Below are 144179 nucleotides of genomic sequence, written 5' to 3'. Positions count from 1 at the left end.
CTATCATAAGGAATACATGTGTTAATTTATGCTCACTAAACTGTCTTAACTTGTTTTTGAAATATAAAATTGGTTAGACTTGTTTTGTGTGTGTGTGTGTGTGTGTGTGTGTTTTGGATCTATATGCTTGACATTATTCTTTTTGAGAGATTAAAATGTTGTTTTGATCCTTGGTTGAGTAGCATGTTTGATTATATTAATGTCTGAGTTTTTCTCTTCTTTGAAAAACTATCTTAAGCAATCTCGACAGCTTCTCAATACCTCTCGACAGCTAGGCTATCTATCGAGCTCTTGATCTTCCTTTCTCGACAGCTGCTATCGCAATTTAGATCCATTGAAGTTTTTGAGAATTGGTCTCGATAGCTTCTCGATCCATTGAGAAAGTTTCTATTTCCTCGATAGCTGCTCGATCCATCGAGGTTCTTTTGTTGTGGACACCTCTCGATAGCCCTTCGATAGCTCTTTCTGTCACATTTTAATTCTCAACACCTCTCAATCCATTAAGCTGCGTATGTTTCTATATATAGGGTCAGCAAGATATTTCTTCACTTTTCCCCGATCTCTCTCGACAGAAAAGTGTCTCTCCCTCTCCCAAACACCTTAAACTCAACCTTTTCATCTTCCCCACTCAATCTTTAGTCTTTTCCTTGCATTTTTCACTGGTATGATCTTTTTTCCACTTCTTTATCATACATTTCATGCATTTTGACCTAACTTTTGAGGTTTTTCAAAATTGATGAGGTTTTTGCCAAAATTTTGGGATGGGTTTTTGTTTAAATGATTTTAAATCATCATGCATATCATCACAATTGCATTTTAACAATATTTCATACATTATAGATGTGTGTTTATTTTGTTGCAAGCTTATGTGCTGGTAAGTTTGGATTGGGCTGAGCCCATGATGCTCTTATTGTTGCATGTCACATGCTCATGCATTTTTCATGCGTACGTACCTTCTATTTTCTATCATATTGATATTAAATTGTTCGGTGCTTTTTAGCTTGTATCCCTCTCTCTCTCTCTCTCTCTCTCTCATTTTCTCTCTCTCTCTGCATCAAGGCACTTAAGCGTAAATCCACTCCGTCCCGGAATACTCTTCATTTCAGGACATCTTCCTCTGATTCTACCCCTTCTCATCTTCGGTTCTATGATGAGAAAGCCCGTAAGGACTTCTCGGAGAACTTTTCTCGACGAGGCATTTATTCGGAATGCCAAGTTATCTTATTGGATTTTTTGATACTGACCTTCCTACTGTCAACCACAGTAAGGGTTAGGAGTCACTGTGTGACATCCTGGTCACTTGTCCTTCCATGATCATTCAGGAGTTTTACTCCAACATGCATGGATTTGATTATTCAGTAGCTCTTTTTGTCACTCGCGATCGAGGTACGGGGTATAGTGGTCCCTCCGGATATTGTATTTGAGGTGCTCCATATCTCGAGGGTAGTACATCCTGACTACCCTGGTTGTGAGACTCCTCTGTCTCTGTTCTGTAAGACTCCTTCTTCTTGGGATGATCGTCAGAACACTCGTTGCTCGGCCTTTGCTAAAGGTCCGAGGTTTCTTAACATGGTGATGACATTCGTTTTCCATCCTCTGTCTCACTATAACTCTATCACAGAGTCTCGTGTTCGATTTTTGTTATCCCTCTTAGAGCACCTCACTATAGAATTTCTTCTCACTTTATCCTTTCCCTCATAGATGTCTATAGGGATACGGCAACCCGTGATAATTTTATCTTTCCTTCAGCTATCACGAGGATCCTTCACCATTTTTCTGTCTCCTTTTCCTTGTCGGATCCTTTCTCTGTCATGTGTGCCATTGATGCGGCTACTGTTAGACGGAGTGAGGCCCAGTTTTGACCAAAGCATACACGAATCGAGACGGCGACCCCTCTAGCTTCTTCAGCTCCATCCACATTCGCTCATTTTTCTTCCGCGAATGGTGTGACACTCGAGGCGATTACAGCGCAGCTTCAGCGCATGGATGCTCACCTTGACACTCTCAGCGATGAGTTGTGTCAGGTGAATACCCGTGTTGGTCGTGTTGCACAACGACAAGCTCACCTTGATGGCTTCATAGAGTCTCCCAATCCTTCTCTAGAGACTTCTGAGGATGAGGACGACGATGGTGGCTCTAATGGCGATGGTGATGAGGATGATGGTGCTAGCTCTTCCAAAGATGATGAGATGACTGCTTGAGTTACTTGCCCTTTATCACTCGTGAAAAAAAAGGAGGGGTAGTTTTGGATATGAAAATAGTCATGTACTTAGGGTGAGAGTTAGTATAGGAGATTTTTGTTAGGGGGAGTGTCTATACTTTTTGAGGGATGTAGTGAGGACTTATGTATCTTTTATCTTCTTTATCATTTAGATACTTTGTTCTTGTACCTTTGGTCTTGTGACCACTTTGCGATAGAAAACCTTGTACTCATTATTGATATATATATATATATATATATGTATATATATATATATATATGTATATGTATATTAAGGTTGTTAATACATTTTCACCTATCTCTTCATGTGCTGTTTCTTTTCTTTCTTTATGCACATGCTCCTTATTACTTATATGCAATCTTTTATTTTTGTTTCACACTAAGATGCCGTGATGAGTTTTATTTAAAGTGTTTCAAAAATACAGGTTCTTGCCATGAAACTCTCTTCTTGCAAAGTTTTTCAAGAGTTTGTGTTAGGATAGATTTTTATTGTATTCAACAAGTGAGTATGAGTTAAGTGATTTATGACTTCTCTCATATGTTCATTTGTTTGTTGTGGTTTTGTCACAGATTGTCAAAGGGAAAATTGTTAGGATATATGTGATTCATGTTAGGAACATATGTCATTTAAAATTGGCTAATTCTCTGACCAAACGCTCTTTACTTGTAATTGGGTAGATATAGGATGTGTTTAATACTTCAAGGAATAAGAGTTCAAGTCCAAGTATTGAAGCCATACAAATCTGTCCAAGAAACAAGTGAAGAAGTGCTGGATTTTAAAGCTCGACAGCTAGTTCGACAGATAGCATCTATCGAGGTTTAAAAGGCTGCTTTAGCCCGATGCTCGACAGCTATTCGATAGATACCCTATCTACCGAGATTTATGAAAATCATTTTTTCAGATCTGATTTCACTCCAATCCATGTGTACATGTTTAGGTTTTCTTTTCTCACAACATATATAAGGATTATTTTAAGGGCCATCAAAGGTTGCACAGTTGCATAGTTGCCCAAGTGTAGAGAAAAGTTTTGTTCATGCAAATTGTGACCGGAGATAGAATTTGCCCTAGTTCATCTTTCTTTTGAAGAAGTTACTGTGTTTGTATGCCGTTGGGTTTTGTGACTAAGGAGTTTTGTGATCTTCATCGTGTTGATGAACTGAAGAACTTTGCAGCTAATATCTTTCTTAAGTTTGTGATTAAGTTGCGTTCTGGGATCTGCGCATCTATTGGTTAGTCACGTACTTGGAGCAGTGCGATGAAAATGAGAGATTGTCACTATAAAACAAGTCCAATTTTGTATTGGGGTAAGGGTTCAACTGTAGGTTGGTATAAGGTATTGAGATTCCTTTACTTATAACCATTTGTTGTGATAATAGTGGATTCTCGGGAGTGGTGACCTTAAAATCACCTTGTCAACTTTATTTTTCGCTGCATATTAACTTAGTTGGTGATTTGTTTGTGCTACCATGCGTTTTGCATGTTCATTGGATTAATTAAGTAACTTGGCTAATTAATAAATTAATTTATCACAAGGGGTTAATACATTCTTGGCCTATCAAAAATTGAGGAACTCATCCAAAGAGGCAAACTCCAGAAGTCCATCAAAAAGGATTATTAGTCCGAACCAAAGATAGACAACGTGTCTAGTGACGACCAAGAGGAAGAAGAATGGGATCGTCCATAACCAACGACAGGGTAAATCCAAATGATTACCAGAGGACCATTTACTGGAGTTTCATACAGGTCCCTGAAGAAAGCTTATCAAAAACAAGTCAACAACGTCCACGTAATTCGGCCAGTGACGAAGTGTCGTTGTACAGACGACATCACCTTCTCTGAACGAGATACAAGAAGAATCAGGCAGCCACACAACGATCCTCTTGTCATCATGTTAGCCATCGAGGGATTCAATACAAAAAGGGTATTGGTGGATAATGACTGCTCCGCTGATATCATGTATATGACAGCCAACCAACAGATGAAGCTGGATCCAAAACAACTTCAGCCGTTTTGAGTCTCCTCTAGTAAGCTTTGGTGGAGGTCGAGTCTACCCAAAGGGCGTCATCTCCTTATCCATCACAGCAATCAATTATCCAACACAAGTAATAAAGCAAGTAGATTTGTTGGTGGTCGACTGTCCTTCCACTTACAATGTCATCCTGGGACAACCAACTCTCAATCTTCTAAAAGCAGCAATCTCTACCCATTGGCTCAAAGTGAAATTCCCAACTCCCCATGGGGTTGGAGAAATTAGTGGAGATCAACTCCTGGCCAAAAAATGTTATCATGCTGTGTTGGCTTCCAACAAAAACCATGCTTGGATGGTAGAAGAAGAATCAAAGACAACCATCGAAGAATCTAAACTGGTAGAGGAAACCTTCAATGTGGAATTGGTTGAAGGTGACTCATCAAAGGTCACAAAGATCAGTGGAGAGCTCCAGTCTCCTTTGAAAGAAGAAATCATAAACTTCTTAAAGGGAAATTTAGACATCTTTGCCTAGAGTTATGAAGACATGCATGGTATTGACAGACAAGTAATTAAACACCACTTGAATGTCGACCCCACCAAGAGGCCTATTCAGCAAGGACAACGAGTATTTGTCCCAGAGCGAAACAAAGCAGTAATGGAGGGAGTAGACAAACTCCTCACAGCAGGTCTTGTCCATGAAGTCTACTATCCAGAATGTCTTGCAAACATCATCATGGTTGAAAAATCCAATGGAACATGAAGGATGTGTATGAGTTTCACAAACATGAACAGTGCATGTCCCAACGACAGCTTCCCTCTCCCCAGAATTGATCAGCTCATCGATTCCACAACAGGACATGAACTACTGATGTTTATGAATGCCTTTTTAGGTTATAATTAGATACTTATGAGTAAGGAAGACCAGGAGAAGACCTCGTTTGTAACTAGTCAAGGTCTGTACTGTCACGAAAGTCACGCCCTTCGATCTGAAGAATGTAGGAACTACATACCAGAGGCTGGTAAATCATATGTTCAACAAGCAGATAGACAGTAACGCAGAAGTCTGTGTGGACAACATGCTCGTAAAGAGCAGGGAGGCAAATTCCAATCTTGACGACCTCCAGGAGACCTTCAATACTTTGAGGAGGTATCAAATGAAGCTAAACCCAGCCAAATGTGTATTTGGAGTCTCTTTGGGAAAGTTTGTCAGTTTCATGATCTCTTAACTTGGGATTGAAGTAAGCCCAGAGAAGGAGAAGGCCATAATTGGACATGGCTTCACCAAGAACAGAAAAGGAGGTACAAAGATTGATGGGACGAATTGCGGCTCTGAAAAAGTTCATCTCTAAAGCTGCAGATAAGTGTCTACCCTTCTTTAAAACCCTTAAGTAGGTCTTCCAGTGGATGGATGAATGTGAAGCAGCCTTTCAAAACCTTGAGGAGTACTTAGCCAAGCCTCAACTCCTAAGCCCGTTAATATAAGGAGAAGGTCTGTTCTTGTACCTAGCTATATCCCAGGCAACAGTCATTTCGGCCTTGATTCGTGAAGAGAACAAGATCCAATGGTCAGTTTACTACATAAGTCAAGCTTTTCAAGGCGCTGAGATGAAGTACCCAAGGATGGAGAAATTGGCATTTGCTTTGGTCGTCGCTTCAAGGAAGCTTCGTCCATACTTTCAAGCTCATGTTGTCATTGTAATAACAGACCAGCCCATTAAAAAGTCTATGAGCAGGCCCAATGCAGCACACATGGTTTAATGGACAATCGAGCTCAGTCAACATGACATTGAGTACAAGCTAAGAACAGCAATCAAAGCTCAAGCTTTGACAGATTTCATTGCAGAATTCACGCTTCTAAAACCAGACCTTAAGTAAGAATACTGGATAGCATATGCAAATGGTTCATCTATTACAGGCCTTGGTGGAGCTGGTGTAGTTATCATCTCACCAGAGAAGGACATCCCTTAAATATGAAGTGCAGTTAAAATTTCCAGCTACCAATAATGAAGCAGAGTATAAGGCCGTTTTCACCAGCTCGAGAATAGCCAAAGCTCTGGGGGCAAAGAACATAAAATTGAAAACCGACTCTAAGCTTGTTGTTGGACAGATGACCAACGAGTACGAGGTGAAAGAGAAAAGAATGCAAAAGTATTTAAGACTAACTCAACACTTGGTTGATTACTTTGATGATGTTAGGTTTGAACAGATCCCAAGGGAAAGCAACCCCAAAGCTGACAAAGCTGGCTAAAATGGCTTTATCCAGTGATGTCACAGACCAGCAAGGAGTACAATTAAATATATAGACAACCTCAAGCATGGAAGGACTGCAGACCTTTCCAATTCAAGAAAGATTGGTGTTTGCTATGAGAGACCATGCCCCCGGCCCGTTTTATAGGTGTGTTGGGCCAAACCCACATGAATGGGTGGAGTCGTGTTATTGCCTCTTAAAATGGACGTTCGACTAGTTATATTTTTTCCTTTAGATTAAGGGTTTTACAATGGAGTCGCCACTTATTTAATTATTAGAATAAATAAGAAAACCAAAATTGAAAAATTACTCATTTTATTAATTTGAAATTGAATTTACATTAATCATAGGAAATTACATGGCTTTGGTCCTAGGTACAATCTAAAATAAAGTACATAGTTTTGTTTCCTAGTTACAATCTAGAAATTGAAAAATTACATGGATAAGCATTGGATCTACTAACCCTTGATCTAAGCTCGGAGGTTATGTTACAAGGTGGGAAGGTGTTAGGCGCCCACCTTTCCCGGTGAAACCGGTCTTCTAGACTATGGTGGCCAACATTCATATCACATCATCCAATATGTTATCAATTAATTTGCATGTTGAATTTAATGTGTGTGCATGTGATAAATCCTAATTCAATTTATTAAGCATTGCATTTGGATTTGAAAAATAAATTCTAGTGAATGTGTGTGGATGGTGATATCCTATATTCAAGGATTTGAAAGAATTATTAAAAAAAAACATGTATTTCATATTTTTTATGTGGATTTAAGATTAAAACTAGTTTTATGCATGAACATGTGATGAACAACCAAGAACATGTGAATGTGTGTGGATGGTGATATCCTAGATTCAAGGATTTGAAGGAATTATTAAAAAAAACATGTTTTTCATATTTTTGATGTGGATTTAAGATTAAAACTAGTTTTATGCATGAACATGTGATGAAAAACCAAGAACATGTGAAGAACATATAAGAATATTCAAACATATTTAAGAGAATTTGAAAAAATTACAATCATGTTTTAATCCTAAATTCTCATCATGCCAACACAAAAAACACGTTAGGGAAATGAATTATACCTTCATGCAAGATTCATATGGGGGAGAAGGAGACTCTTGGTAGAGGTCCTAAGGGTGGAGGAAAAGATGAGTTAGGAGAGGAAGTGTGAGTCTTACTCAATACCTTGAGTCTCAGGAAGACCAAGATATGACAACACTATTTAACTTCCTAAAACTCAAGAAAGGAGAAGAGAGGGGGTTTTTTGTGTGTCTTGGAATGAAGGAGGAGGGGGGTTTATATAGTAGTGGTGGAGAAAATATGAATGAAAGGTCATTTAATGAGGGTTTACAAAGAATCATGAACCTAGACCTTATTTTAGCCTTTGGGTAAATTGGGGGCATGAAATGTAAAGATTGGTGGGAGTGAGGAGCAAGCAAAATTCGGTTTTCCCGTAGCTACTGTAACAGCCTGTAGAGCTAACTTCAAAAAATCACATCTTACTCAATTTTGATCGGAATTGTCTCATTCTTGTGTTCAAATTGAAGCCCTAGATGTTTAGTTTCTAGAAAAATTAACCTCATTCACAGATTCCAAATATTCTAAGAGATATCAACGAAATGGTGAGCAGAGATCATTTGTTAGACAACAATTTCAGCACAATTAGCATTAATAGGTCCCAAATTAGTTTCCAATTAACATTAATAGGCTCCAATCACTCCCATTTCATAGTTAATTAGTTCTAAATTCACCCTAATTAAAAGATAATTGTACAAACTCATTGAATAATTAATATTTAACTATCTAGTTAATTAGGTGTGTGCAACCCTACCACAAAATGTAGTCCTAACCAATCAAATTATGACACATCATTGATCTCAAATTGATTATACTTATAACCAACTGAAATCAATTGTTTATAATCACATATAGTCAAACTCAATTTGTGATAGTTCATCTTAGCCATTAAAACTTGATTTGATGATAACTTTAAATCTGGTGGTCCGATCAGGGCTTATGACCAATCGATTTGATCGTTACAACATCAAGATCATTTTGATTAAATGAGATTAAGGATCTAATGACTAAAATCAAGATGCATATTTCCAAGTCAAAGTTACCCTTTTACCCTCCAAGTAAGGTTAAATGCAAGTTGCAAAATGAGGTGTCAACAAAATACCCCTCATTGACACAGCTTGAAGAGCAAATGTCAATGTATGAAAAAGACACCTAACTTTGCAATCTGTATTTAACTATGGTGAATGTATGATGCATGCAAATAAGAATGTAGACGGTCATGTTATGGATCAAAATGTGGACCGAATCTTAGGGGAGATTGCTTACGTACCTCTTGGTGAGAGGATCAGGTCCAAACATAGTTCATACATGTAGTTTTTTTTTTTTGGAAAAAAATGGGTACAAGACATGCTTACCAGTGGTCACAACAAAATGAGGATTTTAGCCGTGGATTTGAAATTTGGACGTGCTTCCCAGAGGTCCGATGGTTTGAATTTGGACGTGCTTCCTAGAGGTCTGATGGATTTGAAGTTTGGACGTGCTTCTTAGAGGTCCAATGGAAAAGTCTATCCTATGGGTTTTAGGAGAACTATGGTCGATCCCTTAAAGGTAGGAGAACTACTGTCAATCCCACATTGTATAGGAGAACTAAGGTCGATCTTATGAGTTTTAGGAGAACTAAGGTCGATCCCTTAAAGGTAGGAGAGCTACTGTCGATCCTACATGGTATAGGTCATGCTATTATCTAGCTATATGAGGGTGCTTTATCTGAGATAACTTGTGTTGAATGAGATAAAGGATCCTTCACTTTGATTCCTGCAAAAAAGCAAGTTTCAATCAGCAATGGAGTCATTCATTACAAGAAATTGGATGCACTAAGCCAATGCCCCTAGTTTGGGGCATATTCCATGCTTGGATGAATATTGAGGGTGGACAATTGACTTGATGTTGCACCACTGGAAAATATGGAAGAGGATCATAGCTTTCTATTCCTGAAGAAGAATTTAATGAAGATTTTTTTTTTTTGGGCTTTGAATTTTTTTGAAATAATTGAAATTCTTGATTGATGAAATTTTTTTTGAAAGCAACCTAAGAAGTACGAGCCCAATGCCCTTAGTCCCAAGGCTTCTTTTTTTTTTTTTTTGAAAATTCCTTTTTTTTTCTTTTTTTCTTTTTGAAAGATTTAAGAAAGAATTGAATTCTTTTTTTTTTTTGTTGAGAATTTTGTCATTTTTTTTTTTTTTTTTTTTTTGAAATATATAGGTTTGTTCATTATCAAAAAGTGAGGAAGATGAAGATGAAGATGAAGATGGAGTAAAAGTGATGAAGATTTACTCATGATGATAACTTTGGCTAGAAGTTGATGCGGATTGCTGGATAAGTCCTTGCTTAATTCCTGCAAAAGGATAATTTCAATTAGCAATGGGTTTATTCATTGAAATGAATTGAAAGTACTTACCCTAGTTTGGGGAATATTCCATGCTTAGATTGAAGCTGAATTCATTTGACGTTGTGACCATTGGGGAACATGAAAGAAGATCATGGTCCACCATCCTTGGTTCATGCAAAAAGGCTTCATTCTCTAGCTTGTTAGAAACCAATTATCGTGAAAACAGTTTTTGCCAATGTCCTTAGTGTGGACATGCTTGCAAAAAAATGGATTAATGCCTTAAATGAAAACATACTTCCATGCAAGAAGAACATATTTGCACACAATATAAATAGGCCAATGCTTCAATTTAAACATGCTCAATGCAAACAAATGGGCTTAACCTAGCATGCACCCAAACAATTGTTTTGACTATCTTCTCTCATAGAGGATCAGGTTAAGACGTATCTCAAGAGAACTGGATTTTGAAAAAGAATATTTTTTTTTTTTTGTTGTGGAAATGAGATTTCTCTTTCTTTCTTTCCTCCTCTCTTTTTAAATTTTTGTTTTTTTATTTATGAACAAGAGGTGATACTTTAAACAACCATTTTGACAAATCAAAGTGTTTAAGAATCAAACAAATCTCTTTGATTAGGAAGGATCAAGATCATTAAACTCATGTAATCAAATTTGATTCATCCTTTTGAACATCGTCAAATTAAGTCTCATAAGGCAATCAAGAAATGAAGTGTGATAATATTTAGGAGTCACATTATTGGGTACAAACAAGGAGAGTGCTCCAAGTTTGAAAGTCCTTTTGAGCCATTTGGAGATTTGAGAATTTGAGAAGTTTTGTCATTTAACATATCATCCAATGGGGTTTGACAATTTTAAGCATTTTTCCTTTTTAATTCAAGAGAAAAAATATTATTAGAGTTTAAGATGCGCCTACAATTAGCAAGACTCAAGGAGGTCTTATTCATGGGTTGTAATGTAGGTCGGGTTTAGGTTATGAAATGAATGATATAAAAAAGGCTCAAAATTCCCTATGATGTTCCCCCAAGTATGCATTACTCAAAATCAAGTATTGGAGGACTAGTCTTCATTGGTCACTTGTATCAACATTTGTTTTTATGCTCATTCATCTTGAATCATACCTCTAGACTTTCATCTTGTAAAATTCTTATCTTTTTAGGTTGCATCCTCAAGTTTCCAACTTGGTAGGATTTTCCAATTTTTTCCTTTTCTTCTTCTTCTTCTTCATTTCTTTGACCCTAACTTTTGCCTAGACCACCGACAGGAGAAACTCCATTTAGGCTAGTCTTTGGTACTAAAACTATGATTCAGTTGAAGTTGGACTGTCAAGTCTAAGACGAACTCATTATGACGAGGCTCTCAACACTAAAGCTAAACCTGGACTGCCAACCTAAAGTCAAAGACGAGGCAGCTCAAAGAATGGCTCGATACCAACAAAAGATGTCGAAGTATTAGATAAGCAGAAATTTCATTAATGCATTCCTTTTGAGCATTTCTTTTTAGTCAAGATTATTTCCCTTGCAATTCCCTTATTAAGGTGAATGAAATAAAAGAACTTTCAAGCTATTCAAATACTTGATTGCTCAAAAGTAATATAAGCTCCAAGGATAGCACAAAGCTTCAGTAGCAAGTCTATGATACAGATTCTACCGACGAGCACGAGCTCAAGTAGTCAATCTACATAAAATCGTCGATACAGATTCTACTAACGAGCATGAGCTCAAGTAGTCAATCTACATCAAATCATTGATATAGATTCTATAGACGAGCATAAGCTCAAGTAGTCAATCTACATCGGACCAACGATAGAGACTCTACTAAGGAGCATAAGCTTAGGCAATCAATCTACCTCAAAACAAATTCCACTATGAAACAAACTCTACTGCCAAGATCAACTCAGAGATACAAACCCTATTTTGAAAGAGCAAATCTTCAGTAGCCAGTTTAAATCAACGCAGTTATACAAACTCTACTGTCAAATCTTCAGTAGTCAGTTTACATCATCTCAAAAGTGCAAACTTCACTAATGAACATAAGTTTACGCAGCTAGCTCACAATATCTTTACTAAGCTTCAATAACATGTTTTCATCACAATTGATAGTACAAACTCAATTGGTATGCCAAACCTCACGAACAAGCTAGAACTATCTCTTTTATTGACAAGCTTAAAGCTCAATATACATCATTCAAACTCTGTTATTGAGCTTGAAGATGGTTAACCTACATTCTCTCTATAAAGCTCTGACAACTTATTTGTAGCATAACAATGTTGCAAACTCTATTGATCACATGACAAATTTCAAAGCTGTAAAATTCGTAATGGAATGATACCAAGGTTCAAATAGCAAGCTTTAATGCAGACAGTAGAGTGAAAATAATGACAACAAACAAAGCACGAAATTTTTAAAGGCCTTAAACAAAAAGGCAACCATTGTTTTTAAACAAGATAAGCCTTAGGGTAGTCATTGTTTTAAGCAAAATAAGCCTCAAAACATGAAGGCAATCATTGCTTGGAAATAAAAGCCTTAAAACAGGAGGCACCTATTGTTCATGACTTTGGAATAATGGAGATATATATATATATATATATATATATATATATATATATATATATATATATAAACTAAGCTTGCTCTGAAGGATGATCTGTAGGTGCAATGACGGTCTGTCTATCAACATCATCGGTAGCCTCACCTCCTTTAGCAGCAGTGAACTCTGTCCCAACAGCAGCAATTTCAGCTCCAACTTTGGTTTCAATATCAGCAAGAACAGAAGCAACCTCTTCAGTAGCTCGTCCCTCCTTCTCCTGGGCTTCATTAGTAGTCATCTCTGTGTCAACGGCTTCAAAATCCAAAGCTAAAAGGTCAGTGGCTTCGCCCTGGTGCTTCAACATCCACCTACAGAGAAGTTCAAAGCCCTTGAAGTACTAGGTGAATAGAAGGTTGGAGTAATGCTCAAACTCTTGGAACTGAGCAATCACCCCGTCTCTGGCCATAACAGTCCAAAGGAGAGCAACTTGGAGTTCATCATCCTTCTGAGCAATGAGCTTTTTCTCAACCTTTAAGGCCTTCTTGAGCTCATCCACCTTCTCCTTGGATTTCACGACCTCGTCCATAGCTTCCACTAATTCCTTCCTCAGACGTGAGCTTTCAGCCTCAGCAGACTCGGCCTTAGATTGAACGACGACCACTTTTTCCTCAATACTCAGATAGTCAGTTGTTAGTCGAAGGGACTTACCAAGAACCTGGAAGATAAAGACATGGATGAATCTCACACCTCTATGGAATGAAGTCCAAGAAAGCGCCAAAGGAACAATAAATAAATAACATACTTGCACCAACTTGTGGATATGGCGACTAATAAGCTCGTGAGAAGGTACAGCAGAAAGGCCCCTTAGCTCCTCGTTAATGATGACATTATGGGCTTGGCCAACGACAGTAGCTGGGTCCTCCCAAACACTCTTCCAGACCTCGCCTTTCCCTTTAGAATGAGTAATGGGAGGGGCGACAGTCGACGAAGGAAGCGCAGCCACCACCTCTAGAGAAGGAGTTAGGGAAACAGAAGCCTGGAACAAGGCCAAAGGGGTAGGCCCTTCAAACTTTCCTTCACCAAATTTTCACCTCTTTACATCAGGGGCTAGCAAAGACAGAGGCTCACTCTTCATGCTCCTCAAATGAGCATACTTATTCCTGCTTTGCCTAGTCACCATCTCTACAAAATATAGACACTCATCATTATCAAGAAACTTTCTCGTCATAAGAAGTGTGTAATCATCGATGTAAGTAAAATTTCTCGTCATTAAAAAGTAAAAAGAGCATACTCCTTTTTTCAAGAGCAATCTTCTCCAGCAACAATTCAGAAGGTTTAGGTCCAAGACAACACTCGTATAACTGATGAGCATCTACAAGACCCTTAAAATCCTCAGACAAGAGAGTAACAACAAACTTCACAGTAGCTTCAACGCGTCCTTGGTATTGCTCCTCCAACATAGGTTGCTCAACAACTGCAAAAAAAATAAGAAAGAAGGTTAGAGAATAAAAAACGAGCAAAATGAAAAGAAAATAGAGACGGGAAGAGAAAAAGAGCACACCAAGAGTGGATATTTCTTATCTTCGCAATAGCCTTGGGACCTCACCCCAAAGGTCGTTACTCAACGTCTCAAATTCTCCAAACACAAAAAAGTAACGTGATTTCCAATCATGAAAGGAAATAGGAAACTCATGGACTATCTTGGTCTACTTATCCCAAGGAGAGAGTTCGAAGTAGCCATAGTGGGTAGAAGGCTTCAACCTATATAAAAACAAGAATTCATTCAGGGTAATCATCTCACCGTCATGAACTATGAACCATATGTTCATGCAACTAACGACTGTCCTCTAGGCATTAGGAACAAGCTGCCTAGGAGTGATATTAAGATTGGATAGAAGGTGGTGTATGAAAGGGTGAATAGGAAACCTTAGTCCACAAGAGAAAGCAGCCTCATAGAAGCTCACCTCCCCGTGAGCAAAGCTACATGCTTTCTCACTAGTATAAGGCAATCTAGAGACGGCTTCATCAAGAATTTGGAATCTCCCCCTAATGGATTCCAAATCCTTGTTATCTAAGAAACATTCCTTAGAAAAAGCATGGAATGGAGTCACAAGCGAGGATGAAGAAGCTGAAGAAAGAGTCGAGGACTTGAGAAGTTTAGAAGAAACTGAAGGTTTCAAAGAAGAGAATGGCTTTGCCGGAGTAATTTCAAAAATGGAATCACTGTTAGAAGAGGAACTAGACTTGGACTCACCAACCCTAGCCTCAATTTCTTTATTAACCATCTCTACGCAATAAGAGATCAAGGAGTGTCGAATCAAGGGGTAAAAATCAAGAAGCACATGCCTAAAAGCAGCATAATCATGGGGAAAAAAATAACCCAACTCAAGGGCATTTTCCACTAGACTTCTCAAGAAAAACTCCTAATCTAGCAAAGAAGAAGGAAATAGAAGGAAACAGAAGGACACTCACATCGAACCAAAGACAAATCAACCATAAATGGAGTTCTAAGAAGGAGAATCTTATCGAGATTTTGAGAAGCAAGGAGTTTTGATACTTCAAACCTCAAATATGAAACCGGTGCAGAGGGAGGAAGGAAGAAGATGAAGAGTTTTTCCTTTCTCTAAAAAGAAAAGCTCAGTTTATGGTGCCGAAAGCTCAAGACGAATAAAAACCCTTACACGCACAACCAAGGCATGAGCTACACGTGGCCTGTACTTGACAAAAAATCACGTCTACATTAATGTGATGGGACAAAAATTTTGAGAAAAGGGAAAGCAATCAAAAAACGCCAGAGTTATTCCTATTCTCGTCTCAAAGAAGGAACGACTAAGGAATAAGGGGGAAATTGAAGAGTCACATTTGATCAGCAGACCTTCAGTGAATTTGGTCGACTGTAAGATTGTAGACCATTAGTAAAATAGGTCGTCAATAATACTGATGACCGTTACACACATTAATGATCCGGTCTTAAATCCTTTCCTTAACAAGGTCTGAACGTTACGGACTTCAGCAGACAGCCTCAGACAGCTAAGTTGATTTTTGTAAAACCATTACAAGACTTTAAACAAGGATATAATGGCATTCAATAGGCTATTCAAAGCCTCCAACATCTGGCACAATAAATGCCCCAAGCATTTATTCACACACGTGCTATATAAGGCCAACAACAACAAGTAAGAAGGGATCAACACATACACTTACACACTATACTCTACGAGAGGGTTTGGATCCAGCTTTTGTGTTTCCACATTTTGCGTTTTCACGTTTTGGTTTTTTTTTTTTTTTTTTTTTCCTACTGCAGCTGCAGGGGACAAATGCGCAGTGCGCGCACTGTGCGTGTACTGTGCGTGCACTGTGCGCGCACTGTTCACGTACCTTTTTATCAATTTTTTATTAAAAACGGGTCCCGCATCACTATTTACACATTTAAAAATTATTTTGCTACAGTGTTTTCAATTTTCAGTTTTCAGCAATAAGTTCTATCCAAACAGACCCTAATTGTCTCTTACATTACTCTGTTTCTCAAGGAGATAAACCGACTTAAGCATCGGAGGCTTCCCTGGCGCCCCAGATGCACTCTTATATTGTTTCTTTGAAATAGGTACTAACGATTGCCTATACCAGTAACCAGAAGCATACTGACGAGCTGTAGTTTTCTGCTTCATTATACAGTATTAGTCCTTCAGTTAACTGCCGTTAGTAATGTTGCTTATGTGGCTAACAGGATAGTGATCTAATAATTTCTTTGATAATGTGGCATTTTTTAATTAAAAATTTGCAAAAAATATTTTACACATCATAAAACCATCTATACCAAATTACTTGAATCGGTAAGTAGCAGGTAATACCAAATTCAAGAACTGAAGTGGGAGCAATGGTGGTCAACAGCAAGATTTAACTATTTTTAATTAAATTCTAGGTAGATAGGGTTTGAGCAATGGATCAAATTCAATGCTTGTTATCTTCAAAGTTCACTTGGTCTTCATTCAATATAATTTCTCTCTCTGATTGAGCACCGACATAGTTTTCTATTTAATCAAATTCTAATTCACATAGTTCCGTTAAACAAAGAAAATAATTGTTTGATATTCTTTTTAAAAAAATTTCCTTCATAATTTGAATGGTTACCTTCTTAGTGAAATTGAAATTTAAAATTTTCACAAGTTGTACAAAAGTACCACTTGAAGATTCAGTATAGCTTCGGTGGAAGGGACATCAGCTCTGGCAAGGCGTTGATGGTGACATCGGTAATAATCAGCCCTGTCCTCCAATTCACAAGTAACCAAACCTCCACCATCAACAAAACCCACACCCAAACACTATTGGACTCAACCTTTTTTTTTTTTGAGAATTCCCCCTTCCGGGGATAATTTATTCAACATGCAAATCTTTGGATACAAAATTTAGAACAAAAGGAGGAACATCCTCCAACCAAACACGTAAAGGAAAAGACATTCTAGCCTCCCTAGCTAAAGCATGGGCTACACTATTACCCTGCCACCTTACATGAGAGACCGAATAAGTTTGAAACAAACCAGCTATAGACTTAAAGTCTTTTACTAGATGCCCCACAATGGCATTGGAGCTATCTTCCTCTCTGATACTTCTCACCACCCCCTCTGCATCACCTTCAAAACGTACATTCCTGAACCCCAACTCCTTGGCAAAAATGGAAGCTCTCTTGGCAACCAGCATCTCAACCACCTCCACCGACGAAGGCATCGCTATTTTCTCTGATAAGGCAGCTTTCACATCCCCCCTTTCATTTCGAACCACAACTCCCACCCCTGCCTCATTCAAATCATTAAAGACTGCACCATCGAAATTAATCTTAATTGAATTAGGTGGAAGAGGCATCTAGCGGTTTGGTCTTGATTGGCACTGGCCTGTTGGACTTGACTTCTTCTGTTGAAACTCAGTGAAGAGTGATAAGGCAAATTTATAAACCTTGTGGATCGGGGTTTTATCTTCCTTCAACCTCAGCTTGTTATGACGCTACCATACTGCCCATGCTACCATTGCAAATTTTTCTGGTTCTTTGGTCTCTTTAGCTATGAAATTGACTAGATCACACATAGAGTTCATCCTCGGGTTTTTTGTCCTAGCTACTGCAAAAGGGGCTTCCCAAACAGCTCGGATACAGTCATAACTCCAGATTGCATGAACTTCATCTTCAACTTCCACCAAGTACTGATCACATAAGTTATCATCCACAATCTTCCTTTTATGTGGTCCCGCCTTAGTAGGAAGTGCACTACAGCAGGCTTGCCATAAGAAGACTTTCACTTTATTTGGCACTTTGAGACGCCAAATACTCTTCCAAAATTTCTTGATCCCCTCCTCCATAGACCTCGATGGTGCACCTGTTACCTCGGCTTCACACAATAATTGGTAACCTGATCTAACAGAGTAGGACCCGGTTCTACATTTAGGCCATAACACACAATCTGCCTGACTTGTAATACAAATTGGGATACCTTTGATCCGTTGAGCATCAAAAGGAAGGAACATAGCATCCACTAATTGTTCATTCCTGCCAGCCCCACTCGGATCCATCAGCATACTCACTGTCCACTCTACAATAACACTATTTGAGGGGGAAATCACCTTAGCTGGTTCATCCCCAAGCAGCCACCTTTCCCCAAAAATTTTTATTTTCTTACCATCCCCTACCCACCACAATATACCTGATTTAATCAATGGAATTCCTTTTACAATGCTTTGCCAAGCATATGAACCCAATGAAGGTTTAGCATCCAAGACCGAACCATTAGGAAGATATTTGGAGCTAAAAACTTGGTAGAACAAGGATGTGTGATCTGTTAATAACCTCCAAACTTGCTTCACCAACATCACCTCATTAAATTTCTCCAAATCCTTGAATCCCATCCCACCCAAAGTCTTCGGTTTACACAATGTCTCCCAATCCTTCCAATGGATTTTACATTGATCACCCCGCTGCCCCCACCAGAATTTTCTAATCAATCTCTCAATATCTTGAATGAGTCCCTTTGGAAGCTTGGAACAACTCATAGCAAAAGTAGGGATTGCTTGAACTACCGCCTTAAGCAAGACTTCCTTACCCGCTTGAGATAAAAGTCTCTCTTGCCTCCATTTTAGCTTATTCCACACCCTTTCTCTAATGTAATTGAGACTCTCTTTCTTATTTCGACCCACCACAGCCGATAATCCTAAGTACTTCTCATACTTTCTAACCTCATTTACTCCCAAGAAATCCACCAACTCTGCCCTTTGTTCTTCCGTAGTAGCCTTGCTAAAAAACACCGTAGTTTTTTCTCTATTCAACTTTTGCCCTGAGGCTTGTTCATACAGCTGTAATATTGAAGAATTGCTTCCAAATCACCCATTGAATCATGGCAGAACAGTAATGTATCGTCTGCAAAGAACAAGTAGCTGATTCTTGGACCATTTCGGCATAAGGAGAATCCTTTAATCATCCCAGATCTGGCTGCATGTTGTAGTTGCTGATTTAGAGCTTCCGAACATATCAAAAATAGATATGGGGAAAGCGGATCACCTTGCCTAATCCCCCTTGTAGGCCGAATATTTCCTTTTGGCACACCATTTACCAAAACTTGATAGGAAGCTGACCCTACACAAGCCATGATCAACTCCACCCATCGATTGGAAGATCCCATCTTCCTCATGGTTAACTCCAAAAATCGCCATTCAAACCTATCATACGCCTTGCTCATATCCAGTTTGAGAGCCATAAAAGCTCCCTTTTTTTACTTTTGATTTTTCATATGATGTAGGGTCTCAACAGCTACAAGGATGTTATCCAAGATTGCCTTATCAGATTGGAAGGCACTCTGTGATTCTGAAATACTAAGAGGTAGTACACCCATCTGAAGGAAAAAATCTGGTTTTGCATCTCATGTAAAACCCACAGCGGAAGCGACGAACTAGGGTCTATTTCATTCATGATTGATAACGTGCACAATGTAAATTTCAGAATTTAAGAACAAGATGGCGCACCTTGGTGTGGAGAAATTCAAAACAAAGATTTGTAGCACTTGGGAACACTTTTAATCTTCACTCCAATTCCACTTTATGCCCAAGATGTGTGGTCTCTCAATCAGTTTTCAAGGGAGAATGAAAGTGTGTCTCACACTCTCTCACACACCGTTTCTTTTTCTTTTCTAATCTCTCCTCATAAAAATTCTGTATGTTTCTCCCTTTATAACTAACTAATTATCTAATTGGGTTGGCCTATTGGGCCTTTCCAATTGGGCTTTAGTGTGTGGCTTGGAGTGGGACCAAAAGGGACCAATAAGACACTAGCTCCAATGGGCCTTGGGCTTTTTCGTCAACTCTTGACAAGTCCAAAGTTACCATTAATTATATTTAATACCACTATATAAATATAATTGTACTCTAGGCCTTATTAATAAATTATATCCCAAGACTTTATTAAACACGTAACCCCTTCATAAAATATTCGTAGTAACACAAAGTCATAAATGTAGACTGCCACTTTGTAAATTACTACATCTTATCCTTGAGTACCCGGTTTAATTCTTTAAAGTTATTCATTATATATTTATGAAATCCAATTTCATAAATATATACTTTAGCAATTTCTTACTAAAGTGGTTAGGCCTAACTCTCTGAATAACTGAACCATTAAACTTATCTCAAGGGAATATTTTATATCTCCATCAAGAGACTATGAATTCCATCTTGAGAATATATGTTCCATCAACACTAAATGTGGCTGCCCAACATACTGAGGTTTTGACCGTCACTTCAGATCTCACTCCTGATATATCAAAGCAACCTACACTTCATGATCAGGTCCATTATTCTCTTAGGATTAAGAGTTCATGCAAATAGAAGTCGTGAGATTTATTATTCATTTGACAGTCGTTAGAAGAATAATAAATCTCACAGCGGTCCAGTTCAATATGTTTCAACTCTTAAAACATATCAACATATCAACTAGAAGTTTCCACTTTCATGATCAAGACAAATCATCTTAGTTGACATGTTATAGTCTTCGCAGATGAAATGCCCAATTTCATCACCAACTACGAACTATAAATTCTGAGTTTACAAAGAACTTGTGATTTACATCTTCTGTAACTTTTCACATAAATCACATACAATGTATCTCATGGACTATATAATAATGTCTCATATTCATGTTACTATTATTTTAGATAATAATAAAATAACTTTATCAAACACAATATTAAGTCATACATCATGTCATACATAATGTCATACATAATATCATACATAGCATCATACAATAGGATTTAAGGGCACAAATCCTAACATCATCATCCTGTTGGCAACCACCTTTGAAACAAGCTAGTAAACAATGTTACATAGAGAAATAGGTTGAAATTCAAAGACTTTGGAAGGGCTTCTTACCTTGGGGATTAAAGTGATGAATATGCTATTAAGAGAGGTAGGAATGACTCTCGTGGATAGGCAACTTAACACCGCCTCAGTCACATCGTCTCCAACTACATGCCAATACTGTTGAAAGAATAGTGGAGGTAACCCATTTGGTCCTAGCACTTTCAAAGGTTCCATTTGCTTCAAGGCCACTACCATTTCTTACTTTGTGAAGTTAGCCAAGAGCTCAGCGTTTAACTCATCTGTGATGGTGCATGGAATATGAGCAACAACCTCCTCTATCATGGACGGGTTGGATAAGGTGAAAAGCTGCTGGTAGTAGTCCACCAAAATGCTTGAGATACCATCTTCATCACTACACAACACTCCATTAGAGTCCTCCAAATTATCAATCCGGTTTCTCCTAAATCTATGTGATGCTTGGCTATGAAAGTACCTTGTATAGTTTTCACCTTCTTGCAGCAACAAGGATTTAGATCTTTGCTTCCACATTTGTTCCTCCCTCACTAAGAGTTTGGAAATTTCTTTTTTCAACCTTAAAACCCGAGCATAGCAGCCTTCCCTTATTGCTTCAGCTTCGGCCAGCCCTAACAACTCCTTCTTTTCCTTCAATTTTTGGGTCACATTACCAAAGGCAACCTTAATCCACCACTTCAGATTTCTATGACACCGATTCACTTTCATTTCCAATTTGTTTATAGCACTTCCCTAAAAATCATAAGCCCATGCATCTTCCACCGCTTCCTTACACCCCTCATCCTCCATCCACATTTGCTTAAACCACCATGGTTTATTAATCCTCTTTGGTATACCTGCTAAATAAATCATGAGGGGCTTGTGATCAGAAGAACCACTCTCTAAATGGGCCACCTTGGATGCCGGAAACATATCCATCCATTCCACCATACCCACTACTCTATCCAACCTTTCCCACACCGTGTGCCCCTCCCCATGGCCATTACACCAAGTAAATTTATTCCCACTAAACCCGAGATCCTGAAATCCACATTCATCGAGTACATCTCTAAACTCCTCCATTTGTTTGCTCAGTCTCAACCTCCTTCCTAGCTCCTCATGTGCCCTGGTAATTTCATTAAAATCTCCAGCACATAACCAAAGCAAAGAGTGTTTTGATTTTAATCTCCTTAGAGTAGCCCAGGAAATGTGGTGGTTTCTTGTGTCGAGTTCGCTATAAAACCTTGTGAACCTCCATTCATCATCCTTATCCTTATTTTCGATAGCGTCTATATGATTCGATGAGTAGGTATCAGTCGAGAAATCTACATCTTTTTTCCACATGACAGCCACCCCACCACCTCTCCCTTCTCTTGAAAATTCTAGCAAGCCGTCAAATTTGAGTTTGTCTCTGATAAAAAGCAGCCTAGCTTTATCAAGCCATGTCTTGGCTAAAAACATGACTGAGGGATCTTGAGCTCGAATAATGTCACAAAGCTCTTGCTCTGTCTGGGGGTTCCCAAGCCCCCGATAGTTCCAGCATAAGAGATTCATTGTTGTTGGTGGGCTGTTTTGCAGCCTCCGCCAATGATGAAAGTGTCATATGATCATAGAGAGAAACCACTCTTTTCTTCCTTGGTAACTCACTACAATCCTCCTCACAAAGTCTCTTTGTCCTTGTTGAACCCAAAGACATCATATTTTCATCTACACTAACTCAGCCTTGCTTCTTCCTTTTTTTCCTCATCTCCATCGTGATTGTGTTATTGGTTCTATCTAGTGCATTAGTGATATCACCCAAAATATTTTAAGTGATTGGGACACTTACCATCTCAACTTCATTTACATGTGGCTGCTGACTCAAATTTGGACTCATTACACTCTCAGCGTGATCCTCATAGGGAAACCCCACCTCAGCATGCATGCCCTGTTTTGAATTCCACTATGTTACATGATTAGTGCTAACATTGTACCCCAAATTTGAATCCTTATCAAATCCTCATTTTGAAATATTACTCTTTCCAAACTTATTCAATTCAATATCAATTTCCGTAATTCTTTCCTCAACTCCTCCCTAGTCTCGCCGGTTTTTTCCAATCTCTCACCCATGATTCTCTCCTCAAAATCAAGAACCAATCCCCTGACATTACTCCTTTCTCGAAAAATTTCGCCTTCCTCGGCTACTGGTTGCACCACCATTGGAGAATTATGCGAGTCCAACACCACCACTGGGTTCGGACTTGGAACTTTACCGTTCACTTGCTGCCTCTCCTTCTTCCTTGCCTCATAAAACCCCAAAACTTTTATCACCGGACTACGTCCCTTGACAAACGGTTGAGCACGGATCCAAGGCCCATATGCTTACTCTTCCTTCTTCAACTGACCTTCACTGTCAAGCCATAATTCATAGTCCCTGTCTACATGACTCAACCACCCACACCAATAACATAGGTTTGGTAATCTTTCATATTTAAAAGAAACCCACCCCTGTTCTCCCTGAGATGAAGAGAAACGTTGCCCTCGACGAAGAGGTTTATTGATATCAGTAAGGACCCTAACCCTCATAAAACTCCTGCCATCCATCTAAGAAGCATCATTCACACTACATACCAAACCCACCATAGCACAAAGATCTTCAACCACCTTTCGGTTTAGGAATCTCACCGAAATAGCATGGACTTGAACCCAGATTAAAATCTTATCAAAACTTAACGCCCTGATTGGAACTCCTCTATCATACCACTGCATCACCACCAGGTGTTTATCAAAACTCCATGGTGCATTATTCATAATTTTCTTTGCTTCCTCCCTACTGTCAAATACAAACAATAAAACATGATCTTCCGCTCTTCTTACCTTAAACCCCCTCACAGATTGCCACAAAGGGCTAAAAGTTTTTATTACTGCCTCCACACTTAGAGCCCTCTTTGTAATAAATTTTGTAGCCAATATGCATTCGGTTGTTGAATTCTCATCAGGTAGCTCTAGGTTTTTGTCCTCTATATCATTCAATGATAGTTTCTGCCAATGCTCGGCCAAACTATCCATCTCAGGATCACTCCACTCCTTGCGCTTCTCCACTACTCTAGAGCAAGTAAAAAAGAAAAGGAGATAGTCTCCCAAGATCCTCCAAGCAAAGCACGTTTACTTGAGGTACAAAACAATCCTCACACTAGGAACGACAATTCTACAGCATAAGGGAAGTTTCCCTGGGTTCCAAAGAGAGCTTCCTTACCCACAGAGAAACGTGTATTTTTAGAAATATATATATATATATATATATATATATATATATATATATATATATATATATATATTATGGTTAAAGGAAGGGCACAATATTCCCTTCAAATCCGTATCAAAAGATCAAACGTCCAATTTTTACTGGACTCAACCCAAAACTCCACACCAACTACATTTTGTCAGAAGCATCTTGCCGTCAACCGCCGATTGCTACCACTACAGTTCTTGAATTTAATATTACCGGGTCAAGTATTTTGGCATTAAGGGGTCTGAGATTCTGATGTGTAATTTTTTTTAATTAAAAAATGCCACATCATTTAAAAAAAAATGTTAGATCACTATTTCATTAGCCACGTAAGTTATAACACTAACGTCAATTAATAGAAGGACTAATACAGCTCATTATTAAAACTTGACTGACCTATAACTTTCATTTAAAACTTAAGGGACTAATTTTGCTTAGATGATAAACTTCAGGGACTAATAGTGTAGTTTTACTAAACACAATCAACAATGAGTTGGCATAAAGAAAGATCGATTTAATCAATTTGGATGTCGGGTTTCATTAATGAAAACCCATAAATATCGACTTGCATGATATATATATATATATATATATATATATATATATATATATATATATATATATATATGATAAAAAAAATAGAAAGCATATCAATCATCTTCTATTATTTTCCATTTTTTCTCTACCTTTTGTCCCTCTCTTTTTCACCTTAATTGCCTAAAAGGGAGATAAATGAAGGGTGGAAAAAAGGAAAGGAGATTAGAGAAGGCGCTAGAGCTACCCGGACCCTGACTTGAAAAAAAAAAATAAAGAAAAATAATTTTATATATAATATTTTTTTATTAGTTTAATTTACCATTAAAAATATTATTGCATACCCTAATCACATATCAACCCAACCCAAAGCCAAATAACAACACAAATCAGTCTATTTCTAAATCAAACAACAACATACATCACATATCTCTCTCTCTCTCTCTCTCTCTCTCTCTCTCTCTTGATATCTCTGAATTTAAGAGTAAAAAATGAGTGTTTATGAGTTGTGAGTGTCTCTCTCTTTATTATCAATTTATATTACGTGTGTGTGTGTCTAATATGTGTGTTATTATAATTGTTTTTGTTATAATGTTATTTGTGTGAATAGTGATGTCTGTGAATAAATGCATATATAGTATAAATATAACATAACTTTATATAATTTAATAATTATGAAATATAGAGGATTTGTTACATGTGTGTATATTTTCATGAGAGGTGCTACGTCCACAATATTTTTACAACATTTTCAGAACAAATTATAGGTGGTTAGTTGTTATTGGTTCAAATTTGAACCTAACACTAAGATTACTTTTTTGCCCTAACAAAAACAACCAGTATTACCCTGCCACTTAGGATGTGTTGTAAAAATGTTGTGGACATATCATTTTTCTATTTTCATCATGTTATAATCATGGTTTTGAAATCCAGACCATTTAAAGAACCAGAGTAGAGAGAGGTTCAAGGTTTTTAAGGTTGGACTTAGGTTGAATCAAAGTCGAACCGAGGTCAAACTGTGATGATATCATAATTAATTTAATAGTTATTTAACACAAAAAAATATATTTTAAATGTGTAAAATTATGTAATTTGACTAAATTAATATTTATATAAGTTCAAATATATCTTAATTCAAGATAAAGATGATGTTTGTTATAATTTATTGTAGAGATTTTGTAGATATTCTCTTACTATTTAAAATATTTTAAAAAATTATATCTTAAATATAATAAATTAATATAACTAAAAAACTTTAACTAAAAGGACTCAAGATAAAAAGAAGAGAAGAAAAAAAAGCCTAAAGGAACTCAAAGAGTCATGAGATCTCATCAGACATTGCTTTTAAGTTTAAAATAAATAATTCACCACTCACATTTTTCAAGCCAGGGGTTGTTTTGTACTGTATTTTGAACAACAGTTTTCAGTATTTAAATAACATTACACGTATTTTCACGCACCTTTTCATCTGGACATATTTCCAAAAAATACAAACAACGTTACTAGAACAACATAACCAAACGGGCATTATTAAACCCCTCTTTACTTTTCTTTTCATTTTTAGATTTGCCTACGGAGTACACTTCGTTTCTTTCTCTCCCTTTGTTCTTAGTCACTCTTTTCAATGGTTTCGAAACAAACAAAATTAAAGCCTAGTAGCCCAATAGAAGTGCAAAACAAATCCTCTCCATCTCTCCCCCACTCATCTCTTTCTCTGTTGCCTCTCACTCTTTCCTAACTAAGAAAATAGATCCGGTGGATCTCTTCTCTTATTCTTTTCTATGTTCTCAGTAGATCTAATTTGAGAGATCTTGACTTTGAAGACCGTCAAACCCGTGTCCGATTTTGAAAATCGGGTGGTTTGACCATGGTTCGAAAGGTTCATAGAAAAATGAAGATCTTCGGTTTTGTTAGTTTGAAAAACCAAACATGTTAACTGTTCACAGTTAACCCGGTTGAACTGACCGGTCCGGATTGGATTTCAAAATCATGGTTATAATAACTTTTTGTTATAAAGTTAGTGATTGTTCACACATTGATTGGTTAAGTAAATATTTAGTGTATTATTTATGTATGGAAAAGTGTGACTATGTAGGTCAATAATTAATACAATACAAGTGAATTGAGTTTTGTCCTTTAGTTTAAAATATTTTTATAAAAACAATGATAAATATATAGATAATGAAATCACATAAAATAAAAGTGTTATATAAACTTAACAAAATAAAATGGTCATATCTACCCACATTGACAATAGATAATAATAACTGATAATAAACTATTATGTAACAATTTCATAATATTAAAACTTATAGAAGAAAATTTTAAAACTTCATATATTTTAGATTTTTTTTCCTAGTGTCGATAACCCAATATATTCAAATGATATTTTTATTATAAAAAAAAAATTATTTAAGTTTGGACAAAATTTGGCAACAAAATTAGTTATAGCCTAAGGCTACAACCTCATTTTAAAAAAAGATTAATGTAAGGACACAATTCAAATTCCCAAACCACGACTGGGAGAAAGATGGGCTTGAAAGGCCTTTCTTCACAATGAATTTGTAGAGGATGGGTTTGTAATTTAGATTTCAAGGATGGTTTGGACAATTACAAAAAGAACGGGCTTTGGGCCCAATGGAATAATACAAAGAATCGTTTGCAAAGAGTAAGACTGAGATATCGTCCTCGGATTGTTTCCGAGGATGGTTTATAATATTTCTCAAGTTTGGATACAAGTGTTGATTATCATTTACTATTGACTCTATCTCTTCTCCTCTAAAAAGTCCTCCCCTTCTTCGTATGCCTTCCCTTCTATTTATATCATTTTCTTTCCCTTCATCACCTTCCACTTTCTGGTTGTAATCCTCATTTTCGGATACTTGTCCCATCCATTCTTCCTTAAAGCCCGCTGGGATTAGGGACCAAGTTCCAAGCTCTATGCTCAGGTCCCATCCTTCCATCTAAACAGTCAGCGTATCAATTTACAGAGCTTTTAATGTATGGGCGGTGGTAGCAGCTTTATTTTTAGACATTCCACCGTTCTTTCTATCGTCCTCCACGTATACTATGTATCCCCATAATTGTAGGACTCTTTATAATATAACCCAGGGATACTAAACTTCTCTTCCTATGTCCTCGGCCTAGTAATCCGAGGACAAATCTACTCCTCGGACGTATTTGGATATTTAAATAGTCCACGATCATTCTGATGTCTTCGGATTTGGGTTTCCAGCCCAAAATACTTCGTTGGGCCGTCTTTCATATACTATTGGGCCCAATACCCCTACAATTAACATTACAATACATTTTGAAAATCTAATTATTGGATTGCATGTTTTTTACACTCTTAATATACATGTCAAATTTTGTGTTAATTGAATGTTATTTACTATACAATTCATAAACTAATTTTTTTATGCATAATTATATATTACAAAAACTTGCAATTTAAACAATTGATTGATAACATAGTTATTAATCTTTGATCTTCTAGAAATTTTGCAAGTATGGATATAAGAAGAAAATATAACCTGATAGCGAATTTATCAAAATTTATATAAAAAAAAGAAGATATTGAGTGAAATTGTAGTTTTATACTACAATTAATTTTGGAGTCAAACTTTATCATTTCTTAAAAACCCCATAAAAAGTATTCCACCCTCTCCTCCCATCATAAGATAAATTTATTTAAAAGTGTGCTCAAGCACGCTAGGGTTGAGCCCATACTCCTTTGTCTTTAAATCATATAAATAACTCCACTTTGAAGCGTGCACTGATTTCTGATTCCTCGGCTTGAAATCATATAAAAACCATTACTCCTGCCAAGCAAATTTGGTGGCGCCGCCCCACACTCTCATATGCTCTCAATTTGCGACCATTTACATAGAATTGCTCTCTGATAATTCTTTTTTTAATGTCAACTTCTCTTATAAATTAAATCATACGAGAAAAAGAAACTAGTGATTTTAGAGCTGAACGCACAACTGTCACGAGAGGCCCTCATCGTCAGAAAGCAATGCCCCATATTCTCCTTTTGGTGAAAGATACCCTTTATTCAATGTGGTTTACGTGTGTCACAAGACCGTATAAAGTCACAAAGTCACATGATGGGGTATTTGGCCAGTCATCTTTGTAATTTTGCGGTGGTGTTTCACAGGTTCCTTTTTTTGAATTCACCATATCATTTTTCGTTAGTCATGTCTAGCTACAGTGGGTATTGACCTGAAATACTCAAACGTATAATAGTTTTTTTTTTTTTTTCAAACTTATAAAACGTTTTCCATGTTCAACACCTAATAACATTCCTTTTAAGTCTATCAAATGATAAATATTTGACATTTGACACAGTAAATTCTAAAAAATCACTTCTATCAAGTATTTTAAATGTCATAATATTTGATATTGATAAACAATGCAATCTCAAATTTAAGACCTATGGTTCACAAATTATAAAACTTCTATTATTTTTTTATTCAAGTGGGGCTTGCTTTCTTTTAACAAAAAATTGTAAAAAATGAATAAAAATATTAAAGAAAGAATATTTAAATGAAATTGTTAAAAAAAAAAAAAAAAGTTTGACGCTCTTTCCTTAATTAATAAGTTTGCTTCCCATGTGTATAATATGACCTCGTTATGTTATAACTCACTATAATATATAATATTAGAATTATTAGGATAATTTAGTTATATGTAATTTTTTATTAAATTTTTAAGAATTTTAGAACACTACTCCATTAAAACTATATTACTAAACCTTTTAATAAATTTAAAAGAAGTTCAATTCCTTTTTTTATAATTATTATAGCTTTTAATATAAGTAAATTTGATTATTATTATCCAATTTTGATGATACAAGTGAAAATTTTCTTTAATTCATCCCGGTACAGGTATATAAAATTTATAAAGAAAGAACAAGTAAGGTGCGTAAATATTACGTGTACATCTTCCTTTTTTATTATTGGTATCTAGAAGTTTAACCAATTATTCTGCAGTTTTAAGTCGACTGGAATTACAAACGAGTAACTCAGCTTGAAAATTGAATGAGTCAAGTATATTAAACGAATGGGGATCCATCTATCACGGAAATGTAAATCTTAACAACTTTCTCTTTTTTGAAGGGAAATTGCAATAACTGAAACTTACTAGGAGTTATATGTGGCAAACTATTGTTGAGTCCGTAGTTATAGGTTGACAAGCCTTGAACAAATGGCTGTCTTGTATTTGTCTTAGATGCGTAATTGATGTTCAAAACATGTGTCCTAAGGTACTCAAGAAGAACCGAAAGTTTTGGATTCTTAACACATTACCAACACAGTCCATTGTTCGAGATCTCGACACATAGCTTACTAACTGTGGCGGCTCCAGTTAAAACATACCAAATAATGCTCTCAAACCACTAATAATTAAAATGTTTACTGAATTTGATCGATTAAGAATTATGCAACTAGAATCTAAATTCGATTCGTTCAACCATCCAATTTACTAGGCTTTATGATCCCAAACTAAGGTAAGCATTACCTAGTGATTGAAAATTCAAGATTTGGTGATCAAAGAGAAGTTGCTGCAATCAAAACACAATCAGGTTTTTGTGAAGAGTCTTTGAGACGATTCTTGAAGTTGCAAGTGAAGCTTTCTTGTTGAATAGAGTTCACAGTAGAAGAATCCAAAAATTTGGAGTTGTGTGTCAATAAGTACTACATAAGGTAACTGTAGATTTAAAGTTAAGCTTATCGTAAAAATTTTTAGTTTATTGTTGTGGATATGCTTCCTATTATTTATCATTTGTGATATGGTTGTATGTGCTGATTAATGCCAAACTGATTTTCTGTGCATAATGGATTAATTAATCAAATTTTACTTAAAATTAATTAATCGGTGACTCCAAAGTCCAAACTTTAAATTAATTAATCAGAGAGTCTAAATTTACCAACAACTATAACTAAAAAGTTTATTATATTAATGTTTCTGTCAAATCAGATTTATGTCTTAGGATTGGAAAATCTCAACCTATTTGGTAAATTATTCAAATATATAACTAGTAAGAAAGCTGTTATTTAGTTACCAAAAGCAAAATAGGAAAGTCATTAAATTATATTGTTTTTATTTTTATATAGGATTAATGAAGGAGTAATGTTATAAATATAAATTATTTTTACAAACTATTGATATAACAAATTCTTACTAGTTCTAATCTAGATTCACAATTAACATCACGTTTTTATTTAATAATAATTATTAGAAAATGTAAAACCACATCAGTAGCTTATAAAAATAGTGAAAAATAGTTAATATCTATAGCATTACTCTTTTATATAGTTAACACAGAGCTTTAAAAGGCTATTATTTAGTTTCTATTTTGAATGTTTGTTTGGCATTCCATAATTTTTGGTGACTTATTTACTAATATGAGAGGGAAAAAAGAAGAATAAAGCTAGATAAAGACCAGATTATTCATAAAAATAATCTGGCTACTCAAACTTGTCAAAATCTGGTATATAGCCACAACACCCGCCGCAGATGAATTATTTTTCAACCAAAAACTATGTTATTGTCAATACCGAACACCTTCTACTAACGAATTCGTTAAAATTGTCAAAAAGTTGGCACATAATAACAATAACATGACCTACATGGAGTTCCACTGTCCCTTCCTAACTCCTCCTATATATGACCACGTGATATTTTCTGTGGGACTCAAATTAAATTAGCCTTCTCATGCTGTGTGTAATTTCAGATCAAAAGACCAGACCAGTCCAGTCCAGCCCCTCAAGAGAAACCGTGAAACAAAGAAAAGCTGAGGTTAGCATTTCTTGCACTGCATACAAAATCTATAGTAAAAAACAAAACAGTCAATGTGAAAGACAGAAAGAGAGAGTAACATACATTTCAATTTTCAAGCAGCCTTGATGTCCTTCCTTTTCTGCAGTTATATAAATGGCATTTACTTACCATTATATATACATGCACGTTTGGTAAGCAATCAAAGCCAGTAACGATTATACATATATAGAAAACCATATTCAATTCAGGTACTCAATTTTCTTAAGACTTGGGGCTTATTTTCCTTTTCCTGTTATGGATTAACAGATTTTGTTGCTATAATATTTGCTTATTTCCTTTTCTTTTGCTATAGTTGTTCAACCTATTTCTGCTGTTCTTTCCAAAACAATAGAAGAGCACTTTATAAAACTCTCATTGTTTTGCATTCATCATGCAAATGGTTTTTACAGGTCTTTACATATGGAGAAGGTAAACCGGATTCGGAAATGGGGCTCTCTTGTTGGCTGCTTAGGAGTGATTTTCCTGTTTGTGTTCTTGCTTGCTGATTCTTCGGAGAAGACCCCATTGAGGTTCTTCCCTAGACTTTTGCTTCCTCTACTTTCTATAACGTACTTTCCCAAAAATAACATATGTGGTAAGCATTATTTATGGAGAGAGAGAGAGAGAGAGAGAATTCTCTAGGAACATGAAGATAAACCGAGTGTTTAAAAAGTTTGATTGGTGGGAACGAAGGCAACATTTCTTTAGCATATAGTCACGGAGTCTTGGAAGTCACTGCTGGTTCATTATAAATGTTTTTTGTTGTTGTTTCCATTTACTTTATATATATATATATATTTCCTGAATTTTGTTTTCTTTCTGGAAATTAGAGAGGGGGTTAAACTTAGGCCCAGGTTAATATTCATAGCAATTCAATGTTGCGATGATTCATAGCTTCATTGGAATGTTACTCCTCGTTTTCTGTGATAGAACATTAAAAAGGTAAAAAAACATAATAGCCGTGTGACATGTAACGACAAGTTATCCTTAAAAAGAGAGAGAAAAGAGAGTAAGGTCACATGCTTCAACTTCTACAGTTGGTCGCTTGTCATTTTACCTCGTATGACAGTATTATTGGTATCTATTGCTATAAATTCCACCACACAACATAACATAGCAGAACACTTTTTTTTTTCTCTCCAAATATATATATATATATATATATGTATGTATGTATGTATGTATGTATGTATGGGTGATTGCATATTTTAAAATCGAAATTTCATAGTCCATTGGGATTGTTTATTAATCTTCTCACCACTCAGTAGTGAATGCCGGCCAGTAGTATTATATATGATTATATATGAGTTGTTGACCTACCTTTTACAAAGCAACAAATTTTACAAATTTTTAATTACTCCTTCACATATGCAATATGCAGGAGACTTCTATCATCAAAACGCAATGTCCGAGAATCAAATCATAATGTAAAACTGATTACCAGCAATGATGAGCAGGTAAATATGCGTCAGCTTTGTCCACATATTCTAATTGTCAAAAATAAATAAATAAATAAACCCAGCAGCCTGGGTTTTCAATTGCATATGGACTCGATTTTATTCTTTGCTGACATATTATAGACACAAAATTTTGTAAGAATTAGAACTTGAAATCAATCGCATAACTCACCGAATCAAAATTCATATACTTAGAACATTTGCAGTTTCAAGCATGTGAAAAAGGGGCTATCGATTCATTTCACTTGCTACATCTAAATATAAAAATATTGGAATAATTAAGTAATCCATTTATAATTCCAGCATTTTCTCTTTTAATTTTCCTACATGATAATGTGCTATGATTTTTTTTTTTTTTTCCTGATATGATACATCTTTTAGGTGGTGGTGAATAATGGCCTCGTGCGAGTCATTTTGTCGAGGCCTGACGGTCATGTCTTGGGAATACAGTACAATGGAATAGATAATTTACTTGACACAGAACATGAAGAATACGACAGAGGGTATGTACATTCATTCACTTGCTTTTAATTTTGGGAGCAGAGTCAGTAAATCCAATTCTTTGGATATTGCTATGAATTTTAGCTCAAATAATGTTATATTATTGTTTTTTCATTTTTTAAAATTGACCAATGAATTTATTAAACATTTTTCTTATTCATTACAACTAATTTTAATTGACCTCACAATTCAACTGTTGACCCATATTGTGACCGAAAGACATACAAAGTCGAATTCCAGACGTATCAAAAAAGTCAAGGCCCAGGACCAATTTAACGACTTTAATTGATCATAGGCCTAGAAATTTTGTTAGCGTGTGTATGAAATTAATACTTAATAGAAGAAAAACTCATAGTCATAGATTTGGAACATAAGAAGTCTCCAAATACCCAGTGTATACGTAATTGAGAACTAAAGTCTGCATAGAAACCATAAAGTCTAAGGTGTTAGCTTTGAAATACAAGGGAACAATGATTTTTTTGAGTGTTTTTTTTATTTATTTAATATTTTGCTATCAAAGATTAGTCTTTTTCTAAGAGGATATCTTGTATTTTCTGAACAAGGGAAAGAAAATGGAATTGGAATTTTTCCTTCTTCTTCACATTCAATTGATTCTCTTCTACACCAATTACATGGATATTTTTTTCCAAATATAAATGATAGCCCTTATACTTATACTTGTCCATCATCCACACACTTAGTTACACAAGAAAATGACCATTAAGGACACAACTTTTTTTTTTTTTTTTAATTTTATGTGAGATACAAATTTTACTCTAAGTCTAATTTAAGTGTATGTGTCTAAAGTTTTCTCCTGTAAATTTGCATTCTGGCTCTTGCCTTCTCACTTTACAAAAACTTGTACTTCTGAAGTGATTATCACATTAAAGATGCGTGGTGCCAAACACAACTTTAAAATACATAGAAATGTACACAACATTAATATTTTAACATGGGGTTGATTCAATTATTTGGTGTCAGGTATTTGGATGTTGTATGGAACGAACCAGGAAAACTTGGTGTCTTTCAGAGGTAAATTTATGTCCCCTTTTGCACGGATATGATATGTAATCTTTTGGTAGGTCTTCCCCCCAAAACTGAAATTAGGTACACGAATGATTTGCAGAATAAGAGGAACAACATTTAAAGTTATAACTGCGAACAAAGACCAAGTAGAACTTTCATTTACTTCCACATGGAATAGTTCGCTTCGTGGAAGAGTTCCTTTCAATATAGACAAAAGGTGCATATGCAAGACCGTTAATAATATAAATAGGGCAGTAATTTTAGTCTACAATTATATATAGTATTAATTAATCTAAAATTTAACTTTACAGGTACATATTCCAGCGTAACGTTTCGGGATATTATTTCTACGCAATATTTGAGCGCCTTGAAGGATGGCCTCAGGTTGAAGTGGATCAAATTAGGATTGTTTACAAGCTCCATCAAGACAAGTAATTATAAAAACATGTTTATTTCATTTCATTAGATTATGCAACACAATTCAAATTGCCAATTCTTAGACCTACTCTTTAGTGAAAAAAAAAATAAATAAATAACACTTTCTTTGGCAATTGGCAAAATTGTTGATGTTGTGATATTTGAAATTAATGGTCAGATTTCGGTTCATGGCGATATCCGATAGTATGCAGAGGATCATGCCATCGGCGAAAGACCGCGCCAAGGGTCAACCCCTTGCTTACCCTGAAGCTGTTCTTTTGACCAATACAAGCAATCCTAAATTAAGAGGAGAGGTACCCTAAAATCCATTTTGATATTCAATTTTTTAATAGTTTTTTATTTACAATAAAATCTATATATTTCAAGGCTTTTTTTTTTTTTTTTTTAAATTTTTTATATTGTTCTCTCTCTATCACTTCATTGTGTTTTGGTCTTTATTTTGTGGGGGTATGCCTTTGGCTTTAGTTCATACTTTTGAGAGAAGAGTAGAATTGAGACCCGTGATATTGTATTGTGGGGCGCAGGTGGATGACAAGTACCAGTACTCGTTGGAGAACAAAGACAATAACGTTCACGGGTGGATAAGCGAAGATGACCCAGCCGTCGGATTCTGGATGATCACACCCAGCAATGAGTTTCGTACATCGGGTCCCAACAAGCAAGACCTCACTTCCCATGTGGGCCCCACTAACCTCAATGTAAGTCAAGTCCACCGAATCCCATACCATCCCATCTAAATGGCAAATTTTTCACTTTCCAGTTGCTTACCACAAAAGATTGTTCTTCTTCCAAATGATAATACTAATATAATAATAATAATTTTGAAGGAAAATGTAACAATAGAGTTTGATTACATCTTACCGACTATATTTAATATTTTTTATAATTAATGTGAATTTCAAAAGTTCACAATTAAATTACATTTTTTTTTACGTTTGTAAAATTTTTAATACCATGAGAAATTAGCTTCAAATTAGTTTGAGCAAAACTTTGTTCAGAATATTATGAGTGTTATATGTCTTAATTTCTCCATAAAAATATAATTAATTTAAAAAAAACGTTTGCTATGATGATTCATCACTAGAATATTCTTGAGCCGTGTTATGCTCCACTAATTAAGGGCATTCAACATATTTGTCTTATTATAGAATATTCATAATTCTAGTTTGTTGGTGCAATGTTCAGATGTTTGTGAGTACTCACTATGCTGGGAAGGAAGTAGGGATGAAATTTGAAGAGGGTGAGCCATGGAAAAAGGTTTTTGGTCCTTCATTTATATATCTTAACAAGGTTTCCGAAGGAGATGATCCCCTCACGCTTTGGTCAGATGCTAAAGTGAAGGTATTATTATTAAGTTCAGGTGTTAATTTTCTTTGAACTTTAAAATATTAATTAACTCAAGTAACTATTATGTATTAATTAATTAAGTCGTACTAGCTGAGAGTTTTATAATTTAACTTTTAATTTTTAGTATTTTCAACAGATATATTAATGATTAAAATTCCCCCTCTCAATTATTTAATACATAATACTCATTCTCTCTTATGTTATGAAAGGGAGTATTACGTTAAATTTATTATTATTTAAGAGGAATGAATCCCGAATTGCTGTGCTTTAAGAGTACTCAAAAAATTTACAACCAACTCTTACTCGTTTTTATTTTTTTCAGATGCTTAATGAAGTCAATAGCTGGCCATACAATTTCATCCAATCGGAAGATTATCCTACTTCTGACCAACGTGGAAGTGTTACCGGTCAATTGGTAGTCCGTGACAGGTACTTCCCTTGGCAATTACATGATTTGATCTAAAAATTAATCCTCCAATAATATTGCATAGATGAGATGAGTTTACTTAAATGGGTACAATGTCGGTTTGTTAATAGACTATTTTGTAAAACTTTTAATACCACTTATTTATAGGAAATATAACAAAATTTCAAAAAAAAAATCAGATTTTTTTTTCTTTTTTTCTTTTTCCATAAAATGTTTCCAAAACTATTTCCTAAATCAATGCTTTTAGGCCATCATTAACGTTTCCCTGATTTAATCAATATTTAGGTACATTCACGAGAAACTAATGTGGGCACAATTTGCTTATATTGGTTTGGCCGCTCCTGGAGAGGCGGGATCTTGGCAAAGAGAAAGCAAGGTACATAATTTCTCAGTACATAATTTTCCCTTCGGATTAGGAAAGGTGACCAACCACTAATTTTAGCTGTAAACTTTGATTCTTGTTATTTTCTTTTAGGGTTATCAATTTTGGACCCAATCCGACAAGGAGGGCTGTTTCGAAATTAAAAATGTCCATCCTGGGGACTATAATTTGTACGCATGGGTCCCTGGCTTCATAGGGGATTACAAAGCTAACACCACGATTACTATTACAGCAGGTATCTTCAGCATTTACATTATGCATGATAATGTATTTTTGCTAGAGCATGTTAGAGTATTAATCAAATGGTTAAATTTATCATTTCTTAAAGGTAGAACTTTTTTGGACAGTTGGTTATTTCTCATGATATTGAAATTAAACTTTGTATCGACTCTACTTAAAAAAATTCTCACATGTTAGTTTCCAGTAGTGAATTACAAGTTTAAGATGATATGTGAGGGAGAATGTTAGAATATTAGTTAAATAATTAAATTCACTACCTCTTAAAATTATATCAAACTGGAGATGAGTCTACTATAGCTTCATTGATGTCCAATATTGCAGGTGGGAAAGTAGAATTGGGAATCCTTAGATATGGGCCTCCAAGACAAGGTCCTACCCTGTGGGAAATTGGCATCCCTGACCGCACCGCGGCTGAATTTTATGTACCAAACCCATATGCAACACTCCTGAACAGCGTGTACACCACCACAACATCTGACAAGTAAGTCAAAATCAACATACAGACATTTCTATTGCAATCTTAACAAAATTTCATTGCTTACTTATAGTTAATTTAATTTAATTTTTTTTGACTTACAGTTTCAGGCAATATGGCTTGTGGGAAAGGTATTCAGATATATACCGTAATCAGGATCTTATCTACACTGTTAATGTCAGTGATTATAGTAAAGATTGGTTCTTCGCTCATGTTAACAGGTATATATAATTTTTTTTTTTTTTTAAAACCACAGGTATATATAATTGTTGGTTTCCTTTTTCTTTTTCTTTTTTTCACATTTCTTTATATGTTTCCAGTATTTCAATTTTTTATTTTTAAAGTCTTTGTTCTAATATTGCATTTCAGGCGTGTAAGTAATCGGACATACGAAGCAACCACGTGGCAGATTAATTTTGAACTTGAAACTGTGGACACCAATGGAAACTACACACTCCAGTTGGCCTTGGCTTCAGCCACTAACGCTGAATTGCAGGTTTCAAACTTATGTTTTATTTATTCTATACATTTTTTTGTTATTATTAATATTATTGGTTAATATCTAAAGTATCTAATTTACAATTAAGAATTTCGCTTACATAAAGAATAGTAGTACTCATTACTCACAAAACAAGCATGCACATAGCAAAGAGCTACTATTCTCATATTTGGAATTTAAAATTTAAAATGATATTATAGCTTAAATTACGACATTTACTCTAGATATGAATATATCCATTTCAAATGAAAATGATTCTCTTCTAACGTTCAAAACTATCTTCTTCTTCTTTTTTTCTTCTTTTTTTCGGTTGATATTTTGCTTATAGTGTTATTTTGTGAATGGATTGCAAGGTTCGGTTCAACGATGCCTTAGCCTATCCTCCTCACTTTTCAACAGGGGTTATAGGCGGGGACAACGCCATTGCAAGACATGGAATTCATGGTCTATATTGGTTGTACAACATTGATGTAGCAAGCAATCTACTCCAAGTAGGAAAGAACATAATCTACCTCAGACAGTCAAGGAGTTTGAGTCAATTTCAAGGAGTCATGTACGACTATCTTCGTCTAGAAGCGCCTCCTGAAAATTGATCGTGTACAAGATGTTAGATATTGATTTCTCTCTAGGAAAAATACCTTGATGCATATACAAGTACCATGTAGAAAAGTAGCCATGATAAGTATAGTATATAAAGCCTTAAGGCAGGGAATCAACTATGACAAATTAAGTTCAAAAGGGAAATGAAATTTTGTTGTTACTACCAAACTCAACTCATTCAGATATGTTCCCTCTTGTATGTCATTGAAACCCTAACTTCCTTACAAATCTCTAAGGAGATTTTTGTTACAATATCAACAAGGAGATTATTGTAACCTTGTTGTACAATATTGCTCAAAATAATATAAATAATAAACTTGGTTCTTTATAAACAAGCATTATATAGTATATACTCAAAGGTAATTCAAACAAGTAAACAACACCTAAGACTACATCAAGCCAACATTAAATAACCATCATGGGCTTGAAAGCCCAGAGCAACTGAAGCCCGAAACAAATTGACCCGACCCAAATGCGCCCCCAAGGCCCAAACATCAGGTACGTTTCCTATATTTTAGTTAATTATATTTCGAGTTTATCTTTGAGTTTTAAAAAAAAAAAAAAATCAATTAAACTCTTAATCTTTAGGGGTTTTCACAATGACCACCTTTTGACTTTAATGGTGGCATCAATCTAGTCAAAATCGCTATCCTTATCCTAGTTTTTTTTTAATTTTTTTTTATAAAATTATCCGTAAGTCAATTACTCATCGAGTTCTCTAATCATGAGTGGCATGGTAGAAATTTAACCAAATGGGAAGTCCACTCTGCTGCAAGGTTACAATGAAGTCGTGGATTTCAATTTTTACAAGAATAAAATCAAAGAAAGTTCAAATTTTATTGAAAAATGTCATCGATGTAATTAAAAACAAATTGAAAGGCTTTCATCATAGAATTCATTTCATCTGAGAGAAAATTACAACAACAACAATAAAAACCCTAACAAACAAACAAACAAACAAAGACAAAAACAAAAAAAACAAAACAGCTCCAACTACATGGAAAATGACTACTTCTCTAACTTTGATTTAGGAGATTGACTTATGACATTGGAAGATGTTGGGTACATATATGATCATATCCATCACCTAACATCTTTTTTGAGAACCCATCACCTAACATCTAATAGCCAATAGTAAATTACTCATATGACATTGACCATTAAATCCATTAACTGCCTCATTAATATTTCAACCCTAAAGGATCCGTCTAGTGGATTTTAATATCTTGTGAGATCCATGAGATTCAAGCCATCTAGGATTAAAAGCCAGCAAGAAATTCCTCCATGACTTCTTAATCCGCATGTATAAATATTTTTAACTATGCTAGACATATGGGGGGTGGGGGGAAGGGGAAGGGGAAGCCCTTGGCTTTTCCAAAAAGATTTGACTTACCTTTAGTATTTTCTTTAAACTAAAATCTCTTCTTGTTTTAATGAAAATTTGCCACATCACCTATTAATTAAATAAAATGTGGAAATTAAAACTCACTACCACTTGCTATTGTGTATGTAAAATAAAATGAGATCTCCAGTTAAAAAAGTATTGAAAGTAAGCCAAACCATTTCCAAAAATCTTCATCTCTCTTTATTTTAATGTCAAAAATTCAAAATTTAGAATAAATTTTAGGTAATGGAGGTAATGGCCCTCTTCATTTTTTTTAAAGTATAAATACTCTTTAATTTATTGTTGTCTCATTTATTTTTCTTTTAATGTTGACTTTTTTGTCATATATAAATCATTTTGTTTTTCTGAAAATGCCCCTATCCCTCTATTTTAATGTCAAAAATTCAAATTTTAGAATAAATTTTAGGTAATGGAGGTAATGGTCCTTTTCATTTTTTTAAGTATAAATACTCCTTAATTAATTGTTGTCTCATTTATTTTCCTTTTAATATTAACTTTTTTGTCATATATAAGTCATTTATTTGAGGAGTAATATATAAGTAAATCCCTTTAGCAAAAAAACAAATTCAAAAATAAAGTCATACACATTTTATATTGAGATAATTAAGAATACAAAAATGCAATGATACATTTAACTTAGTCTTTCTTGAGAAAAATTTCTAGCTCCACCACGACATGAGTTATGTATGTTATCATCTTTGAATGTTGTTGTTGTTGTTCTCAAAGATATTGATGGCTGGCTTTTTTCCTACTAATTATAAAGAGTCCGAATTTGATAAGGATGGAGTGTAAAACTAATGTTTTAGTTTTACACCATCTAATAAGAGATTGCTACATAAGTTTTTACTCAAAATTCAATACATCTTACCACACATAATAACATCTCAATATACTCACAATTGACTTAGATTTTCAACTAGAATTGATTGGGTGTGATTGTGTCTATTCTTTAATATATAACATGATGATATGACTTGTTAGGATTGGAGGGTGTAAAACTTGGGTTTTACACCATATCCTTATAGAATTTAATCCAAGAAAGTCGATTCCGTATCGTACCGACTGATACAATCGAAATTTGTTGTATTAGTGCTTAGGCTGGAACAAAAACACAATTGTTTCATTCCACTCCAAATATCAAGATATACCAGCCGTTCCGAAAAAAAATACTGGATATCAGTTAGAAAATGAAAATTAGTCGGTAAAGTGCAAACTAACAAAAAAAAAAAACTAGATTCTTGTTGTCACTTCCACTTTTCCGGTAGCAAAGTGGTCGCCAATCATCCTCCGTCTCCTCTATGTCTTTGGTTCTTCTTCTTCACACCTTTCGTCCAAACTTGCTCCACTTCTATCTCACTTGTTGCCGACTATTGTTTCTTTAAACTTTCTTTACCTTTTGTTTTTATCAAAGAAGAGAAGTCACCTTTTGTTAGGTGTGGAGGTGTGCCCTGACAATGACACCCACTCATGTGAACTAGGACAATTCAAATTTCAAATAATGTTTTTTTGAAAAGACACAAGTTTCAAAGGCCTTGACAACTCAAACTTGTATTATGGCCAAAATGTCACAATAACACTATTTTTCGAAATATATATCAATCTACCACTGTTTTGAAATATATATAGGGATTATAAGTGCACAATTGCACCTGGACCCAAAGACAATTATGGGCTCAGGCCCAATGAGCCATAAACAATGAAATTTGTAGAGTGTGGGCTTGAAATCTAGATTAGAGGTACTGAGAACTTGATAACAGACTATGGTGTGTAAACACTTGTAAATAATGAATGATAATTGCAGATGGACCTCCTCGGACGTGAGCCGAGGACTACTTCTGTATTATTTCTCTTTCTTTCTTAAAGATTACAATTGTTCATCCCCCCCTTGGTTACAGACTGCCCCCCCTAAATACTTCTTCTCTTGATGCTTTATCCACGTGTTGCTCAAATCCCCTCCCCTCTAGATATTTCTTCTCTTAGTGCCTTTGAATAGTAACCAGAAGTTTCAGGTCTACTGTTCAGGGGTCACATCCCCATTAATGCGGCCAAGGAGGTAGGTGCAGAGTCTTTAATGTGGAGGTGGCAGCATTTGCTCATGATATTTTTCTAACACCGGTGTATTTAGAAGGTTCAGGGTTTCCCCCTCTTAACCAACAGTCTTTCCGGAATTCTGCCTTGACCTTCGTAATGAATCTCCGAGTTCTCTTGGGTCTGTCCGAGGAGAAACTCACCCTCGGATGTGTCCTCGGACCCTCGGCGTATGGGCCGATTCGCAGTACTAACAAATTCTTAGCTCAAGAACAGATCGGCCCTCCTTGCTAGAGCTCAAAGGCCCAAATGCCCGCTTGGGTCCTTTTACTCCCCACAGGGATCTACCACTTTTTGAGTACTCACGTTTAAAGAACTCAAGTTTTCCATGGTTCTGGAGTTCCATGAACTCGAGTTCCATAGAGAAATTTTGAAATTTTTTTTATGGTAATTAAGTTCCATAAAAAATTTTCCAACAATTTTGTAGGCAAAATTTTCAAAGAACACAAGTTACTCGGAAAAATCGAGTTTCAAAAAGGTGGTAGATCCCTACATATTTCCAAAATAGTGGTAAATTGATATATATTGATAAACAATGGTATTTGGCTGTTTTGGCCCTTGTATTATTACTACAAGTACAAATGATTTGCCATCTTTATACAACTACAAACTTGTATTATTACTATTATTATCACCATGTAATCTATTAAGTACTCCCTCCATCCCATTTTTTTGTCTTCTATTCTATTTTGGGATGTCCCAAAATATTGTCCTGTTTCTAAAAATAAAAGTCATTAATTTACTAATATTCCTATTATACCCCTACTTTATTTTCAAAACTATTTGAAAAGAAAACTAACAAATATTTAAAAAATCAATTTAATTGGGGCACCTTTTTAGTTGCCTCAGTAAGAATAACTTTTTTTAAAAAAAAGGTGATAAATTAATTTAAGAGTAGTTTTGTAAACTTATACATTTTTATAAGACAGACAAGACAATAAATAATATTCCTTTAAAAATGTTGACTTTTCAAATCGGACAAACAAATTAGGACGGAGGGAGTATTATCTAAGTACATCAATTTTATTTTATTTAATATTAATGAGCTGACAAATTAATCACAAAGTTAACATATTAAAGCATAAATGTAAATTTATTATTTTTAAATATTTGTAACAAATTATATAGATTTTGACTAATACATATATAGCCGTAATCTTGAAACGGTACACCGATATTAACCAGTACCGAAATATTTCATTTCCTTGACCAACCGAAATGGCATCCGGTATAATATTGGCTCCCTTAATTTAATCTCAATTATAAAACTAGCACATTCATCCCCCCTTTACCTTGATTTTAATTTCATCGTGTTTCATTGCATTTCGGTCATTTTCAAAGTCTTGTCAAATCACTATTTTTTTTTTTAATTTTCTATTCTTTTTCCCCTCTCTCTCTCCCCCTTACACCAATCACTCGCTTTTGTCTTTTCTTTAGAGTACTGCTATGAATGCAATATTGTACAAAAATTTCAAAACAAGTTTAAATAATAAGTTGTTATTGGTTCTCATTTAAGCTCACCATTGACATAACTTTCTTATCTATTATTAACAACTCTTTATTTAGGTTTTGTTGTGAAAATATTGAGCCAGTAGCTCTCTCTCTCTCTCTCTCTCTCTCTCAAAGTGTTAAACATTTGTGACCACAGACACACACATATGGGTTGGATTCAAGTTATATTTGGTATAACTCTAAGCAATGTTACATCACCCAATAACTTGTTATATAATTCATATTTTGAAAATCCTACCGTTGAATTACATATTCTATATGTTCTTAACATTCATGCTAATTTTCATGTTAATTGGATGTTATTTACTATATGATCTACAAACTCATCTTTTATGCATTATTTTAAATTACAAAAACTTGAATTTAAACATTTGTTTGATGACATAATTATTAATCTTTGATCACTTTGAAATTTTGCGAGCATGAAGAATATACGGAGATAATGTAATCTAACGGTGTATTTGTCGAAATTCACATTCAATTAAAAAATATTAAGTGGTGCAATATTGCTTAAAGTTATATCAGGTGTAACTTGAACCCAACCATATATATATATATATATATATATATACATACACACCTCGATGATAAAAAGGTGCAAGTGAGGAAGGGAGGCTTCTAAAATGTGAGTAGAATATTTATAATGGAAGAAACATTTTATTTTATTTTATTGTTTTGTTTATTGTTTTTATTTTTTTAAATGTTTGAGTCTCCAAATGTGTGGACCCCCTAACTCTTTTATTCTTTCTCTATTTATAAATAAATAATTTTGGTTTAGGTTTAAGTTTTATGTTTTTTATTTTTATTTTTTAGAAGACGTTTAAGCTTTTTTTTTTTTTTTTTTTTTTAATCAAAATAATTATCAATGAAATATTATAACTATGCTAACTTGTTTTTACTTTTTACCCCTTTTCAAAGAGGAATTGTGGAAGATGCACTAGAGACATCCCATATCGTGCCTGGTCATACCATTCAAACTCCTGGTTCCCAATGATGATCCTTAAGACTTAAGTCACAAATTTCAAAATATACGCTACCTTTTTTAATTTTTATTTTTTTTTGGAATAATATCAGCTACCCATTTCAAAAATGGGCTTTTATTATACAATAGTTGCACAACAAACACTTTTGAGTTTGATTTTACTTGCATATCCCGCAAAATCTAAAAGTCCCTTCAATTCAAAAAATCTCCAAAGAACCAATAGATTTCGAAGCACAGATAAGGGAGATTGACAAGGCACTAGACTGGAAAGGACCGGAGAATACTCAAAAAGGTGTGGGCACTTCGGACTCTTTTTCTCCATGTTCACATGCTCTTGTCTCTAAGCCAAGTGAGATCGTAAATACTCCTCCAAATGGGCCAACGGGAAATGTGATAGGCTAAAAATGTATTGACCCCTTGTGATGAATTAATTAATTAATTAGTCAAATAAATTAATTAGGTTCAATTACATGCAATGAGCGTAGTAGCACAAACAAATCACCAAATAACTAAATGCAGCGAAAATTAAATTTGACACGGTGATTTGTTTACGAATAGAGAAAACCTACATGGCAAAAACCCCACCAGGTGATTTTAAGGTTATCACTCCCGAGAATCTACTATTATCAAAGCAAGCAGTTACAAGTAAAGGAATCCCAATACTTTATACCAACATATAGTTGAACCCTTACCCCAATACCTAATTGGACTTGTTCAGTAGTGACAATCTCTCATTGTATTACACGGCTCCCAGTACGTGACTAACCAAAAGATGCGTAGATCCCAGTACGCGACTTGATCACCAACTTAAGAAGAATGTTGGCTACAAAGTTCTTCTGTTCTTCAGCAGCTTTTAAACCTCGATAGATACTAGTTGTCGAGCTTTAAAATTCAGCATTTCATTACTGGATTCTTGGACAGACTTGCATAACTTCAATACTTGGACTTGAACTCTTGTTCCTTGAAGTATTAAACACATCCTAGATCTATCCAATTACAAGTAAAGTGCATTTTGTCAAAGGATTAGCCAACACATAAAATGTTGACATATGTTCCTAACATCCAATCACATATGTCCTAACAATCTCCCCATTTGGCAATCTGTGACAAAACTAAAATAAACAAATAAACATATGAGAGAAGTCATAAATCACTCAACTCATACTCACTTGTTAAGTACAATAAAATCTATCCTAACGTAAACTCTTGAAAATTTTTGCAAGAAGAGAGTTTATGGCAAGGAAGAATTTGACAACCTGTATTTCTGAAACACTTAAACAAAACTCATCAAGGCATCTTTGTGTGAAACACAAATAAAAGTTTGCATACAATAAATAAGAACACATGTGTATAAAGAGAGAAAAGAAACAATACATGTAGAGATAGGTGAAAGAACATACATCAAAATATATAAAACAAATATGAGTACAATGTATGTCAAAATGGTCACAAGACCCATGTACAAGATCAATGTATCTAAACTAGAAAGAAGAAAAAGATACATCAAAATCCTCACTACATCCTTTATGAACACTCAAGAACACTCCCCCTATCTCCTAACTAACCGTCCCCCTTTGAGTATGACTACTCTTATCTCAAAACTACTTCCCTTTTTGTCACAGGTGACAAAAGGGTAAGTACATCAAGTAAACATCTCATCATCACTAGGCGAGCCAACATCCTTATCCTCATCACTGCTGGAGCCATCGTCACTCTCATCCTCGGACGCTGGTGGAGATGGAGAAGAAGCAACCGTGAAACCACTCATCACAGCCTGTCGTCGTGCAATACGACCCACACAGGTGTTCACTTGAGACAACTCATCACTAAGTGTGTCATGATGGCCTCAAGAGTCATTCCACCCGCTGAAGACGAAGGAGCAAAGGTGGACAGAGCAGTAGAAGCTGGAGGAGCAGTCGTCTTGGTCTGAGTCTACCTCGAGTAAAGCTGTGCAAAACTCCACTTAACAGAAGCGGCAATAATGGCACACATGTAAGAGAAGTGGGGAGACTCAGGATAAGAGACAGAGAAATGGCGAAGGAGCCGCGTGATAGCTGAAGGGAAAATGAGCTTATCACGAGTCGCCGTATCCTTATAGACATCTATAAGGCATAGAATGAAGTGAGTAAGGAAATCTATGGTAAGGTCCTCAATGAGGGAAAGCAAAAAGCGAGCACGAGGCTCTGTGATAGTGCTATAGTGAGAAAGAGGATGGAGAAAAAAGGTCATAACCATCTTAAGAAACCTCAGACCTTTAGCAAAGGTCGTGCAATGGGTGAACTGACGATCACCCTAAAAAGAAGGTGTCTAACAGAAATGAGACGAGAGTTCATCTTTGACACAGTCCTTAGATGCTCACAACCAAGATAGTCCGAAAACTCTACCCTAGGAACGTGTAGTACCTCAGAAACAATACCCGGAGTAACTACCATGCGTATACCCCGAACATGAGTGACAAACTAGGGTATAGAGGTGTCAAATCTGTGCATATTGGAGTAAAACTCCTGTGTGATCATGGAAGGACATGTGACAGGAATTCCACAAAGAGACTCCCAACCCCTACTGTGAATGACAGTGGGTAGGTCAGTGTCAGATAAATCGAACAGAATGACTTGGCATTCCGAATGAATACTTCGTCGTGAAAAGTTCTCAAAGAAGTCCGATTTGGCCTTCTCATCATGGAACTGTACGTGAAAAGGAGTTGGGTCAGAAAGAGAAGAAGATGAAGATGGCCCAGAACGAAGAGGGTTCTGAGACGAAACAGATTTACGCTTAGGTGCCATGATGCAACTAACGTAAGGGAAAGAGAGAGAGAGAGAGAGAGAGAGAGAGAGAGAGAGAGAGAGAGAGAGAGAAAAGAGTACTAAGCAACACGTATATAAAAATATATAGAAATATATAGAATTGAAGGTACGTATCCATGAGAATGCATGAACATGTGACATGCACAAAATAAATACATCATGGGCTTAGCCCAATCCAAACCTACTAGCACACAGCATAACAGCAAAGTAAACACACATCTAAACGCATGAAACATTGTTATAATGCGAGTGTGATGCAATGCATTAGGTTTTAAACTTATTTAAGCAACACCTATCCCAAAAATTGCATAAAGCCTTCATCAATTTTGAAAAACCCCAAAAGTTTTCAAACAACTTAAAACCTAGATCAAAATGCATGAAATGCATGAAGAATGAGAGATAGTGAGATCATACCAAGTGATTAGAGGCAAGAATAGGCTAAAAAACACATGGAGTGAAGGTTTAGAGAGAGAAAAGTAAGTTTGGGAGGTGAAAAGCTTGAAGTTTGTCGAGAGAGATCGAGGGAGTGAGATTTGAAATCACGATGGCTCTTTATATAGAATCCTCATAAGCTCGATCGATCGAGAGCTATCGAGCCTTAAAAAGGCGCTTTTCAGCTGTTGAACCAACTATCGAGGATCAAGCAAGAGGTTTGTCAACAAAGAAGCTCGATGGATTGAGGTAGCTATCGAGAAGTTATTGAAGAGACAGAAAGTTTCTCGATTGATCTAGATAGCTATCGAGAGCTATCGAGATTGCGATAAAGAAAAGCTGAAGAGTCTTGATAGATAGCCTATTTGTCAAGAGCTATCGAGGAGCTATCGAGATTCCTTAAGAACAGTTTTTCAAAGAAGAGAAAAACACAGATATGAATGCAATCAAGCATGCTACTCAATTAAAGATCCAAAAAATATTTTAAGCTCTCAAGATCATCTCTCAATGAAGAAAAATGTCATGCATTTAGATCCAAAACACACACACACACACACACACACACACACACACTAAACAAGTCTAACCAATTTTATATTTCAAAAACAAGTTAAGACAGTTTAGTGAGCATACATTAGTACATGTAAACCTTGTGATGGCCAAATCACATTGTACCTGCACATGTATCAAAAGTAGCAAAGAATATTGCGTGTTGTGTGTGAAAACATCACAAGATTGCATAAGTGTCTTTATGTTATGACGATTTGAGATATGTGTAAATCAATTTAACTCACACAAGATCATAACTATTTGATGGGGACTATCACCTTCAAGTTACATCCTATAACTCCCACATCTCCTAGAATACACGCTTGCAATCATATATAAAGCATTTTGATCTTTTTGCTTTTATTGTTTCTTTGCATATTTTTCTTTTATTAAGCATATCATGCATGGACATACAAAAGAGAGAAAAGAAATACCCAATTATGTTAAGCTTTTTGACATTGCACTTTTGCTTACAGATGTCACTTCATGATTGGCGGGCAACCGTGGTGAGATGGTTATTTATGCCTTTCTCTTAGGAGTTTTTAGTCATTCCCGTCAAAAAGAGTGATACGAGTGTTAAGTACAAGAGATTACTTAATCTTACTCATCACAAACAAAAAGCCACAAAGCTCACTTGCTTAGTTGTGCATAGAGATGCTCATCTAAGCTACAAGAGATACAAAGTTTGGAATACTTTGTTTCATTGGCTATTCAAGGTACACAAGTACCAATGTACATAAACACACACTTTTTTTTTTTGTATTTTTCTGATTTTTCATTTTTTATTTATTTTTATGAATGGAAAAAAAAAAACTAAAATGCAACCAAACAAAAACAAGCCAAATAAAGCAATGCATAAAAACTAGACTGTCTCAAATAAAAAAACAAAACACACAAGTAATGCAAACATAACAAAAATAGGGAGAGAGAAAAAGTGACTAAATCACTTAGAGTCCTTTTCCTTCCACACATTGGAAGAACCTTTCCTTTGAGCAAAGCCTTGAATCGGCAGTGAGGGAAAAGAATTGAAACCGTTGAAGTTCGAAAGGAACATGAGGGCCTTGAGGAGATTTCCAAGGGGAGAAAGAGAGGATGAAAGCTGATTCTGGTTTCCCGACGAAATCATGCTATTACTTTGTTGAGTGGCTAACCACTTATAGCAATTTGGTCAAGTATGTCCAGCTGCACCACAGTGATGACAGAGATGCTGCTTCTTCTCTTTGGACTTTTGAACATTACTCTTCTTAGCCCTAGGGTTTTTGATTTCCTTCTTAGCAAGCTTAGGGGGTGCTCGTAAGATAGATTTATCCTTGTCTATGTTCTTACTAGCTATCACATTTTTAGCATCATTATTATCAAAATCAATATTGTTAGTAGTAGAAACAAAAACAGTATTACTAGAAGAAGTAATATTAGAAGAAGAAAAATCATACCCTAAACTGGTTCAATCGGAGGTAGATGCTAAGCATCTCATCAAGCTTTGCACTTGAGGTCCTCTCCAACTGAGCTGTCACTTGGAACAGTTCTACCTCAAGTTTCTTGGTTCTCTCAGCCAAGAAATTGTTTTCAAACCTTAGTGCTCCAATAGTCTGATTGGCTTCATCAAACTTTGTGGAGGGTTTTTCTCGTTCAAGCTCCACATCACTAAGCTTTTTGTTGGCCAACCTATACAGCTTCTCATGTTTTTTCAAGACCTTGTACAACTTTGCATAGGCTGTGTGGATGTCACCTTACTCATCCATCTTTTCAAATTTTGACTCCACTAAGTTTTCTTCTTCTTCCACATCTTTTACAATCCCTTCAGTGGGATTGATAGTGGCGGTGAAGGCATTTAGAATTCCATCATCCTCATTTTCGGAATCATCCTCAAGTTTGGTGTCACTCAAGGTAGTAGCAAGTGTACTGACCGCCATCTCTAGCATCCTTCTTCCCTTTTTCTTGGCTCTTAGACTGTGAAGAACTTGATTGCTTACGGTCCTTGTTGAAGCCCTTTACATTGGCATTCTTCATGAGCTTCTTGAACTGCCAGGTGATGTAGGACTTCATTTTAGAATCTTCATCATCAGAAGACTCATCAGTGCCATTGCTCTTGGCCTTCAGTGCCATGCTCTTGCTCTTGCTTGACTTTCGGAGCCTAAATAAACCTAACTCATAGGTTCGCAGATTTCCAACAAGCTCTGTCAAAGGAATTTTATCAATATCCTTTGATTCCTCAATAGCCATGATTTTGGCATGAAATCTCTTGGGTAGAGATCTGAGCATTTTTCTCACAATCTTGGGTTCTAAAATAGTTTCCCCAAGATTAAATGCTGAGTTCACTATGTCCTTGAGCCTGGCATAGAACTCATCAAATGACTCATCCTTCTCCATCTTGATTTCTTTGAAGCTAGTAGTGAGCCTCTAAAGTTTCGAGTCTTTGACAGCCTTGGTTCCTTCATAGGTTGTTTGCAGAATGGTCCACGCCTCCTTTACAGTTTCTATGAAGGAGATCTTCTTGAACTCCTCATTTGTGACCGCACTGAATAAGGAATTCAATGCTCTGCTGTTGAAGTTAGCCGATCTTTGCATCATCCCAATCGGCCGGTGCTTCCTTCGGCTTGTCCCAGCCTATCTTTACAGCTTGTCACACCTTCTCATCTAAGGACTGCAAGAAAGCTCTCATGTGTACTTTCTAGTATACATAGTTAGTTCCATCAAATAAATGAGGTACAATAAGTGACTGTCCTCTATCCATGACAAACAAGGGTCAATGGATCTCACAGCAAAGATTGAACCCTAATCAGAGTGTACCTGTTCTAATACCACTTAATAGGCTAAAAATGTATTGACCCCTTATGATGAATTAGCCAATTAATTAGTTAAGTGAATTAATTAGGTTCAGTCACATGCAATGAGCGTGGCAGCACAAACAATTCACCAAATAACTAAATGTAGCGGAAATTAAATTTGACATGGTGATTTGTTTACGAATGGGGAAAACCTACACGGCAAAAACCCTACCGGGTGATTTTAAGGTCACCATCCCGAGAATCCACTATTATCAAAACAAGTGGTTACAAGTAAAGGAATCCCAATACCTTATACTAACCTACAGTTGAACCCTTACCTTAATTCCCAATTGGACTTGTTTTGTAGTGACAATCTTTCCTTGTATTGCACGGCTTCCAATACGTGACTAACCAAAAGATGCGCAGATCCCAGTACACGACTTGATCACCAACTTGAGAAGGATGTTGGTTGCAAAGTTTTTCTGTTCTTCAACACATGAAGATCGTGAAATTGCTTGGTCACAAAACTCTATGGTATACAAACACAGCAGTTTCTCAAGAACTAGGGCAAACTAGGTTTCCGGTTACACTTGAGGAATTATATTCTTGTGCAATTGTGCTCTTGGCTGTGTAACCTGATACGACCCTTAAAATAATCCTTATATATGTTTAGGGTTGTGAGAAAAGAAAGCTCAAACACATACTCACGGATTGGATGAAAAATAGTCCAGAAAAACTGAGTTTCATAAACCTCAATAGATAGCCATCTATCGAGCTAGCTGTTGAGCCACGGGCTTCAACAGCTTTTAAACCTCGATAGATACTTGTTGTCAAGCTTTAAAATTCAGTACTTCATTACTTGATTCTTGGACAAACTTGCATGGCTTCAATACTTAGACTTGAACTCTTATTCCTTGAAGTATTAAACACATCCTAGATCTACCCAATTACAAGTAAAGTGCATTTTGTCAAAAGATTATCCAATACATAAAATGTTGACATATGTTCCTAACATCCAATCACATATGTCCTACTAGGTTAAGCCTTTAATTGGGGAAAGTAAGGCCACTTCAGCATTTGTGTTGGGCCCGGGTGATGTCGTTCGAAAGATTTCAAGCCCACCAGGGAAGGGTGTTCAAGTGCCACAGAATAAGCTGTGTAGTTCAGCCAAAGGCAAGAGTGTTCGTAAGGAATCTAAGGGGATTGGGAGAAAACTAGAAAAAACAATTGTTTCCCATTAAGAGGTGATGAGAGATCAAATTGAAGATCCAAAAAGGAAATTGTGTGACTTTGTGAATTCTAACATCGTAGATATAGTGCCTGGGAAAAAGCTGAAGCTAGATGATGCAATGTCCTTGGGGAAAGTCTTTGAGGATCAATTTGGATCAGCGGAGGTTGTTAAGCAACCCCGACGGGAGCAATGAATACTTTGAGTTGGAACTGTCGGGGTTTGGGAACCCCGTACAGTTAAAGCACTAAAGAAGATAGTGCATGCTAAAGCTCCCAATTTGGTTTTTCTTATGGAAACCAAACTTCCTCAAAAAGCCATGAAACGAATGTCCAATATAAAGAATTTGCTAAGATTGGCTTAGGGCATGGTAGTACCAAGTAAGCGGAAGAGTGGTGGTCTCGCTTTGCTTTGGAAGCCCGAGATTAAAGTGGAGGTACAGACTTTCTCACACTAGCATATTGATGCGGTCATTGATTCTAGTGGTTCTACGGGGTAGTGGCGCTTGATAGGATTCTATGGAAATCCTGATACTTGTGGAAGGTCAGAGTCATGGGCACACTTATCCCAACTTGCTGCAACAAGTAATCTCCCTTGGTTGTGTGTGGGAGACTTCAACGAGGTCCTCAATGTTACCGAGAAGCAAGGTGGGTTGGTTAGGCCATCCTGACAGATTGATGGCTTTCAGTGCTGTGTCAATTCTTGCGGATTGAAGGACATTGGCTATATGGGTTCTTGGTTTACATGAAGTATGTTTCGAAATGACTTGGGTTGGATTAGGGAAAGAATTGATCGCAGCTTTGCAAAAAGAGAGTGGATTAATTTGTTTCCAAGCACTAGACTTTATCACTTGGCATCCTCGGCATCTAATCATTGTTGTTTGATGTTGAGGTTCAATCAGAAGGTACAACGCAAAAAACCAAAAAAGATGTTCAGATTTGAGTCCATGTGGCTTAAGGATGGAAAGTGTGGTGATATTGTAAAGGAAGTTTGGACAGAAGGAGAGATGATGGGTGTGGGAGATAAATTTACTTGTTGCATGGAGAGATGTAGAGAGGCTCTGTCTAAGTGGAATATGAAGGAGTTCGGCCATATTGGGAAACAACCAGTAAAAGCACAAGACTTACTTCAAGCCTTGGAGGCAAGATCAGTGGGGATGTCAAACACTTCGTAAGTCTGTTAGCAGAGGGTGGAGGTTAATCGACTATTGGATTTGGAAGAGAGAATGTGGAAGCAAAGGTCTTGTAACTCTTGGTTAAAAGAGGGTGATAAAAATACTAGATTTTTTCATGAGAAGGCCTCGAATCGTAAGCAATGAAACAATATTATGGGTATCATGGATGAGTCAGATACATGGCATGAAAATGAAGAAAAGGTGGCTGATATTATCACAGGATATTACCAGAAACTTTTTACCACATCCCAACTTGTAATTTGTTAACAATTTCTAGATGCTATACAATCGAGTGTGACTGCATAGATGAATCACATGCTCACCAGAGGTTTTACTGCTGCAGAGGTTAAAAAGGCCCTTGATCAGATGTATCCTCTAAAATCCCCGGGACTAGATGGTATGCCCCCTCTCTTTTATCAGCATTTTTGGACTATTGTTGGTGATAGTGTAGTAAAATGTGTTCTTGATTTTTTAAGTACTGGTATTGCACCACCTAATTTTCATGAAACACATATTGTTCTTATTCCCAAGGTAAAGAGCCCCAAAGGTCTTAGAATATAGACCCATTATTTTATCTAATGTTGTCTATAAACTGGCCTCTAAGGTTCTTGCTAATAGGCTTAAGACTCTTATACTGTATCTTATCACTGAAAATTAAAGTGCTTTCCTATCTAAACGTCTAATTATAGACAATGTGCTTGTTGCTTTTGAGGTTATGAATACTACTAGCCAAAAGAAAAGTGGAAAAATGGGGTCTTTGGCTTTAAAACTTGACATGAGCAAAGCTTACTCTATTCGCATTAATGGTGTTCCTCAAGGGCGTATTGTCCCATCTAGGGGTTTACATCAAGGGATCCCCTTTCTCCCTACTTGTTTCTTTTGTGTGCAGAAAGTCTCTCAGCCTTAATACATAGAGCTTTAGATGTTGGCACTCTTCGAGGCCTTTAGGTTTGCAAACGTAGTCCCCACATCACTCACCTCTTCTTTGCGGACGATAGCTTACTTTTTTGTAATGTTACAAAGGCTGATTGTGAAGAAATACAAAGACTTCTAAAGGTGTATGAAAGAGCAATAGGACAGCAGGTGAATGGGCAAAAAACTTCTCTCTTCTTCAGCCCCAACACACCTAAGGAAACTTAAGAATATGTCGAGCAAAGGTTTGGAGCTAACTTTATCCGCCAACATGAGAAGTACCTGGGTTTACCATCCTTGGTGGGCCGAAATAAAAGAAATACCTTCCAACAACCAAAGGAAAGAGTAGCACATAAGTTGTCTGGTTAGAAAGAAAAGTTTTTGTCCATGGCCGGTAAAGAAGTTTTAATAAAGGCTGTTGTTCAAGCTATCCCAACTCACACTATGAGTTGTTTCCTTCTTCCAAAGTCCTTGTGTGATGAGTTGAATAGTATGGTGAGTAATTTTTGGTGGGGGCAAAAAAATGATGAGCGTAAAATGGCCTAGATGAAATGGGAAAAGCTGTTTACTCCAAAGGCGAATGGTGGGATGAGTTTTAGAGACCTAAGAGCTTTCAAGCTTGCCCTTCTAGCAAAGCAAGGTTGAAGGCTGCAACAAGAATCCAACTTACTCTTTTACAAAGTGTTTAAGAGCAAATACTTCCCCAACACAGACTTTGTTAATGCACAAATAGGTAGACACCCTTCCTATGTTTGACGTAGTATTTTAGCTGCACAACCTATTATTAATCATGGGATGCAGTGGCAAGTTGGTGATGGAAAGAGTATTCGGATTTGGAAGGATAAGTGGATCCCTATTCCATCCACTTATTGGGTTATTTCACCAAGGACCTTACTGCCAATTGATGCAACAATTGATATCCTCATTGAGGTAGAACACGACACCTGGAGAGTTGATCTGGAAAGAGAGTTGTTTATTAACTTTGAGGCTGAAAATATACTAAGCATTCCACTAAGTATTTGTCTACCTCGAGACAAGCTGGTTTGGGCAGCTACACCAAATGGCATTTTCACAGTGAAGAATGCCTATTGGATTGCTATGGTTGCAACAAGTACAGGGCAAGTAGGAACCTCAGGTGCTAGTGGACAAAAACAACTTTGGAAAGCCATTTGGAGTGCTAAAGTGCCAAACAAAATAAAGAACTTTGTCTGGAGAGCTTGTCAGAACATAATCCCTACAAAATCCAACTTGTGTCGAAGACAGGTGCTTAGTTCTGATACTTGTGAGCAATGTGGAAAATGCAATAAGACAACTAGTCATATTCTGCTTCATTGTGACAAGTCTTCCTCAGTTTGGGTTGCCTGCGGTTTGGTGATGGAAAGGGATTGTTCTTTTGTAGATATGTTATGGAAGGTGAGTAAGGATTTGGGCCCAATAGATGTTAACCTTACACACTTCATGGCAATTTCTTGGAATTTATGGAATGACAGAAATGGGGTGAGGCATGGTGAGGTACCAAAAACAGTGCCCAATCTGGTCTTAGAAGCTACTTGAATCGTTGAAGAGTACAAAGCTCTCCAGGACAGTCATATTCCAGCAACAAACCCTTTACCTACTCTATGGATTCCTCCTATGTCAAGTGCTTACAAAACAAATGTAGATGGAGCTGTCTTCAATGCTCTTTCTACCATTGGTATGGGAGTGCTAATTCGGGATGACAAGGGCCGAGTGGTTAGAGCTCTGAGCCAGAATTTTCATGCTCCACTTGGTCCTCTGGAAGTCGAAGCAAAGGCAATGGAGGCTACTGTACTGTTTGCAAGGGACTTAGGTGTTCAGGACATTACATTTGAGGGGGACTCATTGCAAGTCTGCAACTTCTTGGCTAGGAGCACAGGGGTACCGCTTGCTGTGGCTAATGTTCTTCAAGGCATTCGTTTCCACTTTCCATCTTCAATTTTTTTGCAATTTTGCTTTTTCACATGTAAAAAGGGCAAGTAACAAGCCTACTCACCTATTGGCACAGCATGCTAAATTTGTTTCTAGTTATGAGGTATGGGTTGAGGAAACCCCTAATTTCTTAGAAACTGTTATTGCCTTTGATGCATCTGGCTTGTAATTGTTTTTTCTCTTTTAGTCTAATGAAGCAGTATTCCAAATAAATAAATAAAAAAAGAAAAAAGACCGGACCTAATGTGAACTCTTTCCTTATTGACAATGTCTTCCCTTGCAAGATAAATGTACCTCCATTTAGATATGGCCGCGGGTCCCACATAAAGTTTTTTGTTGTTGAAAGTGTGTTAAAATATTACTTGTATCTTTAAAAAATGAGAAAAAGTGAGAAAATATAGGAAAAACTGAGATTATGTTTGGTAATTATTTTTGTATTTTTCTTTTAAAATCTTGTTTTTGAGAATGAAAACGAAAAATAGTTTTATTGTGTTTCCAAAATTAAAAACACATTTGATTAGTTCAAAACAAGAGTAAGTATTTCTCATTTTCTCCTATCAATACCTATTTACTAATAATAATAATAATAATTATTATTATTATTATTTTATTTTTAATATTATTATGTACAATGCTTAGTTAACAATAATAACCAAAACAATAATATTATGCAGAATAAAAAAAATAATAATAATAGTATACAAATATATAGATCTGTGTTTATTTAGATATTTTACAAAGTAAAAAAGTGAAGATTTAAGGCCAAAAATAGGCCACGTGACTTGAGCTGGTGGAGATTTGTAAAGCCCTCAATTCAGTTGACGGTGAACAAAACAAGAACAAGAAGAATACAGAGGCGAAGAAGAAAGGGAAGAAGAGTAAGAATACACACTGATGGTTCTTTCAACAATGGCAGTGCGGTAACTGGCAAGGATGATTTCATGCATGACAAGAGGAAGTGGAGGAGGGAGTAGACATGACAAAACAGGTCAGAATTTTCTGACTCGACCCGAACTCGCTTTTTTTTTAAAAATTTTTTTTTTACCCGTAGCAAAAACGGATTGACCTGTGACCCGACCCGTGTTTTTTGTGGGTCAACCCAACCCGACACGCGACCCTACTCGAACCCATACCATTTTTTAAAACTTTTTTTTTTTGGTAAAAAAAATAAAATTAAGACAATATTGGTTTAATTGCTTGTTGTGAGTTTTAAGGAAACAACTGAGACATTTACATAACTGCATGCAAATTAATTGAAAGATGAATGGTTGAGTATTCTGTAATGAGTAAAGATTTTTAGATATCAAATAGCAAAGTATATGCCAAGATAATCAAGTTACAGTAGAGTTAGAAACATAAATTTAAAATTGTAGACATGTGAGAAACATTCATAAGTGTGAAAATAATAAAGCCAAAGTATCAAATTATCATAAATTATGAATGTTTAGACCTATTTTTTAACAATTTATGTCCAAAATAAATGACTTTTCAAAATAAATTATGATATTTCCTAGAGTGTGTGTTGCTTAACAATGATATGATATTCATAAAAGAGACCATGTATAAATAAGTAAACAGTCAAATTTTAATGTATATCTCAAATTGAAGTAGAGTGCCAACCACAATTGATAATAGATTATAAAATTAATTTTTAAGATTTTAAATTTCTTATATATTTTTATTCTTTGTCAAATGAGTTATCCAATAAGTCATTTGTAATTTTGTTTTATATTTTGGGATGTTGATGTTGTGTAGAAGTAAAACTTATGCATTTATTTTACTTATCTTTGTGTTATTTTTTTTTAGATAGCAATGTTAGGATTTGTAGAATTTTAAAGTTATTGAATAAGTGTTTTTTTAGAGATAATTACAACATGCTGCTAACTCCGCTGCTCGAACCCTTTCTCCTCTAGACCCTAAGCACTTTGTGCATGGGGAGATGTCAATTCAACTACAAGGCCTTTGGTAGTTATTGAATAAGTATTAATAAGTTTAACTGAGTTCATTCTTGATATAAGTGGTGAATTCAAATTAATGCATTTTACATCAAGTAATTTGTTGCATGACTTTCCAAATGGAAAATACATGTTGTTTTCTTTATAAAAATAAAAAAATAAAAAAAAATTCATGAGAAAATATAGGTCAACTTGACCCGACCCGCAACCCGATTGACCCGAAATTATTTTTAATCTGCTTAAAATGACCCATTTTTATTCGCAACCCGATTGAACCGACCCGACCTGCCCGTTTTGCTATGTCTAGGAGGCAGAGAGAGTGTTGTGAGTTTGGGGTTTGCCTGCACATCCCAAACTTTGTTCTTGTGCTTATGGTTTTTTTTTTTTTTTTTTTTTTTTTCAGCTAGGATTTGAAGCCTAGACCTCATTAAGCGCATTTGATTTATTGTTTTCGTTTTCTATTTATTTTGAGTAACCAAATAATTTTTTTCTTGTAGAAAATAGAAAATAGCTTTTGAAAACAAAAGATTAGTAAAAAAATAATTACCAAATATACCTTGAAATTTTGATAAGTTGTACATAAAAACTAAAAGCCGAGCTTATAAACTAATTCCAAATAGAAAATGTCACTATACTATTAGCTTTTTCTCAAAATTTTTAAGGGATAATAAAAATGATAGTTGCTTATAAAATAAAATAAAAATGATAGCTGATTAAATTTAAGTTAGATATTCCAATATATTTTTTTAAAAAAAATCTCCGCTTAAGTTTGTTAAACTTTAATACACACATATATATATATATATATATTGTAGAATGCACTATGCATTAAGCTATAAAATACTTAATTTATATTTTGAATTGTGTTTATACACTTTATAATACTTTTTTTTTAATGACAAAGGAAAATTACAACAACTCTTATTGTTGATAAAACTCCTACAAATAATTGACTCCACCTAGAACAGTTACCGAGTAATCTAGGGGCTCTTCACCCTAACAAAGTATTGTTTTATATATTACTAGTCTCATTACACGAGCTTTGCATGTGCAATGATGCTTTTTTTTTTTTTTTTGGTACTTAAGACTAGGAATCAAGGAAACTAGAAATTCAAAAAAAAAAAAAAAACAGAAAAATTAAATAAAAGAATCCGATGAGTCTTGTTAAAGTTAAAAAAAAAGAAATTGGAACGTGGTCTTGAGGGAAATATCAAAGTGGACTGAGAAGTTTGTTTGTTTTTTTTTTTTTCTTAATTTTAATTTTGGATAAGTTTGTTTTGAAGACATGAATTAGTAAGAGAATGTCCTCATTTGTAGGCATTTTATGTGGTGTTAGAGATATATTTTTACCAATTTATTCTAAAGTTTTGTCTCTATTAAAGCTAGGGTCTAGGCCTCTAAGAATATTTCTGAACCAGAAAAAAGTCTAGTCCAAAGAGGAGAATTCTCTTATACATAGTATAGATTATACTAATATGAATATAATATAACATAATGAAAAAACAATATAGGTATCAGATTTTTAATACATCCCTCGGTTGACAAATTCTTGGCTCCGTGATTCTTTTTTGGCATGCAATGATGCCTGCCCAAGATGTTGTCATAATATAAATATTGACAATCAATTTGTACTTCCACAAAGATATGGTATAATATTGAGAATGTCTTTTAACGTTCTTCCGCTTGCTATAATTAATTTACACATATACCGTCAAGCCCCAAACCTAACAATACAGATAGACACATGACATCGGCTGCATTCTTATAAAGTTTTCACCCTACAAATGTGCAAGACTTTCTTAGCAACTAAAAATTATCCTTAAAGAAAAATTTATTAATAAATCCACAATCATCCTTGATAATGCAGTTGTTAAAAGATCTCCAAAGTACCAATAGAAACGACAATCCAAACCTCATGACCGCTAAACAAATGATATACTAATTATATCAAGATCATCTTTGTTAGGTTTTAAAAGTTTAGAACAATTGACAAATCGTGAATACAAACTTTTCTAGATATACATCCTAGAGTCTATAGGTACTATTAGACAATGCTCAAGGTGATAGAAGTCAAGATTTAAGAACATACAAGCTGCAGAAAGAAGAATTCGAAATCTGCCTGGTTCGATCGATCGAAAGACAGGCTCGACCGATTGAAATATGGTCTGCAAAATTTTGAGTTTGGCCCAACAACAGTTCAAGCCCAAAAAGGATTAGGGTTTCAGATCTACTTCTTCTAGTATATAAAGAAAACCCAAAACACGTTTTTAAGAGGCTTTTGAGAGAGAGATTATAGTGCATCTTGTGCCTCTTTTGTAGATCTAGGGTTTTATATCCAAAAACTCTCTAGAGTCTTTTTATTTGTGTTGTGTGTTGAATCTCTTGTGAGATCTAGAGGTGTTTACTTTCATACACACTTAGGGTTATCAAGATCAAGATTTATGTTAAGAACTTGGTAATCGTTTCAATTGCTGTATAAAAAACATTCAAGAAGATCAAGATTCACAAGTAGGAGAACTTGTGGTTGCTGTAAATTAAGGAAAGAAGTAGTCCGTGGATTCAGAGCTATTATGGGATCGTGGTAGTAAGTTTTCTACTCAAAGTAGCAATAGAATGTTAGTGGTCTAAGTTCTATTGTATAAACTTCAATTCTTTTATAGTAGATTTGCCTTTTACCTTGAAGATAGCTAGGTTAAATCCTTCTTAGGTTTTTTACCAGTTTGGTTTTCCTAGGTCATCATATCGTTTTGTTATTTATTTTTCCGCTACTTTACATGATATGATTGTTATTATTTTAACCTAGATCTGAATAATAAACCTAAATATTCACCTGGTTAATTAATTAGGATAAAAATTTAGTTTTTATAGGGATCTAAAACTTAACAATCTTATTTTCAAAACTCCTAATCTCCATTCAAGCATACATTTTCAGCAAAAGTCCCAAAACTTTCTATTCTTCATAATTTGAAAATGGAGGAGAAAGGGGGGGGGGGTGAGTTGACAATTTAATACCAAATTTTTTTTTTTTAAGAGAGAGTTTTGACCTATGACATCCGCTCTTGATGATAGTTCTTTATTATCAGACCAAGACACCAATCAATTTTTGGTATAAGCGGTGATTGAACCCCAAATCTCTTATTCAACAATAAAAGATTTTACCAATTGAGCTAATTATAACCCATATACCAAATACCAAACTAGTTGAAACAAGTATATAGATTGACAAAATAATATAAATTTAAGAGATCAAAATATTTCACATGTTTTAAAGTTATAATATACTATGGGTTTTAAAAAAAAAAAAAAAACTAAAGAAGTTTCATAGACTTAAAATAATTCATAAATTCAAACATATTCACATTCTTAACAATCTTATATATTTATGACTATGGTTATGCTTTATCTCTATGACTAGGCATCAGATTCAGAAGAAACTAGTTATGCACTAATGTATATCCCCTATTAGCTGGGTCGAGAAACACGAAAGGCTTATGATGCCCAAGATAGAACTAGTTTCGGTATCAATGAATAACCTCTATTGGCTGGGTATCAAAGTCAAGACATAGTCATATAGTCCAAAATCATATAGATCAAATCAGAGTTCAAACAAAAATATATTTTATTCAAATACATACATACATATATGTGTGTGTATATATATAAAATCATATATTTAGTAATCAAATATATTTGTGATAATTCTTTAGTCTTTACTTTAAATCAGTAGTACTTTAAAAAATGTAACAATTATAAACAATATTTAGTAGTTACAATATAGTAGTATAAGCAAAATAAAACCAATTAGGATAAAGTTACTTACCTCAACTAGCTCACCATAAAAGAACTTCTCCCCAACACTTCCTCTAAAATCTTTAGATATCTCCTAAAATATATATATTTTTTCAAATACAATTTACTCTATAATCAAATAAGTTAAGAAAACTTATAACAGTACATAGCCAGAAGAGAAACTGTTAAAATATCCAATAATTTCCTATTATAACTCTCCTCATAAAGGACAAAATAGCATCACAGAGGTCCTATCCATATATTGTAACCATCAAAAAAAATAAATATATATATATATATATATATATATATATATATATATATATATATATATATATATATATTCCCTTTACCTTTTGCCACTAATAGTTCTCTAGGAGTAAAGCCTATAGAATACATGTAGCCATATAGGGTCAAAAGTCAATTGTAAAAGAACACCACCTCAAATTCTTCTAAAAGAGGAGGTATACATGCATTCGATGCATGGTGTATTTTCTCGTTTTATACGAATGTTCCTTTCCTTTTTTTGTTTGTTTGTTTGTTTGTTTTTGTTACATTGATTGCTTGTCAAACTTCAAGCCTACACTAGTTGATTTTTCCTATTCAACCAATCCAACACTTAAGTACAACTTCTTAAAGAGAAACTTGTACAGAAACCGGATCAACCATGCCTAAGAGCAACCACATCAGTTCCTCTATTTTACACATTCATTTTTACACAAAAAACCTACTTTTTATATTTTACACATCCACTTTTACAAAACACTCACATCAGTTCATCTATTCTACCACATTTTTTAATTAAATAATCAATTTCCTCACATTTTTTATTATTTCTCTTAACCACCCGACATATATACGTGCGCTTTCTCTCTTCTTTCCCATTTCTGATTTGTTTCTCTATTGCTCTCTCTCTCTCTCTCTCTCTACCCATTTCAGATCAACTCTCTCTCTCTCTCTCTCTCTCTCTCTCTCTCTCTCTCGATTAACTCTCCCTAGCTCTGATCCGCTCCGATCCACCAGCTTCGATCCGAGCTCCGATCCATGATCCACCAGCTCCGAGCTCCGATCCACGATCCACTAGCTCCGAGCTTCGAGCTCCGATCCACGATCCACTAGCTCCGAGCTCCGAGCTCCGATCCACCAGCTCCGATCCGAGCTTTGATCCACTCCGATCCACCAGCTCCAATCCGAGCTCCGATCCACGATCCACCAGCTCCGAGCTCCGATCCGCGATCCATGAGCTTCGAGCTCCGATCCACGATCCACCAGCCATGAGCTCCGATCCACTATTTGTGTTTGTGTATCTTTGTTTTTTTTTTTTTTTTTGGGCAAGTGTATCTCTGTGATGATTTGTCTGTGTGTTTGTGTGTGAGTGTGTTTGTGTGCATCTCAGGAAAAAGAAGAAGATGAGCAATTAACTGGGTTTGTTGAGCACGAAGAAGAGAGAGAAAAAAAAGGAGCAAACGGAAATTAATAAAAAAAAAGGATAAACGAGCTACAATAACCGTGTTAATATACACGGTAACTGTAGCTCGTGGATGAATTTGTATAATTTTGCATATTTTTACACCCACTGATGTGGGTGTTTTTTTGCTCAAAATGTGTAAAATTAGTAGTTTTTTCTATTTTAGAAGATTTTAGAGGGACTGATGTAGATACTCTAACAATTTGCAATTCTAATTTCATATAAAGTTTAGATTTGACTAATAAGGAGATTTCTTAGGCTCTTACCTGAAGTGTGCCATCAATTTTTCTCTACGTGAATATACTGAGAAGTCCTTCTTCAAAAATGTCTATAGTTATACGCTGACTTGATTAGCTTATATGTAGTTAGAGTTTCAATCTAATTTTTTGAAAACTCCCTTAATAATATTAATTATAAAATTAACCCCATAAAGAGATTAACTTAAATACCCCCACCTTTAAAGTCTCTCTCCTTTTTTGTTTTTCTTTTTTTTTTGTTTTTTTTTTTGTGGGTATTACATATACCTTAGCTAATCCATTACGTCAATGAAATGCTTTATATCTTATTCATCAGCAGGGGAAAAAAGAGGTTCTATATCTATCTCCTTGACTAATTCAGAGAGAGAACCTCACTACCTCAGGTACCATCTATACCTACGTTTCTTGCTGTATAAAGAGAAGCAGAGTCAAGACCAATTTATCGTAGCTTTGCTCTTCAACTCTGTAAGCAATAACACATCATTTCTCTACTCTTCACTCAAATGGCAAAGGTAACACCAGGAGAAGAACACCCTGTGAAGGCTTTTGGGTGGGCTGCTAGAGACCAATCTGGCTACCTCTCTCCTTTCAACTTCTCTAGAAGGTAACGTTCATGAATATTCGCTTTGTATTACTATCAAGAGGAGTGTATATTGCACACACAAACTTGCACACATATAGTCCTCGAAAACGAGAGAAATTGTGACTTGATTTTACTTATTTTTGGAAAGTGTGTGTACTACTAGCCTTGATGAGATGAGTTGATGATTGTGTTGAAATGACAAATTAATACAGGGAAACAGGGGATGAGGATGTGAGGTTTAAGGTGCTGTATTGTGGAATATGTCACTCCGATCTTCACAGCATCAAGAATGATTGGGGCTTCTCATTCTACCCTCTTGTTCCGGGGTATTTTTTTTTAAAGTTTTCCTTCTAATATTTTTGAATTTTATTAGTTCTGTTTGTTCCTTTGGAAGAAATTTTTTTTCTGGGCTTTTCCCGTACTTACAACTTTTAAGTGTATAGATAATTGGTGGTATAACTAATTATTATTATTATTATTATTTTTAAATAGATATCCAAAATTGATTTTTTTTTTATGAGATCCAAAATGGATACGTTGATAATGGATCACATAGTAAAATAATTCCCCAATATCTTGGGATCATTTCAAATTAAACCTTAAATTTTAAAGAAATATTAAAATCAAGAAGTTTAAAAAAAAAAAAATTTTATGACAAACAAGAGTATCCATTGACTATTCCCTTGGATATCCAGAATCTCATAGTTATACTGCGGTTGCAACAAGTGATGCCTTCTCCTTTTTATTTCATTTGTTTTTCTCCTTAGATCATGTGACTTATTATAAGCATATTAAAATAATTACTCTAAGTGAAACTCTATTATCTTTTTATTTTATTTTTTATTTTGTGTTTTAATGATAATTTTTGGCATGAACACGTTGTGCTTGCAGTCTAGCTCAATATTTTTATCGAATTTTTTTTTATTTTAATCGAAACTTTTGTAAAATTTAAGTTTTGATTTGAAACAACAATAAACTATAATGAATTTATTACGAAATGTGTTTATTCTTTAATAAAGGATAGTAATTTGGCACAAGGGCAGTGTAGTAATTACGTTCCATTTAAAAAAGATAGTTTTGTTTTTTTGGGGGAGAAGGATTGGAAAAAAAATAGTCAATACATGCAATCAGAAATTTCAGTAAACAACTTTATTATAAAATATAGCAAATAAATGATATGATGTGATCGACCCAATTTTTTATTAAAAAAAAGTATTTTCATACTTATTAGGTATCATGGACTTTGACTTATAACATTGCATCTTTTTTCATCTAAACTATGTAACCAACCAATAACAGAACCCCTTGGAGGTCAGGCAACTCATGAAGAATGAGATTTCTCGCCAAATTAATTTAGAAAAAAACCCTTCAAACTCTTGTTATATTTTTTTTTAATTTAAAATTTTAAAATCTCACTTCATTGTTCCCTGGGATTGGCTTTGGGTCTTTCTTGCGCAGCTTAGGTAGAACGCAAAGAAAGGATTATATGTTCTTTATATTCTTCACATGCATAGCGAAATCGATTGTTATTTACTATTTGAACAATGAACTTATTTTTTATGCATAATTTTTATCATAAAAAGAGAAATTTAAACATTTGATTTATGACATATTTCTTAATCTTTGACATTCTTGAAATTTTGTTAGCATGGATGATATAATACAAACATGCAATCTAATGGATAAAATTTCAAAATTCACATCTAATAAAAATATATTGGCAAATTTTGAAGGGCTTCTCTGCAAACTTGTTTGGAGGGAAACTTTTTTCGGCTAGGGATCTCCAAGCTCTTTGAAATTTTTTATACTAATATATCTAGATATAGTTATTGTAAGTAATTTTAAAGAAAATTACACTTAATCTCCTCATTTTTTTTAGTAGTTATGTTATAAACATATCTATAGACAATAGCCAAACAAATTAAGTCATAATCCTCTCAAAATATATGTCAAGTGATTATGATGGCGATGATATATATAAAGCAATATAAAAGAAATGCTAGGTATTAAATTTAGTATAATATGGTTTTTTTTTTTTTTTTTTTTTTTTTTGTAAACTTTCACAATTCATCTCCAAGTTTTATTCATTGCTTATTATGCTAAGTAGTTTTCAATTGTTTTTTTAATAGTTATGTTATAAACATATCTATAGACAATAGCCAAACAAATTAAGTCATAATCCTCTCAAAATATATGTCAAGTGATTATGATGGCGATGATATATATAAAGCAATATAAAAAGAAATGCTAGGTATTAAATTTAGTATAATATGGTTTTTTTTTTTTTTTTGTTGTTGTAGACTTTCACAATTCATCTCCAAGTTTTATTCATTGCTTATTATGCTAAGTAGTTTTCAATTGTTTTGATTACGTCTCTATGATTGAGGATTGATTTAATCAAAACTTTTTTTTTCTAATAAGTTTTCATCAAATTGTTAAAGAAAGTGTTTTATATAATATTCACATGACTTGTTAATCATTGAGCACATGTAAAAAAAAGTTTTCATTTATATAATTTTTTTATGTATAAAAAAAATCTCAAAATAACATAAATTTTAAAGAATTCTTTACATTATTCCAAATATAAAAGATAACGACAAACTTTTTTCTAAAAGCTTGCATCACATACTTTGATTTTTTGGATTAAAAGTTCACTAAATTCCAATCATAATATTTTCAAGAGAAATGGATGAAAGTGGAATGGTTAATGCATCTAAGTTCTAAATAAAAATATTTCTGATTAAACAATTTTAAAATGCATCGGCCAATGTGACTAGAAAATAAATAATGTTGGACGAATATATGTATATTTCTTTTTCAATTTATTATAACAAATTTTTTTGAGAGAGTTTTAAATTTATAGTGTCCGTTCCTAATGATAACTTTTTATTGTTAGAGTAAGACACTAATTAGTTTTTGGTGCAGGTGGAGATTAAACCTCAAATCTCTTATTTAGCTACCAGGGACTTTATTAGTCGAGCTAATTAGGACTCACATTATAACAATTTAAATGTTATACAAAAAGATTATTTCTTTAAGAATAAGAATATACATTAATTGTAAACATCTTAACAAAGTAATATGTCATAGTTCAATATGATTAGTTTTATAATGAACATAACTTTGAGAATGGAAACAATAAAGTTTACATTTGGAATTCTCACAAGTAAAAATTGACATTGGAATTTTTGTGTCGAAGGCACGAACTTGTTGGGGAAGTGACAGAAGTAGGGAGCAAGGTGAATAAAGTTAAAGTTGGAGACAAAGTGGGTGTAGGATGCATGGTTGGTGCATGTCACTCCTGCGAGAGCTGCGAAAATGACCTTGAAAATTACTGTCCCAAAATGATACTCACTTACAATTCCATTTACCATGACGGAACATTCAACTATGGAGGCTATTCAGACACTATGGTAGCTAATGAGCGCTACATAGTTCATTTCCCAGAAAATATGCCACTTGATGCTGGTGCTCCACTACTCTGTGCTGGGATCACAGTGTATAGTCCCTTGAAACATTTTGGTTTAGCCCAACCTGGTAAGCATATTGGGGTTGTGGGCTTAGGTGGGCTTGGTCATGTAGCTGTCAAATTTGCTAAGGCTTTTGGGGCTAAAGTGACTGTAATTAGTACCTCACCTAGCAAGAAGGATGAAGCTTTGGTACATCTTGGTGCTGATTCTTTTTTGGTTAGCCGTGATCCAGACCAAATTCAGGTATATTTTTAGCTTATAATACTTTCCATCTTTTAAACTCATGCTCATAATGGTTGTACTTTGAGATATTGAGTGTTGATGATGGATACATATTAAATTTGTGCAGGCTGCCATGAACACAATGGATGGTATCATTGATACTGTTTCTGCAGTGCACCCCATTTTACCATTGCTTGGTCTATTGAAGTCCCATGGAACGCTTGTCTTGGTGGGTGCACCAGACAAGCCACTTGAGTTACCTGTGTTTCCGTTGATTTCAGGTAATTGCTTATTAAGAATTTAAGACCATGATAAATTTTCCATTTTTTGTGTTTTGCACCTTTTCATCTGAAAAATGCAGAGGCTTTTTCTACCAATTTTACAAGAAAAAAAGAAGAAGTAAAAATCGAGATAATAATAAATGTGATTAGTATCATTTCGCTAATTAATAAAATAACTAAATAAATGTTGAATTGTTCATTTATTTATTTTTTTATACAAGATAAAAATTTTACTTTAACCTAATCTAAGTGTATACGTGTGTGAAGCTCATTCTTAGAAACTTGAATCCCAGCCTTTACCCCCCACACTCCACAAGTACTCATACTTGTAGAATGACTATCATGTCGAAAGAGAGCAGTTGTCTAAATTAATTATAATATCACGAGTATTACTTGTTCTTATTTCTTTACTTTATTGTTTTATAAGTTTTAGCCTCAGAGGAAAGGGTGGAGAGAAGTTTTAATTTCCCCATCCTTAAGATTATCCCATAATTCTATTCATTAAGATTACTCTTAATTAGAATTTTGTTTAGATTTTTCATTATTAGTTAAGAGAGTTACTAAGATTTGCAAAAAAAAATTCAGGAAGAAAGATGGTTGCCGGGAGTGGCATTGGAGGAATGAAAGAGACACAAGAGATGATTGACTTTGCAGCAAAACATGGCATCACAGCAGACATTGAGGTTGTTTCAATGGATTATGTGAACACCGCAATGGAGCGTCTTGCTAAGAATGATGTTAGATACCGATTTGTCATTGACATTGGAAACACCTTGGCTGCTACCAAGCCTTGAAGAAATAGCTTTGTGTCTTAATTAATTTTCTTGTATTATTCCATTGTTCCATGGTTTTTTTGGCTGGATGGGGTGGTATTGAATTTATTATGCTTTGCTGGTGTCTCTACCATTAGCCTGTCCTTCACAGAGTCATATAATGTGTAATAAATAAAATAATATATATGGATGTTTATGTTGAAAGAGTTAAATTTAGCCAGGATAAGGGAGGACAACAATACATGTAACAAAGTGTCCATTTTCTTTCGTCATTATAAGGTTAAAATATTATTTTCGTTTCTAAAGTTATATGAAATTCTTTTTCTCTTAACTTTCTAAATATTTTATTCAATAATTTAGTAGTGAAAAATGGATAAAAAAATTCAACAGAAATGAAACAAAAAGGGATTTAAAAAAAAAAAAAAAAAGTTTAAAGATAGATAATGAAACATTTTTAATTGTTTAAGAAAAAAAAATGAAACTTTCAAAGTCTAACTACAAATTCTACTAGATAATTGGTCATTCTATTATTTTGAACAAAAATGTGTGAGTAAATTAAGTTCTCAAGTTATAACCATGACAGGCGGGGTTCTAATCAAAGTTGTGTATTTCGTTTTGACCGCTGTTTTGGGTTGTCTATAATATTGGAGTATTTCAATATCAATGTATTCTAGTATATTAATGTTTCGATATTAACAAACATTAATCCTGCCATTTTTTTCACATGATATCAAAGCCTTCTAAATCTGTAATTTCTACTTCAAATGCCACTGCAAATCTAAACACTCTGCACCTTTCTTCTTGTTATCTATCATGTCAAATCTAATGATTATCAAGCTTGATTCAAGGAATTACGTTCTCTAGGAGCATCAAATTGTTAGTCTATATTTGTCATAGATGCTCACACTATAATATGGTGCATCGTTACAGATGCCATAACTCTCACTTGATAAATGGTATTGCTTCACACGTGCAATAACATCCAAATTTGTCTTTTTTTGGTGACAAAATTCTGCAATTCACCTTTCAAATGTTTCTTCCAAAAAAAAAAAAAAAACCATTCATGGACAATTTTTTCAGTTAATTTTTCAAACACATTCCCCACTTAGAATTAAAAATTTTCCTAAATAAATAATACCATAAAATAAATTCAAATATTTCCAAAATAGTAAACAACAGTTATCATATGTACACGTACATAATACAAGCTCTATTAATTTCAAGTAAAGACACTTTGAGGAAGTTATCCATTATCATTTTTACGGGTAATTATTGAATACTCTTAGAGTATCATAAATACATACTCCTCTTTTTTACATAATTGTAAATCTCACTAATTAAATTCATGGTAGGACACATAATTCATGTGAGCGGGGGAGTATGCATTTATGGTACCCCCGGAGTATTCAATAATTTTCCTATATTTACCTCCTCAACCATTAAGCCAAACTCAGCTAAATCAATGCAATATTCAGAGTGCCTGAAACAATCTGGGTCTTCACAATTAATTTGCACCTTCCAAAATCTTACTTCCCATCAGAAAAACAATGCTCTGTAGTCTATACAGTGACGAAACCTGGAGTAGATTTAATTGAGGTGTTGAACTCATAAGGCAAGAGTACGCATCTAAAACCACAGTTCCACAATTACAAACCACAACAACCAACCCCTATTTGGTTAGCTGAGCATGTGCATGCAACGAAGAATTATTTTTGGTGGGTAGTGTTCTCTTACCAATGTTTTGTTATTTTGTGAGAGCTGTGGATATATTGTAAAGATTGGTTAGGAGTCTGCAGTATCACATCTCATAGATGCTATGTGCACGGCATTCCACAAATGGTGATTGATGTCGTGGAAGTTTGAAGAAAGCACACACGATACTTTCTTTAATGGACAGAAACTAAATTGTTAGTTCTTGAGTAGTAAACCTTAAATCCATGAGAGATTCTTTGAATTTACAAGGTGATAAACTAGAATCTACTAGAGAAAAGTTTGAGAAAAAAACTATGCAATTTTGATGATAATCTATTTTGTCTTTGATGACTATAAAACATATAAATACTAAGAAAGTAAAATCCTAAGACTATTAGGAAATGTCTAAAACCCTAATTAGCACCAATTATGAGGTTAGGTGGAAAAATACCGAAATTTACCAAAAATGACAAAATTGAGTTAAATGCAAAATTTTATAAACTATTGACCTTAAAAGTTGTCCCAAAACTAGCGGGACTTTATTCTGTATTTTGAGTAAAAAATTATTAAGGAAACAAAAATTACTATAAACGACAAAATCAAGGGTACATCATGGCATAGGAAAGACTATTGCTCAAAAGAACATTTTCCTTCAGCCTACCAAATTTTATGCAATTCTAACTCTATTGCCCAAACGATTTCTACTAATGTCTTTTTGCCTAGCACGATTTTAGGCATGCTTAGGAGTCCAAAAAGGCCATGGTGGTTTGCTCTAGATCAGTGGTAATACGAAAAGGGAGAATGCTAAGTATAGATAGGATTTAGTTGTTGTCCACCTTGAACCATTAACCCGTGTTGCAAAAATTTGCTTCCTAATACATGTGGCATATTGAGGTGTAAATTTATGAGGCTTGCAGAGCTAATATGTCAAAGTCAACAAAAAGTTAAATGCTTCACTTAATATATATAAGCATTACTCCCGTGTGTTGCACGGTTTTGATTATAAACTTTGGAATAATTTTATTGAAAATAACAAATTAATAATCACTTGAGTCTAGATCATATAAATTGTATATAAAGTATTGTTCTTTGGATTCAAACAATCACACAATATATTTATATGAAATAAATTTCCGAATTTAACAATTAAAAACCTAAGGAAACTTAACCAGAGGATTTTCATTTGCTAGAATATTTGTAGTACATCTAAAATGTGTTATGCACTTTATTTTGTTTTTCAAACCATTATTTAGAGTTACAATTTAATACACTAATGGCCTCTTTTATCTAAACAATGAGTAGAGAGTCATGAAGATTTAATATTAAATGAGTCTTAATTAATAAAAAGGATAAAGACAATAGTTAGAAAAAATTATTGTTCAAGCAAATAGTTGCATAATTAGATTAAGATGTGAATTCCTTTTCATGATACAGATTTAATATTACTTGCTAATAGCAATCTTGTGAAGGAATATGTTGTTGATATTTATAACATGCTATGTTAAAAAAAAACAAATTCATGAACACTATTCAAATGTGTTATGGGTGATAAATATAGGTATGGATATTGATATTTGTAAAAGCCAAAATAAAAAATTAATTACAGTGAAATTTAAAATAATAAAAAAGTTACATGCTCACAATGTTAGACAATTTCTTTTGCACACATATAATATCATTAACAACAAAAATAAAATTGAGAAATAGTAACATAAAAATTTTACTTCTCAAGAAAATTAATTTAATCTAATAACACACATATAAACATAACAAAAATACAAATGGAACCCTTGATGTAGGAGGGAATACAAAATTTGATAATTCTTAAATAATATTTATAGAGGTTTATATAATAGATTTCATGAATTTAAATTTGCATTTATGACTCATAAGCAAAACCTTTAAAAAAAAAAAAAAAACAAAAACAAAGAAGAGAAAGACATACCTGTAATAGTTTGGATGGTAGGTTTGATAAAGACATAGAAATTGTAAGAGAATAAGAATTATTGATAATGAGGGAAGAAGAAGAAGTTGTGCCTAAGAATATATATATAAAACACTGAAAAACATTATACATATAGAGAGAAATCGAATTTTCAATTGTAAGGAACTTAGACTTCTAATCATTCTAAAAATTATAAGAGAAGAAGAATTAACTAGGATGTATATTTGTCCAAAGAAAAAAAAAATTGTCATATAGTCATTGAATGTAATGGTAAAACAAAAGGTAAGTAAATGTGAAAGGCGATAAGGAAATAGGATAGAAATATATATATGTATATATATATATATATATATATATATATATATATATATATTTATATAAAGTTCTTATCATATTAGAAGTTTAAAATTATCCAAAGAAGAAGAAGTTAAACTCAATATAACTTTATCCAAAAAAGTGAGAAAGTCATAGAAGAAAAGTTGATAATAATAAAATTATATCTATAAAATTCTGCATGTATAGTATGTTGCTTTTTTTTTTTTTAATTAAGAATTTTAATAAATGATTAGATGAAGAACTGGATTGTAATAAAATTAAGATAAAATTTGGATTATAATCAAAGTACGATTTTTATCAACTTAGAAATTACAAGAGAAAAAAAATATATTTGTTTTTTTCTTAAAATTTTAAAAAATTTCTGCAATATGATAAAGCCATTTGGCACAGCAACGGCATCTAAGTTCAACTTTTATTTTATACTGGCATTATGCCCGTGTGATGCACGGCTTAATCAAAATTTATATGTAAATAGTTTTTTTTAGTAATTTACTTAAAATTAGATAATAGAATAGATAATAAAAATAATTAAATATTTTCTTTTAAGCTATATAATAAATTCATATTGTGTGAAACTAAGGTATTATGAAATGCATTTATATATATATGTGTGTGTGTGTGTGTGTGTGTGCATAAGTAAGAACCTATTAAAAGAGTGCAATAAATATATTTGTTTTTGGAATGCATAAGATGATTTATTCTTTTTTTTATATATTATTTTTTGTCAATATCATGAAAAAAAATTTGTATGTTTTCTTCAAATATACGTGGATTTGAATTTGTTTTTTTTTTTTTGCAAATTTGTCATTATTTAAAATATATATGTATTAATTTTTTTTTGGGTTACTTTATCCTTTTTTTTCGGGACCTAAATTAGATTTTTTTTAATTATGTTTACGTTAATGTTAACACATATTAGCTATCATTTGATACTTTATCCACACGCAAAAAACAGAAATTAACATTTAAATTAAGCTAAAAGTAAAAATGTTACTTTATAAATAAATTGATACAATACTTATTGTTACATTATCCAAATAAGAGTCTTACTTAAACTTAAACTTGTTATGTTTATACATATTAGCTATCATTTCATACTTTATCCACACACAAAAAAATCAACAATTAATGTTTAAATTAGGCTAAAAGTAAAATAGTTATTTTATAAAAAAATTGATACAATACTTATTGTTACTTTATCCAAATAAGTCAATAAGAACAAATAGAATAAGAGTCTTACTTAAACTTAAACTTATTTGTTAAATGGATTAGATGAAGAATTTGGCTTGTAATCAAATTAAAAGCGAATAAGAATTAGATGGATTAGATGAAGAATTTGGATTGTAATCAAATTAAAATTTTTATCAACTTAGAAATTATAGGAGATGAAAATTATATATATATATATATTTTAAAAAATATAAAAATATAAAAAAATTTCTACAATTAAAGATGCATTAGAGCGTGTAGTGTAGTAATTAAAAAAAAGTTATTGCTTTTTTTTTATAATACACTACACTTAAAAAATAATGATTAGATGAAGAATTTGGATTGTAATCAAATTAAGATTTTTATCAATTTAGAGATTATAGGAGAAGAAAAATTATATATATATATATATATTAGATCTAAAAATCAAAAAACAATTTTGCAAATTGGTGATGCCACTTGGTGCAACCATAACGTCTAAGCTCAACTTTTATTTTATATACTAGTATTATGCCCATGTGATGTACAACTTAATTATAAAGTTATATGTAAATAAATCATAATTAATGAACCATACAAATAAAACTACATTAATTTATAAATATAATTGAGTTAGTTTATACAAACACCATTTAGGACTTCAAAATTTTTTCTTATAGAAAATTCATGACTCCACATGTTTGGCTTTATGCTCCACATGTTTGGCTTCATAGAACCCTTTACGAATCTTTTTGCAAAATTAAATATTTATAAATATTAATAAAATAAACGATGAGAAAAATGAATAAAAAAAAATTGAAGCTAAATCATATGTAATATATATATATATTACTCCCGTGCAGCTTAATTCACAAAGCATGAATTGCATGAAATAAACTAAAATACCGAAAAAAGAAGAAGAATGAAGATCTCAAAATAGCAATAACTTCTTATAAACAAATTTGAAAGCTAAGCCATAGAGAGTATTTCAAACTACATGAAATTGTTATATGTACAAAACCTAATCAACATGACACGTGGATAAAAAAGAGGGGGGAATCATAAATAATTAATTCTGGCTGTTATTGATTAGAATTTTAATTCTGTTAGGAGTTATTATGAAACACCATACCTTTATGTTTAGCATATATCAACCTAAATTTTCTAAGTTTCTGAAAGGAAATGACAATGCACTAAGACATGCAAATCTAAATATTAGAAAATAAAACAAAGTGATTTTTGTACGATGAAAATTAAAGATAGAGATCAAGGTTAATTTATATGATTGGCACGTTCAATACCAAAATAAAGAAGCAAACTGCAAACAATAAGCACCCAAACCCTTTAGGCAAAACCATTGATAAACGCACCAAATATTCTAACCCAAAGCATCGTAACGTCCCACTTCCATATCTATATAGAAATAACACCAATTATATAAGAAATGTTAGAGAAGATATATTAGCCCATTAGCATAAGCCCAAGCCTAATTCTACTTACCTAATCAAATCTCAAGATTTCATCAAGTTTCTATCTTGAGTTTGAGAGGGGGTGTTAGAGATATATTAGCCCATTAGCATAAGCCCAAGCCTAATTCTACTTTGTGTGCAAGCCATATTTCCTACTTGTACTAGAAGTCTATTAGTTTAGGGTTTAGTCTACTATATATATACACATGTTATGGTTCATTGTAACACAAGGATTTATTCTACACTCTAAGAGAAGGGTTGCAATACTTGTAGTATGTTACCTGAAATTTGGAGATCATAGCCAAAAATTGAATCACTCGTAACTGCAAGCATGTTATTAAGAGTTGTTACTTTGGCAATAAGTTTCCATGGATAATTGAAAATACTTCCTTTAACATCAACATAAGATGAGAATTGAGTAGTAATACCTTCTGGCGAGGTCTTGCATGCCGAAAGGGCATCCTTTCATGGGCTATTCTTGTGAACAACAATTTGTATAATGAGAAAAAAAAAAAAAAAAATTTCTATACCCTATGTAAAACAAAGCAAAGATCGAAATGAAATAGTAAAATTTTATTTAAAAATATGTGTTATATAGGTGTTAGATACATCATATAGAAGTTTGATTGAAAGAAGGCCTCTCACTTGATGCTTATGATAATACGTTTTTTGATAATCTTATCCCTTAATCAAGAGCTCTGTAGCTCGATATTCTAATAAAATATTACTATTTATATTATAATAGTAATAATAATTAATATATAAAATGTAGGTTGCAACTTGAGGAAAATAAAAACAATGAAAACGTGGGATGAGATTTTAATTTAGAAAAATTTTTAAAATATACTTTTAGTCAAGGTTGTTAAAATTGGGATTTTACGTAAGATCGTTAGAGATAGGTGGGATTGTGGATCGTAGGAAAAAAAATTGGTATGTTAAATAATCACATAAATTACTCATTAATAAAAAACCAAAAATTTGCATTCATTTGATTGAATTACTGATGATGCCAAAAATCCTCAGTAAGTTGAATGGTCCTCACGTGCCCTAGACAAAACCTATGAAACAAAGAAGCAGAAGAAGACCTTATAGAGAGTACCGATGTGGTACTGGCCAAATACCATCCGAAGGTTAAGTTATAGAACTTTTTACAACTCTAGAGTGCTAGAATTGGGGTAAATTATGCGTACCTTAATTTGTGAGGGCTTTGAGGTTTTTATAGTAGTGTGGAGTCGACCTTAATTTCTTGGTGGGGATGTTATTTCCTTGTAGGGAAAATCCTTATTAATGCTTGTATTTCGTGGGATCCTTTCTTTGTAGGGATTCCTCTGATTACGGATGGGCGTAGAAAGCAAGACATGTCCATATTAGATTCCTTGGAGACTACTCAAGTCACGTGGGTGCCACGTGGCTTTGTCACCCATCTCCATTGGGTCCGTCCATCTTAAAGAGTCTGTCCCAATTTAAGAGTCCGTCTACTTTAAAGGGTCCGCCCGTCCGTCTCTCTGCCTTCCATTCAAGACGAGACTCAGGTCTTTGATTGTTAGGCTATCCATATCGTCTCTTTAGGTGTCACCGTTGCTTTATTATTAGCTCAAAAAATTGGATCCGTCTGCTATGAGATTTATCTTTATCAGCTGCTCCTTCACTCCATGGGTCCGTCGCTTGGTATACTTGACGGACATGTGGGGTGACAGTTTCACTTAGTTCTAAGAAGTTATGTTTTGATTGATAGGGCGACTGAGTGCCATTAATGCTGAGAGCCACGTGGCGAAATTTTAGTGGTTGGTTACACGGATCAAAGCGTCGCTTCTTCTTCCACACCGTTTTCCCTATATATATGTTGCATTTCCCATTCATTTCCACTTTCCGCTATCTAGGCCTGTTCAAGATTCTACCGGCGCCGAACCAATTTGACTGATACAAAGCTCCACCACAGGTGTTCGGAGAGGTGGTTGGTAGTGATCTGGGCATACCAAAGGTGGCAGGTGTGGTGATCGGCGGCCATTTTGCCCTCCGACGAGAAACCGCACCGCACCGGTATGTATTTATATTTATTTGCTATGATTTATATGTATAGTTACAATAGGCTTCAATATACAGAATTTGTGAAGGTGAGAGTTTGAGAGAGGCAAGGAAGGAAGAAGGAAAAAGATGAAAAGGAGAAACGGCGCTGGAGGTTAGAGAGAAATAGGAGAGCGTAATAGGAAACGTTGTAGGGTTTGAAAATTTTAACTACACAATAGCAAAACGATGTTGTTTGAACCTGTTATTAATTTTAATGAGTCTCAAAACAACATCGTTTTGGTATCAGATTAAAAAAAAAAAATTGAAACGATCCCTAAATATAATAGTCCTCATCCCTAGTTGAGTTCAGTTCCCCACCTCTCTCTCTCTCTCTCTCCTCGTTAGTTTTCCTCACCCAAGTATCTCCGCCTCTCCTCTCTCTCTCCCCTCACTCCTTAGCCTGTAGCCCTCCGCCACTTGCTGTCACTTTACTCCACCGCTTGATGCCATTATTCTTGGAGTTTCGCCCTCTCCCCTCCCTTTTTTTATCCCAGCTATTTAGAGAAGGTTTGGACTTTTAATGCTCCTTCTTGCAATGCTTTCTGCCCGGTTTGTTTATTTTGTTTTCAATAGTTTTGTTTCTTCTTTTATGACTCAGGTTTAGTTTTTCTTTTTTTCTTTTTGTGATTTGAAGTGGGATATTTTTTAGAGAGATTTTGAATTTGTTTGTATTTTGTTTGTTTTCTTTCATGTTTTTTTTTTCATTGGAATATTTGGGTTCTTTCGTGTTTGTTTTCTTTTGTGATTATATTGTATTTGGATCTTGAGAAAATTGAGGAATTCATCGAACGAACCGCACCAAACCGATATTGTGCACCGCACCACCTGTAGACCGGTTTTACCCCTCTACTGGTGAGGTGCGGTCAAGCATGAGGGAAAACCACACCCTATAGATGTGGTGCAAAAAACACTCTCATAACTGGCCGCACCGCACCGTGTATAGGCCTAGCGCTATCATTTCTTCAGTCAGAGCATATTTGTCTCTTGCTAGAATTTGTCAATCCGTTTTCTCGACGCATCCATTCATCACAATTTCTCCGTCTCTTCTCTGCACTGTACACCTGTAATTGTTCTCTGTCTTGTTCATGTCTTTTCTCTTCTTTTTTCATTTAAGTGTTATATGTTCGTCGTGCATATAGATTTATAGATTCTTACGAGTTTATCCGTCACTTGTAGGTGTAATAATGTCTAGTGAAGCGTCGAGTGAACAATCATGTGTCCGCGAAGGAGTAGGCTATAATGATGTGTACCCGTCAGGTGGAGGCGACCCCGACGCCTCTTCTCCAGAAAGGGTTCCATCTGACAACTCACCTTTCGAGAGGGAGGATGAGGATACGGGTGTGGATGGGTTCGAGAATGACATGAACGGAGACTCAAGATGTGAAGAAGGCTTTGAATCTCCTTTTAGAATCGTTGTTGGCCATGACGGCCTTAGGAATTTTGTTCTTCCCCCTTTGTGGACGGTCAATGATTTCAATTCCACCATTAAAAGTAGTCACTTCAATACCTTGTGTGAGAGGTATCAGATTCTCCTCGACATCCCTATCCATCTGCCTCTTAGGTTTGAGAAGTGTTATTACTGCGGTGCTGATGACATCAGGGTGTATGAGCAAATGTTCAAGGTGGGATCGAGACTGCCCTTGAGTGCTCTCCACTTTCGCTTACTCCAATACCTAGGGCTAGCCGTCACCCAAATAGCTCCAGATGCTTGGAGAATCCTCCTTGGTGCTGAGGTCCTATATGGGGTTTTAAGCAAAGGGAGACATCAACTAACTATGGAGGAGTTCTTCCATTGTTACCGTTCTTCCGAGATTGTCAAGTGTAGGGGGATTTACAATTTTCTGCTGTGGAAATCGTCACTTAGGCTAGTGTACGAAACACCTGGTTCCAACCGAAATTGGAAGAGACAGTATTTCTTCATCCAGGGAGACAATTGGGTGTGTCACCCTGAGGAATGGGGGAACATGCCCTTGGTTGATAGAATGTGAGGCATATTGCCTCCGTCTAGTGGGTGGCCGTTTGCTTAGTTTTTTGCTCGTTTATCTTTTGTTTGTTTTACTTGTTAGTCTAACCATTTCTTATGACAGCTCAAGAACATTCATGATCTTGAACAGCAGAGCTTTTTGGAGAAATTTTTTTAAAATTTCTTTGAAAGAGAGGACATGGAAGAAGCTTGTCACCTTGGACACCCTACACTGGTACTGTGACGGTCCCGAGCCTATAGCCATTGCACATCGTTATGACTCACAAGCACGCTAACGTGAGTCAGTCGCCTATTCCTTACTTTCTCCTTTATCTTCGCTAACTTTTTAGCCATTCCTGTCTATCTTTTTCTTTTGTCCTTTTTAGTGTAGAAATAGAAGACGGTAAGAGGAGGGCTTATATTCACCAACAAGCCATCGCCCAGGTGAAGAAAAAATTGGACGAGGTTGTGCCCCCAGCTGTAGGGACGGGTCCCCTGAAGCCATTCCTAAAGAGGAAACCAACGGACAAGGTTGACCGTCCTCCCAAGAAGTTGAAGGTGGTGACTAGTCCAATCGTCGGGGAGATGCCTCCGACTACTAAGCTGCCTCCTCCCCCCCGTCATGGAAAAGGGAAAGGTTTAATGATGGCATATGGTCCCATTGCTGAGCAGCGCCCTCCCCCCCTCCCCCATCAAGACGTGTGTTATGCCATTGGGTAACTCTCATCCATTATCAAGGACAATGATTACGAAGACTTGGGAAACCATGCAACTGAGGCTATGAAGGAGATAGGCCTCTTCAGCTTGGCTCAGGTATGCACCCGTCCTCTTTCTTTCCTGTTTCTCTGTTATCCTCACTTCTAACCTTGTTTTGGGTTTCTTTTTGTAGGGGGTGCTAATAATGAAGGGCCTGATGGACCATTGCATGGCCTGTGAAGAGTTGGTTGGTTGTTTGAAAGAGAGGGTTGAGACCGCAAAGACGGGGTTGAATGAGGTCAAGGCCTCGAGAGAGGTGCAAATCAAGAAGCTTGACCTGACGAAGAAAACCCTGGAGGTGTTGGAGAGACAAACCGAGGTGTTGACAAATGTACTTAACAAGGAGGGAGAGATCTCCTCGTTAAGAAAGACGGAGTTTCGTAACTCCGACGGCATCCTTTACGAGCACGACACTTGTTATGCCGACGGCTTCAATGAGTGCCTCTGTCAGGTCAAGGCTTCCTTCCTCGATCTGGATGTGTATTCCATCTCAATTAATGTCGTGGCCCAAACCCTAGCCAGATCCGTCAATCCAGAAGGTACCAATGAGCTGTTTGAGGCTGATCCAAATCCCAACACTCAAGGTGACGGAGAAATTGTAATTCAAAATGAACAGGTTAAGTCCGTCGAGGATAAGAATTGTCCCCTTGATGAAGCTAAGACGGCTGGTCATGAGAAGGTCGCGGATGAGGAGGTCCCCGTTGACCAACCTTAGATTTTATTTTTGTTTTTATAAAAAAGCCTTTAGGAGAACAATATTTTTGTAATTTCTTTAACGTTGCCCACCTTTTTGGGTTTTGTATGTAAACATTTGCTTTCCATGGGCCTTTATCCATTATCTTTTTTCATACTCGTCGCTTACGTTTTTACTTGCATTGTTTGAACATGCTTTTGTTATTAGATTTCAATGGATTTCTTTGACCATGTTGAGGTTAGGTGGGACCAACCATTCTCCCTTGTCCATGTTAGGTGTTGGTTCACATCTGTCCACTTAGTGGACTTATAATGTAAGTTGGAGTCTGTTCACATTATGGACTTGGTAAATTTTTGAATATCAGTCGTACCCGTCAACCCAAGGGGTTGTATTCAACCACTTATGGACTTGGGTAAATTTTAAGTTGTCCTTGGATGCGTCCGTCCACTTATGAACATGAATTCTAAGTCATCCTTTTGTGATGTATTCGTCCCCTTATGGACGTGTATAAGTTCTAAGGCATCCCTTGGAATGCATCCGTCCACTTATGGACATATATAAATTCTATGACACCCCTTTGGGATGCATCCGTCCACTTAGGGACTTGTATAAATGTTAAGGTGTCTTTGGGGATCGCCCGTCCACTTAGGGACTTCAGCAATTTGCAAGGCATTGCTTGTGAGGCATCCGTCCCCTTATGGACGTGTATAAGTTCGAAGGCATCTCTTGGAATGCATCTGTCCACTTATGAATGTATATAAATTCTATGGTACCCCTTTGGGATGCATCCATCCACTTATGGACATATATAAATTTTATGGCACCCCTTTGGGATGCATCCGTCCACTTATGGACTTCTATAAATGTTCAGGTATCTTTGAGGATTGCCCATTCACTTAGGGACTTGGGATCACTTGGGATGCGTCTGTCCACTTATAGACGTATATAAATTTTATGGCATCCTCTCGAATGCATCCATCCCGTTAAGGACTTAGTCGTAGACATGGCTTTGTGGAGATGTACATACATATGACATATTTGAATAACTCCTTTTATTATGATAAATACATGCATAAGCCAAATTTTTTTTATAAAGAAATAAAAAGCTGCCCTTTGGGCTTAAAAATTATTGTAGATAGTAATAAAAAACTAGAAAGGAATAAACTGGAAAAGAGGAGTGGTCCGTATGCCATCGTCTACTAGTAGTATTTCTTTAGGTGCTCAGTATTCCATGCATGGTGCAACTTTTGTCTGTCGAGTGTCTCCAAGTGATAGGTGTCTTTTCTTTGCCATGAAGTGATTCTGTAGAGTCCTTCCTAATTAGGTCTTAGTTTTCCTTGTGATGGATCCTTTGTGGCACCCATAACCTTTCTAAGGACGAGGTCTCCTACTTGGAAGTCCCTGTGCCTAACCTCTGTTCAGTTGTTGCTCTAACTTCGTCTAGTAAGTCTAGTTGTAGGCCCATGGCTTTGTCGTTTCTACTCTCGTTGTGATTCTCCATCCTGTAGCTTGTGAGTCCGACCTCGGCTGGGATGACGGCCTCGCTCTCGTACGCTAGCCTAAATGGTGTCTCTCTTGTTGGTGTTCTAGCCATCGTCCTATATGCCTATAGTACACTTGGTAGCTTGTCTGGCCATATACCCTTTGCCCCCTCAAGCCGAGTCTTGATGATTTTAAGCAAGGATCGGTTCATGACCTCAACTTGTCCATTGGCCTAAGGGTGGGCAGGTGAGGAGTAGTGATTCTTAATCCCTAGTTGTGAGCAAAAATCCCTAAACAACTCGTTATCAAACTACTTTTCATTGTTTGAGACCAATACTCTAAGGATCCTGTACCTGCAGATGATGTTTCTCCAAACAAAGCTTCGTACCTTTTTCTCCCTAGTAGTAGCTAGCACATCAGCTTCCACCCATTTGGTAAAGTAATCTATACCAACTACTAGGAATTTTAGTTGTCTTACCACCGTCGAGAATGGGCCCATGATATCTAACCCCCATTGAGTAAAAGGCCACGGAGCTATCATTGGGGTAAGCTCTTCTATTGGCTTTCTGATGATATTGTCAAACCTCTGACACTTGTCGCAAGCTTTGATGTAGGCATGGGCGTCCTTCTACATGGTAAGCCAATAGTTTCTTGCCCGAACCAGCTTATGCACTAATGACCGTGACCACAAATGGTTCTCGCAGATCCCTTCGTGAACTTCCCTCATGACATAATCTACTTCCTCGGGGTTTAGTAATCTTAGGTATGGTTGGGAGAAGCCTCTCTTGTAGGAGACGTCCTTTACTAAGATGAATCGTGCTGCTTGAACCTTTAGCTTTCTTGCGGCCTCCATACCATTAGGTAGTGTTCCATCTTTCAAGTAGGAAACAATTGGTGTGGTCCAAATACTGTCCGAGCCTATTTCCTTCATATCGACGCCCTCTATCAAAGGCAAAGCTGAACAAAAGAAAGTAGCTTACTGGGGATCAGCATGTGTTCTGCAGACACGGCCTTGGCGAGATGGTCGGTTTGCTCGTTCTCTTCCCTTGGGATTTGAACGAACTTGGCTTGTGAGTCAACCATCCGTCTCTTCACTTACTCTGCTTCATTGTTGATCATAGAGAAACCGAGACGTACCATGCACTCGATCTCGTCCCCTTCTAGAGAGTGGGGTACTATACCTACTCCCCTTGCTTGCCTGTTGGATGACCCGTCCGTGTGGACACTCCATTGAGGATGTTCTTCTGCCCCCTAGCCTTCCATATTGGTGAACTCCGTGATAAAGTCAGTAACTACTTGTCCCTTCATGGCCGTGTGCAGACGATACTATATGTAGAATTCACTTAACTCGATCACCCATAGTGCTATCTGTCCAATAGCTTCAGGATTACTCATTGCTCTCCGTATAGGTTTGTCTATCAAAACAACTATAGTGTGTGCTTGGAAGTATGGTTTGAACTTGCGAGCTGCGGTTATTAAAGCAAAGGCTAGCTTCTCCATTGGGGGATACCTTTCTTCTGCGTCTTAGACTTCTTAGCTAGTATAGTACACGGGCTTCTGTACCGTACCCTGTCTTCTTCTCTAACCAAGGCCACACTAATAGCAACTAGGGAGACAGCCAGGTAGAGGAGTAGCTTCTTTCTCGGCTTGGAAGGACTTAACAGCGATGGGGAAGAAAGGTATCCTTTCAGGTCTTCGAATGCTCACTAACATTCATCTGTCCATTCTAAGGACTTCTTTAATATGTGGAAAAAAGGTAAGCATTTGTCTGTTGCTCTTGACACGAACCTGTTCAGTACTGCTACCTTGCCGTTGAGGCTCTGTACTTCTTTGGTATTCCTAGGTGGTGCCATCTCGATTATGGCCCGGATCTTGTCTGGGTTGACTTCAATGCCCCTTTGAGACACCATAAACCCTAGGAATTTTCTAGCCATTACCCCAAATGTATATTTTCTTGGATTGAGATTCATGTTATAAGAGCGGGGTGTATTAAAGGTCTCCTTAAGGTCGTCCAAATGGTCTTCTTCTCTTTGGCTCTTAACTAACATGTCGTCTATGTAGACCTGAACATTCCTTCCAATCTAATGCGTAAACATTTTGTTAATGAGCTTCTGATATGTTGCGCCCACGTTCTTAAGACCGAACATCACCACTTTGTAACAAAAAAGGCCTTGGTTGGTGACGAATGAGGTCTTCTCTTGGTCAGCCTCGTCCAGCTTGATTTGGTTATAACTAGAAAAAGCGTCCATAAAGCTTTACAGTTGGTGCCTTGCTGTTGAGTCTACTAGGACGTCAACCTGTGGGAGTGGGTAGCTGTCCTTTGGGCACACCTTGTTTAAGTCCGTGAAGTCCACACACATCCACCACTTTTTGTTGGCTTTCTTTACCATCACTACATTGGCCTGCCAATCAGGGTAGTATACCTCTCTAATGAATTTTGCATCTTGCAATTTGCAGACTTCTTCTGTTATAGCGTTGTCTCGCTTTTGGACGAATACTCGCTTCTTCTGACGGATGGGGGAAAAAGAGGACGATACATTCAACCTGTGCACCATCATTGAGGGGTCAATCCCGGGCATGTCTTCATGGCTCTAGGCAAAGACATCCTGGTTTCTCTTAGGAATGTCGTAAGCACTTGACGGACTGGCGAGGGCGCCTATTCTAGTTTTTCCCTCAGGCCTGGAGTTATTGAGGAGTATCTCCTTTAACCCCTTAACAGGCTCTACAACCGTCCGTTCTTCTTCTATGGTCATGGTTTGTAAATGGTCATCCATCTCCAACATTTCTATATAGCACTCAGTGGTCATCCGTCGTCCATCTCCAGTGGTCGCCCATCTCCAGCGTGCTGCTACCTAGTCCCTGCATACTTCTCCTACTCCGTACTCAGTAGGGAACTTGATCATCAGATGATAGGTTGATGTTACGACTTTCCATGAATTGAGGGTAGGTCGACCTACTATAGCGTTGTATGCAGATGAACAATCAATGACGAGGAATGTAATGTCTATAATGATTTGTTGTGGGTAATCACCAACCATCACGGGCATTGTGATTGCACCAAGGGGGTATACTCTCATTCCTCCGAACCCAACAAGCGATGCGTTGGTCGGCACCAGCCATTCTCTCTCAATTCTCATCTGCCAGAACGCTGGGTAGTAGAGGATATCAGTGAAGCTTCCATTGTCAACGAGGACCAGGTGTGTGTTGTAGTCCTCTACCCGTATGCTAACAACGAGCGCATCATCGTGCGGGTGGTGGAAGGGTCGTGCATCTTCCTCCGTAAACTCGATTACAAGGTTGTCGATTCGTGCCATTTTCAGGACGAAACCTATCAGCTAGACATTCTTAACCATCCTAAGGTAGGTCTTGAGCGCCTTCCTGGACGAAACGAAAGCTCCAGTATCTCCTACGATCATCCTTATGTCCTCTAGAGGTGGCCTAGGGCACTCGTTTTCCCTCTGGGCAACATGCTCTTGTGGTGGGTTCGTCCTTTCCTTGCTGATGAACCGTTGTAGTTTTCCCTGTTTGATAAGGGCCTCTATCTGTTGCTTTAAGTCGTAGCATTCAAACATGTTGTGATCATGATCATGATGAAAGGGGCAATACTTGTCTCTGGACCTCTTATTGGGATCTCCCTTTAACTTGCCAGGTCATGTCAAGGCCGTATCGTCCTTGATCTGCATCAGGACCTGATCAATCGGGGCAGTTAGCGGGGTGAAGCTTGCAAACTTTCCAGTGGGGGGTTTGGAGCATCTATCCTCCTATCAATCTCTAGTCCTTGTTGTCTTTCAGCCCCTATCCTGCCGTTCATCTTCTTGCCTTTCCCTCTTTTTGGGCTTCTCCTCTTAGGCTAGTAGCGCATCTTCTACGTTCATATACTTAGTAGCTTGATAAAGGACATCCGACATGCTTTTTGGATCGTTTTTGTATAAGGAAAACAAAAAATTCCCCTTCCTTAATCCATTGGTGAATGCAGCAACAAGTATCTTGTTGTCAGCTTCATCAATTGAGAGGGCTTCTTTGTTAAAACGAGTTATGTAAGACCTCAGCATCTCATCCTCCTGTTGCTTGATGCCCATCAGGCATGCAGTGGACTTCTTATACTTGTGCCTTCCTATGAAGTGCGAGGCAAACTGCGCATTTAGCTCCTTGAAGGTACTGATGGAGTTTGGCGTCAACCTACTGAACCATACTCTTGCGGGGCCCTTCAGTGTGGTTGGGAAAGCCCAACACATGATCTCGTCTGCCATGCCTTGCAAATGCATAAGGGTTTTGAATGACTCCAGATGGTCTAAGGGATCTTTAGACCCATTGTAGGCTTCTACCTGCGGCATGCAGAACTTTCGCGGTGGGGGGAAAGAAGTGACGGGTGCAGTAAATTGTGAGTTCATTCGATGGACCAGCTCGTTGTAGTCGCTTGGTACCCGTCCTCTGAGGGCGTTCATCATGAATTCCATCCATTCCTTCATCATCTGCATCTCGGCAACCATGTATGGTGGAGCCAAATATGCTATGGATGGTCGGCTAGTGTCTTGCCATTCTTGTCTGCTTGGGGCGTTGCTACCTTCGGGTCCTTTTCATTTCCTTCTCTCCGCGCTGGTACCTTTCTACTCGTCCTCATGATTGTTAGATTCTACATTCCTTTGGCACAGTTGTTCCTCCAGATCATGGTTTTGCTTGGTGAGGCGTTCCATGGTTGCGGCTAGAGTCTGTACTTGTCTTTCAAGGGTGGTAGTGTGCGGTTTGTCTCCTTGGTTGTTGGTGGTAGCCATCAAGCGAGTGAGTACCATACAACTCTTTGTCCAGGAAGTAGTAGTACAACTTCTACTACAATAAAGTTGGTGCTACGTGGTTTCCCATAAACGGTGCCAACTAATGATGTCGAAAATTGCCAGTAAGCTAAATGGTCTTCATGTTCCATAGATAAAACCTGTGAAACAAAGAAGAAGAAGATCCTACAGAGAGTACCAGTGTGGTATCGGCTAAATACCCTCTGAAGGTTAAGTTAGGGAACTTTTTACAACACTAGAGTGTTAGAGTTGGGGTAAATTATGCGTACCTTGATTTATGAGGGCTTTGAGATTTTTATAGTAGTGTGGAGTTGACTTTAATTTCTTGGTGGAGAGGGTATTTCCTTGTAGAGAAGATCCTCATTAATGCTCGTATTTCATGGGATCCATTCCTTGTAGGGATTCCTTTGATTATGGTTGGACGTAGAATGCAAGACATTTCCATATTAGGTTCCTTGGAGACTACTCAGGTCACGTGGGTGCCACGTGGCTTTGTCACTCATCTCCGTCGGGTCGGTCCACCTTAAAGAGTCCGTCCCCATTAAAGAGTCCGTCTACTTTAAAGGGTCCGCCCGTTCCTCTCTCTGCCTACCATTCAAGATGAGACTTCGTCTACTAGGTCTTTGACTGTCAGGCTATCCAGATCGTCTCTTTAGGTGTCATCGTCGCTTTATCATTAGCTTAGCAAATTGGATTCGTCTGCTATGAGATTTATCCCTATCAATTACCATACATCATCACATCTATTTGTAAGCATCATTTAAAGAGGCAAAAAATATCAACATGTGACGTTCTGTTGGGATGTTATTTTTCGTTTGGTTCAACTAACACTTTATCTCTCTATAGTAGAATAGCAAAACTTGGTCTATTGGAATGTTATTTTTCATTTGGGTCCAACTGAGTTTTTTGTCAAGTTAAAGAATATTATAAAACACCAACTTTGTTAAATATCGTAAGAATCGTACAATCATAAACGATCGCTAAGATCCTTAAAAGATCCAGATTGTTTTGGGCAGATGTGATCGTAAAATCATAGGATCATAGAATTCAAATTGAGATTTTGACAATCATACTTTTAGTTAGAGTAGAATTAAAATTATAAAATTTAGATGATAAAATTTTATTTGAATTAAATTTTTGTATGTTAAATACTATCCCTTAATTTAAGAAATATATCCTAACAAAGAAAAATAATAATGTTAATCTAATTTTATTTCAACACTACATGTAAAAAAATAAGGATTAGATAAACTAGATGAAGAATTTGGATTGTAATCAAATTAAGATTTTTATCAACTTAGAAATTATAGTAGAAGAAAAATTATATATATTTTTTCTTAAAATCTAAAAAAATTTATACAATTTGGTGAAATCACTTGGCGCAACTATGGTTTCTAAACTCAACTTTTATTTTCTATATATATATATATATATATATATATATATATATATATATGTATATATGAGTGCTTTAGTTTAAGTAAAAGACATTACTTGTTTCTCAAAAAAAAAAGTAAAAGACAATGACATTACTTGGCAGTCTTGGCACTTATATTAAATTGATCAAACTTGCAAATGGAATCAACCACGATAAAATTAGCGGGGCCTATTATTGTCTCCATGGTTGGCATGCCGTTTAACGTTTGGCACTTAGTTATAGGTACCATACCCACAAAAAATAGTAGGGGTACCTTAGAATTTCCCTTTAACATGTATCACTAAATTAAGCTTTAAACATGAATCCTAAGTAGAATCATAAACATGTGTGTGTGGCTTTTTTTTTTTTTTTTTTTTTCCCTTTATCTTTTAATAGTTCTGTCACTTAATTAGTTAATTTTGATAAATTGAATTCGGACCAAATTTAGTCTCCGAACGGAGATAATCTTAGAATTTGAGTAATTGATTTCGATCAATTTTTTCAAAATATTGCTTATTATTATTATTATTATTTACTGCACTTTACGTATGCTTTGAACTGACCCTTCATCCGGTGTTGTAAAGAAAGCCGAATATGATATACTATATATGTATCTCATATGGTAGGCCCGGACTGTTTCTGTTTGGATTCCATTTCTTGTTGGTACTTGTTTGTATTAATTATCTCCCAGCTTTTATATATCGTAATTATTATCTGTTTTCAAAACAAACAAACAAAAAAAAAAAATACTTGATTAAAAAGAAAATGAAGAAGTTGGTGTAACAGAGTCCATGGAAGGTTAGGAATTAGGATATCCATGATAGTTTGTGGGTTTTCTTTATTTTTATTTTTTTTATAGTTTGATAGTTTTGTTTTTGATACAGATGATAGTTGAAAGACAGTAGATTTGAATTATACTAGAGTGCAAAAACACCATAAATGCCAATTAAACTTTAATACTCGTTACCTTTGAGGGTTAAAGTTACCTATTCGCAACATCAAATTTGTTGAATCCCTCATTAGAGCACTTAACAATCAAATAGTCCCTCACTAGCACAGTTCACTCTAAAAATTAAAAAAAATAAACAAAAAAATTGTTGAGAACACTAGCGCTGATCACTTATTAATGACAAAAACACGGTTGTTAGGGCCCTATTTCATAATTTGATCATATGACTTTAGATTTTAGTGGCACCGAGGTTGTTAGGGAAACATACAAGAATCAACAAATGAAGTCCTGCGAAATTTCTCGAATAAAAAACAACTCAAGACTTTGATCATTGATGTTGGAATTTTTTATTTTTTATTTTTGGATGAACATTGATGTAGGAATCTGGAATTGTTTATAGACGTGAAAAAAGTCTTGTCTCATTAACTTCAAGACAAGAAGACAGGAAAAAAAATTGGGGATGGGACCATGAGAAGTGGCTAGATGCATCAGCATTATTATTATTATTATTATTTTGAGAAGCCACCCCAGAAAGGGGGGAAGGAGACTTTTATTAATAAGGAATTTCAGAAACGTACACAGAAACAAAATTAGTGGGAATTTCCTCCATCCATGCCTGGAAAGGGTGGAACTTACAAGCTGATCTGGCTAAGCTATGCGCTACTCTATTCCCTTGCCTACGGGTATGACAAAATGATATGCTCTGAAAGGCTGTGGATAATAAGCTGATGTCTTTCATGATGTGGCCGAAACTTGAGGAATCCATACCACCATTAGTGAGAGCTTTGATGATCACTTCCGAATCACCTTCTATTAGTACCTTGTTTAGACTTAGCTCTTTTGCAAAGCCAATAGCACTACGCGTTGCCAACAGTTCCACCATCTCTACAGATGTAGGCAGTGGAATAGTTTGTGTAAAGGCAGCCATTACATGACCTTGGTCATTTCAAATAATACCTCCAAGACCTGCAAGGTTCTTTTCTTTGAAAATTGCCCCGTCAAAATTTACTTTCACCCAATCCTTTGGAGGAGGGGTCCACCTGGTGATTCTCGGTGTCATCGGGGTAGCTTGGGGGTAGATGAAGCTTTCTAGAACTTGAGTAGGTTGTCCGCAGCCAAGGCATTGATTTTTATCAACGAGGTCACACTTTTGTCTACGCGGAGCTTATTCCTGCGGGTCCAAATCAGAGACGCCATCATGGCGAATAATTCCAAGAGGTTACTGTGCTCCTGGCAGAGCTAAATGACTTCCAACAAGGACTCGCAATTACTGGTCATCTTTTTTAGCCAAGCAAACCTGACCTCCCAAACTAAGGAGAGCGTAGGGCACAACCAAATGGCATGGTGTGTGGTCTCACTCTCAAGGTTGCACCCTAGGCAAAGGTCTTCGTTGACAATTTTTCTCTTCTTCAGGTTAGCCCGTGAGGGCAGTGCATCAGGCCTTGCTCTCCACAGAACTGTCTTGACCCTGTTGGGGACGCGAAGACCCCAAACACCTTTCCATAACCTCCTGGTAGGCATCAAATCCATAGATGAGGGTTCCCCCTTCAACTCATCCTCCAAGAGTATTCTGTAACCCGATTTTACCGAGTATGTACCATTAGGGGAACGAGACCAAAAAATCTAGTCCTCACATTCATGGAGGCTGAGTGGAATTGATTGGATCAGAGTAGCTTCATGAAGTAAGATGTTGTTAATGGCTTCGCTTAACCAGCATTGATGGTCCCTATCAATTAGAATAGAGACACGGGCATCACTGCCCAGGAAATCCCTTGGCAGCACCACCTTCTTGTTATGAGAGTCAGGGAGCCAATTTTCATGGTAGATTTGAATCAAGGACCCATTTCCCACCCTCCATTGCACACCTTTCTTGATCACCTCTCTACCCATTAGAATGCTTCTCCAGGCGAATGACCCATTGCCTACTTCAGTGTCAAATATGGAACCATTTGGGAAAAATTAGCTTTAAAAAATCTGTAAAACAGGGTGGTTTTATTGTCCAGTAGCTGCCAGACCTGTTTGGCTAGCATGGCGTCATTAAATTTTTGAAGCTCCTTAAACCCCATGCCTCCCAAACTCTTTGGATGACAAAGAGAGCTTCACTTGGAACAATGTATCTTTCTTTGATTTCCTCTTTGACCCCACTAGAATTTCCTTATCAAGACCTCAATGTCATTGCAAAGGGTGATCGGAAGCTTGAAACAACTCATGGCGAAGGTGCGAATTGCTTGAACAACAGCTTTGAAGAGAATTTCGCGGCTTGCTTGAGAGAGGAGCTGTTCTTTCCACCCTTGGAGCTTCACCTCAACCCTTTCCTTGATGAAGAGTAAGCTTGCTTTCTTATTTCTTCCTACTAGAGAGGGAAGACCAAGGTATTTTTCATACTGTTTAATTTCTTGAACCCCTAGAGCATCTTTAATCTGATCTAGAATTAGAAGGGGCATGTACTTGTTGAAGAAAAGGCCAGTTTTGTTGCGGTTCAGCTGCTGGCCCAAGGCCCTCTCATAACAATCCAACAATTCTTGAAGTCTATGGAATTCATCAAAGGAAGCTCTGCAGAAGACCAAGCTATCGTTGGCGAAAAATAGGTGGGTTATGCGAGGGCCCTTTTTGCAAATGGACACTCCCTGGATCTGCTTGGACTCCGCTGCCTGATGCAATAGGCTATGCAGACCCTCAGAACAAAGAAGGAATAAGTATGGTGACAGTGAGTTGCCCTGGCAGAGACCCCTTAAGGGATGGATTACTGGAGAAGGTTCGCCATCGATGAGGATAGAATAGCTGAAGGTCGTGATGCATTCCATGATAAGATTAACCAATCTCGTGTCAAAATCCATTTTCTTCATAATCACCTCTAAATAAACCCATTCGACCCGGTCGTAGGCCTTGCTCATGTCGAGCTTTAGTGCCATGAATCCTGACTTACCCTTTTGATGATGCTTCATGTAGTGGAGTGTTTCAAAGGCCATCAAAATATTGTCAGTGATGACCTTGCCTGCCTGAAAGGCACTCTGGTTCTTTGAAATTACCAAGGGGAGAACAACTCTAAGTCCGTTAGCAAGGACCTTTGAGACTATCTTATACACAACATTACATAGGTTGATCGGCCTATAATCAGTGATAAACTCAGGGGATTTGACCTTTGGTATCAGGGTGATATTGGTATTATTAATTTCTCTAGGGATTTTGCAGTTATTCAAACAGTCAAGCACAGCAGAGCAAATATCCTCACCAATTAGTGACCAAAAGGAGTGATAGAACAAGGGTGGCATACCGTCAGGGCCTGGGGAAGTAATGGGTTCCATCTGTTTGACAGCTTCATCCACTTCTTCCTTGAGAAAAGGTCTGAGAATCTAAGCATTCATGTCCTCCGTTACAGTGGGTTTGACTACCTCCAGAATCGACGTAAAATCCTCCGGCATGGATAAGGTGAAAAGGGAGTGGTAGTACTCCCATGCAATATCTCTAATTAGGGTATCCTCCGTACACCGCAAGTTGGACGAGTTTCGCAAGCCAGTGATTCTGTTTCTTCTAAAACAGTGGGAGGCCTTACTGTGAAAATAGCTAGTGTTCCAATCACCACGTTTTAGGAAAAGAGCCCTTGAGCATTGCTGCCACATTTGATTTTCCTTATCAAGCAAATCATTAACTTCTGCTCTTAGGATTTTGACCGATTCATAGTCTATTTTTCCCTTGGCTGCATCAATTTCGGCTTTGGAGAGAAGTTTTCCCTTAATTTCAATTTTCTTTTTTATGCTGCCTGATGTGCATGAAATATATACAATAAAGTACTCACATATCTACATATTTAGCCCTACTTTTATGTTATTTTGTTACTGATTATATAATATCTTTGTGTTATAGGTAACAAGAGTTTTACATCCAAAGTGGGGCTAAGCCAATTGAATCAAGCCAGCTTTACATCCAAATTGGGGCTAAGCCAAGCATGAATTCAAGAGAAGACCAACCCAATTAAATTCAAGTCCAAGTGGAGCAAGGAATCAAAGGAAATTTGCACCAAATCCAAGTCCAATTCGGATTACGATTCCAGCCTCCACATCAGTAGTATTTTTGGCATAACTTTCGGCTCAGATATCCAATCGAGATGATTCAAGTTGGGCTGGAAAGTTAACTTAAAGGGCTACAACTTTGTAGTTTACCAAAAGTCCAAATTCTGACGTTAAATGGGAAAAAATCGTTGGTTAATTGAAGCCTAAAAATCTGGGATTTTTCTCCAAATGGGAATAGGATTCCTTGACCTATTTAAAGGCTCTTTAGGGAAAAAAGAAAAAAACCTGAGAGGAAAAGGGGGCGCCGCATAGAAGAACTTGTTTTGGGAGTCATTATGAAGAAGAGGATCTGAGGACAAAGGCGAGAGTTTTATGTTGGCCAACCAATTCAAATGAAATACATAAGTTTTATTTTTTTTCTTTTCAATTTTATTATGAACTAAATCTATTTTCTAGAGCGTTGATGTAGTCTAGCAATGAACACAAAATTTATATTCTAAGTTATTTTATTTTTAATATTTCCATGATTGAGTGTTTAATTCTTATTCTTAATGCTTACTATTTTTTTTTTTTACGAATTATTGTTTGATCAATTGAATTACAATGAGACCAAGAGGTGATTTGTTATTTTAGTTCTAGAATTAAACATCATTAGTTGAGCAAAAGTAGAAATGCTTTACCGCGATTAGTGTGATTTTTCAGAAAATTCAAAGTACGTAATGAGTCTCCAATTAATTAAATTCACATAGAGATATGGAATTGTTAGTTGAAGATATTTTTGATATTATTCGAGAGAAAATATTAAATACTTAAGGAATTTTTAATCATTAACGGGAGATTATTAGAATTTAATAATTAGGAAGAATAAATTGTGTGGGATTTGTTAGGTGAAATCAACCACTCTAGATCCATTCTTATCATATTTTTACACTTTTAGATTTTTGCATTTTGTTAATCTTTTATTCGTAGATTTATTTTTATTAAATAGTTTAATTTAATTCAGATAGTAGAACGTTCCATTTATTTTCGATTTTCCAAATAGTAATTAATTTAGTGAATTTTGGTATTCAATAACATAGTTAATCCCTGTGGGTTCGACATTCGTTTTTTAAAAACACTTTACTACTTGTTACGATTCTGTGCGCTTGCAGATTATTTTACGCGAACAAGTTTTTGGCGCCATTGCTGGGGATTAACTATTTGTTATTGATATTGATACTAGCTAGATATTTACTACTTTGGATTTTATTTTCAAAAAAAAAAAAAAATAGGTGCATCTAAGTTTGTTTTCTTTCTTTTCAGGAATTAGAAGTGCATGACCAGATCTAAACTGTTAGAGCATACACTCTTTGATCCTGAAATTGAAAGAACCTTACGTCAGCTCAAGAAAGAAAAGAAGAGGCCAACACATCTCTATCTAATATGGCCGATCAAGAGCAAAAGGCGTTAAGAGATTATGCTACGCCCTCGGTAAATGGAGCTACATAGAGTATAAGGAGGCCAACCATACAAGCCAATAATTTTGAGATCAAGCCGACCATCATTCAGATGATACAGTAGACTGTCCAGTTCGGGGGGTTGTCACAAGAGGATCCTAATGTCCATATTGCAAATTTCTTGGAAATTTGTGATACTTTTAAACATAACGGAGTGATAGATGATGCGATTCAACTAAGAATTTTTCCCTTCTCACTTAGGGATAAAGCAAAAGTTTGGTTGAATTCTTTGCCACCTGGCATCATTACTACATGGGAGGAGTTGGCACAAAAATTCTTAGCAAAATATTTCCCTCCCGCAAAGACAACAAAGCTAAGGAATGATATCACCACGTTCATCCAATTTGAGGGTGAACCATTATATGAAGCATGGGAGAGGTACAAAGATTTATTGCGAATGTGTCCTCATCATGACCTTCTAGCATGGCTTCAAGTGCAAACATTCTACAATGGTCTAGGAGCTACAAACAAGTCTATGGTTGATGCAGCAGCTGGTGGAGCTTTAATGAGTAAAAATCATGAGGCAGCCTATGAACTTCTGGAAGAATTGGCATCCAACAACTATCAATGGCCTACAGAAAGAGCAATGCCAAGAAAGATAGCTGGAGTTTTAGAACTTGATTCTATTACCTCATTGGCGGCACAAATGGCAACTTTGTCTCAACAACTAGGTAAAATGAATGTTAATGTTATTCAAACTAATGTTGTTTGTGATCATTGTTCAGGAAATCATTCAAGTGCTGACTGCCAAGTGGGAAATCCTTTTGCCCAATCGAGTTATGGACAAGCAAATTACGTGTCAAATTTTCAATGTCAAAATAATCCATACTCGAACATGTACAATCCTGGATGGAGGAATCACCCCAACTTTTCATAGAGCAATAACCAAGGGTAGGCTAAACCACCTTAGCAATTTCCACAGCAAGAGAAGAAGCCAACACTTGAGGACATGTTCATGCAGTACTTGTAGAAGACAGATGTGGCGATCCAAAACAACTCAGCTTCAATTCGTAATCTCGAGGTGCAGATCGGTCAGCTCTCAAGCATGCTCATAGAGAGGATTGCAGGAACTTTGCCAAGCAACACTATCACCAATCCGAAAGAACATGTAAAGGCAATATCATTGAGAAGTGGACGAACATATGAGGAGCCAAAAGTAACAAATGCAAAACAAGATGAAGCTATAGATAATGAGGAGTCAAAGATGAAGGAGGCCGAGTCAGAGATGAAAGAAGTAGAGCAAGATGAGAAGACTAAGGAGAATGAAAGAGCTTCAAAATCAAAAAAATCCAGGGAAGTTACTTTTGAGACTTATTCTCCTTCAACTTATGATCCACCAATTCCTTTTCCGCAAAGATTAAGAAAAAACAATGTGGATGATTAGTTTTCTAAATTTCTAAGTATATTTAAGCAAGTGCATATTAATATTCCTCTCATTGAAGCTTTGGAACAAATGCCTAAATATGCTAAATTTTTGAAGGATATTATATCAAAGTAACGGAATTTGGAGGAGCATGAAACAGTAATGCTGATAGAGGAGAGTAGTGCAATCTTACAAAAGAAGCTACCGCCTAAGCTGAAAGATCCGGGGAGTTTCACTATCCCTTGCACTATAGGAAAATCTTATTTTGATAGAGCTTTATGTGATTTAGGGGCAAGTATTAATCTAATGCCTTTCTCTGTTTTCAGGAAATTGGGTCTTGGAGAAGTAAAGTCAACCACTATCTCTTTACAATTGGTGGATAGATCCATTAAATATCCAAGAGGAGTCATTGAGGACGTATTAGTAAAAGTTGACAAGTTCATCTTCCCAGCTGACTTCATTGTCCTTGATATGGATGAGGACGAGAAGATCCCTTTGATATTGGGTCAACCTTTCCTTGCGACGGGGAGGACCTTAATTGATGTCCAGCAAGGAAAACTTGTTTTGAGGGTCGGAGAGGATGAGGTCACTTTTGATGTATTTAAGTCTATGGAATTTCTTTCCGAGACACATTCTTTGTTTCAAATAAGTGACCGAGACGTGATCATGGCCGATGAGACTTATGCAATTGATTTTCTAAAGTTACCACTTGAGGTATGTCTTACTCGCCCTACACCTGTTAAATTCAATGATGAAGAGGTTAAGGAGTGTGAAAGATATTTGGAGGCTACACTACTCTTTCCTCTTTCAATGCAACCAAAAGTGGAAGACTTGAAATCATGTCAGCCAACATCTCCACCAGAAGAACCACCTAAACTTGAGCTCAAAATGCTTCCATCAAAGTTAAGATACGCTTTCTTAGGTTAAGACTCTACTCTTCTAGTTATTATTAATAGTTCTTTGAGTGATGTAGATGAGGAAAAGTTGTTGAGAATCTTGCAGGAACACAAGATGGCTTTGGGTTGGACCATCTCTAACATCAAAGGAATTAGTCCTTCAATTTGCACACACAAGATTTTAATGGAGGATAAATATAAACCGATTATCCAACCCTAGAGAAGATTGAATCCATCAATGCAAGAAGTGGTGCATAAAGAAGTGCTGAAGCTATTAGATGCCGGAATTATTTATCCTATCTCGGACAGCACATGGGTAAGTCCAGTACAAGTCGTCCCAAAGAAAGGTTACCGTGATAAAAAATGATAATGATGAACTTATACCAACAAGGATGGTCACAGGATGGCGAATGTGCATAGATTACCGAAGGCTTAAAGATGCAACTCGGAAAGATCATTTTCCTTACCTTTTCTTGATCAAATGCTAGAAAGACTTGCAGGGCATGCTTACTACTGTTTTCTGGATGGATACTCTAGTTATAATCAAATAGCCATCGCGCCTGAAGATCAAGAGAAGACCACTTTTACTTGTCCATATGGAACATTTGCATATAGGCGGATGCCTTTTGGCCTTTGCAATGCACTAGCCACATTTCAAAGATGCATGATGTCCATCTTCTCAGACATGGTGGAAAATTTTTTAGAAGTCTTCATGGATGACTTCTCTGTCTTTGGATGTTCTTTTGATAATTGTTTGTCTAACTTTTCTTCAGTTTTGCAGAGATGCAAGAAGACAAATTTAGTATTGAACTAGGAAAAATGCCACTTCATGGTAGAGGAGGGGATAATGCTGGGCCATCGCATTTCCTCTAAAGGAATTGAAGTTGACAGAGCAAAAATAGAAGTGATCGAAAAACTCCCACCACCAGCCAATGTGAAGGGCATGAGAAGTTTCTTGGGACACGCCGGATTCTACCGACGGTTTATTAAGGATTTTTCCCAAATTACTAAACCTCTTTGCAATTTGTTGATTAAAGACACTCGATTTGAATTTTTTGATGAATGCTTGCATGCTTTTGAAACACTGAAAAAGAAATTAATTTCAGCACCTATAATTGTGTCACCAGATTGGAATTTACCGTTTGAATTAATGTGTGATGCCAGTGATTATGAAATAGGGGTTGTTTTAGGGCAGAGAAAAGATAAAATTTTTCATGTTATTTATTATGCAAGTAGGACCTTAACAAAAGCTCAATTGAATTATGCCACTACTGAAAAAGAATTATTAGCAGTTGTTTTTTCTTTTGACAAATTTCGTTCTTACTTGATAGGTTCGAAGGTGATTGTCTACACCGATCACTCTGCTTTGAAGTACTTGCTTGCAAAGAAGGATGCTAAACCAAGATTGCTTCGATGGATTTTGCTTCTACAAGAATTCGATTTGGAGATCAAGGACAAGAAGGGTACTGAAAATTTGGTGGCGGATCACTTGTCTCGGATGGAGCTTCTAGGTATGGATGATGAGCAGCAAGCTCAAATAAAAGAAGCATTCCCGGATGAGCATTTGATGGCTATACAAGTTGTTCCATGGTATGCCGACATAGTCAACTACTTGGTGTTGCAAATTCTACCTCCCAAGATGACATATCAACAAAAGAAGAAGTTCTTCTCCGACTTGAAATATTATTTTTGGGAAGAACCTTTTTTATACCGGCACTATGTGGACCAGATAATCAGAAGATGTGTGCCCGAGGAGGAGATGGAGAACATACTCAGACATTGTCATTCATTGGAAGTTGGCGGCCACTTTGGTGGTGCATAAATAGCGGCAAAAATTCTACAATCAGGGTTTTATTGGCCATCTATTTTTAAAGATGCATTTTTAAATTTGTTAATTTGTGTGATCATTGTCAAAGAGTTGGAAATATTTCTAGGAAACATGAGATGCCTTTAAACAATATTTTAGTTATTGAATTATTTGATGTTTGGGGTATAGATTTCATGGGTCCTTTTCCATCCTCATATTCTAACAAATTTATTTTGGTGGCTATAGATTATGTCTCCAAATGGGTGGAAGCAGTTGCTTTGCCGACTAATGATGCGAGAGTCGTAGTGAATCTTCTATGAAAGAATATCTTCTCCCGATTTGGCACTCCAAGGGCAATAATCAGTGATGGCGGAAAGCATTTTTGCAATCGCCAATTTGAAGCACTACTGACTAAGTATGGAGTTACACATCACGTGGCGACACCATACAATCCTCAAACGAGCAGACAAGTTAAGGTATCTAATTGAGAGTTAAAGCATATATTGGAAAAGACCGTGAATATCTCTCGTACAGACTGGGCGAGAAAGTTATATGATGCTTTATGGGCCTATAGAACAACATTCAAAACACCAATCGGGATGTCACCATACCGGCTCGTTTATGGAAAAGCATGCCATCTACTGGTGGAACTAGAACACAGAGCCTATTGGGCGACAAGGATACTGAACTTTGATCTACAAGCAGTTGGCAAGAAGAGAATATTGTAAATCAATGAGATGGATGAGTTTCGCAATGATGCTTCTGAGATTGCTCGAATTTACAAAGATAAAATTAAGAGATGGCATGATAAGCATATTCTAAGTAGGGAATTCGAAGTCGGGTAAAAAGTTCTATTATTTAACTCAAGACTTCGACTCTTTCCAGGAAAGCTGCGCTCTCGGTGGTCAGGACCGTTTGTGGTAACCCAAGTTTTTCCCTATAGGGCGGTTGAAGTCCATCATGAACAAAAAGGGACATTTAAAGTAAATGGACAGAGATTAAAACCCCATATGGATGGAGACTTTAACTCAGAAAAATGCTCCATCGATCTCATCTGTAAAAAAGGATGAAAGGATAACGTCTAGCTACAGACGTTAAATAAAGCGCTTTTGGGAGGCAACCCAAGTTTTTCATTTTTTGTTTCTGTTTTGATTTTTTTGGTTTTATTTTTTTTCTCTTTAGCTTTTTTTTTTGTTTTCTTCCATTTTGTAGGAATAAAGAGACTACCGAAATCTTCACTGGGTACATGGCTGGACTTCAAGGAAAAATATTCAATTAGAAATTAAGGGAGCATCTCTTCTCCTTTCTCATTCTTTTATTTAGTTTTTCTTCCTTTTTCCCATTGAGGACAATGTGAAATTTAGGTTTGGGGGAAGGGAATTTATTTTATTTATTCAAAAAAAAAAACTTTCTTTTGCCTAGCTTGAGGTTTGTGTTTTAAGTTCATTATACTACTCTTGCTTAAAGAATTTCATTGCTTTCATGCTCAATTCATTGCACATGCACGTAGCCACTCAGACACAACTTCTTGTTGAAGGATAAAATGATTAGAAAATCTTGATGATAACAATGTGGAGACTGTAACCCTTGTAACTTTTGAACCAATCATTATTTTTGGAGGGTTTTTTTTTTTTTTTCTAATCTTAAAGTTTATTTGGAAGTGCATAACATATCTCCCTTGTTGTAGTCTCATTGTTCTTTCTTTTGGCCAATAAAAAAATGATTTTATGACACTTGAACCTTTTGAAGTCATTGATGTTGAATGAACTATACTAGTCTTTGAGAGATGAGATTAGGCCACTTTTGTCTACTTTGAGCCATATATGTGTTTTTTTTTTTGATACATTATCGCTAGTCACCCCATTGAGCCTATTAATTAGCCTTTCTTTCTTAAAGCCCTTGTCCATAGTGTTTCAAGATGGAATTTGATCAGTTTGTTTCAATATGGTGGTTTTTCGAGAATTCAAAGAAGAAGGGAAAAAGGAAGAACTAGGGATTTGTACAGAGTTCCATTTACTCCAATGTTTTGAGTTGCTTAGTAACTAGGGGTATTCATTACCAATGTTTACTCTTACGTCAAACCTTAACTTGAAATATGAGTATGCAAAAGTACTTCAAGTTTGTGACTTGTTGAGTAACTGGGTGCATCCATCACAAATGCCTGCATTCACGTCAAAAGATAAGTGACGACTTGAAGTAAGTAAAAAAAAAAGAAAAAAAAAAGAGAAGTAAATAAAAAAAGTTCTCATCAAATTTTGAGAAGTGAAATGTAAAGGAGTATTGCTTTGAAGAAGAAGAGTTGAAAAAAAATGTTGAATGGAAATTCCAAAAAGAGTTGACGTTCCGACAAATCTTGAAAACACTTCTTATATTTACCTTTACCCATTTTTATTTCATTCCCTTTACTTTTACCCTATATTACGTCCTAATAAAGTCTTTATTTGATCTTGAAGATTGTGTAGTTCAGATATTGATATGACTGAATAAAAAGTGTGGTATAAATTCTTTTTGGCATCTTTTCATGAGACTACTTGTTCTTTCTTGATTAAGCATTTTTCATGTGATTTATGTGTGACATTTTTATTTTGCTTACATTATTCCACTCACATATATTGTTGAGAGTGTTACACCCCATTTCAGAGTGATTTCATTTGTTGAGTGATAACACCGGAAAGGTTTGAGTTGAAGCATACTTTCAAATAGAAATTTAAGTCAAGTTTATTCTAAAACTAAGAGTATGTTTGGGTTGGCTACCTCTTTTCACTCACATTGAGTTTTGAAGGCATGATAAATTTCTTTAGCATTTGTAGTGTTTTTGAACTTGAACTAATTTTTTTTGCAAAAGGCAATTGAAATTAAATATATATATATATATATATATATATATTGATTTTCTTTGTTTTGTTTATTTTAGTATTCATTCTCAGAATTTTGTGGGTATATTCCCTGCAAACTCTCACGAGACTACAACTCATCCACTAGTGTAAGTTAGGGGTTTAAAGGCCTGTTGCATACACTAAATGCAATCGAAATTTCCAGCGAAAATGGATTAGTTAGGATATTTTCTTTGTTTTGTTTTACTCTTTATCTGTTTTGCTCGAGAACTAGCAAAATGTAGGTTTGGGGGTATTTGATGTGCATGAAATATATACAATAAAGTACTCACATATCTACATATTTAGCCCTACTTTTATGTTATTTTGTTACTGATTATATAATATCTTTGTGTTATAGGTAACAAGAGTTTTACATCCAAAGTGGGGCTAGGCCAATTGAATCAAGCCAACTTTTATCCAGCCAAGAATGAATTCAAGAGAAGACCAAACCAATTAAATTCAAGTCCAAGTGGAGCAAGGAATCAAAGGAAATTTGCACCAAATCCAAGTCCAATTCGGATTAGGATTCTAGCCTGCACATCAGTAGTATTTTTGGCATAACTTTCGGCTCAGATATCTAATCGAGATGATTCAAGTTGGGCTGGAAAGTTAACTTAAAGGGCTACAACTTTGTAGTTTACCAAAAGTCCAAATTCTGATGTTAAATGGGCAAAAATCGTTGGTTAAGTAAAGCCTAAAAATCTGGGATTTTCTCCAAACGGGAATAGGATTCCTTGACCTATTTAAAGGTTCATTAGGGAAAAAAGAAAAAAACCTGAGAGCAAAAGGGGGCTCCGCATAGAAGAACTTGTTTTGGGAGTCATTATGAAGAAGAGGATCTGAGGACAAAGGCGAGAGCTTCATGTTGGTCAACCAATTCAAATGAAATACATAAGTTTTATTTGTTTTCTTTTCAATTTTATTATGAACTAAATTTATTATCTAGAGCATTGATGTAGTCTAGCAATGAACACACAATTTATATTCTGAGTTATTTTATTTTTAATATTTCCATGATTGAGTGTTTAATTCTTATTCTTAATGCTTACCTTTTTTTTTTTACGAATTATTGTTTGATCAATTGAATTACAATGAGACCAAGAGGTGATTTGTTATTTTAGTTCTAGAATTAAACATCATTAGTTGAGTGAAAGTAGAGATGCTTTACCGCAATTAGTGTGATTTTTCAGAAAATTCAAAGTACGTAATGAGTCTCCAATTAATTAAATTCACATAGAGATATGAAATTGTTAGTTGAAGATATTTTTTATATTATTCGAGAGAAGATATTGAATATTCAAGGAATTTTTAATCATTAACGGAAGATTATTAGAATTTAATAATTAGGAAGAATAAATTGTGTGGGATTTGTTAGGTGAAATCAACCGCTCTAGATCTATTCTTATCATATTTTTACACCTTTAGATTTTTGCATTTTGTTAATCTTTTATTCGTAGATTTATTTTTATTAAATAGTTTAATTTAATTCAGATAGTAGAACGTTCCATTTATTTTCAATTTTCCAAATAGTAATTAATTTAGTAAATTTCGGTATCCAATAACATAGTTAATTCCTATGGGTTCGACATTCGTTTTCTAAAAACACTTTACTACTTGTTACGATTATGTGCGCTTGCAGATTATTTTACGCGAACACTACCAAAAGATTGTTGGCTCCAGACCATGAGCTTCTTGCCGCAAACTTGGATTTTCCCTGCAATCTGGACCATAGTAGCATTTCGAGACAAAGGCCCCCAAGCATTATTCACTGTATTGCTGCACCCTCCCTCCTAAAGCCACATTTGCTCAAATTTGAAAGGGCGGTTTGGACGAGGTGTTATACCGTCAGGTTTAATTACAAGTGCTTTGTGATCAGAGGAGTGGGTGAGGAGGTGTTGTACCTTAGAGCCTGGGTAGAGAGAAAACCAACCCAAGGTGTATTTCCCCCGATTGACAAATTCTTGGCTCCGTGATTTCTTCTTTGGCATGCAAAGATGCCTGCCCAAGATGTGTCATAATATAAATATTGACAATCATTTTGTACTTTGGCAAAGATATGGTATAATATTGTGAATGTTTTTTAACGCTCTTCCACTTGGCTCCGTGATTTCTTTTTTGGCATGCAAAGATGTGTCATAATATAAATATTGACAATCATTTTGTACTTTGGCAAAGATATGGTATAATATTGTGAATGTTTTTTAACGTTCTTCCACTTCACTCCGTGATTTCTTTTTTGGCATGCAAAGATGTGTCATAATATAAATATTGACAATCATTTTGTAATGTCGCAAAGATATGGTATAATATTGTGAATGTTTTTTAACATTCTTCCACTTGCTATAATTAATTTACATATATACGGTCACACCCAAACCTAACAATACAGATAGGCACGTGACAACGGCTATACTCTTATAAAGTTTTCACCCTACAAATTTGCAAGACTTTCTTAGCAACTAAAAGTTATCCTTAAAGAAAAGTGCAGCAATAAATCCACAATCATCCTTAATAATGCAGTTGTATAAAGATCTCCAAAGTACCAATAGAAACAACAATCCAAAACTCATGACCGTTAAAAAAAAGATATATTAATTATTACAAGATCATCTTATTTTAAAATTTTATAATCTCCATTCCAGCGTACACCCTTAGCAAAAGTCTCAAAACTTGTTATTCTTCATAATCTGAAATTGGAGGGGAAAAGAGGGGAGGGGGGGGGGGGGTGAGTTGACAACTCAATAAGTAACCAAATACCAAACTTTTTTTTTTGAAAAAGAGTTTCAACTTATAGCGTCCACTCTTGATGATAGCCTTTTATCATCAAACTAAAACACCAATCAGTTTTTGGTGTAGGTAGGGATTAAATCTTAGATCTCTTATTCAACCATTAGAGGTTTTACCAGTTGAGCTAACTAGAACCTACTTACCAAATACCAAAGTAGTTGAAACAAGTATATATATTGAAAAAATAATATAAATTTATGAGAACAAAATGCTTCAAATATGCCCAAGTTGTAATATACTATGGGTTTTCAAAAAATAAACTAAAGAAGTTTCATAGACTTAAAATAATTCATAAATTCAAACATATTCACATTTTTAACAATCTTATATATTTATGACTATGGTCTTGCTATAATCATGTGACTAGGCATTAGATTTAGAAGACACTAGTTCCGTGCTAATGTATATCCTTCATTAACTGGGTCCAAAAACATGAAAGGCTCTTAATGCCTGTAGACACTCAATTTTGCACTCATAATTTAATCAAGGAGAATGACTCGAATGACCATCCATGTACCCAAAAAAAATCATTCTTGCATCACATGCATCATTTTGTTCTTGCATCACATGCATTAATTTGTTCTTGCATTATATGCATCATTTCATTCTTTACATATCATAACAATGATCATGAGATTCTAACAATCGCAACGGTTTGTCCGATTTCTAAATCGAACCATCGGATCAAAAGATATCACATGATCAAGTTTGCATGGTCCATATGTATTGTGTCTAGGAAGAGTCGACTGCACACGATTAATTTAAATTAATTCTGATTGGTTGAACAATTAAAATTAATTAAATAATTTTGCGATTGGTTGATAATTAGTGTTTAAAATAGGGATGCATGCATAGGAATAAAAAGGGTGATTGGATAACAATAAAATTGAACTTTATCAAGATCTACTTTAAGGGATTTATCCACAAGATAATTGTCCAAGATAACGGTTCAAGATAATTGTTCTTAAGAAACTTGAATTATCCAGAAAAGAGATAAAAAAATCATAGACGGTGGATGAAAACATGTCCAGATACAAGGATTGGCCAAAAAACCCTAGAAGAGGAGTCTAAATGGCACCCGAACACGAAAATGTGTTCGGCCTACAAGAGCCAATTCGGCACATTTGGAGTGCCAAACGACACTCTAAAAGTGCCGAATTGCACTTGATTGGGCTTTGGCCCAACGACCTTCGGGTGACGATAATGCACATCCTTTTTTACCTTTTCACAAAATGATGCGTTCGGATTCAAACCCTAATCGTTCGTACTTATTTTTTAGAGTCCTCTGACCTCTATAAATAGAGACTGAATCTTATAATTCAACACTTTTTTGCTATGCTCTATGAGGCATACGTTTTAGGCTTTCAAATCCCATATTTTCTGATCCCTTCTCTGAGTGTTGTTGCTTATATTAGGGCTTTTAGGTTTCAAAGAGAATTGAACAAATTTCTTTGAACTAAAACATCCTTTCAAGAATAAAGTGTGCTCATGCAAGAGGTTGTTCTCTAACCCTTTTGTTCTTATATTTCTCTAATCATGATGATGTATGATCTCTTGTTTTTAAACATTCATATTTTGACTTGTTAATGTAGATTGTGAAAATATGATCTTGTTTTTATTGTTACTATAATCTGTTTCTTAGTTTTAAAGATTTGCATGCAATTAACTTTTTTTTTTCTTCAAAACAAAACAAATCTTTCTTGGATGTAGATTTGAATTTTCTTCAAAACAAAATAGATCTACACCTTTCTTAGATGTAGATCTGAGTTTTCCTTAAAATGAAAACATATTTTGTATCTTCTTTAGGTACAGATCTGACTTTTTAATGCATGTAGATTTTTTAAATAAAGAAGGAGATCATATATTGTTGTTTGTTTTATTTGACTTGTGAAGCATGAAATTATTTGGTGAATGAGATCCTCTTCACATAAAAAATCTTTTAAAAAAAAATATAAAAACAGATCTGAATTTTTTTAAAACCAATCAAAATACTTTGCTTTTATTAAGCAAAAACATATCTAAATTTTTTATGCCAAAATCAATTTCTTCTAATTCTAAAAACAGATCTGAATTTTTTTTTAATAAAAAAAAGGATGCATTCATAAATGGTTTTATGTAATTATTTTATTTCACATGTTCAACATATCATACATAACATGCATAAAATTGTACATAGGTCACAAGAGTTTAGAAGACCAAACTTTGTCTAGGCAAAATAGGTGTCTAACACCTTTCCATTCCGTAACCTAGCCTTCGGATTTAGATTTTTGGTTAAGTGAACTTAGCTTTATCTTTTATTTTTATTTTGGGTAGGTCGTAACTAGGACCAAAAAGCCATGTATATTTGATAGATTGTAACTAGGACCAAAAGTCATGTAAAGTTCAAATTTTCGAACTTGTATTTTTATTTATTCAATCAATGAACGGAACATTCAATCATGAAAATTTGTATTTAGTTTTTATTATTTTTTGTACATAAAAATTAAGTGGGGACTCCATACCACTTACCCAAAAAGAGAGGTGCCCTAAAAAGCACTACAAAAATCTTTTTTTTTTTTTAGAGGCAATTTTCCTGGTCTCTCACAATGCCTAAGATAGAACTAGTCTCAGTACCAATGAATAACTCCTATTGGCTGGGTATTAGAGTCAAAACATAGTCATATTGTCCAAAATCATATATATCAAATCAGATTTCAATAAAAAATATATCTCATTCAAACACACACACACACACACACACACACATTATATATAAAATCATATTTTTACTAATCAAATATATTTGTAATAATTCTTTATTCTTTTCTTTAAATTAGTTAGTACATTTGAAATTAAAATGTAATAATTATAAACAATATTCAGTAATTAAAATACAGTAGTATAAGCAAAATAAAACCAATTAGGATAAGGTTACCTACCTCAACTAACTCACCATAAAAGAACTTCTCCCTAACACTTCCTCTAGAATTCTTAGATATCACCTAAAACATTTTTTTTAGGTACCATTTTTACTCAATAATCAAATAATTTTAAAAATACTTATAATGGTACTCGATCAGAAGAGAAACTGATAAAAATATCCAATAATTTCTAATTATTAACTCTCCTCATAAAGGAGAAAATAGCATATGAGAGGGCCTATCCATATTTTGGAACCATCAATATATATATATATATATATATATATATATATATATATATATATATATATATATATATATATAAACCTTGTGATACTTCGTTGTTGTGTCGATCTTACCATCATTGGCGCCACCGCCGTCGTAAAAAGTCTCAGATCCGAACAGTAAGGCCCGTGAAGCCAGGAGAGCATGAGGGCGTGAGAGGAATAGGGTTGATGAACGGTTTGTGTTATGAAATGCAACGGTTGTGAGAAAAATATGATAACTGAGTGTTATAACTAAGATAGATATTGATAGGATGTGGAGATCCGACTCCTCTGTTAGCTCTAGGACTGGTTGTCCTCCTGATATTGTGAATGAAGAAGACCTCATTGTTGGAGAAAGTGAGTACCTAGATTTTAGAAAATGGAATATCCCAAAGATTTCTACTAAATCTGTTTATGATCTAAATTGGACTGAAAAAAGTATTTTCTCTGAATATAGAGCTAGAACTATTGAACAAACCTTTTCTATTTCTAAAACTCATGAAAAATGTTGTTTATTTTCCAAGAAAAATATTAATGAGTTTTTGTCCAAGAAAAATCTTAAATATTTACACATTGGTTTGGTTCAAGTTGCTGTTAAACCTTTAACAAGAAAAGGAATTGATACTTCTGATCTTATGTGTTTACATGATGCTAGATTTAAGAAATTTAATGATAGCATTCTTGGCATGATTACTGCTTCTTTGTATGATGGTCCTGTTTACTTTGATTGTTATCCTGATCTTGCTCTTACTTTAGATGATCCTAATATTATTAAAGCTTTGACTTTGAATATATTGACATCTGGTTATGATATGGATGATGGTAGTAGACCCTTTACTCTTATTTACTGAATTTTTTATAGATTGCTTGATTCCTAGCTAACTCCTCGATCTAGAGGACGTGATCCTGCTGGAAAAACTATGTTAATTCAATGTTCCACCCTTGATGCTAAGATCCAAGTCCCTAAAATGATTCAATGGCAAGATATTACTCTTCCTAGAGAATGGACTTGGGAACAAGTAGCACCACCTGTTAAACCTGTTTTTGATGAACTTGATCTTACTAAAATTGCACAATATACTGATGATACCAAATGTTTTCCTACTAACAAACCTTTAAGAATCAATGAAGGAAGAAAATCCTTTGCTGGATCTGAAAGTTTTGTTAAAAAAAATTCTAATGTTGATAAATTTTTGGAAAAGAATTTTGATAAACTTGATTTGAAGCTAAAAGGAGTTGCTAGCAACAATTCCCAAGTTAGCAATACTTATTATTCAACAAAACCTGAATTTCCTTCTGAAGAAGAAGATGCTAAATCTGATGCTCCTTCTGGATCTGATTTTCCACCTATTGAAAACCTTGATTTTGAAAACCAATTATGTGTATTTAATCTAATGGATATGGATTTTGAAATCCCTACTTTTCAAATTGATATGGTTGCTTTAAGTAATGAATTCTTTTCTAAAGCAAACCGTGATAAAATAAAGTATTACCAAAGTACTTTTGCTCAGTCTAAAAAAGACAAAATCAAAAGGAAATGGAGAAAAAAAATTGAATTTGTTAAAACAACATATTTTGTTTTTTGATTATCTTGAGAATTATTATGTTTCAAGAAATGAGGTTCATACCAATTACTTGAACGTAATAAGAAAATATGATTTTGTTAAACCTGATAAAACTATTGTTAAATCCAGTCATCCACCCTTTGAAACTGTTTTGATTACTTGCAAAAATGATAAAGAAAGCACTGAGGTGAAAGCCTCTCCTTTCAAAATTGCTGATGAAAAGACTCCTATTTTTGCTATTATTGAACAAAATAATTTTTCTAATGAATCTTTGCATATTATTAGTCAACAGCTTGACCGTATTGAAGAAAATTGTTAAAAAAACTGCTGTTTCAAAACCTGAGAAACCTTTGATTGATTTACCCAGTCAAAGAAAAAATATTGACTTTAAAACTTCTCAGACTAAGACTTTTGATTTAGTTGCTTCTCAAGGATCAACTGTTGAAAAAGATTGAAAAAATGCTTGCTGATTTAAAAGTTAAAACCGAGCAAACTTCTACTTCTAGAAGTGCTGCTTGTGCTATTTCAAGAAATGAGAAAGAAATTGTTTCTGATGAAGACACAAATTCTGACTCATTATCTTCTAATTCTTCAAAAAATGCTTTTGATGATGGTTTAAGTTTACCTAAAATTAAAAGATTTGTTGGCAAACCCAATCCTACATCTTTTACAAAAAACTGGTATTCCAAACCTACTCCTCATTTACAGTTTGAAGAAAGATCTTCTCAAACTCAATTTTATGTTTCTGCTGTTAAACTTTATGAATGGAATATTGATAGTTTGTCTGAACAAGAAATTATTAACAAAATGGCTCACATGTCTATGTTTGGTATTGCATACATAAACAATCATGACAATCTTGATCATCCTGATATTATTGATTTACTTGCATATGGTTTTATTGGTTCTCTTCAAGGTTGGTGGGATTCACATCTCACAGAAGAATCCAGAGAATCTATTAAACATGCTGTTAAAATTGATACTGATGGTATGCCTATTTTTGATGAAAATATTAATTGTGGTGTTCCTGATGGTGTCAATACTTTGGTTTACACCATTCTTAAACATTTTGTTGGTACTCCATCTAATATTTCATCTCGAATTTCTGATTATTTGAATAATTTGAGATGTCCTACTATGTCTGATTACAGATGGTACCAAGATGTGTTTATTTCCAGAGTCATGCTCAGAAAAGACTCTACGAAGCCTTATTGGAAAGAGATGTTTATTGATGGTCTACCTCCTATCTTTGCTCATAAGGTAAAAAATGAATTAATTGGTAAAAATGATTCTATTGATTTTGATAATTTAACTTATGGTGATATTTTCAGCACTATTAAAAAACTTGGAATTAAGATGTGCAATGATGAAAAATGGTTAAAACAACAGTTAAAAGATAAAAAGAAAGCTAAATATGAAATGAGAAATTTCTGTGAACAATATGGTTTACCTCCTATTGCCACTTCTAGGCAAAAAGGAAAAAGTAAGCATGATAAGGTTTACAAAAGTTATTCCCACAAAAAGCATAAAAGATATAGAACCCACTTTGTTAAACCCAATGATTTTTATGCTTAAAACAAATCTGCTTTCCGAAAACATGATAAACAAAGATCAGGTAAAGGTAAATGCTTTAACTATGGCAAATTTGGCCATTTCAGTAAAGACTGTAACCAAAAGCCTGGCAAATTGAAAAATAAGTTGAACATGTTAAAAATTAATGATAATGATCAAAATGAACTATTTCAGATTCTTGAATCTGCTGCTTCAACTGATTCCTTTGAAGAGGATTTCTCCTCCTCATCTGATTCTGATTATGACTCTTGTAGTGATATTTCTAAATCTCCTAATATTAAACTTGGTTGTAGAGATTCCTGCTGTAATGTGATTAAATCTATTAAAATGTTAACCAAAAGTAAAGAAAATGATGATTTGCTATTAACAATGATAAGTAAAATTGAAGACCTTAATTTACAGAAAGATTATCTTGACAAGTTTATGAAAAACTTAACAAGAGAAGATAAGGTTAAAAAACCTAATTCTAGGATAAGTTTTGAAGAAACTCTAAAAAGATTTAATAAAAATAAATCAAAAGAAATAACTGTTAATGATCTTCAACATGAAATAAAAGCTGTTAAACAAGAAATAATTCAGTTAAAAAATGATGTTAAAACTATTAAACATGATAATGATCATCTTAAACAAGAATTGTTAATCCTGAAGATTGATAAAAATATGAATAAACACCAATCTGATAATGATGAGCAAGAAGATGGAGATGAATCCGATCAACAAGCTTCTCCTTCTGGTAATGTTTCTGATCGTGTCTAGATTAATTTGATTGATAATCAATTGTCTCTTGTTAAACATATGCTGCCCAAATGGTACACTAAGGTCAAAATTGTTGTTGCTCATGATTATGCTTTTGATGTTGTTGCTATGATTGATTCTGGTGCTGACGTTAATTGTATTCAAGAAGGACTGATCCCTTCTAAATATTTTGAAAAATCTACTGAAAGATTAGTTTCTACTAATGGAACAAAAATGAAAATTAAGTATGAATTGAATAATGCTTATGTTTGCCATGATAATGTTTGCTTTAAAATTTCCTCTGTGCTTGTTGAAAACATGATTGATAAAGTGATTCTTGGTTTGCCTTTTATTAACTCTTTATACCATTTTCTTACTGAAGATGATGGAATTACTACTGATCCTTTTGGACAAAAAGTAAAATTTGATTTTTGCTCAAAGTGTGAAACTCATATTGATAATGCTTTTATTCTTGTTAATAAACATCTTAACTTCATTAAACAAAAAGATAGCTCTAAGAAAACTGGTGGACAACTCTCTGATAATTTGTTGCCAACAATAATTACTAATTGTCACAAAGTCTTGATGAATGATAGTTACCCCGACAATATTGATGTCTTTCTTGTTGACTTGCATAATGACAAAAACTTTAGTGAAAAGAATATCTTCACCAAAGAATGTCCTACGAATCCTACAATTCAAAAAAGAATCCTTAGCACTAGACTTTTGACCAAGTCCTTAGAATGGATCAAGTATGTCTGGAACAAGTCTTCTTCCTACCCCAATATTTCCAAAAATGATCATTGTCATCCTAAAGCTTATTGTCCAGCATAACTAAGATATATTACTACTATACTCTAGCGTTTGAAACATATTTTTCAAAAGGATTTTACTGATAATATTTACTCTCATTTTCCAAAAAAAAAATTCTATCGTTGAACTATTGACTATGGCCGACTGGCTTACCATCTTCTCCCTTATATGGCAGGATAAAGTAAGATTTAATACTACCACTACTAAATGGAATATTATGACTTCTTCCACAGAGAAGAAGAACAAGGGGAAAGCACCTGCACAGGACTTTCCTCAAGACGAAAGGTTCCCAGCGAGACATCCTTTTGTAATGCATGAAGGCACATCTTCTAGAGTAAAATCCAGTAATGCAACATTCCTTCAGGAATTCGTCCCAAAAGAGGTGACATATTCTAGTGGTGATATCATATTAACCTTACAAAAAGTATTGAACAGAGAATTGCAATTCCATAATGGAGTCTATAGTGAATTACAATATTTCATTAAATTCATTCTTGACAACCTTCAAGCTTCCCACTCTTCAAACCACCATAAACTATTCAACAGAACCATGAGAGCGCTTGAAATTCACCTTGTTAACCTTACTACCCAATTTGTTGACCCTACTGTTGAAAATGGGGCCTTTGCCGACCAAATTTTTAATTGCCTTGTTAACTCTCAAAACCATCATGATAAATCAAATCTGATTAGTCAACTCTTTGACAAAGAGGAAATCCATTAAATGGATAGAAAGACTATAATGGGTACTGATTTTGCTAGATTAAGTCTAAAAACCAATCTTTGCTAAAAAGTGTTGTTGCCAACTTGCCTCCAGAAGTACAATCTTGCATTTCTGAAAGCAAGGCTATGATCAAAGATCTTGATATTTGGCTTAAACATTTCAAAACCCTTGTTTCAATTGCTCCTACCATTGTTGAACCTAATGGCCCCAATAAAGGCTACATGAAAAAGAAATGGGAAAAATACTTTGAGAGCAGTCTTAGAGTACATGAAAAAGAAATGGGAAAAATACTTTGGGAGTAGTCTTAGAGTACATGAAAAAACTCATCCTTTCCCTGGCCTTTTGATTAATTATGAAGATGGTTCTGATAATGATCCCTTCTGGCTTTCTCAAATGTTCGAATTTGGCTTTATTAGACTCATCAAATTAACGAGTCATGATCAGATTAACCAATTTCCTGATATTATTCAAAAAGCTGTCACACATGTTGAAAGCCCTTATGTTTCCATCCGATGTTGGAGTACTTTACCCAAATGGGAAAAGAATAATTGGATGAATGTTTAACCTTCCAAGCATCTTGTTCTCATTAATGGATATACTCACCAAGGTCAATGGTATGAAGGAAATGCTCATATTTCACATAAGCATCCCTATGCTCTTGCTGAATGTTGGAGAAGTTACTTCAATAATCGAATTCTAGATGTCTCTGAAGAATTATGGAAAGACTACCATTTCTTTGGTTGTACAGATAGAATCTATGTTTTCCTTAATAGACCTTATGCTTCTGCGGTCCAACATTTACAATGGGCAGAACACGATGACCCAAGAATATTTCTCACAAGAGATCTTGTTTATGAACCATTAATGTATTGTGGTTTCTGTAACCAATATTCAACTTATCATGAACATGAATGCAATGATGATCCCCCATGGGATCCCTCTCCATGGGACCCTTATGCTGGTTACCCATCTGATGCTGCTTCTACTTGACTGATCTAGGAACAAGATGATTGGCCTGCACAACGGCTAATGATGTTACAATATTCACCTAAGGATAAAAGTATTCACTGCTTCTTTCTCTGATAATAATAATTCCTTTATTGACTACTTTTGGCACTACAAGCCAAGCTACTTTCAGTCTCAAAAGCCGATTTGATTCCTTCCACAAATTACGCTCCTAATGCCCTCACGGGTCCTGATATGAATAGTAAAAGCCATTATTCACTTTGTACTATTCACTGCTTTATTTACTTATATAAGGGGGTTGTCCTTTATTGTTAAACTCAAAATTCTCTTCTTGGATTTCCTTTAGAACTCTCTCTAGGACTTCCCTTAGTTCATAATATCTCACTCATTACACAAAGCTTGTAACTAGAACCAGGACTAGCTTTCAAGCCTTGTACTACTATCCCTGTTGATCATTGTAATCTTGTGACTACTACTATTGTAATTGTTTTGAAGTACATTCAATACACACTTCTGTTTTCAATACTTTGAATTATTTTTTATATACAACTGTTTGGCTGGTTCTACCGCCTTACTTTCAATTATCATTTACTTTGAATTATTCTATATATCTGTTATCTGTTGTGCTTCCGCCTTCTGCACTGTCATCCTTCCCCCTTTATGGTATTAGAGTCATTCTTTCCTTGGCCGATAGTGTTGTTGTGTCTTTCATGTTCTGTCCGTGTCTGCCTGAACCAAGAGTCACGTAAACACAAGAGTCATGTTCACTTTTGTAATGCATGAAGGCGCATCTTCTGGAGTAAAATCCAGTAATGCAACATCCCTTCAGGAATTTGTCCCGGCAGAGGTGACATATTCCAGTGGTGATATCATATTAACCTTACAAGAAGTATTGAACATAGAATTGCAATTCCATAATGGAGTCTATAGTGAATTACCAGATTCCATTAAATTCATTCTTGACAACCTTTAAGCTTCCCACTCTTCAAACCACCACAAACTATTCAACAGAGCCATGAGAGCGCTTGAAATTCATCTTGTTAACCTTACTACCCAAATTGTTGACCCTACTGTTGAAAATGGGGCCTTTGCTGACCAACTTTTTAATTGCCTTGTTAACTCTCAAAACCATCATGATAAATCAAATCTGATTGGTCAACTCTTTGGCAAAGAGGAAATCCATTCAATGGATAGAAAGACTATAATGGGTACTGATTTTGCTAGATTGAGTCTAAAAAACCAATCTTTGCTAAAAAGTGTTGTTGCTAACTTGCCTCTAGAAGTACAATCTTGCATTTCTGAAAGCAAGGCTATGACCAAAGATCTTGATCTTTGGCTTAAACATTTCAAAACCCTTGTTTCAATTGCTCCTACCATTGTTGAACCTGATGGCCCCAGTAAAGGCTACATGAAAAAGAAATGGGAAAAATACTTTGGGAGCAGTCTTAGAGTACATGAAAAAATCCATCCTTTCCCCAGCCTTTTAATTAATTATGAAGATGGTTCTGATAATGATCCCTTCTGGCTTTCTCAAATGTTCGAATTTGGTTTTATCAGACTCGTCAAATTAACGAGTCATGATCAAATAGCCAATTTCCTAATATTATTCAAAAAGCTGTCACACATATTGAAAGCCCTTATGTTTCCATCCGATGTTGGAGTACTTTGCCCAAATGGGAAAAGAATAATTGGATGAATGTTCAACCTTCCAAGCATCTTGTTCTCATTAATGGATATACTCACCAAGGTCAATGGTATGAAGGAAATGCTCATGTCTCACATAAGCATCCCTATGCTCTTGCCGAATGTTGGAGAAGTTACTTCAATCATCGAATTCTAGATGTCTCTGAAGAATTATGGAAAGATTACCATTTCTTTGGTTGTACAGATAGAATCTCTGTTTTCCTTAATAGACCTTATGCTTCTACGGTCCGACGTTTACAATGGGCAGAACATGATAATCCAAGAATATTTCTCACAAGAGATCCTGTTTATGAACCATTAATGTATCGTGGTTTCTACAACCAATATTCAACTTATCATGAGCATGAATGCAATGATGATCCACCATGGGATCCTTGTTCCTCATGGGACCCCTATGCAGGATATCCATCTGATGCTGCTTCTACCTAGCTGATCTAGGAGCATGTTGATCCCCTAATTCCCATATTTGTTTGGCCTGCACAACGGCTACTGATGTTACAATATTCACTCAAGAGTAAAAATATTTACTGCTCCTTTCCATGATGACAATGATTCCTTTATTGACTACTTTTAGCACTACCAGCCAAACTACTTTCGGTCTCAAAAGCCGACTTGATTCCTTCCGCAAATTACGCTCTCCATGCCCTTCACGGGTCCTGATATGAATTATAAAAATGTCACTATTCACTTTGTACTATTCACTGATTTATTTATTTATTTAAGGGGGGTTGTCCATTATTGTAAAACTCATAATTCTCTTCTAGGATTTCCTTTAGAACTCTCTCTAGGACTTCCCTTAGTTCAAAATATCTCACTGATTACACAAAACTTGTAACTAGAACCAGGACTAGCTTTCAAACATTGTACTACTATCCCTGTTGATCATTGTAATCTTGTGACTACTACTACTGGAAGTGTTTTGAAGTACATTCAATAAACACTTCTGTTTTCATTACTTTGAATTATTTTGATATACAACTGCTTGGCTGATTCTACCGCCTTACTTTCAATTATCATTTGTTTCCGAATTAATTGCTCCTAGGAAGATTTCAATTTTGTGACCAAACCAAACCTAGGAAGATTTTCGGCCTCTTTAGAAAACGGAGCACCTCACAGACTTTGGTAACAAATCTCACAGGTATATAGATCTGCAACAAACTTTTAGGGCTAAACACAAAAATAGGAAGAATAGGGATAACAGGGAAGCAAAGGTTAATTTGAACAAATAATCACAGAATAACAAATAGAATGGTTAGAAGGAGGCTCAGCCTACCATTTGCAGATGTAATAGAAAATAATGAAATAATAGCAGACGAAGAAATAAATAAAAGGGAATGAACAGTCAAAGCAATAGTATCTCGGAATGATTGTGACTGTGAACAGTAAATTGCTTTGACTGTTCATGCTATAGTGATTTGTCCCCTTGCTTTTCCTGATTCGGTCACTGTAGAAATAGTAACCTTCGGGGAAGCTGCTGGGTGCTGGTACTGTTGACTAAGCGGGTACTGTTCAAATCAGTGGCTGGTGCTGATTTTGAATAGTAACCGTACTGAAATCTTATCCTGATTTGCTTGAGTCAGGATGCTTTAGTCAGTATCAGGAGCAACTGATGGATATTCATCATAAGGATCCCAAGGGGGATCATCACAATTGTGCTCGTGACAAATGGCATAATCATTGCAAAGACCACAGTAGAGGAGAGGTCCGCTTTCCTTGTTCGAGAACTCTCCAGGATTATCTGGGCCTTCTTTTGTGGGGTTTCTAATGGCAGAATCATATGGACGTTTTCCAAAAACATAGACCCTATCTGTGGATCCTATAAGATGGTAATCTTTCCATAGATCCTGGCTGATGTCCAAGATTTGATCATTGAAGTAGTTCCTCCAGCGTTCTGCTAGGTTATCCGGGTATCTGTATGAGACATATGTGTACCCTTTAAACCAAGGATCCTGGTAGGTAAAACCATTAATGAGGACAAGATGCTTTGAGGGATGAACTTCCATCCAATTCTCTTTGTCCCATTGGGGTAATGTACTCCAACATCTGATAGAAATAACCGGGCTGTTATCTTGCTTGACAGCATCTTGGATGATCTGGGGTAGTTGACTAATCTGGTCATGACTTGTTATCTTCATGAGCCTGATGAAACCATATTCAAACATTTGTGAGAGCCAGTTAGGATCTCTCTCATCTTCATCTGTCTCATCTTCATAATCGACCTCTAGCCCTGGAAAGGGATGCTTGTTTTCATATACTCTGGAGCTGCTCCCAAAGTATTCTTCCCATGCTGCTTGTACTAGGACATTGTCTGTATCATCTGAATCCTCTGGATTAGGAATGGTGGTTGTGACCAACATTTTGAAATGTTCATACCAAAGATTCAGACTTTCGAACATGACCTCATACTTCAGGATGCGAGATAGCAAATCTGAAGGCAAGTTGGCAGTGGCGCTTCTTAGGGTCGTTCTAGTCTTAAGACTGAACTTAGCATAATCAGTACCCATGATAGTCTTTTTATCCATTGAATGGATATCCTCTTTGCCAAAGAGTTGACTGGTTAGGTTTTCCTGTAGTGTGATAGCCATTTTTCCACTGGAATATGTCACCTTTGCAGGGACAAGTTCCTGAAGGGATATCGATCCTCTATGGCTGGTAGAGGATGCGCCTTCATGCTTTACAAAAGACTGTCCCGCTGGTAGTCTTTTGTCTTGAGGATAGTCCCTTGCGGGTGCTTTCCCCTTGCCTTTCTTCTCTGCTGAAGAAGTCATCTTCCACTTACTAGTGGTACTAAATATTGCTTTCTCTTTATCCTGTGAAGAAAGGTTTGGACCATTTGAGATTTTCAAATAACTAAAAACCCTTTTTGTTTTTGAAACTGTTGGATGCAGAGATGCAAATATTTTTATGATGAATGTATGATGACAATTGATTGGAGTCAAAGGGATGATCAATTGCTTTTGCTGAATCAAGTTGCTGGGCTTGATTACTGGATGGAAGGATGGTGATAGTACTGAGAGTTTTTGATATAGAAGCTTTCTGGAGGGAGCAAATCTCCCAAGGTGCTGGGCTTCTTATAAACTCAAATTTGACTGACTGACCAAAAGGATGGGCTGTGACCCCTTCAGTATCTGTGATGAAAGGATACAATAAACACAAGAAAGGGTTTCCTAGGATGACTCTATCTGTCATGTTTTTGACAAGGACAAATTTTGTCATAAAGGATATGCCGCCTTGGCAAACCTCAGCTTGTGGGATATCGTAATCAATTTGCATTCTTCCGCCACTTGCGGATGTTAACCTCTCCTTAGACTTCTTGAAGTATCTGGAGGGAATGATTCCTTCTTGAATGCAATTAAGATCGGCACTCGAATCAATTAAGGCTATGACCTCAAATTCAAAATCTTTGCCGATGACAATCCCGACTTTGGAATGCCATTTATGGAAGTTAATCCTACCGATGGTATCTAAGAACAAATCTTTGCCGGGTTCCCTGGATAAGATCATGTAGGGTTAACTCGTTTGGTCATCTTCATCATCCGAGGGACCTTCCTCATTGCCGTGATGAGAAGTGCTTTCCAAAATTTGGATTCTTCTATTAAGGAGATCAAAATCGACCCTAAGAATGGTTAATTCTTGCTTCGTGGTTCTAACTTCCGATTTGGTTTCCTTAAGCTCTTTGTGAAGGTCGTTGACCGTAACTTCCTTCTTGGATTTGGTAAACCTATTGTAGATTTGCTCTAAATCTACCTTGGGTTGCCGGATCCTTAGTGCGGGTTTGCTATTTTCCTTAACTAAGGCCTCGATGGAAAAGGGTAAGCTTCTGAGCTTTGATGATAGGGTCTTCTATAGCCTCTATGAGGTCTAAAAGAAGTTCCTCTTGCTTGTTGAGAACACTGATGGTTTTGTTCCTACAACAACCATCTTTGCAAGGCATGGGTCTATCCTGGCCACTAGAGGTACCGGTACTAGAGGGATCGAGGATAACCTGTATATCTGCTTAAGCTCACTGTTACTAGCACTGCTGAATGACTCGCTGTCTGAGCGGTCAAGTTCTAGTAACTTGAAGATCTCAACTTTGCTGGGTTGGTCACTAATGAGGGTATTGATAAGGGATTTGGCCTTAGCTCTACACTCATTCCTGAAATGACCTTTCTTTCCACAGTTGTAGCATTTGCCAGATGCTTGTGGAATGGGTTCCTTGGATTTTCCTTTCTTATAGAAATCATCAGTCTTGAACTTCTGTTTTCTATAATACTTGGCTGGTTTCTTCCTATAGGATTTCTCAAAGGATTCTTTTCCTTTGTGCTTGGATTTCCTCTTGGAAGGTTTGACTGAGGGTAAGCCATACTGTGTACAGAAATGCCCTATTTCGTACTTGGCTTTGTCCTTGTTGATATGGCTTTGGATTTTGAGATCTCTGCACATCTTCATTCCTTCACTTCGAATGGTGCTAGAGATGTCTCCATAGGTTAGGTTATCATAATCTATGACACCTAAGGGACTGCAAAGGGTTTCCTTAACCTTCTGGCTGAAGAGAGTTGGTAAACCATTAATGAATTTCTCCTTCCAAAATGGAGAGTTACAATCTCTTCTGTGCATGACCCTAGTGGTAAAGACGTCTTCATACCACTTGTAATCTCCTAGGGTTTTACACCTAAGGTTACTCAGCTGCTCATAAATCCTAGCTGTGATATTGCTGGGTTTTCCTATGAAGTGTTTCATGATTGTATAAATCAGGGTATTGACTCCATCAGGAATTCCTTGTTCAATTTCATTGATGATGGGGTTTCCTTCCTCATCTTTCTGGATGGCGTACTTGATGTCTTCTTTAGACACTTCAGTAAGGCAATTGTTCCACCATTGCTGGAGTTTACCTGTAAACCCTAATGCCATCATTTCTATGACTTCTCTATGGGGACGACCTTCGTCCAGGTAGTTGTTGGCTACCATAGTCATATGCTGGATTTTGTTTAGGATTTCCTGTTCTGATAAACCATCTATGTTCCATTCATAGAGTCTACCAGAAGATACTGAGAATTGGTTACTGACATTCCTTTCCTCAAACCAGAGGTCAGGAGGTGATGGTCTAGGGTACCAATTCTTGGCTGAGCTGGTTGGATCAGGATAGTAAAGCCGTTTTACCTCCAAATCCTGAAACTGGGTTTCTAGTTGTTCTAACTCCTGGTCAGAGGTTTGGCTAGAACTGCTAGAAGCTGGTTGGATGTCCAGAACTTTAATTGATGAAGGGGTGGCTGGTTCCCTCTTCACAAGTTCATCCATTTTCTGGTTGACTATCTCTAAGGCTGACTTATCCTTAGGATAACTAAGGCTGGTGTGTCTAGTTGTGGGTAACTTGACTAAAGGTTTCTCTAAGGTTTGGATTGGTTTACTAGAGTTTCCTGGTTGGAGGATAACTTTGTTTTCAATCCTATCTTCTATTCTGTCAGGCTGTTTTCCTATGACATTTAGGCACTGGTTGGTATAGTTATTCTGCTCAATAACCTTGTCAACTGGTTGGTGCCTATCGGTGGCTGCTTTGAAAGGAGAGGCTATTATCTCCGTCTTACGGTGGCTGAAGGTTATGGCTTCTAAGGGTGGATGGCTAGACCTAACAACTTCCTTAGTTGCATTGGGTCCTTCTATGGTCCAAGTTCTGGTTAGAACACAGAACTGCTTGTGCTGGCCAAAATACCTTTCGAAGTATATGAAAAAGGGGACATTACGGGATATTTCCCTCATGAATGCCGTCCATGAATCAAATACTTTTTCTTTTTGATCTCTGGTATAATTGGCTTTGTAGGCTTCTCTTTTAGTCCTGTTTTCCTCAGAACTAAACTCCTTTCCTAATTCTTCTAGGTCAGGAACGAATTCTCTGTTTAACACTAAGATATTCAGAGATTCCTCTTGCTGATCTGGAGGCTGTTCCATATCAGTTCCAGATGGGGATGGGGGGGATTGTTCACGATCGTCTTCTTCATTGACAATCGAATCCTGTTTGGCTGTGTAGCAAGGTGTGGTGAGTTGGGAATTGGTTCTAACTCCCTGAAGCTGAACACCTAAGTCTCTTCTAGACCTTGGGAATGGTGATCCTAGAGGTCTGGTTGAGCTACACTGGGATACTGGTCTGTCTCTATGGTAGACAGGTGACTGTTTTAGATCTGCTGTAGATCTAAACTGGGATATATCCAGGGGTTGCCTATACTCATAGTCTAGAGGAGTGCTAAGCCTAGATCTGTCGAAACTTAACCTAACCGTGCCGTCGGCTAGTTGCTGGACAAATTCTAGATCTGGATTCTGGGCTGGGTTTTGGATCTGTAGAGCATGATTCTCATTCTCTAACATCCAATTGGCTGGGAAAGTGACATCTGACCATTTGAGGGTTCTAGGTACCCTAACTTTAGCTCTGGGGTCAGTAGTCTGGATGAGGGTTGTTTCACCCTTCTGCCTCCTATCAAGTGCTCCAACATTCATGTTCGTTCTCATGCACTTGTAGTAAACTCTGTATATCAAGGCGATCTGACTGGTTCCCTGTGTCATGAGGGTTCCATGTGTCTTGATATTGAGGGTGAGGGCTTTGATAACTGTTTTGTCATGGAGGTAGATGGAAAAATCTGGAAAACAGTTAAAATGGATGGGTCCGTTGCTAAGACTGGTTTCTATGGTTCCTAGGAGGCTGTCATCGAACCTGATGTGACGAGCATCTCTAAGGGCCATGAGGATTGAGCTGTTCAAACCTCTTCTGGTGAGTGGTTTCACTCCAACTTGGACTAATCCTATGTGTAGGAAGTTATGTCCTTTGTCTTTATGACTCTGGATAGCTGAGGGTGATAACAAGTAGCACGTTTCGTACTCCTTGTTGATTCCATAGACTTGTTCTATGGTCTTGACATGGTAGTCTGTTCTGAAAGCTGTTTTCAGAGACCATGAAGACTTATAGAATTGGCTGGTGGCTACTTTTGGGATATTCCAATCTCCTATGTCTAGATCTAGATCGGATAGCTCATAAGTTTCCGAATTAATTGCTCCTACGTCTGCTGGGATATCTGGAATGGATGTGGGTTGAGAACATCTACTACTGGTGGAAGAGTGACTTCTAAACAACCTATTCATGATTATGGGGTTATAAGTTTAAACCAACGATTACAACCTAGTCACCTTTATCCTCAAACTTCTGGATCTAACCTTTAGATCTGAAGCACAAGTATACAACTATGGGATAGACACCTGATCTGTAAACTCCTTTTCGCCGGACTCTCCTCCAATAATGGGGACCACCCTAACACGCCTTCTCTCGGCTTCAACGGGCTGACCAAACCAAACCTAGGAAGATTTTCGGCCTCTTTAGAAAACGGAGCACCTCACAGACTTTGGTAACAAATCTCACAGGTATATAGATCTGCAACAAACTTTTAGGGCTAAACACAAAAATAGGAAGAATCGGGATAACAGGGAAGCAAAGGTGAATTTGAACAAATAATCACAGAATAACAAATAGAATGGTTAGAAGGAGGCTCAGCCTACCATTTGCAGATGTAATAGAAAATGATGAAATAATAGCAGACGAAGAAATAAATAAAAGGGAACGGAAGAGTTATCATGAAATAGATGTAAAACAAAATATGGGGTATGGGAGATATATCCATGAAAATAATTCAAAATAATTATAATGCCAAAAATAATCTGGATAACTATGGCGGCAGTGCCGACCAACTTGATTATATGATAAACAGTAACTTACAATCCGACCGGGCCAAACTTGGCTCTGATACCAAAAGGGGGGTAAGCTACAGGCTAAGGCCGGTTGAGGCCAGTGTGCGGAAGGGAAATGATAAAATACAAATGAAAGCCGACTGAGGCTACTTGATTAATGAAAGCCAACTGAGGCTACTTGGTTACAACTGAAAAGCCGACTGAGGCTACCTGGTTACAACTGAAAATTAAACTCTTCACTGGAAGAGGAGGGAATTTTGGAGTTGCTCTCAAGGCTAGGCCTTGTTTCCTCACAAAATTGGACCTGCTGATGAATGGAGATGAGGCTGCCTTATATAGACTGGAGGGAGCCTTGGATGCTGCTGGATGATTGCTGAAATTACGGAGAGTAAATTGCCTTTACTGAGGTGAAAGCTGTTTCCACCGAAAGCAATAGTATCTCGGAATGATTGTGTCTGTGAACAGTAAATTGCTTTGACTGTTCATGCTATAGTGATTTGTCCCCTTGCTTTTCCTGATTCGGTCACTGCTGGAATAGTAACCTGTCGAGGAATCAGCTGGGTGCTGGTACTGTTGATAAAGCGGGTACTGTTCAAATCAGTGGCTGGTGCTGATTCTGAATAGTAACCGTACTGGAATCTTATCCTGAGTTGCTGGGTCAGGATGCTATTTTAATCACTATCCAAATTATACCCGCTGTAAGGATCTTGGGAATCCTGAAAAGGGTCAATTGGACTGTGGTTAACTGAGCCTTCAGAAGCAGTAGGAGAGACCTGTTCTTCTGACTCTAGCTGCTGAGAATGAGCCATTAGTTGCTGGGCTAATTCTTTTAACTCTTTGCTAGATTTTCCAACAAGCTGGACAGAATCTAAGCTAGATTGAGATCTTGTCCTGTGGGCAATAGGCTTCTGGATCAGAGGAGGATAATCCTTATAAACCTGGCTGATGATAGGATTAATCCTAAGGCTGTCCCACCATTTAACTGAGAATTCTCGGTCTAAGAGGTTGCTGTTAATGGTATATTTCCACATATTGATCCAATGGACCTTGTACCTCTGGGAGAAGACCAAGATTACTGGGAACTGCGATCTGTGCTTAGAGGAGCTGCACCTTGAATCAAAGTACCTCAAAGCATCTTGTAATGGTTTCGGAAAGATTTGAGGGATTGATCCAAACATTTCCCACCACTTTAGGAACCAAGAGGGGGTTTGGCTGTCAAAATCTTTGCTGAACATTAAGAACCATGAATGGTTAAATTTCTGGTTCTGGAAGAAGAGCACTTTTTCAAAGGCATCCATGTAGTCATAATAACTGTAATGGAGTACTGAGCCTGATGGAGACCTGTAGTTTTTGAGGATCCTTAACAAAGAAGGATGCTGTCCCCATTCTTTACTACTGATAAAACCGGTGATGATGAACTTGTGATAGAGGACCAATAGGGGGTCCGTTTTGCTGTAGATGTTTTCTATTTGAGCAGACTTTTCCTGGGTGAGGATGCTCTTATAGAACTGGATATTTTTCTCTGGATGTTTAGGTAAGAAATGCCAGTTTGGTGGCAAAACTTCCATGGCTAAGGCTAGGGGATCTGTTATATGAACTAGGTGAGGCTCAATATAAGAGATATGCTGGGTAAAGGTCTTTTTGACATAAGAGGACTGTCCTCCTCTTTGGGTTGGATAGGAAGAAGGCCTCTGAGTTTGGATATGGCTAAAATGTTCTTCTATCTGATAAGGGTTGCTTGCTTTGGGTGCTGGGGATGCTAAGGCTGAGCTGTAGCTGGTCTGACCATATGGTGGCCTTTCATAATTTGGTTTTGGGATTGATGAAACCAAATAACGATTGGCAATGCTTGATGGTGAGGCAAGGTTACTCTGCCTAGGGCTTCTTGCTTGAGATATTGGGACAATTTGACTGGGGGTGATTGGGACAATCTTTCCTGTGGTTTGTGATTGGCTGGAACCAACAGGGTTTTGCTGTTTAGAGGTTTTAGGGGGTTGGGGTTGTTGTACGGGTTTCTTCCCGGACATCTTGGCTGTGACTCTGCAAAAATTCACAGGTTAGGAAATCAGGGATGCTGTTCTGGCTTCCTTGAATGAATTCTAAATTAAAGTCAAAAACTGAAAGGATGGCTTGCCATCGTGCGAAAATCTGTTTTGATGCAATGTTTTGAACATCTTTTTCTAAAACATGTTTTGCAGATTTACAATCAATCCTGATTAAAAACTTTTGATTTAAAAGATCACTTTGAAACTTTGAGATGCATAGTACTATAGATAGTATCTCTTTCTTAATAGTACTATAATTAATCTGAGTGGGAGTCCATATTCCCGAATGGAAACAGACTATCTGTTCAGGGGAATTCGGACAAGTACGCTGGAGGAGGATGCCACCATAACCTATGTTTGAGGCATCGGTCTGGACAATCTTGAAGGAATTGTCAGCAGGGATTCCTAAACAAGGAAGGGTTTTGACATATTGTTTGATGTGCTGGACCACTGTGGTATGGGCTGGAGTCCAAGGGGATGGATTAGTTCTAAGTCTATCAAAAAGGAGTTTGCATTGTTGCCTGAGGTTTTGATAGAAATCTGAGATGTAATTGAGAGATCCTAGAAATCTCTGAAGCTGGGTTTTATCTAGGATTTCATCTGGAAATTTATCCGCAAACTGGATAGCTCTATCTATGGGTTTGATGACACCATGATGAATATCAAATCCTAAAAAACGGACTCTGGTTTGGAAAAGTTTGATCTTGGGGGCTGAAACAACAAGACCATTGAGCTTGATGGTGTTGAGGAATGCTCTTAAGTGTTTCCAATGTTTTTCCAAAGATTCTGAGAAAATGAGTACATCATCGATGTACACAATGGCATGACTGGAGAATGGATTAAAAATCTCATTCATGATATTTTGGAATTCAGAAGGTGCATTTTTGAGGCCGAAGGGCATCACATTCCATTCGTAATGGCCAAAGGGTGTGGTGAAGGCTGTTTTATACCTATCAGGCTTTCTGATTTGTATTTGCCAAAATCCACTCTTCATATCAAACTTGCTGAAAACAACAGCTTTGCTAAGCCTGTTGACTAAGTCTTTCTTGTTGGGAATTGGGTATCTTACCCATTCTAAGACTTTGTTGAGGGGCTTGTAGTTGATAACTAACCTAGGGACACCTCTTTCTATCTCAGCATTTTTCTGCACATAAAAGGCTGGACAAGACCATGGTGATCTAGATTTCCTGATGATTCCTTTCTTAAGGAGGTCCTCTATCTCGGCTTTACAGGTATCCATAAGTTCCTGGTTCATTTGGATAGGTCGAGCTTTGGTAGGGATATCCTTTTCATTGAAATCTTTGACATATGGGAGAGCTACCTCGTGTCTCTTTCTATGCCAAAAAGCTGTGGGTAGATCAGAGCAGACTTCCTGCTTAAGTTTTTCCTCAAACTTTCTGATCTCTTCTTGGAGGGTCTTGCAATTTAGTTGGTCCTCAACTCTCTTGTATCTTATTTCCCCCTGAAGGTGTTTGAGATGTATTGACTTGGCGTAAATCAGGTTTAACGTCTTGGAGACAGCATTAGCTTGGATGGTGCTAATGTTTCTAGGTACAGGCTCATTGATAAACCTAAACTTGATGGTTTGGCCAAAGGGTTGGGTTGTGATTCCTTTACTATCCACCGTGAAAGGGTAAAGGATGCAAAGGAAAGGATTTCCTAAAATGACCTTGTCTGTCATATTTTTGACAAGAACAAATGTGGTTTTGAAACACATGTTATCTTGGCAAACATGGGCTTTAGGAAGTTTGAATTCAATCTGCATTTTTCCGCCACTTGCGGATGTCAACTGTTCCCTAGATTTTTTGAAATACTTGGAGGGAATGATTCCTTCTTGAATGCAGTTGAGATCAGCACCTGAATCAATTAAGGCTATGACCTCGAATTCAAAATCTTTACTGATGACAATCCTGACTTTGGAATGCCATTTATGGAAATTAATCCTAGTGATAGCATCTAGGGCCAAATCTTTGCTGGGTTTATAGATGAGATCAGCTGAAGGGTTAATTGTATGATCATCTGAGGGATTTTCTTGATTGCTTTGATGAGAAGCATTTCCTAAGGGTTGAGTTTGGAGGGTCTTAAGACTTTGCCTTAAGGTCCTAATTTCACACCCGGTTTCCTTGGATTCTCTATGAAGGTCGTTGATATTAACTTCCTTCTTGGGCTTGGTAGACCTATCTTGGGATTGGTCCAAATCTACCTTGGGTTGATGATTACTGGGTTCAGCTTTACTTGGTTCCTGAACCAAAGGCTGGTGGGTTAGGCTAGGCTCCTGAGGCTTGGCTATGGGGTTACCTATTTTTGGGTGAGAGGTTCTGGAGCTACAATCTCTTTTGAAATGGTCACGCTTGCCACAAACATGACATTTTCCAGGCTTATTCTTCTTAGTTTCCTTGTAAGCTTTGGAAATAGGTCGGTGGACTCTGCTAGCATGCCTTTCAGGCCTTTTTAGTCTAAGGCGTTTCCATTTGGCTTCTAGGGTTTCATCATCTGTGTCAGAGGAGGAACTGCTAGAGGTTGTACGGATTTTTAACACCTTAAGTTGACTTGTACATTTTGATGAAGGAATGGCTGGATTTTTTGCTAGCTCTTCAAGTTTCTGGGCAACTATTTCTAAGGCTGATTTGTCCTTAGGGTAACTGAAGTTGGTTGCAGGAGACTTGGCTAGAGGCTGCTTAGGAGTTGGATTGCCAACCATGTCTTTAGTTGCTATGGTCCAGGTTCTGGTGAGGACACAAAACTGCTTGTGCTGGCCAAAATACCTTTCGAAGTATATGAAAAAGGGGACATTACGGGATATTTCCCTCATGAATGCCGTCCATGAATCAAATACTTTTTCTTTTTGATCTCTGGTATAGTTGGCTTTGTAGGCTTCTCTCTTAGTCCTGTTTTCCTCAGAACTAAACTCCTTACCTAATTCTTCTAGGTCAGGGGCGAACTCTCTGTTTAAAACCAGAAGGTTCAGAGATTCCTCATGCTGATCTGGAGGCTGTTCCATATCAGTTCCAGATGGGGATGGGGGAGATTGATCGTCCTCTTCTTCGACAATCGAATCCTGTTCCTCTGTGTAGCAAGGTGTGGTGAGTTGAGAATTGGTTCTAACTCCCTGAAGCTGAACACCTAAGTCTCTTCTAGACCTTGGGAATGGTGATCCTAGAGGTCTGGTTGAGCTACACTGGGATACTGGTCTGTCTCTATGGTAGACAGGTGACTGTTTTAGATCTGCTGTAGATCTAAACTGGGATATATCTAGGGGTTGCCTATACTCATAGTCTAGAGGAGTGCTAAGCCTAGATCTGTCGAAACTTAACCTAACCGTGCCGTCGGCTAGTTGCTGGACAAATTCTAGATCTGGATTCTGGGCTGGGTTTTGGATCTGTAGAGCATGATTCTCATTCTCTAACATCCAATTGGCTGGGAAAGTGACATCTGACCATTTGAGGGTTTTAGGTACCCTAACTTTAGCTCTGGGGTCAGTAGTCTGGATGAGGGTTGTTTCACCCTTCTGCCTCCTATCAAGTGCTCCAACATTCATGTTCGTTCTCATGCACTTGTAGTAAACTCTGTATATCAAGGCGATCTGACTGGTTCCCTGTGTCATGAGGGTTCCATGTGTCTTGATATTGAGGGTGAGGGCTTTGATAACTGTTTTGTCATGGAGGTAGATGGAAAAATCTGGAAAACAGTTAAAATGGATGGGTCCGTTGCTAAGACTGGTTTCTATGGTTCCTAGGAGGCTGTCATCGAACCTGATGTGACGAGCATCTCTAAGGGCCATGAGGATTGAGCTGTTCAAACCTCTTCTGGTGAGTGGTTTCACTCCAACTTGGACTAATCCTATGTGTAGGAAGTTATGTCCTTTGTCTTTATGACTCTGGATAGCTGAGGGTGATAACAAGTAGCACGTTTCGTACTCCTTGTTGATTCCATAGACTTGTTCTATGGTCTTGACATGGTAGTCTGTTCTGAAAGCTGTTTTCAGAGACCATGAAGACTTATAGAATTGGCTGGTGGCTACTTTTGGGATATTCCAATCTCCTATGTCTAGATCTAGATCGGATAGCTCATAAGTTTCCGAATTAATTGCTCCTACGTCTGCTGGGATATCTGGAATGGATGTGGGTTGAGAACATCTACTACTGGTGGAAGAGTGACTTCTAAACAACCTATTCATGATTATGGGGTTATAAGTTTAAACCAACGATTACAACCTAGTCACCTTTATCCTCAAACTTCTGGATCTAACCTTTAGATCTGAAGCACAAGTATACAACTATGGGATAGACACCTGATCTGTAAACTCCTTTTCGCCGGACTCTCCTCCAATAATGGGGACCACCCTAACACGCCTTCTCTCGGCTTCAACGGGCTGACCAAACCAAACCTAGGAAGATTTTCGGCCTCTTTAGAAAACGGAGCACCTCACAGACTTTGGTAACAAATCTCACAGGTATATAGATCTGCAACAAACTTTTAGGGCTAAACACAAAAATAGGAAGAATCGGGATAACAGGGAAGCAAAGGTTAATTTGAACAAATAATCACAGAATAACAAATAGAATGGTTAGAAGGAGGCTCAGCCTACCATTTGCGGAATGTAATAGAAAATGATGAAATAATAGCAGACGAAGAAATAAATAAAAGGGAACGGAAGAGTTATCATGAAATAGATGTAAAACAAAATATGGGGTATGGGAGATATATCCATGAAAATAATTCAAAATAATTATAATGCCAAAAATAATCTGGATAACTATGGCGGCAGTGCCGACCAACTTGATTATATGATAAACAGTAACTTACAATCCGACCGGGCCAAACTTGGCTCTGATACCAAAAGGGGGGTAAGCTACAGGCTAAGGCCGGTTGAGGCCAGTGTGCGGAAGGGAAATGATAAAATACAAATGAAAGCCGACTGAGGCTACTTGATTAATGAAAGCCGACTGAGGCTACTTGGTTACAACTGAAAAGCCGACTGAGGCTACCTGGTTACAACTGAAAATTAAACTCTTCACTGGAAGAGGAGGGAATTTTGGAGTTGCTCTCAAGGCTGGACCTTGTTTCCTCACAAAATTGGACCTTCTGATAACTGGAGATGAGGCTGCCTTATATAGGCGGAGGGAGCCTTGGATGCCGCTTGGATGATTGTGAAAATACGGAGAGTAAATTGCTTTTACCGAGGTGAAAGCCGTTTCCACCGAAAGCAATAGTATCTCGGAATGATTGTGTACGTGAACGGTAAATTGCTTTATTTGTTCATGCTATAGTGATTTGTCCCCTTGCTTTTCTGATTCGGTCCTTTGTAGAAATAGTAACTGTCGGGAAGGCTGGAGTCTTGAAATCGTTGATAAAGCGGGTACTGTTCAAATCAGTGGCTGGTGCTGATTCCGAATAGTAACCGTACTGGAACCTTATCCTGAGTTGCTGGGTCAGGATGCTTTAGTCAGTATCAGGAGCATCTGATGGATATCCATCATAAGGATCTCATGGGGAATTGTCATCAAAATTGTGCTCGTGATAACTGGCATAATGGTTGCAAAGTCCACAATACATTAATGGCTCATAAACTGGTTCCTTTGTGATGAACCGGTTGAGATTCATGTATCCAACCCTTTGGAGATTTGGAATGGCAGTAGAGTAGGGTTTGTTGGTGAAAACAGTAATTCTTCCTGTGTTACCAACATGATGGTAGTCTTCCCATAAATCTTGCACTTTATCAAGGATTTCATTGGTGGAATTTGCTTTCCAACATTCTACAAGAGTGTATGGATAACTATAGGATAAGTGAGAATCTCCCTCATACCAGGGCCCTTGATGGGAATGGCCATTAATTAGGACTAGATGAGTGGATGGTTGGACTGTCATCCAGTTGTTTCTTTCCCATTGTGGGATTGTGCTCCAGCATCTGATAGAAACAAAAGGACTTTTGATTTTCTTCACAACCTGTTGGATAATTTGGGGAAACTGGCTGATCTGGTCATGGCTTGATAACTTGATCATTTTTATGAAGCCATATTCAAACATTTTTGATAACCAGCTGGGGTCCTTGTCAGGTTCTACTTCAAAGTTTATGAGGAGTCCTGGAAAAGGAGAATGTTGCTCGTAGACCCTGAGACTGTTCCCGAAATGCTTTTCCCACTCATTCTGTATTGGGTTATCACCTGTGTCTCCTAAATTTGCATATGGATAAGGAGTGGTGATCAACACCCTGAAATTCTCAAACCATTCACTAGAAGATTCGAACATTGCCTTGGATCCTAGAATACTGGTTCGTATCTCAGGAAGCAAGTTGGCAACAGCACTTCTTAAGATAGTCTGAGTCTTAAGACTGAGTCTAGCATAATCTGTGCCCATAATAGTCTTTTTATCCATGGAATGGATATCCTCTTTGCCAAAGAGTTGACTAGGGAATGATAGATTTCCTGCCTCAAGGTTCACTAGGTGGATTTCCATTGCTTTGAGGGTTTTTTGGAAAAGTCTATTGCTGTTTTGGGTAAAGGCCATCTGTAGGTTATCAAGGATAAATTTAATGGAGGCTGGTAAATTTGTATAGGCTCCATTTTTGAAATGATATTTCCTGGATAAGACTTCCTGCAAGATAATAGCCATATTACCACTGGAATATGTCACCTTTGCAGGGACAAATTCCTGAAGGGATATCGATCCTCTATGGCTGGTAGAGGATGCGCCTTCATGCTTTACAAAAGACTGTCCCGCTGGTAGTCTTTTGTCTTGAGGATAGTCCCTTGCGGGTACCTTCCCCTTGCCCTTCTTCTCTGCTGAAGAAGTCATCTCCCACTCACTAGTGGTGTTAAATATTGTTCTCTTTTTCTCCTGCCAAAAAAGGTTTGAATCATTTGAGATTTTCAAATAATTGTTAAAAAACCTTTTGCTTTTAAAACTGATGGATGCAAAGGAACCAGTTTATGAGCCATTAATGTATTGTGGACTTTGCAACCATTATGCCAGTTATCACGAGCACAATTTTGATGACAATTCCCCATGGGATCCTTATGATGGATATCCATCAGATGCTCCTGATACTGACTAAAGCATCCTGACTCAAGCAAATCAGGATAAGATTTTCAGTACGGTTACTATTCAAAATCAGCACCAGCCACTGATTTGAACAGTACTCGCTTAGTCAACAGTACCAGCACCCAGCAGCTTCCCCGACAGGTTACTATTTCTACAGTGACCGAATCAGGAAAAGCAAGGGGACAAATCACTATAGCATGAACAGTCAAAGCAATTTACTGTTCACAGACACAATCATTCCGAGATACTATTGCTTTCGGTGGAAACAGCTTTCACCTCAGTAAAAGCAATTTACTCTCCGTATTTTCAGCAATCATCCAGCAGCATCCAAGGCTCCCTCCAGTCTATATAAGGCAGCCTCATCTCCAGTTATCAGAAGGTCCAATTTTGTGAGGAAACAAGGTCCAGCCTTGAGAGCAACTCCAAAATTCCCTCCTCTTCCAGTGAAGAGTTTAATTTTCAGTTGTAACCAGGTAGCCTCAGTCGGCTTTTCAGTTGTAACCAAGTAGCCTCAGTCGGCTTTCATTAATCAAGTAGCCTCAGTCGGCTTTCATTTGTATTTTATCATTTCCCTTCCGCACACTGGCCTCAACCGGCCTTAGCCTGTAGCTTACCCCCCTTTTGGTATCAGAGCCAAGTTTGGCCCGGTCGGATTGTAAGTTACTGTTTATCATATAATCAAGTTGGTCGGCACTGCCGCCATAGTTATCCAGATTATTTTTGGCATTATAATTATTTTGAATTATTTTCATGGATATATCTCCCATACCCCATATTTTGTTTTACATCTATTTCATGATAACTCTTCCATTCCCTTTTATTTATTTCTTCGTCTGCTATTACTTCATTATTTTCTATTACATCTGTAAATGGTAGGCTGAGCCTCCTTCTAACCATTCTATTTGTTATTCTGTGATTATTTGTTCAAATTAACCTTTGCTTCCCTGTTATCCCGATTCTTCGTATTTTTGTGTTTAGCCCTAAAAGTTTGTTGCAGATTTATATACCTGTGAGATTTGTTACCAAAGTCTGTGAGGTGCTCCGTTTTCTAAAGAGGCCGAAAATCTCCCTAGGTTTGGTTTGGTCAGCCCGTTGAAGCCGAGAGAAGGCGTGTTAGGGTGGTCCCCATTATTGGAGGAGAGTCCGGCGAAAAGGAGTTTACAGATCAGGTGTCTATCCCATAGTTGTATACTTGTGCTTCAGATCTAAAGGTTAGATCCAGAAGTTTGAGGATAAAGGTGACTAGGTTGTAATCGTTAGTTTAAACTTGTAACCCCAGAATCATGAATAGGTTGTTTAGAAGTCATTCTTCCACCAGTAGTAGATGTTCTCAACCCACATCCATTCCAGATATCCAACAGACGTAGGAGCAATTAATTCGGAAACTTATGAGCTATCCGATCTAGATCTAGACATAGGAGATTGGAATATCCCAAAAGTAGCCACCAGCCAATTCTATAAGTCTTCATGGTCTCTGAAAACAGCTTTCAGAACAGACTACCATGTCAAGACCATAGAACAAGTCTATGGAATCAACAAGGAGTACGAAACGTGCTACTTGTTATCACCCTCAGCTATCCAGAGTCATAAAGACAAAGGACATAACTTCCTACACATAGGATTAGTCCAAGTTGGAGTGAAACCACTCACCAGAAGAGGTTTGAACAGCTCAATCCTCATGGCCCTTAGAGATGCTCGTCACATCGGGTTCGATGACGGCCTCCTAGGAACCATAGAAACCGATCTTAGCAACGGACCCATCCATTTTAACTGTTTTCCGATTTTTCCATCTACCTCCATGACAAAACGGTTATCAAAGCCCTCACCCTCAATATCAAGACACATGGAACCCTCATGACACAGGGAACCAGTCAGATCGCCTTGATATACAGAGTTTACTACAAGTGCATGAGAACGAACATGAATGTTGGAGCACTTGATAGGAGGCAGAAGGGTGAAACAACCCTCATCCAGACTACTGACCCCAGAGCTAAAGTTAGGGTACCTAGAACCCTCAAATGGTCAGATGTCACTTTCCCAGCCAATTGGATGTTAGAGAATGAGAACCATACTCTACAGATCCAAAACCCAACCCAGAATCCAGATCTAGAATTTGTCCAGCAACTAGCCGACGGCACGGTTAGGTTAAGTTTCGACAGATCTAGGCTTAGCACTCCTCTAGACTATGAGTGTAGGCAACCCCTGGATAAATCCCAGTTTAGATCTACAGCAGATCTAAAACAGTCACCTGTCTACCATAGAGACAGACCAGCATCCCAGTGTAGCTCAACCAGACCTTTTGGATCATCATTCCCTAGGTCTAGAAGAGACATAGGTGTTCAGCTTCAGGGAGTTAGAACCAATTCCCAACTCACCACACCTTGCTACACAGAGGAACAGGATTCGATTGTCGAAGAAGAGGACGATCAATCTCCCCCATCCCCATCTGGAACTGATATGGAACAGCCTCCAGATCAGCAAGAGGAATCTCTGAACATTTTGGTGTTAAACAGAGAGTTCGCCCCTGACCTAGAAGAATTAGGAAAGGAGTTTAGTTCTGAGGAAAACAGGACTAAGAGAGAAGCCTACAAAGCCAACTATACCAGAGATCAAAAAGAAAAAGTATTTGATTCATGGACGGCATTCATGAGGGAAATATCCCGTAATGTCCCCTTTTTCATATACTTCGAAAGGTATTTTGGCCAGCAAAAGCAGTTCTGTGTTCTCACCAGAACATGGACCATAGAAGGACCCAACGCAACTAAGGAAGTTGTTAGGTCTAGTCACCCACCCCTAGAAGCCATAACCTTCAATCATCGGAGAACGGAGATAATAGCCTCTCCTTTCAAAGCAGCCACCGATAGGCATCAACCAGTTGACAAGGTTATTGAACAAAATAACTACACCAACCAGTGTCTAAGTGTCATAGGAAAACAGCTTGACAGGATAGAAGACAGGATCGAAAACAAAGTTATCCTCCAGCCAGGAAACTCTAGCAAGCCGATCCAAGCTTTAGAAAAACCTTTGGTCAAGTTACCCACAACCAGACACACCAGTCTCAGTTATCCTAAGGATAAGTCAGCCTTAGAGATAGTCAACCAGAAATTGGATGAACTTGTGAAGAGGGAACCAGCCACCCCTTCATCAGTTAAAGTTCTAGATATCCAATCAGCTTCTAGCAGTTCTAGCCAAACCTCTGACCAGGAGTTAGAACGACTAGAAACCCAGTTTAAGGATTTGGAGGTAAAACGGCTTTACTATCCTAATCCAACCAGCTCAGCCAAGAATTGGTACCCTAGACCATCACCTCCTGACCTCCGGTATGAGGAAAGGAATGTCAGTAACCAATTCTCAGTATCTTCTGGTAGACTCTATGAATGGAACATAGATGGTTTATCAGAACAGGAAATCCTAAACAAAATCCAGCATATGACTATGGTAGCCAACAACTACCTGGACGAAGGTCGTCCCCATAGAGAAGTCATAGAAATGATGACATTAGGATTCACAGGTAAACTCCAGCAATGGTGGAACAATTGTCTTACTGAAGTGTCCAAAGAAGACATCAAGTATGCAATTCAGAAAGATGAGGAAGGAAACCCCATCATCAATGAAATTGAGCAAGGAATTCCTGATGGAGTCAATACCCTCATTTATACCATCATGAAACACTTCATAGGTAAACCCAGCAATATCACAGCTAGGATTTACGAGCAGCTGAGTAACCTTAGGTGTAAAACCCTAGGAGATTATAAGTGGTATGAAGATATCTTTACCACTAGAGTCATGCACAGAAGAGATTGTAATTCTCCATTTTGGAAGGAGAAATTCATCAATGGTTTACCAACTCTCTTCAGCCAGAAGGTAAAAGAAACCCTCTGCAGTTCTTTAGGTGTCATAGATTATGATAACCTAACCTATGGAGACATCTCTAGCACCATTCGAAGTGAAGGAATGAAGATGTGCAGGGATCTCAAAATCCAAAGCCATATCAACAAGAACAAAGCCAAGTACGAAATAGGACATTTCTGTACACAGTATGGCTTACCCTCAGTCAAACCTTCCAAGAGGAAATCCAAGCACAAAGGAAAAGAATCCTTTGAGAAATCCTATAGGAAGAAACCAGCCAAGTATTATAGAAAACAGAAGTTTAAGACTGATGATTTCTATAAGAAAGAAAAATCCAAGGAACCCATTCCACAAGCATCTGGCAAATGCTACAACTGTGGAAAGAAAGGTCATTTCAGGAATGAGTGTAGAGCTAAGGCCAAATCCCTTATCAATACCCTCATTAGTGACCAACCCAGCAAAGTTGAGATCTTCAAGTTACTAGAACTTGACCGCTCAGACAGCGAGTCATTCAGCAGTGCTAGTGACAGTGAGCTTAGGCAGATATACAGGTTATCCTCTGATCCCTCTAGTACCAGTACCTCTAGTGGCCAGGATAGACCCATGCCTTGCAAAGATGGTTGTTGTAGGAACAAAACCATCAGTGTTCTCAACAAGCAAGAGGAACTTCTTTTAGACCTCATAGAGGCTATAGAAGACCCTACCATCAAAGCTCAGAAGCTTACCCTTTTTCATCAGGCCTTAGTTAAGGAAACTAGCAAACCTGCACTAAGGATCCAGCAACCCAAGGTAGATTTAGAACAAATCTACAATAGGTTTACCCAGTCCAAGAAGGAAGTTACAGTCAACGACCTTCACAAAGAGCTTAAGGAAACCAAATCGAAAGTTAGAACCCTGAAGCAAGAATTAACCATTCTTAGGGTCGATTTTGATCTCCTTAATAGAAGAATCCAAATTTTGGAAAGCACTTCTCATCACAGCAATGAGGAAGGTCCCTCAGATGATGAAGATGACCAAACAGTTAACCCTACAGCTGATCTTATCCAGGAACCCAGCAAAGATTTGTTCTTAGATACCATCAGTAGGATTAACTTCCATAAATGGCATTCCAAAGTCAGGATTGTCATCAGCAAAGATTTTGAATTTGAGGTCATAGCCTTAATGGATTCAGGTGCTGATCTTAATTGCATTCAAGAAGGAATCATTCCCTCCAAATACTTCAAGAAGTCTAAGGAGAGGTTAACATCCGCAAGTGGCGGAAGAATGCAAATTGATTTCAATATCCCACAAGCTGAGGTTTGCCAAGGCGGCATATCCTTTATGACAAAATTTGTCCTTGTCAAAAACATGACAGATAGAGTCATCTTAGGAAACCCTTTCTTGTGTTTATTGTATCCTTTCATCACAGATACTGAAGGAATCACAGCCCATCCTTTTGGTCAGTCTGTCAAATTTGAGTTTATGAGAAGCCCAGAACCTTGGGAAGTTTACTCCCTCCAGAAAGCTTCAATATCAAAAACTCTCAGTACTATCACCATCCTCCCATCCAGTAATCAAGCCCAGCAACTTGATTCAGCAAAAGCAATTGATCATCCCTTTGACTCCAATCAATTGTCATCATGCATTCATCATGAAAATATTTGCATTTCTGCATCCATCAGTTTTCAAAGCAAAAAGGTTTTTAACAATTATTTGAAAATCTCAAATGATCCAAACCTTTCTTCGCAGGATAAAGAGAAAGCAATACTTAATACCACTAGTAAGTGGAAGATGACTTCTTCAGCAGAGAAGAAGGGCAAGGGGAAAGTACCCGTAAGGGACTATCCTCAAGACAAAAGACTACCAGCGGGACAGTCTTTTGTAAAGCATGAAGGCGCATCCTCTACCAGCCATAGAGGAGCAACATCCCTTCAGGAATTTGTCCCTCCAACGGTGACATATTCCAGTGGTAATATGGCTAGTGTTTTACAGGAAGCCTTATCCAGGAAATACCATTCCAAAAATGGAGCCCATATAAATTTACCAGCCTCCATTAAGCTTATCCTTGATAACCTTCAAATGGCCTTTACCCAAAACAGCAATGAGCTTTTCCAAAAAACCCTCAAAGCCATAGAAATCCACTTGGTAAACCTTGAGGCAAGAAAGCTATTTTTACCTAGTCAACTCTTTGGCAAAGAGGATGTCCATTCAATGGATAAGATGACTATCATGGGTACTGATTATGCTAAGTTCAGTCTTAAGACTAGAACGACCCTAAGAAGTGCCACAGCCAACTTGCCAGCAGATTTACAAAACCGTATTCTGAATAGCAAGGCAATGAACAGGTCTCTGAATCGTTGGTTCAAACATTTCCAAATGTTAGTAACATTCTCTATCCCTAATCCAGATGATTCAGATGATATTGATAATTATATCATGCAAGCCAAATGGGAAGAATACTTTGGAACCAGCTCCAGGGTATATGAAAACAAGCATCCCTTCCCGGGACTTTTGGTCAACTATGATGATGGGTCAGAAGAAGAAGAAAGAGATCCTGATTGGCTCTCACAAATGTTTGAATCCAGATTTATCAGGCTCATTAAGCTCACAAATCATGGCCAAATCAGCAAGTAACCCCAGAGAGTTCCTGTACAGAGAAAAAGATCCTCTCCTCTACTGCGGACCCATCAGTTGCTCCTGATACTGACTAAAGCATCCTGACTCAAGCAAATCAGGATAAGATTTCAGTACGGTTACTATTCAAAATCAGCACCAGCCACTGATTTGAACAGTACCCGCTTAGTCAACAGTACCAGCACCCAGCAGCTTCCTCGACAGGTTACTATTTCAACAGTGACCGAATCAGGAAAAGCAAGGGGACAAATCACTATAGCATGAACAGTCAAAGCAATTTACTGTTCACAGACACAATCATTTCGAGATACTATTGCTTTCGGTGGAAACAGCTTTCACCTCAGTAAAAGCAATTTACTCTCCGTAATTTCAGCAATCATCCAGCAGCATCCAAGGCTCCCTCCAGTCTATATAAGGCAGCCTCATCTCCAGTCTTCAGCAGGTCCAATTTTGTGAGGAAACAAGGTCCAGCCTTGAGAGCAACTCCAAAATTCCCTCCTCTTCCAGTGAAGAGTTTAATTTTCAGTTGTAACCAGGTAGCCTCAGTCGGCTTTTCAGTTGTAACCAAGTAGCCTCAGTCGGCTTTCATTAATCAAGTAGCCTCAGTCGGCTTTCATTTGTATTTTATCATTTCCCTTCCGCACACTGGCCTCAACCGGCCTTAGCCTGTAGCTTACCCCCCTTTTGGTATCAGAGCCAAGTTTGGCCCGGTCGGATTGTAAGTTACTGTTTATCATATAATCAAGTTGGTCGGCACTGCCGCCATAGTTATCCAGATTATTTTTGGCATTATAATTATTTTGAATTATTTTCATGGATATATCTCCCATACCCCATATTTTGTTTTACATCTATTTCATGATAACTCTTCCATTCCCTTTTATTTATTTCTTCGTCTGCTATTACTTCATCATTTTCTATTACATCTGTAAATGGTAGGCTGAGCCTCCTTCTAACCATTCTATTTGTTATTCTGTGATTATTTGTTCAAATTAACCTTTGCTTCCCTGTTATCCCGATTCTTCGTATTTTTGTGTTTAGCCCTAAAAGTTTGTTGCAGATTTATATACCTGTGAGATTTGTTACCAAAGTCTGTGAGGTGCTCCGTTTTCTAAAGAGGCCGAAAATCTTCCTAGGTTTGGTTTGGTCGGCCGTTGAAGCCGAGAGAAGGCGTGTTAGGGTGGTCCCCATTATTGGAGGAGAGTCCGGCGAAAAGGAGTTTACAGATCAGGTGTCTATCCCATAGTTGTATACTTGTGCTTCAGATCTAAAGGTTAGATCCAGAAGTTTGAGGATAAAGGTGACTAGGTTGTAATCGTTGGTTTAAACTTGTAACCCCAAAATCATGAATAGGTTGTTTAGAAGTCACTCTTCCACCAGTAGTAGATGTTCTCAACCCACATCCATTCCAGATATCCCAGCAGACGTAGGAGCAATTAATTCGGAAACTTATGAGCTATCCGATCTAGATCTAGACATAGGAGATTGGAATATCCCAAAAGCAGCCACCAGCCAATTCTATAAGTCTTCATGGTCTCTGAAAACAGCTTTCAGAACAGACTACCATGTCAAGACCATAGAACAAGTCTATGGAATCAACAAGGAGTACGAAACGTGCTACTTGTTATCACCCTCAGCTATCCAGAGTCATAAAAACAAAGGACATAACTTCCTACACATAGGATTAGTCCAAGTTGGAGTGAAACCACTCACCAGAAGAGGTTTGAACAGCTCAATCCTCATGGCCCTTAGAGATGCTCGTCACATCAGGTTCGATGACAGCCTCCTAGGAACCATAAAAACCAGTCTTAGCAACGGACCCATCCATTTTAACTGTTTTCCAGATTTTTCCATCTACCTCCATGACAAAACAGTTATCAAAGCCCTCACCCTCAATATCAAGACACATGGAACCCTCATGACACAGGGAACCAGTCAGATCGCCTTGATATACAGAGTTTACTACAAGTGCATGAGAACGAACATGAATGTTGGAGCACTTGATAGGAGGCAGAAGGGTGAAACAACCCTCATCCAGACTACTGACCCCAGAGCTAAGGTTAGGGTACCTAGAACCCTCAAATGGTCAGATGTCACTTTCCCAGCCAATTGGATGTTAGAGAATGAGAATCATGCTCTACAGATCCAAAACCCAGCCCAGAATCCAGATCTAGAATTTGTCCAGCAACTAGCCGACGGCACGGTTAGGTTAAGTTTCGACAAATCTAGGCTTAGCACTCCTCTAGACTATGAGTGTAGGCAACCCCTGGATATATCCCAGTTTAGATCTACAGCAGATCTAAAACAGTCACCTGTCTACCATAGAGACAGACCAGCATCCCAGTGTAGCTCAACCAGACCTTTAGGATCACCTTTTCCTAGGTCTAGAAGAAATTTAGGTGTTCAGCTTCAGGGAGTTAGAACCAATTCCCAACTCACCACACCTTGCTACACAGCCAAACCGGATTCGATTGTCAAGGAAGAAGACGATCGTGAGCAATCCCCCCCATCCCCATCTGGAACTGATATGGAACAGCCTCCAGATCAGCATGAGGAATCTCTGAACCTTCTGGTTTTAAACAGAGAGTTCGCCCCTGACCTAGAAGAATTAGGTAAGGAGTTTAGTTCTGAGGAAAACAGGACTAAGAGAGAAGCCTACAAAGCCAACTATACCAGAGATCAAAAAGAAAAAGTATTTGATTCATGGACGGCATTCATGAGGGAAATATCCCGTAATGTCCCCTTTTTCATATACTTCGAAAGGTATTTTGGCCAGCAAAAGCAGTTCTGTGTTCTCACCAGAACATGGACCATAGAAGGACCCAACGCAACTAAGGAAGTTGTTAGGTCTAGTCACCCACTCCTAGAAGCCATAACCTTCAATCATCGGAGAACGGAGATAATAGCCTCTCCTTTCAAAGCAGCCACCGATAGGCATCAACCAGTTGACAAGGTTATTGAGCAAAATAATTACACCAACCAGTGTCTAAGTGTCATAGGAAAACAGCTTGACAGGATAGAAGACAGGATCGAAAACAAAGTTATCCTCCAGCCAGGAAACTCTAGCAAGCCGATCCAAGCTTTGGTCAAGTTACCTACAACCAGACACACCAGTCTCAGTTATCCTAAGGATAAGTCAGCCTTAGAGATAGTCAGCCAGAAATTGGATGAACTAGTGAAGAGGGAACCAGCCACCCCTTCATCAATTAAAGTTCAAGACGTCCAATCAGCCTCTAGCAGTTCTAGCCAAACCTCTGACCAGGAGTTAGAACAACTAGAAACCCAGTTTCAGGATTTGGAGGTAAAACGGCTTTACCATCCTGATCCAACCAGCTCAGCCAAGAATTGGTACCCTAGATCATCACCCCCTGACCTCAGGTACGAGGAAAGGAATGTGAGTAACCAATTCTCAGTATCTTCTGGTAGACTCTATGAATGGAACATAGACGGTTTATCAGAACAGGAAATCCTAAACAAAATCCAGCATATGACTATGGTAGCCAACAACTACCTGGACGAAGGTCGTCCCCATAGAGAAGTCATAGAAATGATGGCATTAGGATTCACAGGTAAACTCCAGCAATGGTGGAACAATTGTCTTACTGAAGTGTCCAAAGAGGACATCAAGTATGCAATTCAGAAAGATGAGGAAGGAAACCCCATCATCAATGAAATTGAGCAAGGAATTCCTGATGGAGTCAATACCCTCATTTATACCATCATGAAACACTTCATAGGTAAACCCAGCAATATCACAGCTAGGATTTACGAGCAGCTGAGTAACCTTAGGTGTAAAACCCTAGGAGATTACAAGTGGTATGAAGACGTCTTTACCACTAGGGTCATGCACAGAAGAGATTGTAATTCTCCATTTTGGAAGGAGAAATTCATTAATGGTTTGCCAACCCTCTTCAGCCAGAAGGTTAAGGAAACCCTCTGCAGCCCCTTAGGTGTCATAGATTATGATAACCTAACCTATGGAGACATCTCTAGCACCATTCAAAGTGAAGGAATGAAGATGTGCAGAGATCTCAAAATCCAAAGCCATATCAACAAGGACAAAGCCAAGTACGAAATAGGGCATTTCTTTACACAGTATGGCTTACCCTCAGTCAAACCTTCCAAGAGGAAATCCAAGCACAAAGGAAAAGAATCCTTTGAGAAATCCTATAGGAAGAAACCAGCCAAGTATTATAGAAAACAGAAGTTCAAGACTGATGATTTCTATAAGAAAGGAAAATCCAAGGAACCCATTCCACAAGCATCTGGCAAATGCTACAACTGTGGAAAGAAAGGTCATTTCAGGAATGAGTGTAGAGCTAAGGCCAAATCCCTTATCAA

General features: G+C 36.5%; 6 protein-coding genes, 1 non-coding gene and 1 pseudogene across 8 annotated transcripts; 4 read left to right on the top strand and 4 right to left on the bottom strand.

Moving 5' to 3' along the window:
• Positions 1-16768: 16768 nt before the first annotated feature.
• LOC142625299 (uncharacterized) lies at positions 16769-17254 on the bottom strand. The gene has a single exon (XM_075798981.1). It carries the CDS (start codon positions 17252-17254, stop codon positions 16769-16771), a length of 486 nt encoding a protein of 161 aa, XP_075655096.1.
• A 14034-nt stretch (positions 17255-31288) lies between these two features.
• LOC142623598 (uncharacterized) lies at positions 31289-38984 on the top strand. 2 transcript variants are annotated; one of them, XM_075797039.1, is made up of 17 exons: positions 31289-31343; positions 31775-31894; positions 32746-32821; positions 33203-33324; positions 34304-34354; positions 34449-34565; positions 34660-34779; positions 34944-35079; positions 35311-35484; positions 35972-36127; positions 36456-36562; positions 36846-36936; positions 37036-37177; positions 37504-37663; positions 37762-37878; positions 38027-38153; positions 38510-38984. In XM_075797039.1, the coding sequence occupies exons 2-17, from the start codon at positions 31785-31787 to the stop codon at positions 38747-38749; spliced, it is 2046 nt and encodes a 681-aa protein (XP_075653154.1). In that variant the 5' UTR covers positions 31289-31343; positions 31775-31784; the 3' UTR covers positions 38750-38984. The 2 variants fall into 2 exon arrangements, with proteins under 2 accessions (XP_075653154.1, XP_075653153.1); XM_075797038.1 differs by lacking the exon at positions 31289-31343 and adding an exon at positions 31393-31573.
• A 25369-nt stretch (positions 38985-64353) lies between these two features.
• Positions 64354-69575, top strand: LOC142623225 (putative mannitol dehydrogenase). The gene is made up of 5 exons (XM_075796621.1): positions 64354-64630; positions 64822-64935; positions 67809-68322; positions 68429-68582; positions 69168-69575. Exons 1-5 carry the CDS (start codon positions 64530-64532, stop codon positions 69374-69376), a joined length of 1092 nt encoding a protein of 363 aa, XP_075652736.1. The 5' UTR covers positions 64354-64529; the 3' UTR covers positions 69377-69575.
• A 16224-nt stretch (positions 69576-85799) lies between these two features.
• LOC142625297 (uncharacterized) lies at positions 85800-86261 on the bottom strand. Its single transcript, XM_075798980.1, has one exon. It carries the CDS (start codon positions 86259-86261, stop codon positions 85800-85802), a length of 462 nt encoding a protein of 153 aa, XP_075655095.1.
• A 531-nt stretch (positions 86262-86792) lies between these two features.
• LOC142625296 (uncharacterized) lies at positions 86793-87437 on the bottom strand. Its single transcript, XM_075798979.1, has one exon. The coding sequence runs from the start codon at positions 87435-87437 to the stop codon at positions 86793-86795; it is 645 nt and encodes a 214-aa protein (XP_075655094.1).
• An 8482-nt stretch (positions 87438-95919) lies between these two features.
• Positions 95920-96026, bottom strand: LOC142626598 (small nucleolar RNA R71). Its single transcript, XR_012842585.1, has one exon. It is a non-coding gene; the product is annotated as a small nucleolar RNA R71 (small nucleolar RNA).
• Positions 96027-97134: 1108 nt separating this feature from the next.
• LOC142625295 (uncharacterized) lies at positions 97135-97899 on the top strand. Its single transcript, XM_075798978.1, has one exon. It carries the CDS (start codon positions 97135-97137, stop codon positions 97897-97899), a length of 765 nt encoding a protein of 254 aa, XP_075655093.1.
• A 798-nt stretch (positions 97900-98697) lies between these two features.
• On the top strand, positions 98698-100745 carry LOC142625294 (uncharacterized; annotated as a pseudogene).
• Positions 100746-144179: the final 43434 nt, after the last annotated feature.

The sequence above is a fragment of the Castanea sativa genome, chromosome 2 (genome assembly GCF_040712315.1).
Source record: "Castanea sativa cultivar Marrone di Chiusa Pesio chromosome 2, ASM4071231v1".
Lineage (NCBI taxonomy): Eukaryota > Viridiplantae > Streptophyta > Magnoliopsida > Fagales > Fagaceae > Castanea > Castanea sativa.
This window is presented reverse-complemented; position numbering and strand designations above follow the sequence as displayed.

Excerpts from the sequence above, each read along its gene's own strand:
- LOC142625299 (XM_075798981.1), bottom strand. The coding sequence starts at position 17,254 with ATGCCTCTTCCACCTAATTCAATTAAGATTAATTTCGATGGTGCAGTC.
- LOC142623598 (XM_075797039.1), top strand. The coding sequence starts at position 31,785 with ATGGAGAAGGTAAACCGGATTCGGAAATGGGGCTCTCTTGTTGGCTGC. Across the intron at positions 34,355-34,448 it reads AAACTTGGTGTCTTTCAGAG|AATAAGAGGAACAACATTTA; the intron begins GTAAATTTATGT and ends AATGATTTGCAG. Across the intron at positions 34,566-34,659 it reads CCTTTCAATATAGACAAAAG|GTACATATTCCAGCGTAACG; the intron begins GTGCATATGCAA and ends TTAACTTTACAG.
- LOC142623225 (XM_075796621.1), top strand. The coding sequence starts at position 64,530 with ATGGCAAAGGTAACACCAGGAGAAGAACACCCTGTGAAGGCTTTTGGG. Across the intron at positions 64,631-64,821 it reads CCTTTCAACTTCTCTAGAAG|GGAAACAGGGGATGAGGATG; the intron begins GTAACGTTCATG and ends AAATTAATACAG. Across the intron at positions 64,936-67,808 it reads TTCTACCCTCTTGTTCCGGG|GCACGAACTTGTTGGGGAAG; the intron begins GTATTTTTTTTT and ends TTTGTGTCGAAG.
- LOC142625297 (XM_075798980.1), bottom strand. The coding sequence starts at position 86,261 with ATGGCACGAATCGACAACCTTGTAATCGAGTTTACGGAGGAAGATGCA.
- LOC142625296 (XM_075798979.1), bottom strand. The coding sequence starts at position 87,437 with ATGGTTGCCGAGATGCAGATGATGAAGGAATGGATGGAATTCATGATG.
- LOC142625295 (XM_075798978.1), top strand. The coding sequence starts at position 97,135 with ATGCTGATAGAGGAGAGTAGTGCAATCTTACAAAAGAAGCTACCGCCT.